The sequence below is a fragment of the Equus przewalskii genome, chromosome 8 (assembly GCF_037783145.1).
Source record: "Equus przewalskii isolate Varuska chromosome 8, EquPr2, whole genome shotgun sequence".
In the NCBI taxonomy this organism is placed as follows: Eukaryota; Metazoa; Chordata; class Mammalia; order Perissodactyla; family Equidae; genus Equus; species Equus przewalskii.
Window position 1 is genome coordinate 37,892,825 of NC_091838.1, and position 144,179 is coordinate 38,037,003.

Genomic DNA, 144,179 nt, shown 5'->3' on the forward strand with positions numbered 1-144,179 from the left:
TAATATACTATGCATGTAACAGTCTATATTGAGCTGATAGACTCTTTAGCTTGACCTCTTTCTAAAAGCTCTAGTTTTTCACTCCCCTCCTCCCACATTATATGTTTTTCAAATCGTATAGTCTCTTGTTTAGTGTGTGTCTATCCATTACCCTCTTATCATTGAAATAGGTGATTTTAGTACATTTGTCTTTTAACCTTCATATTATCTTCACAGGTAGTTGATCTGCTGCCTTTACTATATTTTTACGTTACAAGTGATTTTATTGCCTGTTTTTTTGTTGCTGTTTTGGGGTTTTGATAATTTTTTTTTATATCTATTTGTGGTCATTGCTTTCCCTCTTAAATAAGTCCTTTCAGCATTTCTTGCAGAACTGGTTTCTTGGTGGTGATGAACTCCTTTAATTTTTGCTTGTCTGGGAAGCTCTTTATCTCTCCTTCCATTCTGAATGACAACCTTGATGGATAGAGTATTCTTGGCTGTAGGTTTTTTCCTTTTAGCACTTTAAATACATCGTGCCATTCTCCTCTCACCTGTAGAGTCTCAGCTGAGAAGTCCGCTGATAGTCTGATGGGCTTCCTTTTATATGTCACTTGTGGCCTTTCTCTTGCTGCTTTTAGGATTCTCTCTGTCTTTAATTTTGGACATTTTAATTATAATATGTCTTGGTGTGGGCCTCTTTGGGCTTATCTTGTTTGGAGCTCTCTGTGCTTCCTGAACTTGGATGTCTGTTTCCTTCCTCAGGTTAGGAAAATTTTCGTCTATTATTTCTACAGATAAATTTTCTGCCCCTTTGTCTCTCTCTTCTCCTTCTGGGACATCTATAATCCAAATATTAGCATGCTTGACATTGTCCCAGAGTTCCCTTAGACTGTTCTCTTTCTAATTCTTTTTTCTCTTTTCTCTTCTGCTTGGGTGATTTCCCTAGTCTTTCGTCTAGCTTGCTGATCCATTCTTCTACTTCCTGTACTCTGCTATTGAGTCCCTCTAGTGAATTTCTCATTTCCAGTATTGTGTTCTTCATTTCTTACTGGTTTTCTTTTTACATCTTCCACTTCTTTGCTGATGTGCTCACTATGTTCATCCATTTTTCTCCTCATATCTGTGAGCATCCTCATGATAATTTGTTTGAACTCTTTGTTGAGTAGGTATCTAGTTTCTGTTTCTTTTAGTCCTTTTTCTGGGGTTTTGTACTGTTCCCTTGCTTGGAAGGTAGTCCTTTGCCTGCTTTTATGCCTCTTTCTCTGTGCTTATTTCTATGTATTAGGTTAGTTGGCTATATCTCCTGATCTTGGAGAAGTGGCCTTATGTATGAGATGCCATATGAGGTCCAGCAGTGTGCTTCCCTCTCGTCACCAGTCCATAAGAGCCAGGAGTGACCCCTTTGTGAGCCACTTGTGTCCTTCTACTGTGGCAGGGTTGCTCCCACTGCAGGTACCCAGGGAGTCTAATCTTTCCTTCCCTGGCCAGCTGTTTGTAAATCCGGTTTGCGGGGGGCCTCAACACTCTTTGCTACAAAGCCTATCAGCACACTCCTATTGCAGGTTTCCTCTTACTTGGGTTGGTACCCAGTGTAGCTGGCTGCTAGGCTCAGGGGCGTACAGTTGTGATAGGCCTCAGGCCTACAAACTGTTGTCAGTTCTCTTAGGAGTACTGCAGAGTGGGGCTGGCCCTAGGCATGGGGGCACTCAATTGTTTCAGACTTTGGAAGGTGAAGCTCATTCTTTTTATGGCTATTTGTGAAGCACAGGTCTTCTGCCACTGATAAGCCTCACCCCCCACAGGACCACATACACCGTCAACAGAGTCCTAGGCCTTGCACATGTCTCAATTCCCTGGAGCGTACCCCGACTCTGCACTGCAGCGGCCCCCACTTCTCCACCAATGCTCCCCACAGTTCACCTGGTCCTCACACAGGCCCTGCCCCACAGAGGCAGAGACCCTTGCCTGCCTGTAGAGGATCAAGGCACTCAGTCAATGCAGGCTGAAAAGTAGGCTGAGGGCTTGCTCTTAGGTGGGGCTTGTCCCTAGGGTGAGTTGCCTGCCCTGGCTGAACTGGATTAAATCTGTGCTCTAGTGGGCATGGCAGACCCCTGGCTAACAGGCCAAGGGATGAACCTCAATGGTACCCATTGGGGTCCGTGTCAGCATGCCTTGACCAGCTCAGAACAATGGCCCCCACCAATGTCTCAGTCTCCAGAAGGTCCCTCCTCTCACCAAGATGCCCCCAGAGCCCACCAGGTGAGTCTCGTTTCACCAAAGGACTGTCAGCCTTGTCTCTGGTGATTTTAGGTTGCTGCAATGAGTGAGTTTGTGCATGGGACCTTTAAGACCTGGGTCTTTTCGGCTTTCTGCCAGTAGCTTTTCTGGGGCTATCCTCACTGCAGTTAATAGCCAGCAAAGCCTGACAGTAAGACCCCCATCTCAGTTGGGCTGAGTCTGAAGAAAGCTTATAGCAGTATCAACCCTGCTCTAGACCTCACTCCTCCAGGGAGGGCTGTGTACTTTATGGTGTCTCCTGCCAGACCAGCTGAGAAGCTCCGCTGCTCCCTAAGGTGGCCTTTTTCCTCTCTAGCAGCAATTACTGCCTCTTCTGCCTTCGTCAGGACTGTCCCTTTTTGTGGGGGTTCTTTTTACCCAGCTTTCAATCCAGGGTAATTTTTCCAAAAATTGTTGTAACTTGGTTGTGTTTGTGGGAGGAGTCAAGTGCAACGTCTGCTCATACCGCCATCTTGACAAGGTCCTCACTCTTCCTTATATGTGCCATAGTGACATTTTCTTCTTCTCAATTGACACTGTAAATTACTTTATATTTTATATTTTCTCAGTTACGATATTATTTCTAACAATAGCATGATATTTGATGAATCTCAACTTTTTATGTTTACATCTTTTTACTCCACTTTAGACATTTTTTTAGCCACAAAAATTTGTACATGCATTTTTTTCTGCCTTACTTTTTCCCATGAACTATCTTCAAGTAATCTCAAGGAATTTTACAACCTTTGTCTATAATCTGTTCTAATATTATAACACCCTTTTGAAAGTCCTTTCCTATATCTGGCCAAAATCTTTCATGTTATCCAATGGTTGCTTTTCCTATTGTCATACATTAAATAGACACTAAGATTAGGCTATCATCTTTGAAGTAGTCAAGGTCATTGTGTCATTGGTCCTCCATGTCCTTTTCTATGAGTCTACATCTTGTACTTGCTCCACAGAGACTGCCTTTTCTAGACCTTTGGTAACGGTGGTTTCTTTCCTGAGTTGTTTGCCTGCACATGCCATTCTTCTTCGTTGTAAGACAGTAATAATAAAAATCTCTCTTCTTTGAGCACTTACTCCTGCCAGGAGGTTTACATAAATTATTTTAAGTGATCTGTAGTAAGTAAGCCTGGAAAAGTTAAATGGCTTGTCCGAATTTACATGGAAATAAGTAAAGCCAAATTGGCAATTTCTTAAGCTTATGCTTTTAACCACTACACAAACCAATGAAAAAATATTTATTCAGTATGTCTAGGTATTTATCTGGAAAAGAAAAAATCTCAAACAGAAATAGTAAAACATGGTCCCTGCCCTTAGTAGACCTATATGGTGTGCTAAAATACTGCAAAGGGAGATTAAGATATTCATAATCATATTCTTAATATGATATTAATCAGAGTCTAAATATGAGAATACTTAAGTATAAAATATAAAAGTATTGAGGTCATACTACAAAGTTTAACTGGATTTAATTTTGACTTAGTATTGATGTAATGCAGTAGGCGTGCTGAATGGTCAAGCTGGAAGACATAGTTGGATAAAGTTTCTTGGAGGATAGGTGACTTGAATGGTATTTGAATTCCTTCCTCATAATGGGATTTTCCTTTTCCAGGGAAATTTCTTGAAGATCTACATATTGAGACTTTTCAGCTTCTTTTTGATCACTTATGAATAGACCTAGGTTATTCAGAACACTGAATCTTATCCCCACGGTGCTGGCTACAGCTCCCTGAACCAGAGCTCCCAGTGAACGTTCCATTAATGCTCTTTATCTATTATGCAACCACTGAAAATATTAAACATTAAGCTGTTATCATTTGTTACGCAACTGCTCAATAGTTGTATACGCAAAATCATATCTTGTAACATTTTTAAAGAGTTACTACATGATTAAAAGTCTGAATCTTTACTGAAATAAAGTAAGTGGATACACTTAAGCACTTCTATGTAGCACTTTACAATTTCTAAAGCACTTACAGATCCACTAACTTCCACGAACCCTGAGAGGTTTCACTTTTTGTAGGCATTTATGACAAAGTCCTCCCCCAAAATATTGAAAAACATTCCTGCACCTGCCACATGCCAAAGGTGAAAGGTAGCATGAGATAAGGCAGTAAACATGATGTGATTTCCAAGTAATAGAGCATGGAAATTCAAACTAAATGAAGTTTCTTAGCCTGCATGATTTCCTTTGTTAAAATTGTAATCCAGCAGCCACATAGACTGAATTAGTACCTTAGAATTTTAGATTTAAATATATTAGTATCCTACAATAATCCATGACTCAAAAGCTACAGGCATTATTCTATTTTTTGGTTCAGGCTAATTTCTATTAAAATGCATTCCATTTTCTTTTCTATTGCATGATGTGTACAAATATTCACAGAAATATTTGTTTTTAGTGTATTCACAAGGATGCCTTTAACATTCCTTCAAGGCTTTAAGGAAATATTTATTTGCATATACACTAGACACCTGTGTAAGAATTCATTCAAATTTATTGCACTTTATGCCTTTCATCAATATTTACAGATATGTTCACTTTGTCACATTACTGGATAAGAATTCATTCAACTCCATTTTATACTGTGGCTTGCTTTTTAATTACTAGTATTCACTGATTTGCCATATTTAATAGGAAATTAGTTTCAGAGAATCCCTTTACTTTTTCTTTAGTTCAAATTTTCATCAAGGGTTTTATATCAGGATTTCATAATTTTATTTTATTTTTAATTACTTAGGATGTTCTTAGCTGCTAGGGGCAGATAGGGGATTGATTATCTAATGAAACAAGAAGTCTGGAGATAGAGTGGTCCAGAGTTAGTAATTCAATTACAATTTTCAGGACCTAGTTCTTTTCCCCCATCTTTCTTTTCTGCCATTATTTGCTTGTCATTCTTGTTCCTTATGGTCAGGAGATAAATGACACAGTTCCAAATATCATGTGCGGTCACTAGGACATACAATAAATGAAGACGTGAAGTTTTTCCATGTATCGACTTATTACCAAGGACCCTCTCCTAGAAACCTCCTAGTAAACTTCCTCTTATGTCTCATTGCCCAGGACGGGGCCACCTGTCTTTAATATGTGAGTCACGAAAGGAAAATCAAATGACCACGATCGACTTTCATAAATCACCATCCAATGTCTGAGGATAGAATCTCTTTCTTGGGCCCACATCCATGGCAAGGAGGGTAGATACTTGAAAAACTGGGTCTCTGCCAGCCAAAGGATGGGAAATATTTGGGAAGTTAAAAAATCACATACTTTATAGTGTTATACACTTTTTCGTTTTAAAGCACAATTCTGGTCCTATTTGAAACTTTTCCTGTGGCTAGATAACCTTTTCCAATATTTCACAAAATGTATCTATATTTATACACTATTTAAGTGTACTTATATGCTATTATATTATTTAAATAATTTGTTTTGTAGCTACAAGTAGCAGCATATTTTTGGTCATAACAGTCTACAAAATTCGAGGTTCCAAAGTTGGAATTCTATTTCTGGAACTGTCTATCCATTCTGTTTTCAAGTCCCAAACCTGTCTCTTAGCTTCAACTTTAACTTGGGGATTGTAAGTAAATTCAGTCTAAATTCAGTGATTTCCTAGTCAAATCCATAATGGTTATTTAGGCCCAGCTGAGTTCCTCTCCTGCTCTTGCTAGTACTAATGAATTCACTGGGGATCTTACCCAGCCACTGATGCTGGAGTTAGCAGTGAAGGGAGGGGTGCTATGCACTTTTTAGACCTCCTCCACTGCTCCTGGTTCCCATACTGTCATCGATAATCAATGTCCTTGTGGTCTGTGCTCATGGAACAAGTGATACTCAGTGGTGACTTTGGTGGGTGTGATATTTGGTTGTAGCACAGCTCCAGGATAAAGAAAATTTCACATTGATGCAGGCTTTCTCCTCCCATCCCTTATGGATTGTCCAAGTCCTTCTACCCACCCTAGCAGCACACCTTATTGGAGCTGGCCATAGTTTCCCTCCTCATTCCAGATGCGCAGAAAGCTTATGAATGGCCACCACATCTCTCTCAGGTCTTCAATCACTAGAGAGTTTCCTATGGATGTCAACAAATTACCACACACTTAGTGGCTTAAAACAACAGAAATTTATTCTCAAAATTCTGGAGGCTAGGGGCTTTCCCCATGGCTAAGAGGGCAAGTTTGCACCTCTGCTTTGGCAGCACGGGGTTTGCCAGTTTGGATCCTGGGTGCAGACCTATGCACTGATCATCAATCCATACTGGGCAGACATCCCACATAGAAGAGTTAGAAGGACCTATATCTAGGATATATAATAATGTACTGGGGCTTTGGGGGGGAAAAAGAGGAAGATTGATGACAGATGTTAGCTCAGGGCCAATCTTCCTCAAAGTTAAATAAATAAATAAAATGAGGAGCCAATTACACTTCTACGGAAAGAAAAAATGATTCTGGAGGCTAGAAGTCGGAGATCTGAGGAGAATTCTTCCTTGCTTCTTCCAGCTCCTTTTGTCTCTAGGCATTCCTTAGTTCGTGGCTGTGTAAATTTATTCTCTGCCTTCACCTTCACATGGGCTTCTCTTCTCCCTCTGTCTGTGTCTTCTCCTCTTCTGTCTTACAAGGATAGTTGCCATCGGATTTAGGGCCCACTCATACAATCCAGGATAGTCTCATCTTCTGATCCTTAACTTAATTACGTCTGCACTGACACTTTCCCCAAATAATGTCATGTTTACAGATTCCAGGTTTTAAGATGTGGACATATTTTTGGGCAGCCATACTGCACCCCACTAGAGAGAGTGAAAGTCGGAGGCCTCTCTCATGGCTATTTGTGTCATGCTGCCTTCTATCTTGCTTCTTCCAAACCTAGTTGTGCAGGACCCACTTGCAGGACTGTTTCTCTCAAGCTGCAGACAGGAAACAAGTCTGACTCTGCTCTCAAATGCCCCTCAATTCCATGAGGGATCTTCTTGTGTTTTCTTCCTTCCCTTCCCACCCCACCCTGAACCCCAAAGGATTGTGCTCTAAGAGGTCAAGGGGCACCAACTCCATTCGGTTTCTCTCTCTGTACTAATCTGTCCTTGTATTCTTCACTGCCCCCTTCCCTGCCCCGCAGCCAACTCCATCCCCCCAACATCAAATGCTTTTTCTCTGAGAGGGTGGGGGTAAAGTTCCAACCATCTCCAATCTTTTTGTTTTACATCAAGAACAGTGCTTCTTTGGACTTAGCAATTTAGGGTTAAGATCTCTGCTGTTGGGGCAAGCCCGCTTCGCTGCAATGGACGTCATTAGTTTTAGCCTCCATATGGAGGAAGAATCAACAACAACGGGAAGGGGTCCACTTAACTGACAATTCGCAACTCATCTTTTCCCACTTACAAATTGAGAATTCTCATTCAGATCCACTCAAAAGTGCTCTTCATTTAGCTGCTCTAAGTACTTAGCAGTTGCCTGAAAACCTTAAGTCATTTAAGTTATTTTTCTTTTCCATTTGAATAGCATCACTACCCACAAAAACATTTAAAAAAAAAGATATACATTTATTTGATTCTGAAATGTACACACAAAAAGAAAGCCAAAGACGTATTGTATATGTATGTATAAAAACTTCAGACAATAGTGTCTCAACTTTCTGGATGCTTTCCCCAAGATAGCTGCTACTCTGTTAGGTTTATAAGCAGGTGGCACACATGTTCACTTAGAGATATGTAATTTTGTGTTTCATTTTTAGGTTAACTGGTGCTTTTATTTATTTTTCTAAAAGTTTCTTTTTTTGCATAATAATATATCCTGGAGCTTTTCAAATGCCACTACATATATATTTACCTGATTCTTTGGAACCGCTACATGCATGGTGTCCTATGAATGCAGTCACCACAATTTATTCAACCAATTGTCAATTGATGGATTTCGTCCTGACTAATAATGCTGACATAAACATCTTTCTACTTACTATATCCACATCTGAATAGTCCTCTAAGATAGATACCTGGAAGAGGAATTGCTACCTTGAAGATTACACATATATGTCTTTATAAGACGCTTCCAAATTATCATCCCAAAAGGCTATGCCAATTTATATATCCAGCAACAGAGCATAAATGAGACTTCTAGGTCCCCCACAACTTCATGATTATCATGATTAAAATTTGCCAATGTGTTAGGTGAAAATATCATTATTTTTATTTGCATGTTCCTGATTATTAGTAAGGTTGAGCATCCTTTCATATGTTTGTGGGCATTTGCATTTCTTCTTCTGAGTCATGTTACTTTTTACTATACATCCTCTATCAGGATTGCTTTTCTCTGTATAAGACAATTCAAAGAACTGGGCCTTGAGAGGAAGGATGATACTTCAACAGGGAAATTAGAAACACTATGCACAAACATGTCTTACATTGTTACTGAATATTGTAGCCCAGAACCACTTGCGGATAAACAGAGTCAATATTGTCAGTGATTGAGTCAATTTAATTTACTAACACGAGATAGTAGATGGTGTGTAAGTTTCACTTAATAGTGTTTCAGGTAACCTTTGACAAATTACTTAACTTCTCTGCAGCTCGGTTATCTCATCTGTAAAATGGAGATAATATTACCTATCTGTTAGACGTGTTTTGAGGATTAAATTGCTTTGATGTGTATAAAGTGCTTGGAATAGTGCCTGGCATATAGTAAATGATATATAAGTATTAATTATCATTATAATCTCCAGGAGGAAGATTGTGCAAATAACTCACTGTGCCTGTGCATTTGAATAGTTTATGTAAAAGCGGTACTTGAAAAAGCAATTCAGGAATTATATATATATGTACATATACACATATATGTGTGTGTATATATATACATATATATATGAAATCTCTCAAGAGGAACTGGTATCTGAGAAGGCTACTTGATGCTGCCAGCCAGTGTTTTGGTTGTATTTATCTTCCTGGGGTGCAGGTAGGTAAGTGAATGTGAGGCAGGAAAGCCAACTAGGGTGGAGTATATTACCAGAGGACATTCAAAGCAGGGAACACCAGTAGAACATCTAAGCAAAAATTTTTGAGGGTGACCTAAAAGTTAGGAGCTCCTCAGACACAATGGAAAGAGTAGAAGACACTCAGCTCAGTGCCAGGAATTGGATAAGGGTTGAGCTCAGAATGAGAACAGGCAATGATTGAAAAAGAGGAAGTGGGACAATTGCATCAATCTTGTTGGACCTAAAGGCTCCCTTTCATGAAGCAGTTGATGTTGGGCAGGCAGTCTTAAATGCAAAGGATAACAGGATTCAACATCTAAACCAAGTAGAGAATGACCATGAGCTAGATTGAGTAGACTAAAACCACACGACCTTAAATTTGCACATTCTTGCTTTGTGCCACAGACATGATATGCAGCAAGCACTCTGAATTCAGGGTTTTAATGATTCAGAATATGACAACAGGATCTGCTTGTTACACTAGAGTCCAGTGTTCAAAGACACAGATCAATTATATAAGGTATCTAACCAATGCACATCCAACATTTCCTTATTTCCCCTGCTCAAGGATACACTCCACTTCCAGCAAATGTAAACATTAAAATGGATTTTAAAGGTTTAAATATTAAGAGGCTTCTATAACTAGTAAAAAAAAAAAAAGGAAAGAAAGAAAGAAAAACTGACATTAATGAGAGAACAAGAGACTATTTTCCTAAACTATGAAGTTGAAATCATAGTGAATTCTTCCAAAACTAAAACAACTGCAATGAAAAGCTTTCTTCCAGGCTCTTCTGCCTCTTCTAGTCTATGCTTTGTATGTGCAGAAAGGTATCTTTCATTTTCTTTTGAAAATTCTGTCTGAATACTTAAGCTGGACATATCCTTGAATTATTTCTGGAGACTCATTCTGATATTGTGACTTTTCACAGTTTGACATATTTGCATGTTATTAAAACCTTGCAGGGATTTTCCATGAGTTTAATTTTACTTGTGGGATTAGTTTTGAGTATCAAGTCTGTGTTATAAAAGTATATCCACAGCATCAATTGTAACAGCTTCTTGCTCATATTTTGTTGGGAAGAGTAGGGTGAGGTGTGAGAGGATGGGGGAAAAGGGGATATGAGGAAGAGTAGGAAGCAGGTTGTAGAAAAGGCCCCAAACTTGGAGTCAAGTGGTCTGTGATTGAGATGAGTATCACAGCTTCCCAGCTTACCAAATCACTGAACTTTCGTTGAAACATTTGTAAAATAAATAACTGTGGGGGTTAAAAAGCTAATGTGTGTGAAATTTTCCCATAATAATAGCTAACATTTTTGAGCACACACAATGTGCCAGGAACTCAGCTAAGTGCATTATATGTATCATTTCATTTACTTCTCCCAACGACCATGTGAGTTAGAAATTTAGTTGCATCATTTTACAGATGAACAGCTTAGAGAAGGCAAATAACTTGCTCAAAGTTAAAAAGTTTGTTAAGTGTCATAAGTGGAGTTTTAGGCTCAGCATTAACTCCAAAATTAAACTTAATCACTGTTTTTTTAAAAATTATTATTATTTTAATTGCAGTAGCATTGGATTATAACATTATATAGCTTTCAGATGTACATCGTAATATATTTCAAATTCTGTGTAGATTATATCATGTTCAGCAGCCCAAAATTAATTATAGTCCATCCCCTCACATGTGAGCTTAATCATCCATTTTGCCCTCCCCTCTCCCCTATGGTAACCACCAATCCAATATCCAATGCCATGTGTTTGTTTGTTGTTGTTTTTATCTTCTACTTATGAGTGAGATCATAGAGTATTTGACTTTCTCCCTCTCGCTAATTTCACTCAGCATAATACCCTAAAGGACCATCCATGTTGTCACAAATGGCCGGATTTCATCATTACTTATGGCTGAGTAGTAGTCCATCATGTATAAATACCACATCTTCTTTATCCATTCGTCCCTTGCTGGGCACCTAGGTTGCTTCCAAGTCTTGGCTATTGTGTATAATGCTGCAATGAACATGGAGGTGCAAGTATCTTTATGCATTTGTGTTTTCAAGTTCTTTGGATAAATACTTAGCAGTGGAATAGCTGGATCATATGGTAGATCTATTCTTAATTTTCTGAGGATACTCCATACTGCTTTCCATAGTGGCTGCACCAGTTTGCACTCCCATCAGCAGTGTACGAGGGTTCCCTTCTCCCCACATCCTCTCCAACATTTATTGTTTCCTGTCTTGTTAATTACAGCCCGAATGAGGTGATACCTCATTGTAGTTTTGATTTGCATTTTCCTGGTAACTAATGATGTTGAGCATCTTTTCATATGCCTGTTGGCCATCAGTATATCTTCTTTGGAGAAATCTCTGTTTAGAACTTTTGCCCATTTTTTAATTGGGTTGTTGGTTTTTTTTGTTGTTGAGCTGTATGAGTTCTTTGTATATTTTGGATATTAGCCTCTTATCTGATATATTGTTTGCAAATGTCTTCTCCCAATTATTAGGTTGTCTTTTCCTTTTGTTGATGGTTTCCTTTGCTGTGCAAAAGATTTTTAGTTTGATGTAGTCCCATTTGTTCATCTTTTCTTTTGTTTCCCTTGCCCAGGCAGACATCGTTCTTGAAAATATGCTGCTAAGACTGACGTCAAAAAGCATGCTACCTATGTTTTCTTCTAGAAGTTTCATGGTTTCGGGTCTTACATTCAACTGTTTAATCCATTTTGAGTTGATTTTTCTGCATGGTGTAAGGGAATGGTCTACTTTCATTCTTTTGCATGTGGCTGTCCAGTGTTCCCAACACCATTTATTAAAGAGACTCTCCTTTCTCCATTGTATTCTCTTGGCTCCCTTGTCAAATATTAGCTGTGCATAAATGTGTGGGTTTATTTCTGGTCTCTCAATTCTGTTCCATTGATCTGTGTGTTTGTTTTTGTGCAAGTACCATGCTGTTTTGGTTACCATGGCTTTGTAGTATAATTTGAAATCAGGGAGTGTGATACCTCCAGCTTTGTTCTTTTTTCTCAGGAATCCTTTGGCTATTTGGGGTCTTTTTTTTTTTTTGGATGAGGAAGATTGGCCCTGAGCTAACATCTGTTGCCAATCTTCCTTTTTTTACTTGAGGAAGATTGGCCCTGAGTTAACATCCATGCCAATTTTCCTCTATTTTCTATGTGTGATGCCACCACAACACTGCTGAACAAGTGGTGTGTACAGGTCTGAACCCTGGATCTGAACTCTCGAAGCCTGGGCCACCAAAGTGGAGCATGGAAGCTTAATCACTATGCCACTGGGCCAGCCCCACCACCCACAAAAACATTTTAATGCACCTCTTGTTAATAGAAAATAATTTGGGGCTGACGGCAACTCAGGGACTGTCTCTATCATTTTGAAATAAATGAACCCTTATTTGTCCTTTGTGAGGACCTTAATGGTTAGTGCAAATTGTTACAAGATTGATTTTGCTGCGGTTTAGCAGGGTTTATTTAAATAAATATATCAGACTAACAATCAGTGCCTTAGTGTACAATCAGTGGCTTAGAAGAGCAATGGGGGCTTTGCTCCTAGGGTCCCCAAATTCAGAATTTATGAACATTGTAGAAATTCATTTTAACAGATTTATGCTCTCTACATCTCAAAAAGTGACCTTTCTCAGCAGTACTTGGAACATACTGCATGCCAAGCACTCTACAAGCATCATGTCTTTGAATCTTCATCATCACCCTCACCTGTGTTTTCACAAAGTCACACAGTGAATAAGCAACAGGGTCAGTACTGTTCTAACTCACGTCTCTCCCTGACTCTAATCCCACCATCGAAATGGGTGCAAGAAGAAATAGCTGCAGGCCAAATATTTCCAGTATCAGAGAGAGGAGAGAGCTTGGGGTTGGTTGTGAAGGAAGGCAGCCCAGGAACCAAGAAGAGGCTGAAATTTAGAGGTGGGAGGAGGCAGGCAAAGAGGATTTAAGGGCCGAACACCTGCTAGGAGAGTAGGGGGAGTGTGAAGATGACAGAGGATTCTGGAATGGTACTCTATCAGTGGAGAAAATGTGCCTACAGAAATCCCCCAAAAGCTTGGCAGCATGCCTATTCACTTGTCCAATCACAGCAAACTTAGCCCCTTAAGCAACACTAGTTTATTACCTTACAGTTCTGTAGTTCAGAAGTCCAACATGGGTCTCAGCAGGTTTAAAATCAAGGTGAATAGCAACAACTTCTGATTTTTATTTATAATGTATTCTGGTAATAGATCCTCTATTAATAACATTAATTGAAGCTGAATTTTTAAAATAAGGATTACATGTAAATCCCACTGGCGTGGGCTATTTTATAGGTTGCAAAGAATGGCTTTATATTCTAGGATGTTTTTCAGACTTTAATGAACTATGACCTACTAAGAAGTTTTTTTTGTCAAAACTGTATCATAAGTCATATGTTTACAAGTTAACTCTGACCTTTTCTTTCACTATGGATATGCCTGAAAAAGCTTAAGGAATCTTCACAAGAGGCATAACACTTTAGGGATTTTGAACACTAGATGGATTCCCTTCTTGAGTTCACCTGTTAAAGTCTCTTCTTGTCCTAGGATTTGATAATCAAATAAATCAGTTATTGTTTTATCATAGAAGTTGAATTTGCATAAAATCTGTAATGACAAGGCCAGTAGAAAACTATGCAGGAGTATTCAACTATTTTGGAAGGGGAATGCAAATCTTCCCCAAACTATAGCCCTTCAGAGTGAAAGAACAAAGGTAGAACCAGATAAAGGAAGTTAGGTTTAAATCTCAGCAAAAGAAATTTTATGGTTGGTAGGTCACATGCTTCCCTTTAGGGACATCTGAAGAAGGTAGCAGTGGGAGTCCTTGGTACAGCTTTCTGCGTTAGAGTGTGCAAGTCTCAGAAGAGAGATTTAGGTTTTGTGCAAAAACTCAAACACATATTGAAAACATTCATAAAGCCAAGTTTGTTCCAAGTGGACTATTAACTGCTAGAGAGCAATGTGTTCATTTACAATAGAAAATAAATGGGTCATTTAAACTAAGTTACCAGCAGATCAAAATGGGAATAGGGAGGTTTATGTGAAAAAAGAAGGGGACAAAGGGAGCAGTGCACCTGTCAGCTCTGATGTCTGTACATTTCTCTGAGGCAGTGAGGGTTGGTTTGTGTTAGCCTGGGCACTTTTGAATAGAGCATACATTCGTGGTTTTTCATCTCTCTGGAGTTGTTTTGTGTCTCTATGAGAGCACACTATTTTGTCAAGATGGCAAATGGCCAGTAAGAATACAAATAAAATAAAATTCACATTGATGGAGAAAGCTAGCCAGGGAGAAATCTGGGGCATAATCCTTTGAACAGACAGCAGTAGGAATCCAGAATGATACTTAAGGTACAAAAGAAGTTGTAGAAAAGGGAGCTTTCACACTTTCAACAAAACTGTAAGACAACTTGTGATCTATGTTATTTGTGACTACAAGAAGGAAGACCTCATGACTTTACAAAGTATTTCTATGAAATCAGATACATATGTATGTGAAGGGAAGCATTTCATTCTATTAAAACCAAGTAATATCACCTGCATTATCTGTATTACTAACAAAAGTCTAAATCTATGAGATGTCTTAAAAATACCATGCTGTATATTAAAATAAGAATAATAATAACTTGTACATAGCAACTTTGATCTATAGCAATTCATAGGTATTGGTTATGTACTTTTAAGATGCTTATAGCTCATCGTGTTTAATTAAAACATTAATATAAGACCATTAAGGAAGCATAAATTTTCTACTGTTTTTCATGATAGGAAGAGATATTGCAATTTTTTAAGTGGGAAAATATTGTTAAGATGTTAATAATAGTGAATTACAAAACTAAAAATAGTCATGGAAACCTGAGATAGACAGGTTTTAGAAGAATATGAGTGGAAGAGAACACCTTAGGGTGAATACCTTGCTAATCAAAGCCCCAGCCCTAACAATTGGAACATTGATGAAGAAGATGTATATGCAGGATAATATTCATGGTACTGAGAATGTGGACTGTCAAGAAACACTGTGTTCTTTCATGGAACAAATATTTTATCAAACCAAATAGGTCCATTTTTCCTCTAGTTCTTCCCCTTTCACCCTTACCAAATGAATCCCAATACAGAACACCTAGTAACTCTGCTATTCTAAAATAAGCATTGAGTCATACTTTTTCTTTGGGTTCAATCAACTCAGCTTCTTAGACTTCTCTTGAGCCAGGAAGCTTAACACGGCATTCGTCATTTCTGATTCATTCATTCTCTCGTTCTGTATTTTAAAGGCTCAGCAGGTTTGGAGTTGATAACAGAGTACCAATCATTTTCAAAAACAGTCAACAAGTTTTTCTTGGGCACCAGCATGCTGAGAGTATACTGACCACAGGCAGCCCCAAGTGGCAACTGGGTGTAGAGCCATCGTAGGAGGGGAGGGAAGAAGTGGAAAACATGGCCCCACTACTGAGACTTTCACAGTCTGATTCTAATAGGAGTGACTTAGTAAAGCTGTATCCACTTGTACCCAGGAAATGAGGGGGAGTACAGATGCTGACTAGGGGCCCTCTTTGACTGGTCACCACCTGCCTGCATGTCCTGCAGCTGCAGATTATCTCCTCTTTCATTTTCACTGGGTTTCAAACCTCCAAACCCCAAAACTATCTTTGGTCAATCCATTGTCAATGGAGGGGATCCTGATAGGCTCCTTTTATATATATTGAAAAAAATGATACAGACATTTTATTAAAAAATTCAAGTGGTAAAAGGTGCTTATAGTGAAGAGTACGCTCCTGTCCTTCCCATCCTAGAATTCTAGTTCTCCCTTCTCAAGGGACAACCACTATATTCACATTCTTGTACCTAGAAACAGGCTAGGGAATATACAAATAGATCTATGTCCTCACTTCTGTCTTAAAAATAATCAATAGATTTTACTGTTTTAAATACTGTTTTAGATTTACAGAATAAGTGAGCAAATAGTATATAAAGTCCCATATATTCACCCCCACCCTTCCTCATACAGTTTCCCCTATTATTAATATCTTGCGTTAGTGCAATACATTTGTTAAAATTACTGAACTTATATTGATACATTATTATTATTAACTATCATCCATAGTTTATATTAAGTTTCACTCTGCACTTTACAGCTTTGAGGATTTTTGACAAATGTATAATGAAATGTGCCCACCACTATAGTTTTTATACAGAATACTTTCACTGCCCTAAAAATCCCCTGTGTTGCAACTATTCCTCTCTCCCCTGCTTTCTCCCAAACCCATGGCAACCACTGATCTTTTCACTGTCTCTATAGTTTTGCCTCTTCCAAATGCCATATAGCTGGAATCATATAGTAAATAGCCTTTTCAAACTGACTTCTTTTGCTTAACAATATGCATTTAACGTTTCTCCACATCTTTTCATGACTTGATAGCTCATTTCCTTTTATCAATGAATAAAATTCCACTGGATGCATATATCACAGTTTGTTTACCCATTCATCTTTAAAAATCATCTTGGTTGTTTCTAGTTTTTGGAAATCATGAATAAAGCTGCTATAGACGTTCATGTGTAGGTTTTTGTGTGGACATGTTTTCAACTTATTTGAATAAATATCTAGCAGTATAATTGCTGGATTGTATGGTATGTTTAGCTTTATAAGAAATTGTCAAACAACCAAAGTGACTGTACCATTTTGCATTCCTAACAGCAATGAACGGGTGTTTCTGTTGCTCCACCCCTCACCACCATTTGATGTTGTCAGTGTTTTTCGATTTTGGCTATTCTAACAGGTATGTAGTGATATCTCATTGTTGCTTTAATTTACAATTCCTTAGTGACATATGATATGGGCATCTTTTCCCATGCTTACTTGTCATCCTTATATCTTCTGCTCAGATATTTGCCCAGTGTTCAATTGGGTTGCTTATTTTCTTATCATTGAGTTCTAAGGATTCTTCGTATATTTTGGATACAAATTCTTTATCAGATATATGTTTGAGAATATTTTCTCCCAGTCTGTGGTTTGTTTCTTCATTCTCTCAACATTGTCTTTCACAGAGCAGAAGGTTAAAATTTTAATAAAATCCAATTTATCTGTTTATTTTCATGGATTGTGCTTTTGGTGTTGGATCTAAAAACTCATCATGAAACCCCAAATCATCTAGTTTCCATATATAATTGAGATCATATGGTATTTGTCTTTCTCTGTCTGACATTTCATTTAGGATAATGCCCTCAATGTCCATCCATGTTGTTGCAAAAGGCAGAATTTCCTTCTTTTCTATGGCTGAATAATATTCTTTCGCATATATATATATATGTATATATATCTCACATTTTCTTTATCCATTCATCCTTTGAACCACACTTAGGTTGCTAGGTGGTTTTGACTTGCATTTCTCTGATGATTAGCGGTGCTGAGCATCTTTACATGTACCTATTGGCCATTTGTACATCTTTTTTGGAAAAATGTCTATTGAGATCCTTTTCCAATTTTTTAATTGGGTGATTTGTCTTTTTTGCTATTGAGTTGTATGAATTCCTTGTATATTTTGGATATTAACCCCTTATCAGATATGTGGTTTGCAAATATTTTCTCTCATTCCAGGATGCCTTAAAATAAAAAGGTTGCCTTTTCATTTTATTGATGGTTTCCTTTACTGAGCAGAAGCTTTTAAGTTTGATGTAGTTCCACTTGTTCATTTTTGCCTTTGTTGCTTTTTCTTTTAGTACCAAGTCAAAAAAATCATTGCCAAGACTAATTTCAAGGAGTTTACTTCCCTATGTTTTCTTCTAGGAGCTTTATGGTTTCAAGTCTTACTTTCAAGTATTTATCTCTATTTCATTAAGATCTGTTTCTGGAGATTCATCTTGTTCTTTTGCTTGGAATGTATTCCTGTTTCTTTATTTTCCTTGACTCTCTGTGTTGGCTTCTGTGCATTAGATAAAACAGCCACCTTTCCCGGTCTTGGTAGAGCAGTCTTATGTAGCAAATAATCCTTGCTGATCAGTTCAGCCCAAGCTCTTAGTTGTCTCTCAAACTTCTGTGATAGTCCAAGCCCCCATCTTTGTTCTTAGTAGTTCCCAATAGTTAAGGGATGCCAAGACCCATCAGTGTCCCAAAGGAGGGGAATGCACTCAGCACCTAGATGCAGGCTGATTAGAAGCTGGACCCTTAGGCAGCAACTGAGAAAGTATGTACGTAAGCCCCTCCAAAGGAGAATTTGAGAGATGGGAATTTTTGTCTACTACCTCTGTGCTGGGCCTGGGTGTATAGCTGTGTGGGGTGGAGCGGGGTATTCCTTTGGCCATTAACAACTATTTCTTTCCATGCTACAGTTCTGTGAATGCAAGCCCCATTGGCTGTTAGTGCCAGGTGATCCAGGCGCCCATCCATAAAAGCTGAGGCACCAGAAGTGTGTACAATTCCTTCCAGGGAGATACTAGTGATTTGGTTTTATTATTGGAGCAGGCTGGAGGGAGAAGGTGGGAGAAGTATCCACTGGCATCTTCCGTCTCTGGAGAGGATTGCAGCCAGCCTCTAGATGCCTGCCAAATTCGAAGCCTGCCCCTCAGGAAGCAGTTTTTAAAGTATGCAGATAAACCTCTCTCATGGAAAAACTGGGAGATGGGCGATTTTGCCTGTCTTCTCTGAGTGGATATCTATGTGGAGTCCTTGCATACCTATTAAGAATTTCTTCTCTGTTGCTATAGTCGTCTGGGTCTCATAGACCCAAGCCCTAATGGCTTTCAGGGCTGGGTGTTTTGGAGGTACAGCCCTCAGGTGGTTGGGGGATGGAACACTACACGTGGAGTCCAAACACTTTGCTCTTCTGGGAGAAGCTGGGAGTTGGGCATTCCCTCCTGATTGTGTGGTGCCGTGTCTGGGGTGGAGTTTATGGCAAGAGAATGCCTCACCCTTTCCTACCTGTTTTGATCTGGGTGTTTTCTTATTCATCTGATACAGAGGAGTTGCTCAGCTAGTTTCTGGATCACTTTCAGAGGTGATTGTTCCACGAGGTGCATCCCTGGGAGGAGACATGAGCTCCTATGTTTCTATCTTGGTTGAGTCCCCATTCAAAACTGCTCTTTGTTGGTTTTGAGAAATTTGATTATGATATTCTATGGTGTAGTTTTCTTTATGTTTTTTGTTTTAATGCTTGGAGTTCATTAGCTTCTTGGATCTGTGGATTTATACTTTTTATCGAATTTGGGAACATTTTGGCCATAATTTAAAAAGTTCTTTTTGTCCTTCCCTTTTTCTTGAGGACTAAAATGCGTGTACATCAGGCTGCTTAAAGTTGTTCCACAGCCCACCGATGATCTATTCATCTTTTAAAAATTCACTTTTCTCTCTGTATTTCACTATGGACAGTTTCTATTGCTGTTTTGAAGTTCACTATTTTTTTTCCTGCATTGTATAAACTGAATTTAATCTCTTCTAGTAATTCCTCTCTCTCTTTTTTAAAAATCTCAGATGTAGTTTTCATTTGTAGAAATTCAGTTTGGGACTTTTTTTCTATTTATTTGTTTATTATTGAGGTAACATTCATTTATTAACATTATATAAATTTGAGATGTACATCACTATATTTTGACTTATGTATAGACTACATTGTATTCCCCACCAAAAGTCTAGTTTCCATCTGTCACCATGCAAATGTCCCCCTTTACACCTTTTGCCCTCCTCCCACCCTCCTTCTCCTCTGGTAACCACCAATCTATTCTACATATGTATGTATTTGTTTGTTTGTTTTCCACATATAAGTGAAGTCATATGGTAATTGTCTTTCTTTATCTGACTTATTTCACTTAGCAAAATACCCTCAGGTATGCACATTGTCACAAATGGCAAGGTTCATCTTCTTTAATGGCTGAGTAGTATTCCATGGTATACATACATATATATATACCAAATTTTACGTATCCTTTCACCCATTGATGGGCATTTAGGTTGTTTCCAAGTCTTGGCTATTATGAGAAATGCTGCAATGAACATAGGGATGCATGTATCTTTTCAAATTAGCATTTTCATGTTCTTTGGATAAATACCCAGAAGTGAAATAACTGGATCATATAGTAGTTCTATTTTTAGTTTTTTGAGGAATCTCCATACTGTTTTCCATAGTGGCTGCACCAACTTACATTCCCACCAACAGTGTACAAGGGTTCCATTTTCTCCACATCCTCCGAAACACTTGTTATTTCTTATCTTTTTAATAATAGCCTTGCTGACAGGTGTGGGGTGATATCTCATTGTAGTTTTGATTTGCATTTTCCTAATAATTAGTGATGTTGAACAGCTTTTCCTGTGCCTGTTGACCATCTGCATATGTTCTTTGGAAAAATGTCTGTTCAGATCCTCTGCCTATTTTTTTAATTGATTTGTTTGGTTTTTTTGTTGTTGTTGAGTTGTATGAATCCTTTATATATTTTGGATAACAATCCCTTATCAGATATATGATTGCAAGTATCTTCTTCAGATTGGTATGTGTCTTTTCATTTTGTTGACTGTTTATTTTGCCATGCAAAGGCTTTTTACTTTGATGTGGTCTCATTTGTTTATTTTTTCTTTTGTTTCCCTTGCCTGAGGAGACATATTCAAAAAGATACTACTAAGATGGATGTCAAAAATTGTACTTCCTAAGTTTTCTTCTAGGAGTTTAATGGTTTCAGGTCTTCCATTCAAGTCCTCAATTCATTCTGAGTTAATTTTTGTGTATGGTGTAAGATAGAGGTCTACTTTTATTCTTTTGCATGTGGCTGCCCAGTTTTTCCAACATGTTTTATTGAAGAGGATGTTTTTTCTCCATTGTATATTCTTGGTTCCTTTGTTGAAAATTATCTGTCTGTATATATGCGTGTTCATTTCTGGGCTCTCAATTCTGTTCCATTGATCTGTATGTCTGTTTTTCTTCCAGTGCCATGCTGTTTTGATTACTGCAGCTTTGTAGTATACTTTGAAAACAGAGAATGTGATGCTTACAGCTTTCTTTTTTCCTCAAGATTGCTTTGGCTATTCCGGTCTTTTGTTGTTCCATTTAAATTTCAGCATTCCTTGATCTATTTCTGTGAAGAATGTCTTTGGGACTTTGATAGGGATTGCACTGAATCTGTATATTGCTTTAGGGAGTATGGGCATTTTAACTACATTAATTCTTCCAATCCATGAATATGAAATATCTTTCAATTTCTTTGTGTCTTCTTTGATTTCTTTCAACTCTGTCTTATATTTTCAGTGTAGGTGTCTTTCACCTCCTTGGTTTAATTTATTCCTGAGTATTTTATTGTGATTGTAAATGGGACTGTATTCTTGATATCTCTTTCTGCTGGTTCATTATTAGTATATAGAAACACAGGTGATTTTTGTATGTTGATTTTATATCCTCAACTTTTCTGTATTTGTTAATTATTTCTAATAGATTTTTTTGTGGATTCTTTAGTGTTTTTTATATATATAAAATCATGTCATCTGCAAATAGTGACAGTTTTACCTCTTCCTTTCCAATTTGGATACATTTTACTTCTTTTTCTTTCCTTATTTCTCTGGCTAAGACTTCCAATACTGTGTTGAATAAGAGTGGTGAAAGTGGGCATGTCTTGTCTTGTTTTAAGAACAGATTGTTAAAGGGATAGCTTTCAGTTTTTCACCACTGAGTACGGTATTAGCTGTTAGTTTGTTGTAAATGGCCTTTATTATGTTGAGGTACTTTTCTTCTATACCCATTTTATCCAGAGTTTTTATCATAAGTGGATGCTGTGTCTTGTCAAATGTTTTCTCCATATCTATTGAGATGATCATGTGAATTTTATTCTTCATTTTGTTAATGTGGTACATTAAACTATCCTTGAATTCTGGGATAAATCCCATTTGATCATGGTTTATGATTTTTTTTAATGTATTGTTGTATTCGATTAGCTCTATTTTCTTAAGGATTTTTGCATCTATGTTGATCAGCAATATAGGCCTGTAATTTTCTGTTTTTGTGATGTCCTTGTCTGGTTTTGGTATGAGGGTAACATTGGCCTGGTACAATGAGTTAGGAAGCAACTCCTCTTCTTCAATTTTTGGAAGAGCTTGGGAAGGATAGGTATTAAATCTTCTTTGAATGTTTGGTTGAATATACCAGAGAAGCCATCTGGATCTAGACTGTTTTTGGCAGGGAGGTTTTTGATTACTGTTTCATCTCCTTACAAATGATTGACCTGTTCAGATTCTCTGTTTCTTCTTGATTCAGTTTTGGAAGGTTGTATGATTCTAAGAATTTATCTATTTCTTCTAGGTTATCCAATTTGATAGCATATAGCTTTTCATAGTATTCTCTTATAATCCTTTGTATTTCTGTGGTATCCATTGTAATTTCTCCTATTTGGTTTCTGATTTTATTGATTTGAGCCTTCTCTGTTTTTTTCTTAGTAACTTTAGCTAAGGATCTGTCACCTTTGTTTATGTTTTCAAAGAACCAGCCCTTAGTTTCATTGATCTTTCCTATTATTTTTTTAGTCCATATTTCATTTATTTTTGCTATGATTTTTATTATTTCCTTCCTTCTACTGATTTTGGGCTTCATTTGTTCTTTTTTTCTAGTTCTTTTATGTGTAATATTAGATCATTTATTTGAGATTTTTCTTGTTTCTTAAGGTGGGCGTATATTGCTACAAACTTCCCTCTTAGTACCACTTTTGCTGTATCCCATAGACTTTTTATGTAGTCTTTTCATTTGTCTCAGTCATTGTTTTATTTTTCCTTTGACCCAATAGTTGTTCAGTTACATTTTGTTTAATCTCCACATAACAACCTATGTATATAGCAATCTATATTAAGTTGATGGTCTCTTAAGTTCAACCTCATACTAAAAGCTCTACATTTTTACTCCCCATCCAACATGTTTTGTTTTTAATATCATATTCTACCTCTTTTAATTTTGTGTATCTCTTAACCTCTTATTGTAGATATAGATGATTTTAGTACTTTTGTCTTTTGACCTTCTTACTAGCTTTATAGATAGTTGATTCACTATTTGATTGTATATTCACCTTTATCTGTGATATTTTTTTCTTTGAGAATTTTCTTGTTTCTGTTTGTGACCTTTCCTTTTACACTTAACAGAGTCCTTTCAACATTTCTTATAAGGCCAGTTAAGTGGCAAACTCCTTTAGTTTTTGCTTGCCTGGAAAACTCTCTCTTTCTATTCTGAATGATAATCTCGCCAGGTAGAGTATTCTTGGTTGTAGGTTTTTCCCTTTTAGCATTTTCAGTATATTATTCCACTCACTTCTGACTTATAAGGTTTCTGCTAAGAAGTCAGCTAATAGTCTTATGTAGTTTCCCTCATATATAACTTGTTGCTTTTCTCTTGCAGCTTTTAAGATTTTCTCTTTATCTTTAATTCTTGACATTTTAACTATAATGTGTCTTGGTGTAGGTCTCTTTGGGTTCATCTTGTTTGGTACTCTCTGTGCTTTCTGTGCCTGGATATCTGTTTCCTTCACCATGGTAGGCAAGTTTTCAACTATTGTTTTTTCAAATAAGTTCTCTGCCCTTTGTCTCTCCTTCTTGGACACCTATAATGTAATGTTATGCTTTATCTTGTCCCTTACATTGTCCTCTTTCTTTTTAATTGTTTTTTATTTTTTTCTGCTCAGCTTGGGTGATTTCCTCTACTCTATTGTCTAGATCAGTGATCTGTTCTTCTGTATCATCTATTCTGCTGTTGATTCCCTGTAGTGAATTTTTCATTTCAATTATTGTATTCTTCAGTTTGGATTGGTTCTTTATTATATGTTCTAATTCTTTGTTCAAGTTCTCACTATGTTCATCTATTCTCCTGAGTTCAGTGAGCATCCTTATGACCAATACTTTGGACTATTTATCAAGTAGATTATCTCTGTTTTATCTAGTTCTTTTCTGAGGCTTTATCCTGTTCTTTTATTTGGAGCATTTTCCTCTGTCTCCTCATTTTGCCTACTTCTTTGTGCTTATTCCTATGTATTAGGTATGTTAGCTACATCTCCTGATCTTGGAAATGTGGCCTTACGTAGGAGATGTCTCATGGTACCCAGCAGCATGCTCCCCTCTCATTATGCATGCCAAATACTCCAGGGGTGTCCCCTGTGGGCTGCAAGTGACCTTCTGTTGTGGCAAGGCTGCTATTGCTGCAGGTGAGTGGGTAGGCAAAGCTGGCCCCCAGTGTGGCTGGTTGTAGAGTCCAGTGGTGCATAACTGTTGTGAGCTCAGGGGTGGATGGGGCAGGCCCCTGGTGTGGCTGGTTGCTAGGCCTGGGGCACACAACTGCTTTAGGCCTTCAGTGTGGCTGGTTGTAACTGTCCAGTGGTGCTCAACTGCCTTGGGTACACTCATGGGTGAGGTAGGCCTCCAGTGTGGCACATGTGAGCTCAGTGGTATGTAGATGTTCTTAGCTCACTGGTAGGCACAGCAGGCCTCTGGAGCCAGGTGGCTATGTGTCCCAGTGGTGTTTAGCTTCCTCAAGTGTGCTGGTGGGAGGGGGAGGCCCCCCCATACACCTGGATTTGGGGCCAAGGACTGCTGCTGGCTGGTGGGACCAGTCCCCAGTGTGTCTGGTTGTACATCCCAGTGGCATGGCTCTTGCTAGCTCTCTCTTGGGTGGAGTAGGTCCTCAGCATGAGCTGGCTATGGACACAGTGGTGCACAACTACTTCAGGCGTGCTGGTTGGCAGGGCAGGCTTCCAGTGTGGGCTGGCTGTGTCGCCTAAGGGTATGCAACAGCCTCAGTTGCCCTGGTGGGAGAGGCATGCCCTAGGTACAGCCAACTATGCAGCCTGGGACTGTTGCTGGCTCACTGGTGAACAGGGCAGGACAGTGGTACAGCTGCCTGTGTGATCGGGTGGTACACAGCTGCCTTTGGGGCCACTGGTAGGCCGGCCAGACACCCAGTATAGCAGTGCATGACCATTTCAGGCTCACTGTGGGTAGAGCTGATACTTGGGACAGGCTGCCTGTGCCACCTGGCTGTGCTGCCTGGCTGTGCTTAATTGCCTCAGGTGCTCCAGTGACTGGGGCTGGGCCCTGTGCTAACAAGCTAGAGGAAGGATTCCAAAATTATGCCTTCCAGTGTCTGTGTCAGCACGTCTGAGCTAGGTCACATAAATGGCTGCTGCCAGAGTCTCAGTCCAGGGGGAGGGCCCCAGCCACCTCTCTTGGGATGTGCTCTGAGCTTGGAAAGTCAGTCTCTTTTATCAATGGACCATGCACTTTTCTATCCGGTGTTCTTCTGCTGGTTTCCAGGTTGAGTGAGTCTGCATGTGGGCCCTTTTAGAGCAGATTTTTCTTTCCATGAAGTTCTATAGTTTTCCTAGGTATATTCCCCAAGGGTTTTCAAAGCCAGTTTTTTGAGGGTCTTATCTCTCTTGTGCTTGATCTAAGGGCTGGGGTGCCTAATGTGGACCTCAAATCCCGCCTTCTCTGGGAAAAGCTTTGAATCTTTGAGATCACTCCCAACAGTGAAGCACCCTGGGTAGGGTATGGTATTTCCCTCAGCAGGCCTATATCTCTGCCTCTTCCACCTCTCTTTGTGTTGTCCCTTGTTGTGGAGGTTCTTTTCATCCAGTTTCCTGACTTTTCTCAGAAGAAATTGTTCTACATGAGTTGTAGGTTTGTTGTATCTGTAGAAGAGCAGAGCTCAGGATCCTCCTATGCTGCCATCTTCCAAGAAACCTAATTTGGTATTTTCAAATATTTCCTATGTCCATGATTTACCTTTGAACATATAGAATACAGTTATAATTACTATTTTCACAGTTTGTGTTGTAATTCTAACATCTGTGTCAGTTATGAGTTGTTTTCAAGTAACTGATTTATCTACTCATTATGGGTCATATTTTCTAGCCTTTTTGCAAGCCTGGTAACTATTGGTTGGATTCCAGACATTGTGAATTTTACCTTGTTGGGTGCTAGATATTTCTTTGTTCTGTAAATACTTTTGAGCTTTTTTCTGTGATGTACTTAAGTTACTTCGAAACAGTTTGATCATTTCAATTCTTGCTGTTAAGCTTTGTTAAGTGAGGCTAGAGCATTGCTAAGTCTAGGGCTAATGATTCCACACTTCTAAGGAGGTGCTTTTGTGTCCTCTACCCAGTGCCTTGTGAATCTTGAGGTTTTCCAGTCTGGCTGATGGGAACAGGCACTATTCTGGCCTTACATAGGGACAAGATGTTGTTATTTCTAATCCTTTCATATGGTTCTTCCCGGTATATGCAGTGACCATTTTCTCCTGTGCTTGCACTGAGCATTACTTAGCTGAATACTTGAGGAAAAACTTTTGCAGAACTCTGTGCATCTCTCTGTACTCCAGTACTTTGTCCTGTGAACTCCCACTGCCTTGGTCTCCCCAAACTCTCAGCAATATCTCCCTAATATAGAGAGCCCACCAAGCTTTGCTGGGTTCCCCTTCCCTAGGCTTTGGCCTGGAAACTCTCTCAAGGCAGTAAGCTTAAGTAATAGTAGGGATCATCTCATTTGTTCCCTTCTCTCAGGAATCTCTATTCTCCACTGCCTGGTATATAATGTCTTACAAACCATTGTTTCATATATTTGTCTGTTTTCTGGTTGTTGTAAGTGGAAAAACAATCTAATCCTTTTTACTCTCTCTTGGCCAGGTGTAGAAGCTTACATTGTTAATTTTAATTTTTACAAAGAATTTAATTTTATGGATGTACTGCAACTTAACTAATTTTGAATTGATTGCTGTTTGGGCAAAATTTTTTGTATGCTGTTATTGCAGAGAAATGCTACTATAAAAAAACCTTATATATTGTCTTTGACTCATTATAAATATAACTATATTATATTTGAGATGATAAATTCCTCAATCAAAATGTATATGCATTTAAAATTTTGATGAACATTATAAAATTGCCTTTCAAGAGTTTCTATCAACTTTCGTTCCACTAAACATGTCTGAGAGAGCCTATTTCTTTAGAGATTGTTTCTGAGATTCCTATTTCTGTTTTGTCCCATCTAAATATTGGGTAAATTGGAAAGGATGTATGAAAAAAAGATTTACAATTTCAAAAAATCTTAGTGTTTGAGTTTTCTCTCTCATACTTATTATAAATTTTGTCTCGTATTTGCTTCATAGTTATATGCATTTCCTGTACTATACATACTTTATATATCATTTACTTTTCACAGCATCATGATATAAGGATTATTACTTCAAGTTTTACAAATGAGAAAAATGAGGTACATAGGATATCTAGTAACATTTAAGTTCATGAAGTTTTAGCCAGAAGAGCTTGCATTTAGTATCTGATTGCTACCACTGCAAAGTCTGGAGCTAGTCTGGTCTTCAGTGTCGGCATCCCTCCTCCATCCTTGGTTGACTCATGGAAACCTATGAATCTGCCTTAGCCTGGATAGAGCTAGGTCTATGTGGAATCCCAACTTCACTCCTGGTATGTCCTGCCCTTGTCTTGCCCACACCATTGTCAAGGCATCTGGAATGGTTCCAGGTTTCCCCCATGGATCAGTCCTTACTGCTTGTACTGTCTACCAGTTCTGCTCTCTCAGGATACATTCTGTTTCCTGGAACACTGTGAATAGAAGAAACATTTTTCTCTGGCCTGTGGGTATATTATTGCCTTTAGGCTGTCCTTCCTGGACCTTGCAGATGCCTCCTGTACCTCAAGCTGGCTCTTCCACTGTTCCAGGAGAGTCTTTTCTTGCTTTACTATGTTTTTCATGCTATAAGTCTTGTACTTTTTTCTGAGCAAATAATGACTTTTATTTTCTGAAGGAACTGTCTTAATCGTGCCTATTGCCAGAATATTAAGACATTTTCTATCTTTATGTGAGGACAACCTCTTTGATGTATTAGTCCTATCTGGTTCCCTGACTCTATATCACTCTAGTGTACTTTGGATCAAATACATCATTTTTATCCCCTGCCCTACACTATCAGCATTTCTCTCACACAGCATCAGATCTAATCACCAGAAAGAAGATCACTGTCCTATCTGTTTAGAGTCCAATTCTGTTTATCTTTTCCCTTTCTTGGTGACTGAGCTAGACTCTCTCTGGATATAACTTATGGCCTCTTCCACACGGAAAGGCAATTTTCTCAGAGTGCCATTCCCTTCCCAGATATCAACAAATGACCTCTCTGGCCCAGAAATCTCGAGAGAGGTACTTAGGATGGCCAAATTTGTGTACCTTTACTATTCATTATCTTTAAACATTTGGAAATTGAAATAGAAATAATTTTCCAGAGTCTCTTGCTAAAGTGAAACTGGTAATCTTATTTGAAAGGTTATTATGCAGGGTTAACATGACCAGGCAATTTTATGTGCACTATGAATACAAAAAGAATTTAGGTTATTGAACAATAACAGAAAGTGTTTAATTTAGCCCTGAGTAAGAATGCCTTATGCATGCATTTTTTTTTAAAGAATCAGATTAAACTTCTTTTATTTTCCTGCCTTGGGGATCATGGGCAATTGCATTGTGAAGCCCACAGATCTGAGAAGTCTAGCCATCCCATACATCTTTTCTATGAAAATTACGCTCCTCATGTCAAGGATGTGTGCCTTCAGAGTGTTTTGTTCTCTTTCTTGGCCATAGAAGATTGGTCATAGCAGACTGGTCATTGAGAGACAACTGATTCAAACAAGACCAATCAGTTTTCATTCCTAGGAATGTGCCATTGGAATTCAGAGAGCCCCATCTGTTACCTGGCACACTGGGCTGGGAAGCAATCCAACTCTATGGAGATAGGTGTCATTTTCCATCTTGTGGCATGAAAAGTAGCTAGAGCCATGGGGTCTGAAAAAATCCACTGATGCAATCAGAAATACAAGAACAAATGACCATGGCGCTATGGAGAACAAAGAGTTACCAGTTCCTGTGAAACCTCATTGTCCTTCTTGACCTCTCATTTCAAGGAAAGCCCTGACATCCTCCCAATTACATTCCATTAATTGTAGTGCTATGCTGAGTGTGTTTCTCTATCTTGCAATTAAAAGAAGTTTGATCAGGATAGACGTAAACCATAATATCTGGGGTGGTTTGGGAGTGGTCCAACCAGAAAGCAGAGAGAATGAATAACATTAGACCTGTCTGCTCCTGATCCGTTTGAGCAAAAAGTACTGTTTTTAGCCCAAGAGTTAATAATATACACAGGTACATGTGTCTTATGCAGGACTCCTATTTTGTAAGTTGGTAGAGGTGACATTATAGGCAAAGATATACTATTTTAATCTTGTTATATCTTACTAATAAAACCCCAATAATAATAAAAATATATAGATTTACTGAATATTTATTCTGTGAGGCACGTAAACACTTTGCATGCATTTTCTCTACTATTTAAACTTCGTAACATAAGGACTATTTTTGTCCTGATATTGTTATATGCTTAGGAATATGAAGTGTCTACAAAATAAATGATCTTGTTCCTATTTCAGAGAAATAACGATTGAAGGACAATGTATGATATAGTCTCTGTGTCATCTGGCCTCTAATGATTGTAATCTAGTTTGGCTGTGTATCTCTTAAAATGAAATGGCCAAAGCAAGCAAAATGCTCTATAAATAACCTGATCAATGTAAAGTATAGTAAGATCATTATATTCTATACTCTACAAAATATACCTTAATTAATTAATGCATTAATAATTTAATGATGATTTAGTTGAATATCTTCTATGTGACAGACATTTTACAGAGTGCTAGAACAATAAAGATGAATTAGAAGTGGTGGTGGAAGGATACACACAGACAGAAAACCGGCTAAGCAAGTGTTAATGCAGAGGTTAGAGCAAAAAACTGTGAGTGCACCCCTTCTAGAAGAAAATCAGAGGTAGATGTTTGGGAGACATCTTGAAGGTTGAGTAGAAGTTTATTGGGAGAAGAATGGCAGAGGATGAGAAGCACTGCAGGAAGAAGGACTAAGTAAACACAAAAGCACAAGAGCTTAATGTACTTGCAAAAGAACACTTCTTAGTGCCTGGAAGGTATGTCTGTGTGGTAGGAGAGAAGTCCTATATGGAAATGAGGCTGGAACATGTCTTATATAACTAAGTAAGGAGTCCACCCTTAATCCTATATGTCACAATGAGAGCAGAGAATTTTTCTAAGTAAGGACTGACAAATGCCCATTTGTTTATTTGAATGTAACTCTGCCAGTTGCAGGGAGAATGGACTAAAGTCAGGAAAATGAAGAGGCTGTGGTAGAAGTAAAGAGACTGGAAACAGTGGGGCCTGGAAAAGGCAGGAACAGTAGAAAGGAACAGGGTATTCAAGCAATGTTTTGAGATAGAATCAACATGATTTATCAATGCATTAAACATGGGATGTAAAGGAGAAACAGAAGATAATTCCAAGGCTCCTAGCTTGAGATACTCTGTGGACAATATTCCATTAACCAAAGGAAGAACACAGGACTCCAAACAGTATTAGAGGAAAATGGGAAGATAACAAGATCAGGCTTTGGCAAGCTGGGTTTGAGGGATGGATGGGATAAGCAGCTGGAGATGTCTAGCAGCAGCTGAAAGTGCAACCTCAGATTGCATTCGTTTTCTAAGCAATTATGAGCCACCATCGATTGATATTGATGTCTTTTAGGACATGAACTCCCATCAAACACTTTTCCCACCTCTCCTCGTTCTCTTGCAAAAATCGTCCTAAGTGGGGGAACTTATCCAATTTTCCTGGTTAATTTCATTTTCTTTGTTTCTGTCTGTCAAGGCAATTTTGCTTCTAGACTTGTTGATTCATCACAGATTTCTGCTTTTTGCTATTCACGGATCTGATACTCTGGCATTATTTCTTTACCCAAGTGGTTAAAAATGTTGAGAAGGACCAAAAGCAAACATTATGGCTTGCCAGCACTGAGGGGTTATGAGATTATTCCAGACTTTGTACTATCCATCTTTGATCCTATCAGCCCTTCTCCACCTTTCTCTTTGCCCTGGGAATTTGACTCTCACCAACTACACTGAGCCCCTTTGTGCTCTGGCTTTGGTTGGACCTACCAATGGAAGACATGGGGTGGGGACCTAAGAGTGGGACAGAGATAGGTCAAAAGATTTCTTTCCCTGCTCTCTCCCTTCCTCAACTTCGGGGCTCTGGCAGTGGCTGATCTCGCCATAAGATCCTTGCTGGGCTCCAACTCTGATTGGGCTATAGAGGCATCATGTTCTCTCTGTGCCTTCTCAGGTCATAGAGTGGTAGTAGGTTCTGAGTCTCTGGGTGCTCTGGTGCTCTACTGCCTGTTGATGCCCTTAGTCTCACCCATGTCTATGCACACAGACCATTAAAGTCTCTTCAAAACTCCAGCTGAGCGCCCTGTTTGCTGCCATGACCCTGACAGTACTGCCACTCAATTTGACATTTTAAATGTCTCTCCTCTGTGATTTTTGAATATGATCCAATGAAGTTATTATTATAAAAGACTTACAGCATTTCACTTGAATTCTTCTCCCATTCCAATACTTCTTGTGACTAGAAAAATGATATGATATAATAGTTTCAAAGAATACAAGAAAAAAACTAGGATCAGAGAGTGCATACACACAACATACCCTTGCTTCCATTAGCTCAAGTTATTTGTTGCTGTTTCCTCATTGTGAAAATCGTGACGTAAGTCAAGAGTAACTCTTTGAAGTAGAAATAATACACTAACCTGCAAATGTCTCATCGAGAGTGAGCATTTGTAATTTAGTCATATTAGGTCTTTCCACACCTGTAGGGTATCCTGGGCACTACTTACTACATAATGAGCAACAAGACCCATTCCAAAGTTCTAGGTTACTCATCTTAGCTACCACCCATCAATTGTGGCCCAGCTAAGTGACAGAAGGAAGAGGTTCAGATGTTTACAGTCTCAATCTTTCTGCGTGTGCTAACATAGGGAGAAAGAAGAATGTATTTAGCGTGAAAAGTTCAAGAGCAAGGGTCTCTTTCTTGCCCTACTAAGGTTGGGCAACGGCTCAGCGGCTGAGATCACAGAAGCAATGTTCAAATAATTAGCGTTCTTGGAAGATTTTCTATCTTTGATATTTATAACACATCAGTACTTATTGGTGAAATGGGTATGGGTGGATAGGGAGTGGAGGCAGGAGGTAGAGAGAAAATATCAATTATTCTGAGCTCTTCTGGTTTAGAAGTTTTCATATTATTCCATTTTTTTCCCCATAGGATAGTCCCATTCCAGTTTTCTGAGAATATAAATTACTATCTGATCACATCAAAAAACCCCAACCCCAAAGCCAAAGGCATTATTAAACCCCAATATGATCCTAGAAAGCTAAAACACAGAGAAGAAATGGAGTGACTTTTGCCACGATCAAATATTAGCTCCTCAGTAATGAAGCAATGTTTAGAAATATGGCTTTATCTGTTACTCAGATGGTGACATGGTAAGAAAAGTCCAAGAGGTGATAGCTTTATTTAGTCTTAGAGTTGTGGGAAAACAAAACATGGCTTAAAATGATTTAACAATAGCGTCTTAAAAGACTGCATTATGTGGATAGTGTTCAATGAAAGCAAAAAAGTTTTCCCTGTTATATTCTTGAAAATGAAAATTTAGGGTTTTTCTCTTGAAAATTAAGAGAAAAAGACTTCAGGACGTCTTATGCTTCCATTGTTCAAGAAGCAATTGAGATACTTTTCTTACTCATTTTTGTGAATGTTTAGCTCCCTTTGTGAATTTGGGGTACTATATTATTAAATGGATTAACCTTCTTTTTTAAGAAAACTTTGAAAAACACCAAGATAATGTTTATATAAAAATAAGTCATTGTTTTCCTTTTGCTTTCTGTATTTTTCTAAGAGCCCTTGAGATTAAAATTGCCTTTATCTCTTCCTCTAATTCTGTCTCCTCTACTTTCTCCTTCTTTCTATTGACTTCCGCTTTCATTGGCTGAAATAGAGAATTGAGATAGAAAAATGATTGTAATTAACACTTATTGAGCACTTGCTATATGATACACTGTGCTGATCCCTTTACACACATAATATAACATAATTTAGTCATCTCAAGACTCTATGAGTGAGTATCCTACTTTACATATATGTAAAAACTGTGTAACTGTGAGGTGTTAAATGTTAGCTAAATTTATTGTGGTAATCATTTCACAATATATACATATATCAAATCATTATGTTGTACACCTTAAACTAGTACAATGTTATATGTCAATTATATCTCGATAAAACTGGAAAAATTTTTTTGAGACTTAGAGAGTTAGCTAACTTGCATAAAGTAACACAGCCAGTAAGTGTTAAACTTGAGATCTGACCTCAGGCCTAAATGTAAGGATAATATTTTCTACTTCCTATAAAATTTCTTACCACTTGTAATTAATTAATGATGATTTTTGTTTCCTGCTCAAAGTAAAAAAACAAAAAAACCCAAAAAATAAAAATAAATTAAATAAATAAAATGAAAATAAATTTTGAAAAATGTTTCATACCTTGCTTTTTTAAAACTAAAATTAATTTGCATTTTACTTTTATGGCTCTTGAAGGATCATTTTCCCCTCTCAAGTTCAGAAAGTTTTCATTTTTCTCTGATAGAAGCTTAAACCCTTCAAAGCTGAAGAAAGAACGAATTTCTGAATTTTGTTTTCTGTTTTTCATTTAAAATATATTATGTTCTATATATATATTCTAAATTTTTCTAACTGGGGAAAATAATTTTCCACCCAAATTGCAAGGAATGTCTAGGCTATCCTGATATATTTTTATTTATTGAATATCAGTATAACCTATACTCTAAGTTGTCCAAGTTACAACAAGCTTATCTTTGAAATTGGGGTCATTTTGCTTCCATTGGGTACACACTCTAAACCAGGATTTGATAGACTCAATAAGCTGGATTTCACCAAGCAACCTGCTTCTGAGGTGTAAGAACTCAGTTGGTCAGCTCACTGAAGCACTAGTTGATGGAATGGTGCCCTCATGGCCATTTGGTAAATCGGATTCTTAGTGAATCTTTTTTTATAGAAAATATCTTAAATATTAGGAAAATTTACTACATGATGGCCTAGTTCTCTATGGCTATCTATCTCTCAGGAGGGAGTTTGATCTGATGCTTTGAGGATTCTCCTGATCAAGGATGGACCTCCTTAACTTGACCAAGGCGATCCCACGTTTCAGTTCTAGTGTAGATGGCTTAGCTTATTTCTGATTATTATAGGGCTAGAGTATGGAGTATGGGCTAAAATTTATGTATGTCATCAGTAAAAGAGACAATTTAGTGCAGAGGTTAAAAATTAGGACTCTATAGTAATATTGGGTTCATATCCTGAGTCCTCTACATACTCTCATCGTCACTTTGGACAAATTACTTAATCCCCTTAAGCCTCTATTTTCTCACTCCAAATAGAGATAAAGACTATCTGTTTCATCGGATTGTTAGAGTTCAGAAAATGGTCTATATCTGGTGCTTAGCACAGTGCCTGTTACGCTTTACGAAGGTCAGCTTTAACTTAAGTCCAAAACACATCTGTAACCATTACTGCAGCAGATTAGCCCACGGTGCTAACAATTGCATGATTGAGTGGGGTGACCAATGCCCCAGTGAGGCCAATCATCATGACTCTGATTCAAGGCCTCAGCTTTACCTAGCAGGTGCATATGTATACCAGAACAAGTCTACACCCGTTACTGGAGAAAAAAATCGAAATATTTGCCCCAAGGCTGGTTGATCAGTGGGATCACCTTCATACACAAAGGACAATATTAAAATTAAGGCCAGCTGCTCAAAAATTAAATGTGCACCTGCGGTTAACTGTGATGATTGAGAGAAGTCAATAAATTAGCAGAAACTTATGAAAGAGCAAAGTTGGATTGAAAAGGGTATTCACAGTAAGTACGTTTAAGAAGCAGCTCAGCAGGGCTACTGCTCCAGAGCTAGTTTATAGAAAGGATTAAACATGATTGGAATAATTGAATCTATGATGTCAATTAAGCCATATTTTCACATGCAATTCCTTACATAATTGGAGGTGTGTAAATTGATTCCCTTCCCAATAAAGAAGCACTCTTGAGTAGAAATTAAAACCAAAACATAAATACTCGTTACTGGTGCCTACCCCACTCTTGCCAAATGTTGTATAAATAATGAAAGGATATTAATTTCAGATTATCAGGTTGCCAGGGACACAGGACAGCAAAAACAAACGTCTCTTGGTAATGTGGTTTTCTTGATAATTCATGAATATAACAGAGAGGTGGTAATATGCAGAGAACCTATGAATAAAGGGGTTTGATTTTGTTCTGTTTCCTGCCATTGGTGTATCATTTGACATAGGCAAATGTGAGAGGTCCCTTGCTGGGAAGTGGAGACAATGCCTCACTCATTCTGCTGAATAGCAGACCCAAAATATCAGAATTTGCTCATCATCTGGGGCTTACCTTAATTATAGAGCTCTTTACAACTACAAAAACTCATCAGGTTAACTGAAAAATCAAATGATTACCTTTCTTGCCTGGAGAAAAAGAACAACAACATTCATCATCCATTTAGAATTCTTTTTACACTAAAGATTAACAGTAAAGTAGCACCTTACGTTTTTTAAAGAATTTTACACTCTATTGGATGTTTTCACTTAAAATATCTCTCTGAAGGACGGTAAAAAAAGTCAGTATAGCCATGAAAAATATCTTCCTAATTAATCGAATTCCTAAACTAATAATTCCTAATTCCTAAACTAATCTGGTTTAAAGAGACAAGAACAAGTTAACAGAAGAAACAGTGCAGAGTAAGTTCACTGAAGAGCCTAAATAATAGTGATTTTCTTTTTTCTGACGTGGCCTCTTACTGAATCATCAGTCTTCTTGGGCACATGAGATTCCTTATTTGTGTCAGGTCCTACCTCGTTTACCCAAACTTTTCCTTCCATAGCTCCTTCAAGTCTTTGCTCAAATCTTATCTTCTCAATGAGTTGTACCCTCACTTCCCTTTTGAAATGTGCACCCTCCCTCGATATTTTGTGGAGTCTGTTCAACCCTTTGTCTCTCCCAAACCTTTTTTATCACCTCCTAAAATATGGTATACTTTCCCTATATATGTATGTTGTTTATTACCTGTCTCTCCACTTTGAAATATAAGCTCCATGAGGCAGAATCTGTTTTCAGTCTGCTGGTGCCTGGCACAGAGTAGACTCTAAAGAAATAGCCTACATATACTTTCAGTGGAAGAAGAAACAATTGATTTCCTTTTATTCTTCTAATAGGAAACTCAGTACTTGCTAAATACCATCAAGCTTGATTTTAAACTTCTACAGATTCAGTGGGAAAGTGTTAACATAAACGTGCTGAACACAATCTTATTTTGCAAAGAGCGATAAAAACATATTTCAATAGAGATGTGAAAAAGCTGCAGAAAGGCTTGTGCTGCATGTACTAATAGCATGGAACAAATTATTGGGTTTTAGAAATTCAGTTTAATTCTCAACATGCCGTTTTGCCACCTGCATACATAAGAGTCACACCCACACCTGCTCTCTTCGTCAGCTCCGCTTTTTATCCTCCTCGTTAGCCGACATCTAATTACATACTAATTGGCTCAGAGAACACAAGCTTGTTATTGCACTAAAAACACTCAGAGCTCCCCCACAGACAAATTCTCATGAAAACCAAATATAAAAATTGTTGGCCCAGTGCCTGGTTTTCATTAGGACAAAGCTATACTCTTCTAGGTCCTGACCGCACAGATCAGTGATTTCCTGCTCCTTCTGTTAGTTTTTCTGGGGCACATTTCCATACCTGGTACCAGCCAAAGGGACCAGATTTGATCTCACGTGGGCAGCAAGCTCCGAAAGAAAGGAGCTTTAAAAATGACCTTGATAATTATGTGAATGGTTCATTAGACAAACAGCACCCATAGTTCACCAGGAACATTTCTTCATTCAGCTTGCTGTTGTTTGCCTTTTGTGATCCCTGGACATCAAAATGCTCAAATTGTAGCTACCTAGGATTAGATAAACTGACTATACAAATAAGTTAGGAACAGGTAACTCTCTTTGCTGATACTCATTTTTCCTCCAATGGGAGATACATCAAACCATTCTTGTATCACAACACAATCAATGGGCTGTAACTAATGACATAGCATATAAGGAGTCCGATTTGAGATGCAGGTTTGCAAAGCTGTGGATTTCTCTTCAGCTATAGTCTGGTATTATAATTACCAGTGAAGATGGGCTCAGCCATCTGGAGGAGATGAAAATATAGAACAGAGTGTCCAAATGAGGACCACTCATGGTACATCAAATTAGCTGTTGACTGCTCTACCACAGTCCTCTGGTGTGGGGGAGGTGGAGGTGGCACCAGGGAGAAAATGCTTGCCATGTAAGGAAATGGAATGCCATATTAGGGCAGGAATAACTAGGAACAAATGGATAAAGGAACCCTTTAAGCAACATCTGTTTACTGAAATGAACCACACACTAACTCCAAATGCATATATAAAGGAGATTGAGAACCTTGGGGAAAGTCTATGTGCAAATTGTTGTTGCTTTGTTTTGATGTTATGATGCAGGGTCTGAAATATGGCTTCCCTACTTCAATAAGCAGAGATTCTTAAAGTATTATCTAATTAAATTTCGCTGCAATGCTGGAATCTCTTATGTAATATCCATGTTAAATTACTGTTCGGTTCTGAACATCTCTGGTGACAGGAAACCTACTTGATAACCCAATCCTTTTTAAGAAAGGTTTCATTTTTATATACTCCTTTAAGTATCATAAATATGACAGCTAGCAATTGAATGACTGTAATTGTGCTTTACATTTAAAAGTGCTTAGTATGTTCTTTTTTATTTGACCCTCATACAGTATATTCCATAATTTAAGTATCGTTATAATTATTATTAAATGAATAATAAAATTATGAAAGTACTAAAGATGGTACACAGTACCCAGCACATAATAAGGCCCCAATAATTGTTAGTAGAATGAATAAACTGTTTTTCACAAAAGCACGGTGCCAGTTTCATATGTGCTGGTAACTTCTTTTGTGAGTATACTGGCTAAGGTTCTTAGTTGCAGACAGTGGACTTTAGTTCAGCATGTTTAAGCTGAGGTGGATTTATTAAGAGACATAAATAACTCAAAATTATTAGGTGGCCTGAAGAGATGGACTGTTAGCCAAGCTTCCAGGAATATCTGAAACCACACCACACAATTGGGCTGATATTTGAGCTGCTGACTCCATCAAGATCAGAGAGTTCAGGATTGGAAAGTTCCTGCCGCCTGCTCTAGAACTATGCCAACTCTGCCAGGAAGCCCTGCACCTGTCTCTCTTCACAGATAACTAAGTTTCAAATCAAAATCCTGCATGAGTGCATCTGATTGGCAGACTCTAATTCACATCAGGAACCTCCTCCAGGGGAACCTTAGAAATGGACTTTTAAAGTTTTCATCCCTTTAGACACGTGAAAGTAGTCAGCAATTCACAGAGTCTGCCTGTTGGGTGAGAGAAAAGGAAGAGCTGTGAGTTGGGACCTGAGCAATAGCTAGTGAGGTCAGGAGACTTGAGCAGACTGACTTATTTCCAGGGCATCAGCAGCATCTGCACAATCCGAGACAAATCCCAGAAGTTCAAGGGATTATAAACTATAGGAGCTGTTCTGTCACCCTCTTCTTTCCCCAACACACACATTCATCATGACCTTGCTCTGACCTTCTCCCCTGCCTTTCCCCACCTTAAAATTGATACTCATCAAGGCCTTTCTGCTTGAAGTCCACTGAGCAAACACATCATTGTTTCTTGCCTCTGCATCTTTGCTTTTGTTGTCTTTTTGCCTTAATGCCTTTCTTTCTCAAGGTCAAGCTTGGGCATTACCTCTACTAAGAAGTCTTCCTTAACTCCTCAATACTGGGTCAATTGTCTTTGTCATAGTGTCAAGTGTATTATCTTTGCACTTACAACGTTTAACAACTGTTGTTGTTTTGTGTGTGGTCTCTCTCCCATTGTATTGTAAGCTCCTTGAAGGACAGGTCCATGTATTATTCATCCTAATGTCCAAACACAGTTTCTAACAGTGCTCTATTTGTCAAGGGTAGATAATTCCTCTAACAAACAATCCCAAAATTTCAAAGGCTTGACTCAATAAACATTTATTGACTAAGTATGTATTGATCACTCATATTATAGTTCAATGTGGGTCATTGGAGACTGTGCTCCACAAAGTCTTTCGGGGTCCCAAGGTTGCTTTCATCATTTAACTGATGTATTCCAGTCCTCTATCTTCCTTTGCTTTATCCAGACGATAGAAAAAGAAAGAGCACGTGAAGAATTGTGGAAGAGGTATAATATTTTCTAGGTGCTGGGCCTGGAAGAGGTGTATATGGCTTCCACTTACGTTCCCTTATTTAGAACTCAGTCCCATGTCCCCACCTAACTGCAAAGGAGGTAGGAATGAAGTCTAGCTACAAGGTCAGGAGGGCAGGAAATAACATTTGGTTGATACATAGTATTATTTATACCACAATCTACATTTCTGGACACCAAAGGTCATTCTTCCTCTCACAAGGGAGATGACACAAAGTGCCATCCAGTTACTTCACACAGTTCAAAGTCTAGGATCTCTGGGTGATGCTCTTCTCTCCATCATGGTCCCATATTTTATAAATTAGAAAGGCAAGTTATCTGCAAGTGCCACCCCCTCAATCTCATGTACTCGATATACAATGGTAAAACAAGAACAAAATAGCTTCAATAATCTCTCCCATTCAGAAAAGTGTAAAATGAAAGATGCAACAGTCATTGATCCATAGGATTTATGGCTCTTCTATATCAGGGATCAGTGAACTTTTGTTAAATAGTCAAATAGTAAATGTTTTAGGTTTACAGGCCATATAGTCTCTGCTGCAATTACTCAATTATGCCACTGTAGTTTGGAGGCAGCCATAGAGAATACACAAAACACGGCTGTGTTCCAATAAAGCTTTATTTACAAAATGGGCCATGTGCCCATGGGCTGCAGTATTAACCTCTACTCTAGTAGATGTTTTGAAGTCCTCTAACCTGATGGGGGTGGGGGAAGGATTTCCTTGATTAGACTCTGATCTCTTCTTCTTGGGAGGAACTCAGTTGTCTACTTTTGTGACAACACTCTACCTTTTACAAACCACGAGCATGGCTTTTACCCTCTACTGTGATTGCTTTATATCCCTGACCCCTCAACTGAAAGTGCTTGAGGACAGGAATTATGTCCTACTCATTTCTATTTCCAGCACTTATTATAAGGCCTGGGAGATAGTGTACAATAAATATTTTTAAATAAATGGACGAACTAATGAATAAACTGCTGTTAACACATTGACAACTATTTTTCATGGCTATTTGTCACTGGGCTTTTGGTAGCCCAGCTCCTTAGTAATGTTGCTTTTATCTGGTCTGACTTCCCCTTCACAGCTGTGATGACCTTCTATCCTCAGTGTCAAGTTGAGCCTACAGTAGGCTAGCAGATTTACTTCAAGGCTTAAATGATGGGGAAGAAAACTAGGCCTTGGAGGATTTGCTAAGGCAGGTCAAAGAGTAAGCTGAGCTATGAACTACCACATTCAAAGGGTGAAAGATCTGGGAAAAACAAGCAATAGAGTTTTAGGGAAACCATTACAAAGAGTAAGGACTGGTGTCCACTTGGATATACAAATAAAACACGAGGCAAATAACAGGATCCAAGTCACTCTCGAGCTTAAAACTCTTCAATGGCTCTCCATAGTATGGTATAAAGTCCAAACTGATGAGCCTACATTTCAAGATGGCACCTGCCCACCTCTCCTGCCAAATCTTCTTCCAAACCCAGCCTCTCAGCAGAAGCTCCGATAGTGTTGAAGAAGTTTAGAACACTTCATATGTTAGACAATTTCTTTTAAAACTTTTTGGGGAAATAATTGTAGACACACAAGAAGTTACAAAATTAGTACAGAGAGGTCCTGTGTACCCATTACTCTGTTTCGCCCAGTGGCGACATCCTATGTAACTATAATGCATTATTGAAAATAGACAACTGATTGTGGTGTTTTTCTCAGTACTTTTGCCCAACATGTCCCTTCTGTTTGTAATAATGCCCTTTACTTAACTCAGCTGAAGTGTCACCTTCTTTAATAATCCTTCTGTAGCCCTTTAATTCTGTTCCCATGGCACTCTGTATATTTATATCACAACACATTGCACTATAAAAATCTGTGCCTTCTCCTGCATGGACTGTGAGTTCCTGTGAATTCATCTTTATATCCTTGCCTCCTAGCCCAGAGATTGGTACATTGTAGATAACAAATACTTGTTGAGAAAATGATTTAAGAAATGTATTGTGATATAACTAAAGTAGTTTTAATAGAGATGGAAAGGAAGGGAATTATTTAAGAAGTAATATCTGCAATACTTGGCAACTGATTATATGAGGTGAGGGTTGAAGGAGGAGAGATGAAACTGGAATTCGGGACTTCATTATGTATAGTGGATAGAGTTGCTTGCCTTTCCAGCATCCTCTCCAACTTTTCCAGCCTGTCTGTCCTATATAGGCCTATATTCTTAACTCCAATGGCAGAGAATTTCACAAAGGTCTAGAAAATCCAACTGCTTTTCAGAGAATGTTAATCATTTTAGGGATGCTCACCTGACCCAAGCCACTCCAAGCAATGTTCCACTCAGGGATCCAACCAAAAAAAAATTTCTTCATCATTTCTTCTGAACTTGAAACTGAGAAGATATGAATCAGAGGCTGCTATAGCTCTCCTATTACCCCAAAGGATGAATTTGGATCTTCTGGAAGCCATCAAGTGTCAGTCAAGAGAAAGCAAGTAGAGATAATTTATTATTATTATTTGCTGGGAAAGACTCACCCTGAGCTAACATCTGTTGCCAATCTTCCTCTCTTCCTTCCTTCTTCTGGGGCAATCTTCCAAAGCCCCAGTACATGGTTGTATATTCTAGTCGTAAGTTCTTCTAGTTCTTCTATGTGAGCCACCACCACAACATGGCTACTAACAGACCAATGGTGTGTTATATGCCTAGGAACTGAACGTGAGCAGCCAAAGTGGAGCACACTAAACTTTAACCACTAGGCCATCAGGACTGGCTCCAGATAATATTTTTTTAACCTGAATACAGCCATGCCTGAATAAAATTCTTTACCTGGATCACTAAAGGGGATGCCATCTTGAGAGAATAAATTATCTCCTGCTAGAGCTGTTTTCAATTGGTACTATGCTAAAGAAAGAGTCATAACTGACATCCAAAAGTTTTGCTGAAGAGTATCAGAATTCTCTGGGGTTTTTTTTCCTGATTCAGAACTGCTCTGTCAACTATATTTCTCCTTGAAGTTCTAGTCAGGATGTAGGCTTCCCTTTTTGAAAAATAATACTAGGAAAAGATTTTAAGTTCAGATGTTTCCTCCAGTGGTCCAACTTTTCTGGAGGTCTTGTAGCACAGCAGTTAAAGCATGCATGTTCAACATTTGGCAGACCAAAATCCTGGCTTCTCCACTTACTTATCTATATGACTTGAGCCTGTTCGTCATTTCTTGAAGCCTCAGTTCTATCATCTGATGAATGAAGATAAAAACATCTAACTCATTGCTGTGAAAGTAAGTGAGATAATCTTTATAAAACATGGTACCTACCATTGTAAGTGCTACATAACTGATGAAGAAGAAAAAGAATAACAACAAGAAGCAGTAGAAGCACAAGCAGAAGGAGCAGCAGAAGCAGGAGGAGGTGGTGGAGGAGAAAAGGAAGAAGGAGAGGAAAGAGGAGAAAAATAGAGAAGGAGAAAAATAAAAGGAAGATAAAGAAACAAGACTTTGTACTCTCCATCAAGTAGATCACAATCTTGACTATGGATAAAGAATCTACAACATTGAACATGAGTCTCATTGTCCCTGCCAATGGCTTGTCTAGTGTTTCTACAAAACTCCAGGATATTGTCAGTCCCACTGGCCAGGGAGACCATTACATCATGGTAATAGGTATATTATTCTTCTGTTTTCATAATAGGAACCTCAATTCTAAATAAGTCTCAGCAAAGTTTTAAATATTTTTCTGTTTTATCAAGATTTTTATATTTTTTAATAGGAAAATTTTCTGTACATTAAAAAAATTGTAGGAGATTTTTGTATCTCCTATACAAAGGATGATGGTTTGACTTCCTAGAATAGTTACCAAGAGCACAAATTTGATTGATTAGTAAAAACCAGTTATGCCTTACCTGCCTATTGGTTTTTAAAATGCATATGATTTTTCTGATTAAGAATTCAAGACTGCTGATCAGGGATACCTTGGACCTGTGGCATCTGACCTCAACCTGCATAAAAGTTATGTGTTTATTGTCTCTAAATTTATTCACAACTATAGGTTCAGTAGCATTTAATTTTGGAATGTTTCAAACTTATGGTAAGACAAAGAAAATAATACAATACATACAATATCCCCAGCACCCGGATTTAGGAGATGTTAGTATTTTCTACATTTGCCTCAGTCTGTCCTAGCAAAAAAAAAATGTTAAAGATGCAGCCAAAGTACCATCTATCCATCACTTCTCCTGGCCTCCAGAGGTGGCTATTATTTTGAAGTTGGTGTGTAGTATTTTTATATATGATTTTGTACATTCTCTACATGTGCATGTATTCATTAACTATATGTTTTAGAGTTTCATAAATCCTATAGGGCATATCCTGTTCAAATTTGATTTCCTCACTCCTCATTCTGCTTTTGAAATTTAGTAATGATGATATATGTAGACTTAGTTAATTCGTTATAATTGCTGTATGGTATTTACTGTTGCTTATATAATAAGCCACAGTGTATCTATCTATTTCCTAGGTATGCACAGTTAGGCTGTTCCCACTTTTTGCTATACTAAATAGTGATGCAATGAATATCCTCGTACAAGTCTTACAATTCTCCTTACTTTCCAATTGTCCAGACACCTAGAAATAGACTTGTTGCATAATTAAATATTAAAATCTTCAGCTTTTCAAGGTATTGCCAAATTGTAGTCCCAAGTAGTTGTTCTGAGTACACTAGCACAACAACATGCTAGTTTCTATTTTTCCACATCCTTGCCAGTAGTTGCTGTTACAAGACTTAAAATTTGGTCAACCTGATGGTCAGGAAATAATACCTCAATGATGTTTTAATTTATCTTTTCTGTTCCCGTTCTTTTGAGATTAAAAAAACAAGTCACATAGTCATAGCCTTTAAGCAAATGGGCTGGGAAATGAAGTCCTGGGCTGGGCAGCCATCTCAAGGTGATAACTCCACATTATGGAAGGAGGAGCACAAATGTTTGGTAGATAGCTGTTGTCTCACCACTCATTAATCTTTCAGATGCTTCCACTAACTAAGCTTCATTATCAATTACTGAAAAATATAGGTTAAAATTCTCCATTATAATTGGAGATGTCATTTTTTTCCTTGTAATTTTACCATTTTTTGCTTACATAAATTTTGATGCTCTGTTGTTAAGAGTCTACAAGTTCAAGGTTATTTTGTTTGTATGGTGAATTGTTATTTTTCAAATTATTTAATGGCTTTCTTTATCCCTAATAATGCTTTTGATTTGTTATATCATTTTCTATTTATTTACTTTCAAGCTTTCTGTGTCATTTGTTTTAGATGCACTTCTATAGTTGGTTTAATTTTTTAAAATCTGAGAAGCTCTGTCTTTTAACTGTTGTTCTTAGTTAGCTTTAGTAGGAATTATTCATATATTTGGAGTTATTTTACCATATTCTTTTGTTTTCTATTTACCATTAGCTTTTCTGGAATTTTTCCCATCCTTTCTTACCTTTTATTAAATAGAACAAGTTTTTGTTATTCCTCTTTTGCCCTCTATAGTTTGGAAGTTTCACATTTTTGGGGAAGTTTCTATTTTTTTACTGTTTACCCTCAAATACTTAACATGAATATTTGACTTAACAATGTCTGAAATTAATAAAAACTCCATCCTCCTCACAAATAATACAAGGATCTTGGGATTCTTTACCTCTGATCACCAATCCTCTCCATATCCCAAATTATTTTCAATATTTGATTCCATCTTATTTACATCTGTGCTACCATATTAGTAACTCTTTTTCCTTTCTTCAGTCAATTCTTATTTAGACTGATCCGTGTATGTACTATTTTGTTGTAGTTAGTTTTCAACATTGCCTCTTACTTCCTTCTCCTTCCTTCTGAGTTTAACATTTTTCTTTCTGAGATATATCCTTCAGTAGTTTTCTTAGTGGTAAATCCTCTCAGTATTTGTTTGAAAAATGCCTTTATTTCTTTCTCACTTTTGAGTGATAGTTTAGCTGGGCTTAATATCCTAAATTGAAATTTATTCTCCCTGAGTATTTAGAAGATATTACTTATTGTCTTCTGGCTTCTTTTATTGCTGTTGAAAAGTCTGCTCCAATTATAATTGTTTCTATCTAAGGTTGCTGTTAAAAAAACACCCTTTTTCCTTTGATGTTCTAAAGTTTCCCTATGGAATCACTTGATTTGGATTTTTAAAAAATTTCTCTTGCTTGGGCTTTTTATGCTGTTTCAACCTTAAAATCTGTGAATTTCATCATCTGGAAAATTTGTGGCTATTATATCTTTAAATATTATTCTCCCTTACTAGAACAAATGTTATATAAATACTGACTTATTTTTTCTATCCTTCTGTTTCCTAACTTCTTATTCAGTCTTTTCAGTCTTTTACTTTTTCTGTCCTGCATCATGGGTAATTTCCTCAGGATATCTTTCAATTTACTAGCTGCTCTGTTGCTGTTGCTAATATGTTGTTTAAACCATCATTAAGTCTTAAAGTTCTTCTATATGCTTTCCTTTTAAGCTTCTACTTGGTTTTGTTCTCCAAGCTTTTAATTCTTAATTCTTTAATCGTTATACACTTATTTATTTCATATTTCCTGTATGATTTTCATTTTATTATTTCAAGTTCCTAAGTACTTAGTCTCATATTTGTTTTCTTCTTATTTTTAATTCATGATTTATTGTTGCCCCTGTATTTTGTAAACCTTGATTGTGATCTTGTGTACATTGGTACTTGTTTTCACTTTGGGAAATCTTTATGTCTTGAGTTATTCAGGTGTTCCTCCTGAGTGATTTTATGTTTTATTCTGACAATCATTGATAATCTCCTGTTAAATTTGGCTTCAGAACTCCAGAATTGTGTGAATAATATAAAAAGAGACTCCAAACACATAAGACTCAGAGGTCTTGGCATCAATTTCTTATGAGAGACATTTTTTTTTTAACCCAGTGCTTGGGTAAAGACAAAATTCCTAATCATTTTCCTGAGTCAGTGGGATTACTGAAGATCTTGCTTCGTTCAAGGTCTCAGCTCCAACTTTTGGCTTCACGTAGGAAGTACCTAAATGTTACTCTCTACCTCCCAGGCCTGAAACAATATCAGACTGCTTGCTTATTACGTGAACTTCCTCTTTTATCTCTATTTCTGGCAACTGAGGATTTCCATTAACATTCTGGCAAACTCAGCTATTCATTAAGCTTTTTAATATTTCATCTACCAGTTATAGATTTAGGCATTGGGAGTATTTCCATCATAATCTTGTAGATCATGTTGTCAGAGTTCCAAGTCCCCAGTTGTTCTTCAGCACAATTATTAAGATAAAAGCAAAATTGGAAGGACCACGGTGATCTAGAGATGGACCCACTCTCCATATTTTCCACTTTCCACTGGAGTCTATTGGCTTGGCTTGAGTAGTCTGGAGCAATTAGAATCCTGCTTCTGAAATTTGCATCTACAATGTACAGCATTGTTTCTTCAACTATGGGACATACATCATCCTGTCTCACAATTACCAGGTTTGTTTAAAGTGCAGTTTTCTAGTCTGAAATATAGATATACTATATCAAAACTTTTGTAGGTGGAGCCTGAGCACTTTACACATTTTCCGGGAAATTTCTGTGCAACCAAAGTTGGATAACTACTGGTTTACAGGTGTCATTCAACTAGATAAACATTCCTCTAAGTGCTGGAAAACACACCTTCTTATTTTCTTGTGCACCCCATAACATTTAATACTGTGCATTATACATATCGTGTGGTTGACAAATATCTTTTGGATGATTAGATGGATGAATCAGGGCTGGCATCACACTAGAATCAAAAAATCTTGAAGCCTGCCACATGTAATCTATGGCTCCAAATCTCTCTCCCCAAACAGTTAAGCTGAGCCCTAAGCAAGATTTATATGAGTAAAGTGAGATATTTATTTATTTATTCAACTAAAAGCATATCAGTAAAGTAATGTAATGAATATATATATTTATTATTTAACTCAATATCACCAACTCGATGACCTAAGAGACAGGTAAATCATACCTGCCATAAGACCCAGTTTCCTCCCTAAAGAAACTCACCTTGGTAGCATGTTGAATGTGAACTACATATAAGACTTGATCTGCTACTCTTAAGTTAGTGTAATGTAAATACAATGGCCCTGGCATGAAATTGTTGGCATGGCAAGTTACAAAGCTGTCCCCTCTCTTCTTACCAAAGGTCGAGAGCACTAATGAGAATTTAGGAGTGTAATCATTTCAAGGGAAGCTGGGACCGTGACTTTTAATTACCTGAAAATTGAAATAAAAACTTTAAACTTAATGATGATAGCCAGGATTAAGGGACGGAGAATTAATTTGATGTGGTCATTGTCTGTAGCAGCCACATTGCTACTTTAGGGACCATCTTTATTTCTCTGATTGGTTTTCTCCAGCTGAGTCAGGGGACATCATTGGAATATAAGGTGACAAGTTCACATGTCTTCATATTGAGGATAGGCATATAATCATCTAGTCAGATGGAAATAACCAAAACTCCATGGTGGAATCTACAAAATGACAAGTAAAGAGAGCTTATGAGATTATGCAGTGGGACAGCCAAGTTCTAGCAAGTGCTGTATGTTGTACTTACTATGTTCCAGGCATTTTCTTAGCACTTTATGTATTTCAGCTGATTTAATTCTTATAACAGCCCTATGAGATAGGAGCTACTATTATCAGAAAAATTTGAGGTATACAGAATTTAAATAACATGCTTAAACTGCACCCCAGTGAGTGTCAGCATGAGGACTTAGACCTTAGCCATTTAGCTCCAGAATCTATGTTCTTTGTGGAGAGAAAGCTTTCTTAAATGGGACACAAAAAGTGCCAACTTTACAGGAGAATATTTATGTATTTGACTAAATTAAAATTAGAAAATCTATTAATCAAAAGACAGCATCAAAAGTGAAAAGGTTCATGTTCAAAATATAGAAAAAATTCTTGCAAATCGGTAAGACAGACAACCCAACAGCACAGTGGGTAAAAACATCTGAATGGGAACTCTACAAAAGAGGATATCTAAATAACCAATAAACATTTGAAAAGTGCAAAATATCTCTATGAGTTAGGAAAATTCAAATAAGAATTATAGTGAGAAACCTCCATACACTCACCAGAATGGCTAAACTTAAGGCTGGCAATACCTAGTGTTGCAGAGGGTATTGAACAAGTGGAAGTCTCACATCCTGTTGCATTTCATCTAATGTATTATCACTGATTTTCCCCTTCACTTGTGGAGGAATTATAAAGGATGATATATATTTTTAAAAATTTGGTTCAGTTGTTGTGGGTTAAAACAAAAAAGGCCTTAAGCAAAAATAAATTTCTATCATAAGCCACCTTCCTGGCTGTAAGCCAGCCAACCTGCCCTGAGTAACTCAAAGGTGGTTTCAAAAGCACTTAACTATTTCTCAGAGTTGTTTTTTAGTTATCTTAAGAGGTGCCATCACCAACTGTCCTGAACCAGTCCAAACACCACCAACAGAGCGACTAGTGTGCAGACAGGTGAGAAGTGCCCAAGAGTTACCTTTGCTTCATTTTAATGTTAGGATCTCTGACCCAGGAGTAGCTTACACCTTATTGGCATAACGTGATGTTTGTGAAAGCATGTTTTCAAACTATGCCTGCATGAACATATACTTACCTCTACATGTAATGAGGAAACTTCCATCTTGAATATTCATTCCCCTTCTGAAATAAAAGACCTTGGCTTTCCTTTGCTCAGGGAGCCACAGTTTTGGAAGTGAATCCCTGTGTTCTCCTTATTTGCTGCAAATAAATTTTACTTTGTGTGACAAATAATTCTGGGGAAGCCTTTGATTTCAATTCACCAAGAAGCAAACCCATTTTGGTTTGGTAACAAACCCACCATGTTCAAGTAATGCACCAGCTCACTCCTGAGTGTTTACTGTAAGAGTGGGTGAGTCCGAGCTAAATTTTCTAGAAGTACTTTTCCCTAATTAGGCCCAAGAGTCAGCTTTTCTGAGTTCTATTCCTAGAATAGAATATATTCATATTTATTATTCTAGATATTTAGGGTTAAATGTGCTATTCTGAAGGAAGGGAAATTATTCTTGTCATAAAGACTTGAAAACTTAGGAAATGACAAAAGAGTAACCACGTGTAGTCATTTTGACTGATTTCTCCTTGCTAGAGGCAATATGGTGTAGTTTAATGGTTCTTAACCTTGACATCTGCAGCACTCTGTGAATATATAAATGTCAAGGCCTCCCCCTTTGAGTTCAGATTCAGGAGGTGTGGAGTGAGGTCAAAGCATTTTCATTTTAAAAGTACCCTCAGGAAATCCTGATGTTCACCCCTGGTTGGAACAGCCTGGCTCATGGAAGATCTAAGAGCTGAGTTTACAGAGTTCAAAAGTTTAAAATTAAGTAATAAAATAACATAAATGACATAAAAAATAAATAGCCCAATCTTATCATAGATTTCTCTCTGTATGGATAACTTAGTTAAGTGACATAACCTATTTAAGTCTCATGGCCTGTGGCACAACTTTCTGTATTTCAGCTTCCTCATCATCCCTGTTTGTTTTATAGAGTTGTCAAAGAAAGACAATTGGAGGGCTGGCCATATGGCCTAGTGGTTAAATTCAGCACACTCCACTTCAGCGGCCCACTTGTCCACTACAACACTCATCAGTGGCCATGTTGTGGCAGCAACCCACATGCAAAGTAGAGGAAGATTGGTACAGATGCTAGCTCAGGGTAAATCTTCCTCTGTAAAAGAAAGAAAAACAGTTGGAGGAAAGGTGAAAAACAGTTTTCTGGATTCAAGAAGTTCTCTGGTAATGTGCTACAATAGAACATTATCTCTTCAATCTTTTTTACTACCTGTCTGAAAGCTTTTCATCAGATCCCCCACAAAGTGGAGAACCACCCTCAGCTTTGAATTTCCCATAAAGCGCCCAGCAAATGAGGAATGCTACCAGTTAGGAATTACAACAGTAGAAGAGGGCATTCTCCAAGTTGAGTTTTGGGGCTCCATCCCTAGGTACACTCTATTCATATCCTTTTTCCAAGAGTTTCACTCAAGTACCCTCTCTTCACACAGCAGGCCTTTTCAGATGCCAAGACTGTGCTTGAAGGTCGTTCCCTCAGGGAATATAAGAAACAGTTGGATGAAGAATACATGACTCACCCATTAAATTAAATGAAAGATGAAATAAATAATCATGTCACTGGAAGAAATGAAGGAATTCCCCTACCAAGTATCAATTTTAAATATCCTCACCTATTGCTGCAAAGATCACACAAGTTACCTCTGATGTTCTGCTATATGATTGATAACGTCAGCCCTGGAAAGGAACGAGATGGAGGACCTCAGCAACTCCAGTCTCTGAGGTTGTGACAGGCCGTGGTAGTGGATTCCACAGGAGGCCAGGATATGGACAAGGTGAACCACAAGGACCACATTTACAAAGTTAGTCTGAGTTATATAAAGCCAAGAACAGGCAAAAGATTGAAATAAGATTGGAAAAAAAATAAATGGCTTATATATCTGTGCCATCATCCAACTGAGTAATAAATTATTGAGCAGAGTGCAGGACTGCACCCTATGTGACATACTGTAGCTTACAGCATCTATTTGCTTTTGATTCATGTTCATTCATTTCTGTAACTGCCCCTGACGCAGGAAGGGTTAATAATCACTGGAAAAGGCTTGCCAACAAACTGTGACCTGGAGGTGAGAAGGCCGGTTAGCCAAGACAGGTAAGATCTCCAGAGGGAGGCAACCTAAGCCAGGCATGGTCACCCAGGGGCACAGATGGAGACACGATATCAGGAGCAGGAGGGGCCATTGCCTGGGAGGCCTTGCATGCTCTGAGATAAGAATATGCGAGCACAGCAAAAACATGATAATATCAAAACAGAGCCCGAGGGAGGGCTCCTTGAGAAATCACTCAGAATTCTTGGCAGCCGCTAATTACATTGTCCAGAACACCTGTGTATGTTTAACAGATGTAAGCTATGTATATATTGAAACTCTGGTTATAATAAACTCAGAGTGGCCATCAACCCTCTCTGCATCTATCCTGGTGTGTACATTGGATCGCAACACTGACAATTTCTGCATCACCTTCTGCATCAACCTCATCAGCCTGTTTTCACATCCTAGACTCTTTTGCTCCTATTGCAAATGTAATTTCCCTAAACTTGCCTTCTAACCCAACTCATGCTTTGATTTTATTGTTCTGGTATTCTGTGACCTCCTCCCAGGGCAAATTTTTGATTAAATGCCTCAAGAAGAAGGTAGCATTGCCAACAAATTGTCTCTGCTCTCAGGCAGTAAGAATGAGCAGTTAGAACCACTGGAGGGTGGTGTCTCTGAATGGCTAATGTGAAAAGAGAAATGGGACTGCTTAAAAAAAATTCTTGTAGGTTTTAAAAATTATATTAAATGACTGCTTGTCCTCAAACCTTTTAGTACCCTGTTTGGTGCTGACTGGGAAATTTCTAAAAGCAGGTAAAGCGTGGAGGGGAATAAGGAGGAAATATTTGTTCCACCCTAGGAAATACTCACTTTATGGCAAATATTGCCACTAAGGCCTAAAATGTCATCCAATATTTCTCAAATCCAAAGCAATGGGTAGAGATTTTCCCTGCTACCCCTGTATTCCTTGCTCCCTTTGCAATCATTTCTGGTGTTCTTGTCTACTGCTGACCTCAATTTTCCACTCATTCCCCACTTTCCAGGAGACACTTGAGAGTTAAAGTGGAGCCTATTAATAATTATGTTGGAACAAGTGTAAACAAGTACAGTCTGGGAAAAACCACGGTGGTGTTCACTATACTGAATAGATATTCTGAGGCCTCATAAATCTAGGAGAACTGCCCAAAACTGCCAGCCCAGAGGTTGCATCACATAAAAGTGGTCCCTGACACACTCAAAATCTTCTCTGTATCTATGTTGCTATGCTGTGTTTGCTTTCTAATTTATTTCTGATAGCAGCTGCAGCCTCTTGGACAGTTTTCCTGTTCATAGACGTGCCTCAGTCCTTGTCCTTATGCTTGAGGCAGCTTCCATGACTCTTAGCCCTGGCTGCCATTTTCAACATTGAACAGTACCCCTTTGTGAATTACACTGTGCTTATTCAGGATAAATTATCTAGGCCAGTTGACTTAGCTCCTATCACTTTTCCTTACCTTTTCACAAAAAGGACATTCTATACTGTCCCCATGTTTTATCCCTCATCCATACCCATTATGTATAAAAATAATAATTATAATAACCTACCTCTGGATGATAAGGACTTTCATAGATGTAGTTTCATTTGATACTCATAGCAAACTTGTGAAGATGTACTGAGTCCATTTCAGAGAGGAGAAACTGAAGCTCTAGGAAAAATAGCACTGATAATTTTGAAAGTCTTCCAATGTGATCCCAATATTCCCAATAAAATGTTATATATTTATCCAAAGATTTTTGGATTGGGACTATTATAAAGCTGGTTGAGTCAAGTGCTCAATTTTCATTCCTACAGTTGTCTTTACAGGACTTCCTTTTATATAGTTATTAGAAAAGGGCTTCTCTCTTTTTTTTTTTGTGGAGAAAGATTCACCTTGAGCTAACATCTGTTGCCAATCTTCCTTTTTTTTTTCTCCCCCAAGTACAAGTACATGGTTGTATGTCCTAGGTGTAAGTCCTTCTAGTTCTTCTATGTGAGCTACCGCCAAAACGTAACAACTGACAGATGGGTGATGTGGTTCTGTGACCAGGAATCGAAGCAGTGAGTGTGCCGAACTTTAACCACTAGACCATCAGGGCTGGCCCAAAAAGAGCTTCTTCTTGTAGCCCAAACCTTCACATCAGAGTCACTCAAATTTCACCTTGGGTTTTGCAATATTTGGGACCAAATAGGCCCTTCAAGGGAGGTAGGAAGCATTCCATCTTATCTGCTTTACTACCATTACCACTTGAACCCTTCTACCGATGATCTCCAAAGTTGAACCCCTGCATCATTCTCCTAAATTCTACTCACTGTGATATTTTCATCCTTGGACTTCAGGATCCTTAACACAATATTCCTGATATCTGATACTAGATCTTCCTGACATTATCTGTCTTGATGCCACTAATTACTACCAAGGACCAGGCCACTCTGGCTTAGGGGACACTCTGCCTCTTGACCTCAGTTTGGACTTTTAGGTAATGATGCTGGCATCTTGTTGCTCTCTTTCCCCATAAGTTGACTTTTGTTTTGTTGGGTTATATTCAGACTCACATTTCCCCATAGTCATCCCTCAAAAAGACAAACTCTCCTTTACTATACTACTCTGATACACGCTACTTTTGTCAAAATTTCCTGGTTTGCTTAAATTCTCTTGTTCTGTCTTCTCAAATCTAACTCATTTCACCTGAGGTCTGGTTCTGGCACTTCTATCTTTGTCAATCACTTTAAGCTTTCTCTTGTTAAGTGAAATGTCCTACTCTGCTGGACTCAGCCTGAAGGTCTATGGGATCCCAGTGACTTGGTCCAGTGTGATAGAAGAAGAAACTAGAAACATGTGGAACCATGGTTGGAGAAAACCAACCTTGTGGTTGAGCAGATGCTATGGGGAATGTAGCCTGAGAATCAGACAACATGTCCAAAATAAAACATGATCTTCCTCTTGACCTGAACTTGTGACTGTGTCTGTATCCAAAGATTTCCACTGTGCGCCAAGGAGTTTCCCGGTTGCAGTGATTCTGCAGGTCTAGTAGTATTATGGCTAATGCAGTCAAAATCTTCAATGCAGGACCCCAATTAGAAACTAGATATTCAGAGAGACAGGTCATATTAATTGCCCACACGATGGAGCATGATCAAGGGAAGACTGAGCAGAGAGGATACCAGGCTTCTGGCAAGCAGAACTAACAAAACGACACCATGTAGTGGAGTGGAGACTCTCACTATCTTCTCTTTGTTCATCAGAGTGTCTCAGTAACTAACAAGGATAGATGAAGAGTCTTAGGGACTGCTGAGGAGAAAAGAAACTTAAACTGCTCATATTTATAGCTTCTTAGATGGAGGGTTTTTTTGGTTTTTTGTTTTTGTTTGCTTGCTTGGTTCTAGGTATATGTCCTTAAATGATCTCATTTTAATTTTATGTTTATCCAAATATTATAATTTATATGAATAAGCATGTAATCCCTGGTACCTGATTCTCCACAATAGTATACAGACCTAGGTGAGTTCAGTCTTGAGTGGTTATTTCTTAGCGAGGAAACCAGGTGAGCCCCTGAGAAATGTTTGTATGAGATACCTCTTGCCTATACCATTGTGAGCCTGTTTAGCCATAATATCTAAAGAGTGATTAATAAAACTTCAACATTCTCAAAAACTAACATACACAATAATAACTGAAGGAACTTATTACATGCAGATTCCTAAGCCTTGCCCCTTCAGAGGTTGGGGAGAGCTGGAATCTGAATTTTTAGAAACACAACAGGTTATCCTGATAGAGGTTGTCCTTAAAACCCACACTGAGAAATCTAGTTTGTGGAGTCAGGAATGCTAAAAATCCTCAGATTAGTGAATCAAAAAGAAAAGGTTAAAGGAGAGGTGTTAAAGGGAAGACAACAGAGTCAAACGTTTTATTTGGTGTGGGTTGAGAAATAATTCTTTCTTAACTTGTTCTCTTTCATCTTATACATATTTATTCTTTGTAGACTTTCCTCCCCATAAATTTTTTGAGGAAAAATTGTTTAAGATAATAACATTGAATATTTACTATGCATACTATGTGCCAGGTCCTGTAGTAAACACTTTAAAATCATCACCATTTAATACTCCTAACAATCATAGTAAGTAGATACTATGTTTATTCTAATTATACAAATTCATCCATAGATGAAGGTCATTTGGTCACAAAGCTAGTGATGGCAGCACTGAGGTTCAGACGTAAATCTGTTCCTGCTTCAGTGCTATTAACCAACATGCTTACCTTCTTCTCAGGATGCAGTGCTGCCTCCCACGTTGATTTTTTAATTCATTCATGCATGCATGTATTCAATGATACGTTAATTCATGAATTAAGCAGTTATTTGTTGAGTACCTACTTTATGTGCTAGGTCAGATATAGCTTCTGGGACATAGCAGTGACCAAAATGTGCAAAATCTCTGCCCTCCTGGAACTATCTTCTAGTGGAAAGAGATCGATATTGAATAATATATATAAATAAAATATACATTTTGTCAGAGGGCAATAGGTGCTGTGGAAACCAATACAGCAGGGAACAGTTATAGGAACTGCCAAAAGAGAGAGAAGAATGTTGTTACAATTTTAAATAGTGGTAGTTGGGGAAGTCCTCAGTGAGAAGGTGTAGTGAGCTCTGAAGGGAGTGAGAAAAGAAGTATGTGCAGAAGTATGTCTGACAGATGTGCCATGAATAGGAGGAAGTCCATATAGGTGGAGCAGAATGAGCAGGGAGAGAGGAGTAGTTAACAAGGGAGACTGATGGTTAGTAATGTCGTGGACCAATACAATGACCTTGCGTCTTATTCTGGAATGAGAATCCGTTAAAGGTTTTGAGTGGAGAAGTGCAGAGACCTGATTTATGGTTTGAAAGGACCACTCTGGCTGATATGTTGAAAGTAGACTCTAGAATAGCAAAATATTTGTGTGTTTGTTAAGATCAGTCTAGGTCGCAGTCGGAAGAGGTCCCAAATGGCAGTGGCTTGAATAAGATGATTTTTTTCACAAAGCAGTTCAGGTCACAATCAGGATTGGTAAAATGACTTGACAGTGTTTTGGGTTCTCTTATCCCCAGGATACTTCACACCTTTTCAGAGTCAAAAATGGTCACAGCCACAACTGCATTCCAACCTACAGGAAGGCACACAGGGAAAGGAAGGGCGTACTACTTTGTTTTTAAGGACATGGACTTCTGGATGTTGCAAAAATTTCTGTTTCACTTTCAACCCGTTGGCTGGAACCCATGCACGTGGGCACACTCAGCTGCAAGGGATACTGGGTAAGGAAGTCTGGGGGTCATTTACTCAAGTGAAACTGTTCTTACTTTAGAACAGTGACTCTCAAAGTGTGGTTTCTGGACCAGCAGCATCAAGATGACCTGAAATCTTCTTATACATGCAAATTCTCAGGCCCCATTTCAAACCCACTGATCAGAAACTCTGGGCATGAGATCCAGTGATCTTCATTTTAATGAGCTCTGCATGAGTCTGATGTATGTCACCAGGCAGACTAGGGATAATGGGACAAGTTAGAAACAAAAGGAAGTACGGCTTTAAACTATTAATTCTTTCTTCCTTACTTTATTATCTAAAGGTTGTATGGATTTCCAGTGCACATTATTAATTAAAAGAGTTTGAGTCTGAATATTAAGGAGAGGATGCAGTATTATTAGTCTCATTTTAGGCTCTTTGCTAAATGTGTCTTTTTGTTTTTGATTTCTTCAGTGTTGTGATGGCCTTGCATACAAAGGGTTATGAAAGAAAAGTGCATTGACAAAACATTACTTCTATTATTCTCTTAGGCTATACTTTTTCTCCCTTATTTTCTTCGGCTTCCATTCTATCTTTTTAGAAAACTACTGTGTGTTGTCAGAGTTAATTCATATTCATAGGATGTCTTAAATATCAACCCACCAGGATGAACAAATAAAAACTGTCATGTTTTCTAAAGGAGAGAAAAATGTTTGCTGGGAAAATCTTCCTCCTATCTATAAAAAAGAGTGCTGTCTAAAGGAGCAAGCTCAGGAATTGGAGTTAAAAGAACAGAGTTGGAAGTCCAACGACAAGTCCAGCTCTGTAATCTTGGACAAGTCACCAGAGATTGGGCAGAATTTGATTACAGGCTAATCTCTAGTGCATCAGTCATTTTTTGAAACAAAGAAGGATATTTTATATTGATAAAAGGGTGTAATTTATCAAGAATATACTAATAATCATAACTTTTAAATGGATAAAATAAAAACTTTTATGATTAAAACAAGAAATCCACATATTGACAATCATCTTGGGAACATTTAACATGCATTCCTTAGAAATTAACAAATAAAGTAGATATAAAATAGGTAGCACAAATAATAACTTTGTGGTAAGAATACATATTATTTCCAAAGAATATACATTATTTTCATTCAATCAACATCTCCAAACTTGATCATATAATTAAAAAACACAAAAGCTGAGAAACCCACAATTTAGAGAAGACATTATTTTCACTCATTCAACATTAATTGATTCTATATTAACTAAAAATTTTTCTCAATAAAATCCAAGAGGTTATATTCTTTGATCATAGAATAATAAAAGTGAAAATTTAAATAGAATAATTAATAATTAATGATTATTGTTATCTCCTAGGTAATTTTTAGCTTAAAGAGGAAATTGAAACCAAAATTTTAAGTTGTTTAGAAATAGTCCATAAAATCAAAACTTTTTTGATGTAGCAAAAGAGGAACTTAGAACAACATTTACAGCCTTGAATTTGGTGCCAGAGATGGTGTTAAAATGTTTTTGTTGTTTATAAAACAAGCAGAGAAGATTGGTGTCAAGATGGCAGCGTAGGTGGACTCTGATCTCACCTCTTGCCACAGACACAACAAATTTACAACTATTCTTGGAAAAATTACCTCTGAGAGAGAACTAAAAACTGGATAGAAAGAACCCCCACAGCAAGGGAAAGTCCTGACTGAGGTGGAAGAGGCAGAAATTCCTTTCTGGAGAAAAAAAACCACCTTCATAAGCTGAGGAATTTCATGGCCAGCTGGGAGGAATCCTAAGGTACACAACCTTCTGTGGAGGAGTGAGGTACATGAATGGGGGAGCGTTACCGCTATAAGCATCCTTCAGACTCATCACAACTGTGACAAGTCTGATAATATCTGGCTTTGCTGGCTATTAACTACAACAGATAATATCCCTAGAAAAGCTACCAGAAATCAGCAGGGAACAGCCAGCTCCTAAAGGACCCACACACAAATTCATCCATTTCAGAAAGCAACCTAAAATCACCAGAAAGAAAGCTGCACAGTCCTTTCTTGAAAAGAGACTCACCTTATAGGCTCTGGGTGCATCTTGGTGAGAGGTGAGACCTCTCCAGGGACTGAGATATTTGTGGAGGCCATTATCGTGACCTAGTACAGGTGTGCTGACACAGACGCTGGCTGAAGCCATTAGAACCCTTGCCTGGCTTGTTGGCCCAGGGTCTGCCCTGCAAACTAGAGCACTGATTTAATCCAGCTTTGCCAGGGCAGCTAGCCAGCCCTAAGGACTGGCCCCACCCAACAGCAAGCACTCTGGCAACTTGTGGGCCTTCATAGACTGGGTGCCTGGACCATCAGCAGGCAGATGAGTGGGTTTGCCTCTGTGGTTCTGGGCATGTGTGAGGAGCGAGTGGAGTATGTGAGGTATTGGTGAAATGTTTGGGGTTCTCTGCAGTGGGGTGACTAGGTCCACTTTAGGGGGTCAGGACATGCTCACAGGCCGTGACTGTCATGACAGTGTGTCTGGACTTGTGGTCCATGGCGCTTGTGAGCTGCAAAAGACTTGTGCTTCACAAATTCCACATAAGGAATTGGATTGACCTTCTAAAGTCTGAAACAATTGGGTGCCTCATGACTGGGGCCAGCCCCACTCAGCTGCAATACTGAGAGAGCTGACAACAGCCATGAAGACTGGAGGCCTACAACAATTGTAAGCCTTGGAGCCTAGCAACCAGTGACATTGGGGGCCTACTCACTTAACAGAAATACTGGAAACAGGAATGTGCTATTAGACATTGTGGCCAACTGTGCTGGGGCTCCCCAAACACAATAAAGTGACAGAAGGGTCCATGGCAGCCACACACAGCTGAGAATTACAACCAGCTGGCCAAAGGGACAGCCTAGGATCCCCAGGCACCTACAGCAAGAGCAACCCTGCCACAACAGAAGGACACATGTAGCCCACACAGGGGGCACTCCTGGAAAATTTGGAACTGGTGACAAGGCAGAAGTACACTGCTGGGCATCATATGGTATTTCTTACATAAGGCCACCTCTCTAAGATCAGGAGACATAGCTGACTCCCCTAACAAATAGATATAAGCACAGAGAGTGAGACAAAATGAGGAGGGAAAGAAATACATTCCAAGCAAGGGAACAGGACAAAACCCTAGAAAGAGGACTAAATGAGACAGAAATAAACACTCTACCTGACAAAGAGTTCAAACAAAAAGTCATAAGGATGCTCACTGATCTTGGGAGAAGAATAGATGAACTCAGTGAGAATGTCAACAAAGAACTGGAAAACATAAAAAAAAATCAGAAAAGAAGAATACAATACTGGAAATGAAAAATTCGCTATAGGGACTCAATAGCAGAGTAGGTAATACAGAAGAAGGGAACAGCAAGCTGGACAAAAGACGAGAGGAAATCACCTATCTGAACAGATAAAAGAAAAGTGAATTAAAGGGATGAGAATTGTCTAAGGGCACTCTGGGACAACATCAAGCACAATAACATTCATATTATGGGAGACCCAGAAGAGAAGAGAGAGATAAAGGAGCAGAGAATCCATTTGAAGAAATAATAGCTGAAAACATTCCTAACCTAAGGAAGGAAACGTACATCCAGGTACAGGAAGCACAGAGAGCATCAAACAAAATAAACTGAAAGAAGCTGACATCAAGACACATTATAATTAAAATGTCAAGAATTAAGATAAAGAGAGAATCCTAAAAGTTGCAAGAGAAAGGCAACAAGAGAAATAAAAAGGAAACCCTGTGGGAGAATCAGCTCACTTCTCAGCAGAAACTTTACAGGCTAGAAGGGAGTGGCATGATGTATTTAAAGTACTGAAAGGAAAAAACTTATATCCAAGAATCTCTACCCAGAAAGGTTATGATTCAGAATGGAAGGAGAGAGAAAGATTTTCTCAGACAAGCAAAAATTAAAGGAGTTTATCACCAAGAAAACAGTTTTACAAGAATGTTAAAGGGATTTATTTAAGAAAGAAAGAGAAGATCACAAATAATAAGAAAATTATCCAAAAAAACCCTAGGCAATAAAATCACTGGTAAAGGCAAAAATACAGTAAAGGTAGAAGATCAACTACCAATGAAGATAATACAGAGGTCAAAAGATAAAAGTACTAAAATTACCTATTTCCATGAGAAGAAGGTAATAGATACACACACACGAAGAGGTTAGATATGATATCAAATACATAAAATGTGGAAGGAGGGGAGAAAAAAGTAGATCTTTTAGAAAGAGGTCAAACTAAAGAGACCATCAACTCAATATTGATTGCTATATATGTAGGTTATTATATATAAACCTCATGGTAATCACAAACCAGAAACCTATAATAAATACACAAAAAATTAAGAGAAAGGAACCCAAACATAATACTAAAGAAAGCTATCAAACCACAAGTGAAGAGAGCAAGAGAAGAAGAAAGGAACAGAGAAGAACTACTATAACACCCAGAAAAATGTAACAAAATGACAATAAATACTTACTGCTCAATAGCTAATTGAAATGTCAATGGGTTAAACATTCCAATCAAAAGGCATAAGGTGGCCAACTGGATAGAAAAACAAGCTCCATATATATGCTGCATGCAGGAGACACATTTCACACCTAAAGACATTCAGAAACTGAAAATGAAGGGATGGAAAAAGATACTCCATGCAAAGGGTAGAAAAAAGAAAGTAGGGGTAGCAATACTTATATCAGACAAAATAGACTTTAAAACTAAAACTGTAACAAGAGATCAGGAAGGGCACTACATAATGATAAACGGAACCATCCAACAAGAGGATATAACACTTGTAAATATCTATGCATCCAATATAGGATATCCTAAATAGATAAAGCAATTATTAACAGACATAAAAGGAGAAATAGACAGTAACACAATAATTCTAGGGGACTTTAATACTCCAATTAACCCAATAGATAGATCATCCAAACAGAAGATCAATAAGGAAACCTTGGCCTTAAATGACACATTAGGCCAGATGGACTTAGTAGTTATGTACTGAACATTCCATCCAAAAACTGCAGCATACACATCCTTTTCAAATGTACATAGAACATTCTCCAGGATTGATTGCCTATCAGGCTACAAAATAAGTCTCAATAACTTTAAGAAGACTGAAATTAAACCAACCATCTTTTCTGAGCACAAAGTTGTGAAACTAGAAATCAACTACAGGAAGAAAATCAGATAAGCCACAAATATGTGGAGATTAAACAAAATGCTACTGAACAATGACTGGGTAAATGAAGAAATCAAAGGAGAAATAAAAAGATACCAGAAGACAAGTGAAAATGAAAATATGACATGCCAAAATCTATGGGATCCAGCAAAAGTGGTTCTAAGAGGGAACTTTATAGCAATTCAGGCCTACTTCAACACTAAACCTCAACAAGAAAAATTCCAAATAAACAATGTAACAGTGCACCTAAAGGAACTGGAAAGAGAAGACCAAACAAAGCCCCAAATCAGCAGAAGGAAGGAAATAATAAAGATCAGAGCAGAAATAAAGGAAATAGAGAAGAAGAAAAAAACAACAGAAAAAATTAATGAAGCCAAGAGCTAGTTCTTTGAAAAGATAAACAAAATTGACAAAACTTTAGCTAGACTCACTAAGAAAAAAGAAAGAAGGCTCAAATAAAATCAGAAATGAAAGAGGAGAAATTACAACACACACCTCAGAGATACAAAAGATCATAAGAGAATACCATGAAAAGCTGTGTGCCAACAAATTGGATAATGTAGAAGAAATGGATAAATTTTTAGAATCATACAACCTTCCAAAACTGAATCAAGAAGAAGAAGAAGAGAATTTGAATAAACCAATCACCAGTAAGGAGATCAAAACAGTAATCAAAAACTTCAGCCAAGATAAAAGTCCAGGATCAGATGACTTCCCTGGTGAATTCCACTAAACAAGCAAAGATTTAATGCATATCTTTTTCAAACTCTTCCAAAAAATTGAAGATGAAGAGAAGCTTCCTAACTCATTCTAAGAAGCCAACATTACCCTGATACCAAAACCAGACAAGAACAACACAAAATAAGAAAATTACAGGCCAATATCACTGATGAACATCCATGCAAAAATCCTTAACAACATACTAGCAAACTGAATACAACAATACATTAAAAAGATCATACACCATGATCAAATGGGATTTATTCCTAGGGATGCATGGATGGTTCAACACTCACAAATCAATCACTGTGACACACTACATTAACAAAATGAAGAATAAAAGTCACATGATTCTCTCAATAGATGGGATTTGACAAGATAGAAAGAATTTGACAAATAGTATGCATTTGATAAGATACAGCGTCCATTTATGATAAAACTCTGAATAAAATTGGTACAGAAGGAAAGTATCTCAGCATAATAAAGGCCATATATGACAAACCCACAGCTAATATCATTCTCAATGGAGAAAAACTGAAAGACATTCCTCTAAGAACAGGAACCAGACAAGGATGCCCACTTTTGCTGTTTTATTTAACATAGTATTCGATGTCCTAGCCAGAGCGATCAGGTAAGAAAAAGAAATAAAAGGGATTCAAATTGGAAAGGAAGAAGTGAAACAGTCACTATTTGCAGATGACATGATTTTATATATAGAAAACCCTAAAGAATCCACTAAAAAATTTTAGAAATAATAAATGAATATGGTAAAATTTCAGGATAGAAAATCAACATACAAATATTGCATTTCCATACACTAAAAGTGGAGTAGCAAAAAGAGAAATTAAGAATATATACCCATTTATAATTGCAAGGAAAAAAAAACCATCTAGGAATAAACTTAACCAAACAGGTGAAAGATCAGTACGCTGAAAACTGTAAAACATTGTTGAAAGAAATTGAAGAAGAAACAAAGAAATGGAAAATACTCTGTGCTCTTGGATTAGAAGAATTAACATAGTTAAAATATCCTTACTTTCTAAAGGAATCTAGAGATTCAATACAATCCCTATCAAAGTTCCAACAACATTTTTCACAGACATACAAGAAAGAGTCCTAAAATTTATATGGAACAACAAAAGAACCCAAATAGCCAAAAGAATCCTGAGAAAAAGAACAAAGCAGGATGCATCACACCCCCTGATTTCAAAATATACTACCAAGCTAGACTAATCAAAACAGCATGATATTGGCACAAAAACAGACACACAGATCAATGGAACAGCATGAGAGTCCGGAAACAAACCCACACATCTTTGTACAGCTAATTTTCGACATGGAAGCCAAGAACATACAACGGAGAAAGGAAAGTTTCTTCAATAAATATTTTTGGGAAAACTGGACAGCCACATGCAAAAAAAAAAAAATGTAAGTAGACCATTATCTTACACCATACACAGAAATTAACTCAAAATGGATTAAAGATTTGAATGTAAGACCTGAAACCTTCAAACTTCTAGAAGAAAACATAGACAGTAGCCTTTTTGTCATCAGTCTTAGTAGTATATTTTCAAGTACTATGTCTGGCTGGGTAAGGGAAACAAAAGAAAAAATAAACAAATGGAACTACATCAAACTCAAAAGCTTCTGCACAGCAAAGGAAACCATCAACAAAATGAAATGACAACCTAACAATTGGGAGAAGATATTTGCAAACCATATATCAGATAAGGGGTTAATATCCAAAATATACAAAGAACTCATACAGCTCAACACCAAAAATCTAGCGACACAATTAAAAAATGGGCAAAAGATCTGAAAACATATTTCTTCAAAGATGGTATACAGAAGGCCAACAAGCACCTGAAAAGATGTTCAACATCATTAGCTATCAGGTAAATGCAAGTCAAAACTACAATGAGATGTCACCTCTCTCCCGTCTGAATGACTATAATTTACAGGACAGGAAACAACACGTGTTGGAGAGGATGTGGAAATAAGGGAACTCTCATACACTGCTGGTGGGAGTACAAACTGGTGCAGCCACTATGGAAAACAGTATGGAAATTCCTCAAAAAATTAAGAATAGAACTACCATATTATCCAGCTATACCACTGCTGGGTATTTTTCCAAAGAATGTGAAAACAGGAATATGTAAAGATACATGCACCCCTATGTTTGTCACAGCATTATTCACAATAACCAAGACTTGGAAGCAATCTAGGTGCCCATCAAGGGACGAATGCATAAAGAAGATGTGGTATACATACACAACGGAATACTATTCAGCCATAAGAGACAATGGAATCCGGCCATTCAGGACAACATGGATGCACCTTGAGGGTATTATGCTAAGTGAAATAAGTCAGAGGGAGAAAATCAAATACCATATGATCTCACTCATAAGTAGAAGATAAAAACAATGACAAACAAACCCATAGAAACAGAGATTGGATTGATGGTTACCAGAGGGGAAGGGGAGAGGGAGGAGGGTGAAAGGGGTGAATAGGTGATGGATTGTAATTAGTCTTTGCTTGTTGAACGTGATGTAATCCACACAGAAATAAAAGCATAATGATGTACACCTGAAATTTATATAATGTTATAAATCAATATTATCACAATAAAAAGAAGCAATAAAAAAATTTCAGATGACTTTTAGAATTATGTTATTTTAAGTTCTCTGGAAAAATCCTCTTGGAATTTTTAAAAAAATAATCAACACACTGAGTGAAACACATTTAATAAGGCTAGCACTTAAGTAACATACGTTTATTTCTTATCTATTTGAAAGAAGAAATTCATATTCACAATGCATAATCTTTTATAAGTCTTTGGGACAAAGACAAGTATTGAAAAAATGGACAAATAGCATAAACAGGCAAAGGTTATATGCAGAAGAAATGCAAATGTTCATGAAAGAAAATGAAAAGATCATTAGTGTTACTAGTTTTCAGGAAAAGGCAAATTAATACATGCAGTGTTCTTGCATCAGATTGACAAAAGTAAAAAGATTCATAAAATTAAAAGATAACATTCAGAGTTGAAATGGATTTAGGCTAATTTCATACTCTCTTCATGGTTATATAAATTGGTTTGACATTTTTGGAAGACAAGTTGCAGAAACTATAAGTAGATGCCACACCAATTTTACTTCTGAAGAAGGGGATGGAGAATGACATTGGAGAAGGGATGAGAATAAAGATTAACACTTTTTACTCTATATAGTTCTATATCATTGAATGTTTTAGAATGATAATATATTCATGTATTACTTATATATTTATTTTCAAAAATAATTAGCCTGAGTTAGATCTGGCTACAGAAATAGAAAACACATCCAGTCTTGAAACCCAAATGTATTTCTTGTAGTTCACTTTCATGTCAAATGAGGACATGTCCCTCTGGCATGTATAGGTCAGATTTCAAATAATCAAAATGTACTCTCTTTTGTAAGACGTCAACACAGGGCACAGCTTGTTCACAATCTCTCTGCTGCTACTAAAACTTTTTAAACCATGCTTCTCTTTCTTTTTTAATGAACACAAATTCAATCTCTCTGTTGAGTCTCAAAGACTCCTTGGTTCTTTCTACTGCATATACCTCACTAAATCAGACTTAAGTTAATTAAATTTACTTTACTGCTGCCACAATTCTTTTGGGCCATTAGGCTTAAGTGGATCTATTAGATACATAATTTTGTGATGTGAAATTCAGGAACAAAACAGGGAGAAATTGGACTTGGGCAAGATAGTGAAATATTTATAAGGAAATTAAGAAAACCACTGTCTATGCATTATTCCTGCTTTTAATAAGTAGATTAAGAAAACTCTGCTGTCTATCCATTATACTTACTTGGCCAAACTCAGGGCTCAATGTTAACGATTTCCTTCTATTTACCTAAATCTTAACTACTAAATACTGCTAAAGAAAATTATAGAGCCATTGAGATGAGTACCACTAAAAATACAGTCAGCAACCCCAATTGGGCCTCAAATATCAGGATTTCTCTTATTCTTTCAAAACTTCATTGCCCTCAAACCCAGACTCCTTTATACAGTCTTGCCTTCTACTTCACTGAGAAATTAGGTCACCATGTATATCTCTCAATTTTCCACTGGAGAACCTATAAGTTACCCTCCCTCCTTTTTTCTGAATTGTTAAGAGACATTCTTCTTTCAGTCTAAGATTATTATATTCAGCTATAAAAAAAAAAAAGAAAATCTACCATTTGCTAGAACATAGATAAACCTTGAGGGCATTATGCTAAGTGGGTAAACGAGACAAAGACAGACAAATACAATATTATGTTGCTTATAAATAGAATCTTTTTAAAAAGTCAAATTCATAGAAACAGAGAGTAGGATGGTGGTTGCCAGGAGCTGGGGGGTGGAGAAAATTGGGAGATGTTTGTCAGAAAGTAGAAATTTCAGTTATGAGTAAGTTCTGAGGATCTAATGTAGAGCATAGTGACTATAGTTAGTAATACTGTGTTGTATACTTGAAATTTGCTAAGAGAGTAGATCTTAAGTGTTTTCACCACTCACAAAAATGTAACTATGTGAACTGATGGATGTGTTAATTAACTTGATTGTGGTAATCATTTCAAAATGTATACATATACCAAATCATCATGTTAAGGAAGTAAAAAGTATACAGATTGGGAAGGAAGACACAAAACTGTGTTTTTTGAAAGATGATATGATCTTCTAGGTAGAAAATCTGAAAGAATCAACAAAAAAACTGGAACTAATAAGTGATAATGGCAAGGTTGCAGGACATAAGGTTAATAGATAAATGTCAATTGTTTTCCTATATATCAATAATGAACCAGTGGAATTTGAAATTAAAAACACAATATCATTTACATTTACATTAGCCCCCGCCCCAAATGGAATACTTAGGTGTAAATCTAACAAAATATATACAAGGTCTGTATGAGGAAAACTACAAAAGTCTATAAGCAAAACCAAAGAGCTAAATAAATAGAGAGATATTTTATGTTTATGTATAGGAAGGCTCAATATTGTCAAAATTTCAGTTCTTCCCAACTTGATTTATAGATTCAATACAATTCCAATCAAAACCACAGCAAGTTATTATATGAATATCAACAACCTGATTCTAAAATTTATGTGGGGAGGTGAAAGACTCAGCCCACACAATATGGAAGAAGAAGAATAAAGTTGAAGTACTGACACTACCCAAATCAAGACTTACCATAAAGCTACAGTAATCAAGACAGAGTGGTATTGGTGAAAGAATAGACAAATAGATCAATGGAACAGAACAGAAAGCCCCAAAATAGACCCACATAGATTTTGTCAATTTATCTTTGACAAAGGAGCAAAGGTGATACAATGGAGCAAAGATAGTTTCTTCAACAAATGGTGCTGGAACGACTGCACATTCACATTCAAATAAATGAGTCTAGACCTTCCATCCTTCATAAAAATTAAAATGTATCATAGACCTAAATGTAAACACAAAGTTATAAAACTCCTAGAAGACAACATAATAGAAAACTTAGATACCTTGGGTACGGTGATCCCTTTTTAGAAACAACACCAAAGACACGATCTGTGAAAACAAATAATTGGTAAACTGGACTTTATTAAAATTAAAAACTTCTCCTACACAAAAGACAGTATCAAGAGAATTAGAAGACAAACCACAGACTGGGAGAAAATATTTGTAAAAGACACATCTGATAAACGACTGTTATCTAAAATATACACAGTTTTAAAACTCAACAATAAGAAAGCAAACAACTCAGAAAATGACCAAACAGACCAAAAACGTTAACAGACACCTCACCAAAGGAGATATACAGACAGCAAATGATCATGTGAAAAGATGCTCCACATCATATGTCATGAGGGAAATGGCCCAAACCTAGGACATAGGTTAACAACAATGCTGGTGAGTATGTGGAGCAACAGAAATCCTCATACATTGCTAGTGGGAATGCAAAATGGTACAGCCACTTTGGAAAACAATTTGGCAATTTCTAACAAAACTAAACATATGATTCAGCAATTGTACTCCTTAGTATTTACTCAAAGGAGTTGAAAACTTATGTCCACATAAAAACCTGCACATGGATGTTTAAAGCAGCTTTATTCATAATTGCTAAAACTTGGAAGCAACTAAGATGCCCTTCAGTAGATGAATGGATACATGAACTGTGGTGCATTGAGACAAGGGAATGGTAGTGAGCTCTGAAAAGAAATGCACTATTAAGCCATGAAAAGACATGGAGGAAACTTAAATGCATATTCCTAAGTGAAAAAAGCTAATCTGAGAAAGCTACATACTATATGATTCCAACAAAATGATATTCTGAAAAAGACAAAACTATGCAGACAATCAAAAGATCAGAAGTTGCCAGGGGTGGGCGTAGAGAAAGGGGATAAATAGGCAGAAAGCAGAGGATTTTTAGGCAATGAAAATACTCTGGATGATATTATGTTGATGTATAAGTCATTATACATTTGTCCAAATCCAGAGAATGTACAACACCAAGAATAACTCAGGTAAACTATGGACTTTGGATGATTATAATGTGTCAATGTAAGTTCATCCTTGGTAAAAAAGGTACGGTTTTGGTGAGTGATATTGACAATGGGGTAGGTTATATGTGTGTGAGCACATGGGTATACGGGAAATCTCTGTATTTTTCTCTCAGTTTTATTGTAAACCTAAAACTTCTCTAAAAAAGTCTTTAATAAAAAATAATCATGTTGTACACTTCAGATATATACAATTTTCTCAATTATATCTCAATAAAGCTGGGGGAAAAATACAACTATTAGAGTCCACAGTACTTTGGGTCCCAGCCTCTACTATCCTCACAGGGACCTCACTTTATTGATAAATCCCCCTTTCTTGCTACTTCTACTTCTCTCTTTCTCTTGAGTTCTTCCCATGATTATTTTAACATGATTAAGTCTCTCCTTTCTATTAAAAATAAAACCCTCCCTCAAACTGACATCTGCCTCCGGCTTCCGTTTTCCTTTCTTTATGGTCACGTTTCTGAAAATGATTCTCTCTCTTATATGGTGGAACTATTTTCAAGTTGTTAATGTCAAATAGTTCCTCATAATATTTCCCACTTCTCTTTCTCCCTATTTAAGCAGGTAGTTGGCTTTTTGGTCGTTTGCTCAAGAGGGTGATTGACCAGAGAGAAGGTAGAGTGTGCCTTCGAGTTTTCCCTTCAATTCCATTATGGAAAAAGATGTTTGGACTAGAAAAAATGAGTGGGAAAAAGAGACAATTACTCTGCTTCCCCTGTCACTCCCTCCCCCTCTTGCCCTTGAGTTGAGGGGAAGAGAGAAGAAAGGTGGGTAAGGAAGGCAAAACCTCACAGATATGGCAGTTTCCCAAAAGATTTGTAGATTTAGAGCACAGAGGTAGAATGCATCTTGCTTTTTAGGCAGAGCTTTGAGGGAGACCCCAGAAGAGCAATGTCTCCCTAGTGTATCTAGCCAATGAGACCAATGAGGCTCATGTTAAAAGTGTGGCACAGAAGCTGAATGAGAGCCTCAGGACTTATGACCCCATGTAAGTATGAACAGGGAATGTCTAAGAGCCATCTTGTATGTATCAAAGGGTAAGGGCCATCTCCCTCCACATTCCCAAATGCCAAGGCTTCTCAGAAACTTGACCGAATCTTGTAGATGGGATCATTCTCCAAAAGAACTGAGATTAAGTTTGTGCCACCATAATGGAATGTAGAATGAGAGTAATGCCAAGATAAGAAACAATTGTCATTGCAGCTTAAATTCAACTGATATACCTAGGGTATTTTCTTATTTGACGTCTCTCTTACAGGTGACTCAGTTGACCACTCTTTCCTTTAAACTCTCTCTTCCCTAGAGTTCATGACTGAAAAAGTCTGATATTTCTACTAACTGCTTGGCTACTTCTTGATATCTTTTGTATATTCTTTTTTCTGCTTGTTCTTTAACTGATACTGCTTATCCATTCACTAAACAAATATTCATTCAGCATTCACCATGGTCCTGTCACTGTTCTAGGCACTGGGAATACGAACATGAACAAATCAGATTTGGCTTCTTCCACTGTAGAGTTTACAGGCTAGTTGAATTGAGAAACTGAGTCTAATCAAGGACCTGGGTGAGCAGGACCCAACTTGAACTCATGTCAGGTTTGGATTGCACACTCCCAGCCTACTCCATATGATTTCATCAGCAAATATTGATTCAACTACCTGCTCTACAGCAATGATTTATACATCTCTAAATCAGGCTATATATCTGTCTAGAATGCATGGTACACTTTCATCCATCTGCCTCTGGATCTCTCTTCTTGTATATCCTTTTGCTCCTCAAACTCAAGATGTCAAAAACTGGCCTGTTTTTCTTATTTCATGAACGTCGTCGTATTACCCAAGCTAAAAACCTGGCCTCTGTTTTGTATTTTTTTTCTTGTCCTTACCTTTCTCACCCTATCAGTTTCTAAGTTCTGTTGTGATGTACTCTATCTCTTGAGTTTACCCACTGTTAGCTTTCACCTGGATTACTGAAACAGTAATCTTCACTGTCTCACCTTTTAGTTTTGTCCCACCCAAACCACTCTTCACACGATAGTAAGAGTCATCTTTTCAAAAACAGCTCTTATCACGACACTCCTTCTTAACTCTTCAGTGATTTCCTCAACACTCTTGGGAAAAAGACTACTCATTGATATGGCCCATATATCCCTGTCTAATTGTATACAAACCTCTCCATTCTCATCTGCTGCCACTCCATCTTTGCCTTCTCATACCATTTCTGTACCACATGGCACAATTTGGTCATCTAATTTTTTTTCAGTTTTTCAGTCTTGCCATGAAGTCTCTTGTATCCAGTTCTTTGCACACATTGCCTCTTGCCCCAGAAAATTTACATTGCTGCCAAACTTCTCCCCTACTTCCATTTGGAAAACTCCTGATCATCCTTCAAGACTTGGTTTGGACTTTATTTCTTCCCTCACTAAGCATTGTATCCCTCCAACATGATTCTATAATATGTGTCATTTTGCTATAAAACGACTTAATCATGTTGTATGGTAATTGACTATTTACTTCTTTGCAATCCTCCATCTCTGACAGTAAGTTCTTTGAGGGCTAAGACTATTATTTTCACCATTGCCTTACACATAGTAGGGGCCTGATATACATTTTTAGAATACATACACACTTTATATTTATTTATTCGCACTTAATTTTTTTTATTCCATTTGTTTATTTTTGTACCACATGTGAAGTAAGAAATAACCTTCTGGAGTATTCCATAGATACAATCCCATCTTAAACCTCAACAAGATGCAAAACTGTCAAGACTGAATAGAATTTGACCTAATTCTAAGAGTGACTTTTTTTTTTTTTTTAAAGATTTTATTTTTTCCTTTTTCTCCCCAAAGCCCCCCGGTACATAGTTGTATATTCTTTGTTGTGGGTCCTTCTAGTTGTGGCATGTGGGACGCTGCCTCAGCGTGGTTTGATGAGCAGTGTCATGTCCGCGCCCAGGATTCGAACCAACGAAACACTGGGCCGCCTGCAGCGGATTGCGCGAACTTAACCGCTCGGCCACGGGGCCAGCCCCAAGAGTGACTTTCATCATGTTGGCACTGATTTAGGGCTGAGTTTACTTTTAGGGAATGTCCTACCTTTAAATGGCATTTTCACTAATTCATCCTATGTTGCTGATAGGAAAGCTCAGTCAAAATGCATCATTAGGTATTCTTCTTTTGAAATTTCATTTGTACATTATTGTCAGTCATGTTATAGGTGCACTACTTCACCCTTTGTGCCCTCCCCCATCCCCCTTTTCCCTGGTAACCACCAATCTGTTCTCTTCATCTCTACGTTTACTTCCACCTATGAGTGAAGTTATACAGAGTTCGTCTTTCTGTCTAGCTCATTTCACTTAACATAACACCTTCAAGGTCCATCCATGTTGTTGTGAGTGGGATGATTTTATCCTTTTTTATGGCTGAGTAGTATTCCATTGTGTATATATACTATATCCTCTTTATCCAATCATCAGTTGATTGGCACCTAGGTTGCTTCCATGTGTTGGCTATTGTAAATAATGCTGCAATGAACATAGGGGTGCATGGGACTTTTGGAATTGCTGATTTCAAGTTCTTTGGATAGATACCCAGTAGTGGGATGGCTTGGTCATATGGTATTTCTACTTTTAATTTTTTGAGAACTCTCCATACTGTTTTCTGTAGTGGCTGCACCAGTTTGCATTCCCACCAACAGTGTATGAGGGTTCCTTTTTCTCCACAATCTCTCCAAAATTTGTCACTTTTTGTTTTGGTTATTTTTGCCATTCTAACAGGTGTAAGGTGATATTTTAGTGTAGTGTTGATTTGCATTTCCCTGATGATTAGTGATGATGAGCATCTTTTCATGTGTCTATTGGTCATTGTATATCTTCTTTGGAGAAATGTCTGTTCATGTCCCCTGCGCATTTTTTGATCAGGTTGTTTGATTCTTTGTTGTTGAGCTGTGTGAGTTCTTTATATATTATGGAGATTAACCCTTTGTCAGATATATAACTTGTAAATATTTTTTCCCAACTAGTGGGTTGTTTTTTTGCTTCAATCCTGTTTTCCCTTGCCTTGAAGAAGGTCTTTAGTCTGATGAAGTTCCATTTGTTTATTCTTTCTATTGTTCCCCTCCTCTGAGGAGATATGGTGTCTGAAAAGATCCTTTTGACACTGATGTAAAAGAGTGTACTGCCTATATTTTCTTCTATAAGACATTGTTTCAGGTCCAATCTTTAGGGCTTTGATCCATTTTGAGTTTATTTTTGTGAATGGTGAAAAACAATGATCAATTTTCATTCTTTTGCATGTGGCTGTCCAGTTTTCCCAGCACCTTTTGTTGAAAAGACTTTCTTTTCTCCATTGTAGGCCCTCAGCTCCTTTGTCGAAGATTAGCTGTCCATAGATGTGTGGTTTTATTTTTGGGCTTTCAATTATGTTCCATTGATCTGTGAACCTGTTTTTGTATCAGTACCATGCTGTTTTGATTACTGTAGCTTTGTAGTATGTTTTGAAGTCAAGGATTGTGATGCCTCCAGCTGTGTTCTTTTTTCTCAGGATTGCTATAGCAATTCGGGGTCTTTTGTTGCCCCATATGAATTTTAGGATTCTTTGTTCTATTTCTGTAAAGAATGTCATTGGGATTCTGATTGGGATAGTGTTGAATCTGTAGATTACTTTAGGTAGTATGGACATTTTAACTATGTTTATTATTCCAATCCATGTTCATGGAATGTCTTTCCATCTCTTTATGTCGTCATCAATTTCTTTCAGGAAAGTCTTGTAGTTTTTGTTGTATAGGTCTTTCAGTTCCTTGGTTAAATTTATCCCAAGGTATTTTATTCTTTTTGTTGCGATTGTGAATGGGATTGAGATCTTGAGTTCTTTTGCTGCTAGCTCATTGTTAGAGTATAGAAATGCTACTGATTTATGTATGTTGATTTTATACCCTGAAACTTTGCTGTAGTTGTTGATTATTTCTAATAGTTTTCCAATGGATTCTTTGGGGTTTTCTATATATAATATCATGTGGTCTGCAAACGGCCAGAGCTTCACTTCTTCATTGCCTATTTGTATTCCTTTTATTTCTTTTTCCTGTCAAATTGCTCTGGCCAACCCTCCAGTACTATGTTGAATAAGAGCGGTGAGAGTGGACAACCTTGTCTTGTTCCTGTTCTCAAAGGAATGGCATTCAGTTTTTGTCCATTGAGTATGATGTTGGCTGTGGGTTTGTCATATATGGCCTTTATTATGTTGAGGTACTTTCCTTCTATACCCACTTTATTGAGAGTTTTTATCATAAATGGATGTTGGATCTTGTCAAATGCTTTTGCTGCATCTACTGAGATGATCATGTAGTTTTTGTTTCTCATTTTGTTAATGTAGAGTATCACGTTGATTGACTTGTGGATGTTGAACCATCCTTGTGTCCCTGGTATAAACCCCACTTGATCATCATGTATGATCTTTTTTTTTTTTTTAGGATTTAATTTTTTCCTTTTTCGCCCCAAAGCCCCCCAATACATAGTTGTATATTCTTCGTTGTGGGTCCTTCTAGTTGTGGTATATGCGATGCTGCCTCAGCGTGGTTTGATGAACAGTGCCATGTCCGCGCCCAGGATTTGAACCAACGAAACACTGGGCCGCCTGCAGCAGAGCGCGTGAGCTTAACCACTCGGCCACGGGGCCAGCCCCATTGATCATCGTGTATAATCTTTTTAATGTATTGCTGTATTTGGTTTGCCAAAATTTTGTTGAGGATTTTTGCATCTATGTTCATCAGTGATATTGGCCATATTGGCCTGTAGTTTTCCTTCTTTGTGTTGTCCTCGTCAGGTTTTGGGATCAGGGTGATGTTGGCTTCATAGAATGTGTTAGGGTGTGCTCCATTTTCCTCCATTTTCTGGAATAGTTTGAGAAGGATAGGTATTAAATCTTCTTTGAATGTTTGGTAGAATTCTCCAAAGAAGCCGTCTGGTCCTGGACTTTGGTTTTTGGGGAGGTTTTTGATTATTGGTTTGATTTCTTTACTTGCGATTGGTCTATTCAGATTCTCTATTTCTTCCTGCTTCAATTTTTGAAGGTTGTAAGACTCTAAGAATTTATCCATTTCTTCTACGTTGTCCAATTTGTTGGCATATAGTTTTTCATAGTTTTTTCTTATGATCTTTTGTATTTCTGTGGTATCTGTTGTGATTTCTGTTCTCTCATTTCTAATTTTATTTTTTTGAGTCTTCTCTCGTTTTTTCTTAGTGAGTCTGGCTAAGGATTTGTCAATTTTGTTTATTTTTTCAAAGAACCAACTCTTTGTTTCATTGATCCTTTCTGCTGTCTTTTTTATTTCAATTTCATTTATTTCCTGCTCTAATTTTTATTTCCCTCCTTCTACTGACTTTGGGCTTTGTTTGTTATTCTTTTTCTAATTCTATTAGGTGTCATTTGAGATTGCTTATCTGAGATTTTTCTTGTTTATTGAGGTAAGCCTGTATTGCAATGAATTTTCCTCTTAGGACTGCTTTCGTTGCATTCCAAATGAGTTGGTATGGTGTGTTTTCATTTTCATTTGTCTCCAGATAATATTTGATTTCTTCTTTAATTTCTTCAATAATCCATTGTTTGTTCAGTAGCATGTTCTTTAGTCTCCACAGTTTTTCCCCTTTCCCAGGTTTTTTCTTGTAGTTGATTTCTAGTTTCATAGCATTATGATAGGAAAAGATGCTTGCTATTATTTCAACCCTCTTGAATTTGTTGAGGCTTCCTTTGTTTCCCAAGATATGGTCTATCCTTGAGAATGTTTCATGAACACTTGAGAAGAATGTGTAACCTGCTGTTTTTGGATGGAGTGTTCTGTATATATCTATTAAGTCTATCTGTTCTAAGTTTTCATTTAATTCTATAATTTCCTTGTTGACTTTCTTTCTGGATGATCTACCCATTGGTGTTAATGGGGTGTGGAGGTCCCCTACTATTATTGTATTGTTATTGATGTCTCCTTTTAGTTTTGTTAATAGTTGCTTTACATATTTTGGTGCTCCTGTGTTGGGTACGTAAATATTTATATGTGTTATGTCTTCTTCGTGGAGTGTCCCTTTTATCATTATAAACTGCCCCTCTTTGTCTCTCTTTATCTTTTGATTTGAAGTCTACTTTGTCTGATATAAGTATGGTGACACCTGCTTTCTTATGTTCATTATTAGATTGAAGTATCATCTTCCATCCCTTCACTCTGGGTCTACGTTTGTCTTTGGGGCTGAGGTGTGTTTCCTGGAGGCAGCATATTGTTGGGTCTTGTTCTTTAATCCTTCCTGCCACTCTATGTCTTTTGATTGGAGAGTTCAATCCATTTACATTTAGAGTGATTATTGAAATGTGAGGGACTAATGCTGCCATTTATCGCTTGTTTTCCAGTTCTCTTGCATTTCCTTTGTTTCTCGTCCCATGATTTTTGGACTACCAATTCAGGTAGGTAGATTTCTATATTGGCTTTCTTCTTGCTTGTAATTTTTATGTTTATTGTTATTATTTGTTTAGTGGTTACCATGTGGTTTGTATAAAACATCTCATAGATGAGATAGTCCATTTTCTGATAGCCTCTTATTTCCTTAGATTAAGCAGTTCCATCCCATTCCTCTTCCTCTTCTAGGTTGTTATTTGTCAGATTTTTTTTTCCTTCCTTCTTGTGTTGTGAGTTTGTGTTTAAAATGACAAGATTATATTTATTCTTGGTGTTTCCCTTCCTTTTATCTTTAATGTTATGCTTAGCCTTTGCTAACCTGTTCTGATGGAGAGCTGAAACATTCTGATTTTGTCTTTCTACTTACCTCCTTAGCTCTGGGTTTTGTAACCCCTTTCCTTGTTTTGATTTTTCAGGTATGAGCTTCTTCCTGAGCATTTCTGGTAGGGGAGGTCTTGTGGCAATGAACTCCCTCAACTTTTGTTTATCAGGGAAAGTTTTATTTCTCCATCATATTTGAAGGATATTTTCGCTAGATAGAGTATTCTTGGCTGCAAGTTTTTGTCCTTCAGAGTTTTGAATATATCATTCCACTCTCTTGTAGCCTGTAAGGTATCTGTTGAGAAATCTGCTGACAGGCTCATAGGGGTTCCTTTGTAGGTTATTTTCTTCTGCCTTACTGCCCTTAGTATTTTCTCTTTGTCATTGTCTTTTGCAAGCTTCACTACTATATGCCTTGGGGTTGGTCTTTTCACATTGATAAAGTTTGGAGATCTATTAGCTTCTGCCACATGGAGTTCCATCTCTCTCCCCAGGCTTGGGAAGTTCTCAGCCATTATTTCTTTGAACAGGCTTTCTGCCCCCTTCTCCTTCTCTTCTCCCTCTTGGATACCTATAATCCTCATGTTGCATTTCCTATTTGAATCAGATATTTCTTGGAGAGTTTCTGCATGTCTTTTTAGTCTTAGTTCTCTCTTCTCCTCTATCTGCTACATTTCTATATTCCTATCCTCCCAGTTGCGAATTATGTCTTCCATATTATTGACCCTACTGTTCAGAGAGTCCAGATTTTTCTTAATCTCCTCCATTATGTTCTTCATCTCCAACATTTCTGATTGGTTCTTCTTTATAGTATCAAGCTCTTTTGTGACATAGCTCCTGAACTTGTTGAGTTGTTTACCTGTATTCTCTTTTAACTCATTGAGTTTTTTAATGATGGCTATTGTAAATGTCTTTGGGATTGTTTTCTGGGTTCTTGTCATTTTCCTTCTGTTCTGGAAATTTACTATATTTTTTCATACTTCTTGATGGTGTGGATTTGTGCCTCTGCATAGAGATAGAGCTTAGTTACTGCTTCTACTTGCTTCTACTGGAGTGGGGGGTGGGGAGCAGCTGTGTAATCTGCACTAACAAGGATCCCTGTCAGCTGTTGCTGACCAGACCTGGGCCCCTCCTCATGGTCACAGTGGCCCTGTGGGGTCTCTTATCAGCTGTGGGAATAATCACAAGGGGTCCTCAGGTTACTGGTGCCTACTGTCACAAACCACCTAGATGCGCTGCCTCCTTAGGGTCTGCAGCAGTGTTATGGGCTTTCACAGCAGCTGGGAGCAGGTTCACCTAGACTTACAGCTCTGTCATCATCAGGGCCCACAAGATCTCACTTGTCCACTATGTCCACTATGGGCCACAGCAGAGCTATGGGTATCTACTGCAATGTGTGGTTAGCTCACCCAGCTGTGCTACTTCTGCCTCAGGGCCTCCCAGTATTCTGAATGCTGGGCAGGGCCTCTTCACTAATGCTGAATAGAGGCTTTCCCTGCAGCTGCTGTGGGACTATGGATTTTCCCTCTGGACTGCAGAGCAGACTCACTGGGGATCCAACTTGCCACTACCCACTCACACGGACTCACTGGATCTCCCTTGCACCCTTGGGGCCACAGCAGGAATTTCTGCGTCAGAGGCAGCTGGTGGGTTGCTGCACCACACAGGTTCCTTCTGGCCCGGGGCCTCCCAGCATGGCACTTTAAATTTTAAAAAGCATTTATACTTCAGAATTTCTAAATGGAACTAAAGTCACCAATGTTTATAGCAGACTAAAAAGGCTTTTGAGTTTTTCATTTGGTGAAATGCTATTTGAGCTGCTGAGAAGTCCTGGATGGTGACTTTAGTCAATGGGCAGGTAAAAAACTATCTCCTAGCTTTCCCTCCAAGACAGATTTACTCTGAAGCTAATGGAGTGAAGTTGCAGGGCCCTTTGGTTGCACAGGCTCTTCCAAAGTCCCAGAGAGACCCTAGAAAGTTGATGACACTCACATGATCTTATAAAATTTGAAAAAGTAAGATACTTTGACCACAATTGTCTCTTTTCAACTTCTCTTCTGTCATTATTTCTTCTTATATCTGATAATGTTGGAGTAGCTGCAGGCATTTTTGAAATCTGGGTAAGGGGAAGATGAATGTTAGATACAATTCAGTTCGGGTTTAGTGGGACATATTTGTTTAATTTACAGTTATTTCTATGCAAGTCATTGCTAACCAATTAATCAAAATATTACCTTATTTTTCTGAAGTATCTGATGTTTGTTACTTTGGTCAGCTTTCTAAAGTTCATCATTTTTATAATTTTTTCTTATCATTAATAATCACTTTTCTATTTGTTTTGTATTTATAACTTTATATTATTTTTCTTAAAGAGTCCACTCCCAAATTATATAAGCTTCAGGCCTTATGTGACCTAGATTTTTCCTTGATTATTCTGAGTATGAACGAAGCAAATGGGAGGCAGGAAGGAATGCACCATGGTTTCTTTCCCAGCCTATTTCCTACCCATTTTCTTGGCAAGGTCTAGTTAAGAAGCAGATTTGAATCACAGAGTCACACTGTTGTCAGGGACATGCAGAGCCTGAAGAGCAGATACTTACTTGTTCTCTGGATCTCAGTCTTAACTGGGACCTTAATGTGGTCCCATTGGCACCAGCCATCCTTAACGTGGCTCTTCCTTAGTCCACTGATCACTCTCTGGATTGGTTCCTTCACCACAGTCTATCCCTGTGCAACCCATCAATGAATGCTAAAATGATATAACAGTCCCAGAAAACAATGCAAATGTACAATTCTGTCGAAGTTATGCCATCTTCTTTTCCACCAATGTTCTGTATCTGCCTGCACTACAGCAATACTGGGGATGGTCCTAGCCAGCAAGGAACTGCCAGTCTAATAAATATACAAATAGGCAACCACCACATAGTCTCAAGCATACACAATTACACAGATGTCTTTCTTTACAATGGTCTTACCTTTTGTATCTAACTCAACAAATGCTAATGGAATCTACACTCTGTGCACAGATTTTTACCTCTAAAAGAGAGGTAAATGAATAAAGCACCCAACTATGACCTCTGCCAGAATAGTGTTTGACTTAAACTGGAACTGAGATGCCAGTGAACTGTCAGTTGACAATCACTAGGCAAATCTCACCATTGCTAATTGAAAGCAGAGAAACAAATTTCAGCTTCTGCCAAAGAGGCTTAATGGTAGCAGTATTTAAGCTAGTCAACGTGTGTAAAATCATCTAATGTTGAAAATATTCTGCTTTGTAATCAAAGAAAATGAAAAAATTCTCGGAGGAAATTGAAAATCATCCCAGCTTCACTAAGGCACAAATCTCTTAGCTTCCAACTAAACAGCTCTTTCATCTTATCACACAGCAACACTACTGCTCTCAATAGTGAATGATTAATTAACAAGGGATGTGGAGTAATGTCATCTGTTTTCAGGAAATCTCAAGAGAGTAAATAAAATATGCTTTATCCTCATTGCAATTAGTATGCATAATGTTCTAAACTTTATTCTCCCTTTTGCCTGATTCTCCCCCTGACAGAGACAAATGTTTTATATGGTGGAGGAAAGAAAATTAAACCTCTGCGGCAGAGGTATCATTTATTGACGATCTATTATTTGTGCATACTATTGTGTTTAATTCTCACAATAATCCTGAAAATAATAATATAAAAATTGATAATGATAAATGATAATAAATATCATTACCTCCATTTTACAAAAAAAAGCTCAGCTTCAAAGAAGTAACACACCTAAGGCAGCTAATAAGTGGTTGAATCAGAATTGAAATTCAAGCATTACCACACAATGTCATATTTCCTCTTATAACGCCAGGGCATATAGTTTCTCATGTATAGGCTTGGGGTTTTGTAGATTTTACAGGACATCAGTCCAGGTGCTTAGGAATGCTGTGGGGCAGAGCTGGCCAACATGGTTAGGTAGTTGACTCTAATCTCCATGGGACATAAAGTACACATACTACATAGATTTGGCTCCTTCTTCTGTCAAACAGCAAGGTCTAGAAGGGATTACCCTCGAACTGTCAGTTAAGTGGTCTGGAAAATGCAAGAGAATTGGAAAGAAAGAGGCTTTTCCCTTCCACGTCTCATATATGCACTGATAGAAGTAGTGGTTCTCCTAACATCATCACATAAATAAGCCTAAATACCATGGAAGAAATCTGACTGGACAGGTAAACTCCATCCATATTCTTCACAGAGTTAGAGGCATGCCCTTCCATGTTTCAATTCCTTGCTCTCCTTTGGCTACAGGAAAAATCAAAACTTCTCATAATGGTGAGTCTTTTGGTGATTACTCTTCACCCTCATCCATGCACCCTCTAAATCCAAGGAATATTTCAACGTTTCAATATCTTCCTTGTATTTTCATATTCCTTGTGCCTTTGCTCACTTGATTCCATTGGCCAGAAATGCCTTCTGGACCTGCTTCTCGAGTAAAACTCTTTATTCTCCAAGATGCCATTCAGTAATGTATTTCTGAAGAATCTCTCTCTCTTTCTATGCAAAATTAATTTTTCCAGCCTCTGAGTGCCTACAATAATTTGTGCATGCCTTTATTAGAATAGTAATCATATATAGCATGATTATTTAACTGTTTACATGTCTGAATCCTCTACTGAATTACATCTATTTTTTATTCATCTTTCTATCTAGGTTCAATAAATAAACAGATAATGTCCTGATTTACTTGGTTTTGCTCTCTCTATTTTGTTTAAGTAATGGTCCTATACTCTATTTGTTTACTTTTTACTTTTTGGTAATATAAAATCATATCCTTTCATTTGGGAAAATGTACAATTCTATCTCAGAAGCCAAAAGAGAAGATGAAAGAACAGAGGTAGAGGGGGTGGTTACAGTAAATGGAGGCAAATCTGGAGGCAATCTCTACAGGCTTTCTGCATTGAGAATCATCTGTGTTTGAACAAGTGCTTTCTTTGCCTCTCCTGTCAGAATGCAGTTAGACATATCACATTTGCACTGCTACTAGGAGAGAATGAACATAGATCACAACAAAAAGGAGATCACAACAGTTTCTAAACTATCCAATATTCTTCAGAGATACCTTGGTTCAACTGAAGTTAGGGGTGAACAGAGATTGACATGTTGCTCATTGAACCAAGTGCAGCATGGTGCTGTTGCAAGAGCATGAGGTTTGCATCTAGACCATCCTGAGGTCGCACATCAGCTTTGCCATTTGTTCAGTGTGTCCTTGGACAGGTTATGCCACTTCTCCATGATTCAGTTTGCTAACCCTCAACATGACAACAACAACAGCCCAAAAGCGCATAAAATATATCCACGTCTGGTTCACAATGTGTTCATTAATGTTATTCCCCTCCTTTTTAAAAAAAGTCAATGACATTTTTACATTAAGAATTAAGTATATCCAGAAATTTTCCCAAAATTGCAATGAATGTAATTGGAAATGTTCATAGTTTATCCACTCCTTAGTTTGTGAAATACCATACAAAGCTGCTATCTGGTTGTAACATATGAGATGAAATTAGCTATCTTTGACAGGAAATTTAGCCAAGTACCGAGCCACAATTCCTTTTGATGATCTCCCCTGATCCACAGAAAGAAAAGAAAGATCTAGTGCTTGGGTTTTGGCAGAAGAGTTTTCAAAGAGAGAACTTTCAAAGAGAAAATATTTCTCATGGGATGATATGGATATGTTCAACCTATAAATCAAAACATTCTTATTTAACTCTAGATCATATATCCATTTTTCTTAAAACTGGCCTGATTGGAAGCTTTCAAAGAATGTTTGCATGGTTTTCTCTTTTCCTTTCAAGATAAATAAATAAGTACATAATTAGATCTGGGGTGTCTGTGGTAAAATACCCAAAATTATGAGTGAATGAATTTATCCTGAACTTTTCATATTTCTACATAACAAATATCATTACATGGTTTCAGTAATGTTAGAATTTACCCTGGAAAATGCTATTGGTAGTATATTTTGAGTACCATCTCTATGTATATAGCATTTTATTAAGGTAACAGGAGCACAGTATAACATTACTGGGTTTCCTCTTCAACTTTGAAAGGTTAATTGAATTGTTGAGCACCATTTTTATTTTTCCTGATTTGCCTCATTGGGATTCATCCTTCTAATAGTTTTGAATATCTTTGCATGCTTTAAAGTCTATTAAAGTAAAACCTTTTTTTTTTTGAGGAAGATTAGCCCTGTGCTAACATCTGCTGCCAATCCTCCTCTTTTTGCTGAGGAAGACTGGCCCTGAGTTTACATCTGTGCCCATCTTCCTCCACTGTATATGTAGGACGCCTGCCACAGCATGGCTTGACAAGCGGTGCATAGGTATGCACCCAGGATCTGAACCAGTGAACCCCAGGTCTCCAAATCAGAACGTGCGAATTTAACCGCTATGCTAACAGGCAGGCCCTTAAAGCCATTTGTTTTTTAACCGAGTACTCATTTGTAGCCACTTTTTAAATTTGGACCCTATCATTAGTCAAAGGTCAAACGCTTTAGAAATCTTTGCATTCAAAGCATTTTCTGATAGATGAAGTCATCTTATCCACATCCTGGAAAAGATAGTTCTTGGTTATTCCAAAGTCACATTTCTGTCTTTCAAACAGGCTGCAGATAAAGACTGTAGTGCTTTTACAGATGTGGAAATGTTGCCAAATAAGTTCCTAGGATTTTATTTTCATAAGGCCAAGTCAGATCTCTCTTTGCATCCTAAGAAGAAAATTTGCTGAACTGCAAGTGGGGAATCAGAAGACAGTATGTTAAAGTAGGTTGCTACTATGGCATGCTGCCACCGCTGTAAGACATTTTCACTGTGTACTTCTCACTCACTACATGTTTCATAATTTTTCTACCGATTATAAAGATCATTTTAAGTAAAGAGAGCAACACTCTTAGGATGAGATGTTTTAAGAATATTTTATGCAATTATGCCAGAGCTTAGTGAACAAAATGAACATCCTAGTGAAGAAAGGAGAGTAAAGAAACTCTCACTCATGAATTCTAATGTCAAATCCATGTCACCAGTCAGCAGGTGTCCTTTTTCCCTCTTCCAGAATGGCAGATATGAGGAAACTGCAACCAAAATCTATTTTCAAAAAGTCAAAATATAATTATGAGAAGGTAAAATAATTCTCAGGCAAATATAAATATTATATGTGCAAAAAATATTAACTCACTAATTAATGGGGAAACCAGTAAGATGTTATGACTAGTTCAAAGAACTTCTAAAATGCTAAGATATTTATAGGAAATTTAATAAAGAAATGTTAGGATAAGATTGCTAATTTCTATTTTTTTAAAAAGGCTCCCTTATGGTCCAACACATCTTTGTGTTTGATATTTATTTCACTCAACAGAAATCATTTTCATCTTTACTGGACAAAAATCTATGAGTTAAGTGACTTTATTAAATTTGGGACCTCTAATCAGTAATAAACAATGAGATGAACTAACTACAGTCTTCTGGACGATCCTTAAATGGGCTTTGCTCCCATATGATATTGAAGAGACATACCCCAATTTTGTGCTTTTTTCTAGGTTTTGGGTAATCCTTTTGACAAAAGTAATGAATTGTGTAGTAGATGCCTCCCAAAAGTTTTCAAATATCACTAGTAAACTGATTTATATTTTATTGGAACGTTATGGGTACTGAATCCTGTTTTGTTTTCTTGCACATAAGGAATTATGGAAATCCTGCTCAACATTATATTAGCATATATGAAAGTTGAGTTGCAAACAAGTGGTGGGTATCAGAGCTACATTTCAAAGACACTTTGTACTGTTTTCATATTTTGAAGACACTACATCTATTTTATGACACATGCATTTTCATAGGCCTTTGAAAACTGCGAAAGACATAGACACTGTGTCTATAGTGAGCGTCAAACAGGTGAAAAGCCCTTGCTCTGATACACAGAGACCTACCAAGAATTACGTTTTCTCCAGGTTAGGGAATCATTTTTGTAATGCACATTATCTATATGCTATGGCCTGCAGACGCACGGTCTTCCATGTTTCCCCCATAATAACTTCTCTATTTCCCAACACACATGCATGGTTTGGGTGCAGATCAAAATTGCTCATTGGCCTGCTGCATAATTGCATAGGCTCTGAAGCTACATTCCTTGTGTTGAATCCTGATTATTAAGAGGCTCTGGGCAAGTTACTCAACCTCGCCAAGCCTCTCTCCTCATTTCTAAAATGGGTTAATAAAATTACCTTCCACAGAGGCTTCCCATGAGGATTAAATGAATAAATTTTCATCATTTATGTAGGAGATTGCCTGTGTCATATGAGTGCACAATAATTGTGAGCTCTTTTTGATCAGTTCAGCCTCTTCATGTTCTGTTCCATGCTTCTTGTTTTTTTTTTTTTTTCCTTTGGTCTCTCGCCTTACCTGGAAATTTCTCTCAACCTGAGCCATCCTTCAATGTTCTATCACAATCTCCAATTTCTCTAACTCTCAACGATCTCCTCTTCTAAACAGTTATCACATTTAATTATATACTATCTTACATGGTTTGCTGCTGTTTTGTGTATCCTGTTATTTCTACTACTAGACATAAACATCTTGAAGACAGTGTGACGTCAAGATATGTATAGTAACTTGACAAGGAAAATAGTCTCAGGCCCAAAGGTTCCAGGCTTAAAAGAAATTAGGATGAGCATAATAAACATAAGGTATAGTGCCATTAAGTCAAACCTCATCTTCGAATCACTCCCATTGTATGTGTGCATCTATGGGTTTTGCTTGCTTATTTATCCTTATTTACCCATCCGTATGTGGGGATCAGTTTGTTTACAAGAGAATTCATGCTTAAGAGGCTGCTTTCTGCAGTTGATTTTGCTCTTGGCTTTGTATCCTGGAGAGCAATCAAAGAAGGCACAGATTTTTAAGAGCATGGCAAGAGATCATGAGACAGGACATACACTGTATTCATCTTCAAGGAAATCTTTGCACATCTATTGTGCAGCAAACAACACTGTCTACTAGGGCTGTGTAAGACACCAGCCTTTCTCTCAAATTGCTCAGTCTTGTAAGTACACAGTAGTTTTACTAATTTGGATTTTTATAGATACATAATCGTTTTAATGATCTGTATAAATTTTAAATATGAGACCAGAAAGATGTACATTTAATCTCAAATACTGATCATTTATTTGGTTTCTCACTCATCTTTATTCTCTAGGTCTTTCTGTTCCATGGGACACCCCCTATGAGGAAACAGAGGAGCTTGTGTTAACTTTCCTTGCAGCCACCTTCAGTAGAATTCACACCACAAAATGCTTGGGCCCTAGCAGCTCTTGATCCACGTGCTGGGACTTCTTCCTCTAATAGGTTCCATTGCTGCTGCTGCTGCTGTTGTCATAGCTGAAGCTGTGATGTCACAGCTGAAGTTGTGCCTGTCTCACCATCATAGGTCTACCGTGTCATGCCTGTCCCTGCATATTTGCCATGATCCTCTGTGGAAAGTGGCACCGTGTGTAGGCTGACCAACCATCCCCATTTGCCTGGGACCATCCAAGTTTTCGCACTGAAAGGCCTGTGTCCCAGGAAATCCTGCACCCCTGGACAACTGTGATGGTTGGTCACTGGGACATTTACACATTGGCTGAACCTTCACTCAGGCAGTGCATTGGAGATTCTGCATACCCCAACTCCTATGTCAGGCATTAGGTCCACTGTCTGCTTCTTTCCTTCACAACATTTTTCAGGAGCATGTGGGTCAATTTCTCCCACTGGACTCTGCACCAGTTTCCTGGAGAAATGAGGTAGGTTCCCAACAAGTGCAGTACTGTGCTTCTTCTATTCCTCTCCATCATGACAGTGTTAGGTTCTGCTATTCCTTCCTCCTTCTTCTTCCCCTCTTCAGCTTCAGCCCCTCTTTCCTTTTCCTCTTCCTCTCCTACCCATAGCTTCTGCCTTTTGAGGAGAATCAACCATTAGTCCCAAAATATTTGCATATTTAAGCATAGCTCCTTAATATCTTCTTATCACCTTTGAGCCAAGATTCTTACCTCGCTGCCTTTTTCTAACTATATAAGAAAAGTACATCTGCCAAGGATGCTATACTTAAATATCTAAGGCTGGACTCAAGACCAGTTTTCCCTTGGCCAGACAGAGTGTGTTCTTCATTTGGTTTTCCCAAATGCTAAATCTGAATATAAAAAACAAGGCCACTTTAAGAGTCATAAGAGTAAAAAAATAAAAGAGGTTGAAGAGCATCCCCAGCTGAAAACCAGCTATTTCTCATTTGATTAATGCAAGAAAAAAAATAGTCATAAAGCTCTCCAAATATCCCCTTTTCAGAATAAGAGTCAAAATATGTATTTGATTCCCCAAAGCACATTTGTAAAAGTTATAAGCTACTCAACATATGAGTAGGATATGAACCCTACAGGATTCATAATTATAACTACTATCATGACAAAACAACAAGCTCAAAAGCAATATTTGGATACTCTTAAACATAATTGTTAGCTCAGCATTTGCATTTTAGTAGCAGGTGATAAGGATCACATAAAATTTTATATCTTGGTATAGATTGGAGGGAGTGTATGAGGAAATAAAATGATTATTTTACAAGAGAAAGAAGATGTCTTTATCTTGTATACCACAATACCTCATAATCTACATGGGAAATATAAATCTGTCACATAATTCTCCTAACTCAAATTCTTCAGGAGCTTTGCATTGCTCTTCATATAAAGGCACAAGTCCTTTTATGGCCTAGAGAGTTCTGTGTGATCTAACTGAGCGGTTCTTACCTGGGAGACACTTGGCTCTCCTTGCCCTGCAAGGGACATTTGGCAATATCTGGAAACCTTTTTGGTTGTCATAACTAAAGAGGGAGGAGTGCTACTGGCATCTAGTGAGGAGAGGGCAGAGATGCTGCTAACATCCCACACAGGACAGCTCCTCACAACAAAGAATCATCCAACTCCAAATGTCAATAGTGCTGAAGTGGAGAAAACTTCATTCTAGCCTGTCTTTACCTCTCTGGATTCCCCTCGAGTCCTCCCTTGCTGTGATCCTATGATACTGCTCTTCTTTCCATTCCTTAAATGGGCCTCTATCCTTCCCACCTCTGGCACTTTACCATACTGTTCCTACTGCCAGAAGGTTCTCCCAAAGACCCCTCTCTCTTTGCCTTTCCATTCTTGAGCTCTCAGCTCCAAATACACATTTTCAGAGTGCCTCATTAGATCAGATAGCACTGTTATATGGTCTTCTGGCATCCTGTACTTTTCTTTCATAGCTTTTCCACAGTTTATAATTATGCATATGTTCAATTACTTGATTAACAGCTGCATCCTTCATGACGCTTCAAGAAAGAAAAGGCCCAGTTTCTTTTCTCACCTCGAGATCCCTAATCCAGCATAGTATCTTGTAAATAGAGAGGTGTCAAAGAATATTTTTTTTGGATGAGTGAAAAAACATACAAGTACATTCCCAGAAAATGTAAAGAAATATCACATCAAGTCATAAAGGATGCCCATTATCTGCTTACATTGTCATTAGTGATCTTACAGAAGATTGGCTCTCAGAGAATGATTGTGGCTTTTTCAATTTGTTACATGTTTTCAAGCTTTGCAATAGAGGATGAAGAGATCTAACTTTCAAGGTGGCTAAACTTTCAGTCGGAGAGCCTGATGACAATATGACCTGGATAAATTCGTCTCAAGTTCTCAGTCAGTTGTCAGCAGTAAAGATTCTATGAAGCTAAAGTTATCTGTCTTACCTGTGTGAAATACTGGTTTTAAGCATCCATGTGCTGCCCATAGTGAGACAGGCAAGGTTTAAAAGCTTTTCAGTTAGCAAATCACAGTTTAAATGCAAAATCCAGTGTTTGCCTATTAAGCATAGCTGTTTTGCTTCTCTTACAATTGTGGGAGAAAAAAATAACAGCTAATACTAATGGTGAACATTTATTGAGTGTTTGCTGTATGTCAGACACTGTGCAAAATGCTTTCTAAGGATCATTTACTCCTTATAGTGTCATCATGAAATAAGTACTCAGCTCTTATTGACCCATTGACATGTCAGGAAATGGAGTCCTCAAGAGGTTACGTACCTTGCTGAAGATCTCCTAGCTTTGTAAGTGGAGGAGCCAGGATACCTACTCAGGACTGTCTGACTCCAAAGCCCCTCACCAAAAAGCTTACAAGAAGAAGAGTAGGAACATTCATGGAGTAAACAAAACAAGGAAATAAAGGAAGCTGTCATCTGCTTCTGAGGGAGATATTTTTTCTAGGAGACTTTGTCTAGAAGTTATTATTTCTTGCCAAAAAGTATGAGGACAAGGTAGACGCATGATTTAGACAGAAATTTCTGAGCACACTGAAGAGATGTCATAGTCTAGGTGAAGCCAAACATAGATGGTGGCTCAGTATGATGAGGAAAATGTGACTACAGAAATTTGGGGTCTTGTAGCTGTTTGTGTAGAGTTGTATCCTTCAGAACATTGGCTCCCAAGTCTGATTACTCACCAGAATCTTCTAGAAAGCCTTTTAAAACTTCAATGTATATTTCCCACCCTTAACATCCCAGTCAGAATTTTGAAAATAGTATTTGAATTCTGTTTACTTTTTTCGTAGTGATTTCTGCTGAGGTCACTAGTCTGCAGGCCAGGTTTTGCTTTGGAGAATTCTGAGGAGAGAGGAAGAAAAGCAGGCTACCAAAGAAAAGCATGACACCTAAGGAAAGGGTGGATTTGGACGTTGGGAGTCCTACCAGGTGTGTAGACTGTGTGGGAATTTTTTATCTTCTTGTCAGTTTTCCCACGTTCTTACTTCTGGCCACAGTGTCTGCTCCATGTAGTCCTGGAAGAACTTTTAACTATGGTGACAACTACACACACACACACACAGTCTTCTGCCTCTCCAACAGGGGAGCATATGAACTGCAGAGGGCCATTCATGGTATTCCATCCATTGCTCTTTCGCAATAATTAAGCTGGAGTTGAACACAATCAGTGCTGATTAGAATCCTCTCAGAGATTGGTACATACAGATTGGGAGAAATTTTTCTTTCCACTGGGATTGTGAAGCCATAAGAATATGAGCTGTCATCTTTCCTGATTGCACAGAGAAGTCTAATGTAGGAGAATATGAGTTAACATACAGAGGTGAACAGAATTAAAAGACAGAGAGGAAGAGAAGGAGTACTGGTAGCATAATTAACATGACCTCTATACCTTACAATCACATGAGCCAACACATCTTTGAGAATTCTGTGTCCTTGAGAAGAGTGTCTATATTTATGTATACACTTGGTTCAGTGGTTTTTCTCTTGATAATCAGGAAATTAAGTAGGCTTGTGTGCAATTCACTCTGGGGAAATGATCTTGAAGGGAACATAAATTAAACTGCCTGTGCCTACACTGAACTCTGCCACTAAGCTTGGGTTGCCCATGGCTCTAAATGAGAACCCTGCTCAAGTTCTCAAGAGTGACTTAGCAGAAGGGGCTGGTGGGAGTCTTGGAGTGGGGATGAGGCACTGGGTGGAAGATAGAGTAAGGAATGAGACCAGAAACTGTGGGTGGGGGCTAGGGTTCCTGAAAGTTATGATAGAAATTAGAAAAGTTTAGAGTAGAGATACAAAGCCAAAGAACAGGACATCAACACCCTCATGAAAGGTGTAAAGCATGGACACTTCCTTCTAGAATGTGAGAAAAGTCATATTTAAGTACATAGCTTCAGCTGTCCCCTTTACATCGTATTTGTTTTAAATGATCCAAAGTTTTTAGCCCATCCCAATGCTACTCTCCAGGTTTGTGTGGTATTAGGGGCTTAGAAAATAAATGAAGGAGTTGATAAAGAACTCCTTCTAATCCTTGGAATTCAACCTCTCTCCAAACCCTTAGATTCTGGCAAAGCATCCTATAGGGGAGCCATGCTAGGTAGGCCAAAGAATGGCCAACAGCAAAGGTAGCCATGGCACACAGGGAGCATAGAACAGGAGCAGGAGGACCAGAGGCTGGTGGGGAAAGATGCCTGAGGAATCCACGGATAAGCCCTGTCCTCCATTCTTCATACAAGACAGAGAAAACTCGACCCTTGAAATGGGCGTGGGGGAGCAGGAGGCAGGGGCGAGGAGCTGTGCCAGAGATGCAAATATTTGTGTTATGGCTGTAATTAGGTGTAGACTAACCACAAATTATACAGCCCTATCACTAAATATGGAAATAAGCAATTCCAGATGAGTTGTATTCCTTTCATTGTCCATCCTTTATGCTGAGGGCTGAGTTTCTATGCTGTTCTTGTGTTCTTGCTTATTCTGTGAATAATTCATGAGCAGGTAATAAAGAGAGTTTATTTAAAGAAAGCTTCCTTAAACTTCTGATTATAACAAAGTTTGATTCCCAAAGATCTTTGAAAACCCACTAATAAAGTCACTTTCTGCTTGCCTGTAGCAGGATTACCATAGATTGCATGGGACTCTTCAGTGATTTTTCAAAGTTGCAGATTTGATCTAAGAATAGTGGACAAAGTCATATACAGCTGTTGTTTGACCTTGCCTCAGGTCACAGACTTCCTCCAATAACTTTCCCCCTCCAACACTTTTGGCTGAGTAAGAAAACACAATGCCACTTAATGAAGGAATGAAACAGTTAGGACCTAAGTGACAAAATAAATACAAACCAGTGTTCCCACAATAATCTTTGCATGGGAAAAGTAAATGATGAATAGAAGCTCAGTAACATAAATCATTGGTCCTCAGCTGAAATAATGCTATCATGCTCAGTGAACCTAAAATCAGTTTCTAGGTGACAGATTTGGCTGGGAAGGTAGGGAAAATCTGAAATGATATATTGGAGTAAAACAAGATCAATAAACAGAGTTAGAATTAAAATCTGACATTAGTCCATTTGCCACCAGGTCCTCCTTATGGTACTCATCCTTCTTTCTCTGTTACAGCGTGAGGCACTCTGTAGATGCTCACTTAGGGAAGGAAGTGTAAAATATGAACCTTGTTTTTCCAAAGTGTGAATCAGTAATGTATTGAGTTGCTGGTGTATTTTGTAGCTAATAACACTGAAAATTTTGATTAACCTTAAGATGTAAAAAAGGCCTCTATCAGAAGGTATTTTCCTGGACATAGCAACCCTTACTAATTGCCCTGAAATTTTCAAAAGAAGTTCAATTCTCTAACCTATAGGAGGGGAGACAGCTTGGACTAATCTCAGAAGGGAAGCAATCTCTTTCTTTACTTCTTCATTCATGCAATGCCGATTTACTGAGCATCTATTATATATGCTCCTCCAAAAGCACTTTGGCAAACTCTGGGGATAAATAAATGAATAAATCAGATATGTCCAATGATATGAGGCTTATGTCTAACAAGGAATATAGAAATCAGTAGCAATATGAAAAAGTAATAGTTATCACTGATCCAACAGATTTACTCAAAAAGGGCTGTGGGTTAGTTCTGGGAGTTGTTTCTCCTCTGTCATTAGAAGACATAATCACTCATTCATTTAACAATATTTATTTAGTGTCTGCTAAGCACCAGGCACTGTGGTTTTTTTCTGGATATTTGGAGGAGAGCAAAACAGATGTGGCCCCTGCCTTTTTGAAAGTGAAATCAAACAACTTCTAATCATCTCTGAATTGGCAGAGCCACTGGGTTATTGATAACTATATCATCTTTCTCTTTCAATAAGAAATGCAATGAGCAGTTGCTGAGCATTATATTTTTCCAAGTGAGATATTAATATAAAAACAGTGACATAAACATGAAATGCTAGTTGTCTTAATTTACCACAGGCATACCACATCCATAAGCACACGCTTTGGGCAGATGTCATGCAGCTGTGAACTCATAGTGAGGTGATTTTTAAGGTTATATGGAAGGGAGAGAAAGAGAAAGAATTGTTTCCCCACTTTGGAGACCAATGGGCTGGTTGAGCAGTTAAGAGCCATTAGGGTGTTTGCCACCTCGAGAAGTCTCCCATAAAAGGATGAGTTGGTCATGGAATGGGGTAGATGACACAGGTCACCCATCAGCTTCAAGAAAAGGTCTGTGCAATGACAAGGTACTCTGTAAAGCACACACAACCCCCAACCCCGTGGCACCTCCCTCCTAGGTATTATTCTGGTTCCAAGAGATCCAAGGCTTAGCCAAAGCTGTTAATTTGTGTATTAGATGAGATTTGTTCTTTTGTCTTGTTCTATGTCTTGAGAGCTTGGCTTTGTGACATTTCTGGTCTCTGCCATCGGAGGATGCAGGTACCGGCATGCATCTTGGTGGCCAGTCAAGTAGACTGGGGTTCTGGGACACACTCTCTTTGTCTGGCTGTGTCAGCTCTCAGGGGAGTTTGTCCTAAGGAGTCCCAATTTCTTTCATAAGGGGTCTTTGTCGTCTGAATCTTTGTTGCTTGCTGCACAACGAAGGTCTTTATTTTCTTAGACTATTTTTGGGAATGAAATTTCTGGATCTCTTTTGGGGATGCCGCTTGCCTCCTTGGTTAAGCTTACTGGTATGAGTCGCTGTTGAGATCCTTCTCTTCAATGTGGCCAGATGATGGATCATTTAAATTGGGAAAACTTATAAATTGGGGGAAAAATTTGCGAGAACTCTCATCATAATTCTTATTGGTACCTGTGAAAAGGCCAAATTAAAAAGGAAACACACGCAAAAAAATAATGACTAGCTTTAAAGCCCTGACTCAGGTTACAAATGAATTGATGAAATGTGAAAGTCTAAGTGTTGATAAGATTATAAAGGCTGGAACGTTTGGCTCATTTCTTTGTAAAGAGGTTATATCAACTTTGCCTGAGTATGTTTTAAAATGTCTGGCCGGGAATACTTCCCTATCCAATATTATAAGACCAAGACCTGTTTAATAGTGTCCTGTCCATGGGTCCTGTCCCCATGCTACAGCTCTTCACTGCCCATAGGCCCTGCCCCCACACTATTCTCTGAATAAAGAAGCACTACCACCAGACCTTGAGAGTCCAAGAAATCTTTCTTTTGACTCCTCAGGTGGCTAAGCCTGCATCATTTCTTCTGGTGGCCCGTACAGTCATCTTGCTTCACTGGCTTGTGAGCTGAAGTTCTAGTAAGTGCACTTTTCTTCCTTGTGCCTTTCTCTTTTTCAAGGATGGATCTAAATTCATTTCTTTATAGGGAACCTTCTGGGACAGCTGTATGAATCCACGTATGCTGCCCATGGCTACTCTATGGGGCAAACCATGGCATTCAGACTGAAGAGGACCAGTACCTTAAGCCTGAGGGTGATGAAGAATCAATTAATCCATTCCTTCCTGACTCTATCTCTCATATATAAATTTTACATGTGCGCGGGTAGACCACTTAAGTCATTAGCATGGTAGGCAATCTCCAAGACTCACATGGCAGATTTCTTTTCCTAAGCCTAGATTGGTGTCCCTCCCTGTGGCTCCTGACCACAGTCTGAACCATGGGAAAGTCCCAATCAGGACTCTGGTTCAAGGAAAGTACCAAACTCTAACGTTTGTTTGAGAATGGGAACGCCCTCTTGGGAGAATGGCTCCAGGACACAATTAGGTAGAATGTCCCCCAGACTGGCAGAAAATTCTTCACTGTTTTTCTCTATTCTTCTATCTCTGGGACAATTCACCAGGAACCTATTACTGCCAGGCATAATAGGGAAGATATGCAAGGGATGCAATGCAGGGGGATGCCTCCATCACCCCTTGCTAGAGGAAATGCACAGGCAGAACTATGCATAGGATGCTGCCCTAGGTTAAGAGGGGAATTTCAAGGTAATGGACTCTTTTCTTTCCTCTCTCTTAAAGTTATGCTGGCCATTTTGGACTCCTTTTGAGCTTTGCAACTGAGAAACAAAGAAATCTTTAAAGTGTCAAAGTCTCCACCCCTGGCAGCCCTCACTCTGGTTTCCGGGCCTGATCACCCTGGTAACCCCAAGTGGGGTGCCATCTCTTGGCGGTTGACTCATTATTTTAGGAGCCTACTGAATCAGTTATGAGGATAGAAGACCTGTGATTTATTCTGTGAACTGTCCTGCTGGGATTGTGTGCCCCAGCACAGGGAACTGTTGTGTGACCCTTATCTTGATAACCCTCAGGAAGAGGCCATGAGGGTGAGGCCTGGTCTCCTCTTTTCCTTTCTTTGTCTGTTTTGTTTGTCACTTCCTCTGTTGTCACCAAGTTGAGGTTCAGTTCAGACTGGATCTAAGCAGAACTTGGACCGTCTGTAAAATTGAAAGTTTGAAACGCTTTTGCCAGTGACTTAACTCTCAATCCCGGCACTGGGATCCCCAGCCTCCAGCCAGCTCCAGGCCTTTGCCTCCTGCTTCCCTGGCTCACCTTGTGCTGGCTCAGGGACAAAGTGCCTGGGCTGAGTGGGACTTGACTACATCTTATACTTATATAGATGCCCACAGTCAGGTTCTGCACCCTTTACTGGGCCCACTGTCAGTTGGACACTGGCTTTACTGCCAGGGGGAACACCCCAAGCATCCCCAGAGACTCATTCCTTGGCTGTATTTTAATTGGGAACACTTTCTACTGGAAGGATTATGCCCCAGAAACTCCATCTTGCAGAAAATTTGAGGGGTTTCGCTGTGCCTTTGTGATGTAGTTGGACAGGTAGATCAACCTATACTGCCATTTGAGTTACAACCCAATTTCTGGGAAATCAAGAGCACCTGTCCTTAAAAAAATCCTTGTACGGCTGGAAAAGCAGTTCTAAAGGTGGCTCAAGTTCCACCCATTTCCCTTATCTCAAAGAGTTTACAAATCCTCTGGGAACTATCTAGCTCATCACTAATTCCTAAGACTGAAAACAAAAGGGAAAAGGCCAAAAAAAAAAAAAAAAAGGCCATAAGCCTGCTCTTGCCAAAAACTCCAGCATCTTGAGTGTCTTCTCCTCAAATATTAGTAAAAGGCTCAAAACAAAATTTGGATTCATAACTGGTGAGCTTTATCTTACTGTACCTAATTCATGGCAGTAATTTTTAAAACAATAGCTGTGAAGACTATGTATGTGTGTCTATATGTATGTTATATATGTGTGATATTTTACCTCTGGATGGTATGGCCAAAATTAAGAACTCTGTTTAATTGGCTTAAAGTAAGCACTTACAAAATTCTAAATATAATAGAACTTAACCCAATGTCTTTTTAAGTGAAGATGATATAGATTAATCTTTGGTTAATGAAAGTTTAAGTGTGTTGGCTTGGTTAAGATAGACATGTCCTCCAGAGTTAGCATTGGAATGATGCGAACATGCAGCCTGGCTTTACTAGTTAGGGGAAAAAAGCTCATGTTATCCCTGTTACAAATTTGTCAGCGTAATAACTTAGAATGATAGCTAATTTTGCCTAATATCTTTTGAAGTTTTTGTGGGTAACCTAAACATCATTATTGGGAACAAATGATTTAGATATAAATGAAATAACAGTTTATAGATAAACTTTGAGCAGTAATTATAGTTTATGGCATGTGTATTTAAAATAAATTCCAAAATCTTTTTGGTACCTTGAAACTTTGAAGTTTTGCTAGGTTAATTTAAATGATAAAATTCATTGAGCACCTAGATTATTTCAAAATAAGATATTAGACATTAATTATTAAGTGTAAGTTTATCTACTTTTGGCTTCTTATTGCAGAAAAGTTAAAAGCGTTTGGGTCTATTACTGTAAAGTGGCATGCTTCTAAAAATTATGAAAAGTGTTTAGAATGCTGATGTAAAAGACAATTCATAAAAGCTTACCTTTGTAGTGTTTACTAGGGTCTATTAAGAGTTAAAAGTTCTAATTAATATTTGTAATTAAAGCTACTGGAAATTACTAAGGAAAACAGCTCTGTATTCAAGGAAAGTAAAGTGTGTCTTTTTGGTAAAGAAGGTATGAAGAATGGAAATATTTTTGTTTGTTGGGTTAAGAAAGATAAATTTGTCCTAAAGTGGTAGAAAGGAAGAAAACAAGCATGGGACAAATTCTGAAAGTAAAAAGAAAGTTGTAGAAGTTTGTGAAGGAGAAATTCTGAAAGGAGTTTTATGCTGGTCAAGTTGACTAATAATAAAGAGTTTTAATGTTAAAAATAAGCTTATGCAGAAATTAAAATTTGGGTTTCTCTCAAAGGATAATTTTCCTGAATGTCTCCCCTTGTTAAAGAGATTATGGAAAATTTTTCTTTAAGTAGTCTAGCAGAAGGGTAGGAATTCTATGTTTTATCAAAATAAATTTCCTGTATTGTGTAGCAAGTCTTTAATCACAGGTGCTAAGGTCTTACACCTATTTAATCTTCCGAATTTGCCTAAAAAATCTCTAATTGTCACTATAGTTAAATGGATAACTAAACATTGTTTCAAAGGGACCTATGGTATTATGTGGATAAATGTTATTGATAGAAGTGTTTTGAAATTATGTAACATTCCTAAAATTCTGATCAGTCCTGGTTGTCAGCCATGATTCTAATTATTATTTTAAGGTGTTTTATATTACAGAAATAACCACGTTTCTTTGTCAATTGTCATTTTTAAGTCTTTTGTCAGTTACAGACAATTATGGTTTTACTCTGAAGCTTTTCGCTTTTGCAAATATGTCTCATCTTCAGAGAGATTCATGGAAAAGGACTCTGACTCTGGAATGCAGGTTTCTGATAAACTTTCAGATCATAAAACCGAACTGGGCAAGAAATTACAGAAATCTAACAGAGAAACTGATGACCTCAAATCTACTAACGGAAGATTAAGATCAAGAATCGATTATACAGAACTATATAAACTAATGAGGATAATTATAACTGTTTTATGACTTTTGTTTGAAATAACGCTGATTTTTTTTGATATTTTGTGTTCTCAGATTTAAGGAAATCTTTTTCTCTTTTCTCTTATGCTAACTATAACTTATAGCAACTTGGTGAAATTATACCTTTGTGAGCAGAACTGAAACACTTATCTTTTTCTCCCTACCTGATCCCTCCAGAATTTGGAAACTTAGTGAGTGAGTGAGTATTATTATTTTCATGGCAAAATAGCTATTTGCATAAGTTCAATAAGAATCTGCTCTCCTTATAACAGGACACAATTGGAAACACTGGTTATCTTGCCAAAGGTTTGACTGGAATGTCATATTTGAGAGAAACAGGCATAGACTCAGATATGACCAAACATCTTTTGAGAAACAAGGATTGGACTTTATGGAATAAAGCTGCTTGGATATATTGGCCTGGTACCTTGTTTACAAGGATTCTACCACCCTGAGTAAGTAAGGAAGGTCGCTTATATGGTAGGTGCCTGGAACCTTAAAATATTTTGGGGAACCTCAAGAGAAGAGAGGAAATCACCCAAATCTAAAGGTATTGTAGGTGAGGCCTGATGGTGCAAATTCTTGGCTTGGCTTTCCTGGCCTCAAGAGGCCTTTAAAGTTCAATCTGAGATTCCTTATAATATATTTCAGCAAAGCAGATTTAAAAAAGCCCATATGACCAATTGCTATTCTTGCTGTATTTATGTAAATAATTGGGCCAGGTTTATTGAAACTATACTTATTTTGCAAACCAGTTAGTCTTAATTTGGCTATCTTTGGTAAAATGAGACTGATTTTAAGAGAGAAAAACTATGTTTCAATAAAAAACTGTAACACACATTTATGGATATTAAATCCTAATTCTGTTAATTGTCTTCGAGTGTTTTTTTTCTACCTGTAAACTGGACTGGATCCTGAATTCTTCCAGTCTCCTGAAATATCTGGCTAGAAATCCTCAAACTAACGTTTTCAATTTTTTTCCCTCATTTTCATTTGGATTCATTGAGAACTGAACCTGCCCTTTTTCCTGAAGCCTTGCAAACTGAAGCTGAACAGCTTGATAGAAACTTAAGAGAGATTCCTGTCTGTTACTGTGTAAGCTGTAAGCCACTCAGAGAGATACCTCAATGCCCGATGACATCATCAGAGACATTTCAAGCTGCAAAAGATGCTTTGACTCTGACATCTAGAAATCTTCTTGAATAGCTGCCCCCTGGGCTCAGGAACTGGTTTATAATTTGCTCCAACTATTAACCTTGTTTTTCTTTTTATTTCCATAGAAATACTTAGTAAATACCTGATTGCTTGCTTCCACAATATAGGCCCAACTTTGGGAGCTCACCTGCATCACCACCTTCCAAAATGAATTTAACGGGACTGATCTATTATCAGGACTAAGAAATGTGTTCAGTGAGATGAAACAATCTACCATTCAGCTTCTGGACTATCAAAGTTCTTAAAGTTTCAAAGGACTGTGAGACTTAAGAGTTTCAATTGTGGGACAAATTACAAACCTGGGCTCCTTTGTTCATAAGATTGTGCCACACAAAATGTGCCAGTCTGGAAATCATGGAGAATCCACTTGTATATCACAACTCCGAGTTCTTTTCGGCATTGAGAGTCTTATTCCCCAGCTTTGAAGACTATGAGTTGGAAAAGGCAATCTTAAATTTCTCCATGGTAATGCAACAAGAGTTCAACACCTCCATGTGAACTTTGAAAATATTCCAGTCAGAGATTAACGGCCTAGCCTCTGTGATACTCCAAAATCAACGTGCTTTGGATACATTGAATGCCCAGCAAGGAGAAGGCTGTGCAAATATTGGTGTAAAGCGTTGCTTTTATGTGAATCAAACTGGCCATCAGCTCAGCTTTTTATATGTGAAACTTCCAGGGAAGTTTCAAAGGAGGGAAACGATGGGGTTCAAGGCAGGCTGCCTTAAGATGCGCCACTCTGGTATGCAAACTATTTTGAGCTGAAGACAATACAGGCTCAGACTCAGCAAGAACATTCTACCTTTCCCCCCTAACTGCCTAAAAGAAATTTAAAATAAAGGCCTGTCTCCAGGACAGGTCATCACCATAGATAACTTTGGGTTCTGGTAGACTGGGAGGATCCCTGCTAAGCCCACTCTTATCAAAGGTCTATTTACCAAACATTTGCTTTTCCATTTCCATGTGGGTTGCCTTACTCCCCTTTGAAACTCCAAACCACTACCCCAAATGTCCTCCTTGTCTGGAACTGGAGATACTTAAACAGGTAGCCTTGGCCAGTTGGCTGAGTTGCTAGGTTTGCCTGCATCTCTCCCACGTATAGATGTTATAAAGCTTTGCTCAATTTTCTCCTGTCAATCTGTCTCATGTGAATTTAATTCATTTTTCAGCCAGAAGGACCCAGAGCAGGTAGGGACAATTTCTTCCTCCCCTACGGAATCCTAAAAGTGGCAAGAGAAAGGCATCAAGTAACATACAAAGGAAAGCCCATAAGGCTATCAGCAGACTTCTCCACCAAAACTCTACAGGTGAGAGGAGAATGGCATGACATACTTAAAGTGCTAAAAGGAAAAAACTTACAGGTAAGAATACTCTATCCATCAAGGTTGTCATTCAGAATGGAAGGAGAGATAAAGAGCTTCCCAGACAAGCAAAAATTAAAGGAGTTTGTCACCAAGAAACCAGTTCTACAAGAAATCCTGAAGGAACTTATTTAAGTGGGAAAGTGATGACCACAAATAGGGATTAAAAAAATTATCAAAAAAGAAAAATAACCCACCCAAAACAACCAGGCAATAAAATCGCTGGAAAAGGCAAAAATATAGTAAAGGTAGCAGATCAACTACCTGTGAAGATAAGATGCAGGTTAAAAGACAAAAGTGCTAAAATTACCTATTTCAATGATAAGAGGGTAATGGATAGACACACACAAAACAAGAGATTGTATATGATTTCAAAAACATAAAATATGTGAGGAGGGGAGTGAAAAAGTAGAGCTATTAGAAAGAGGTTAAGCTAAAGAGTCTATCGACTCGATATAGACTATTACATGCATAGAAGATTATATAGGTTCCTCATGGTAATCACAAACCAGAAACCTATAATAAATAAGCAAATAAGAAAGACAAAAGAAATCAAACATATTACTGAAGAAAGCCATCAAACCAAAAGAGAAGAGAGCAAGCGAAAAAGAAAGGAAGAGAGAAGAACTACTAAAACACCCAGAAAAAAGTAACAAAATGGCAATAAATACATTTTTTATCAATAGCTAATTTAAATGTCAATGAACTAAATGCTCCAATCAAAAGGCATAGGGTGGACAATTGGATACAAATATAAGACCCATATATATACTGCATACAAGAGACACACTTCAGACCTAAAGACACTCACAAACTGAAAGTGAAACGATGGAAAAAGACACTCCATGCAAATGGCAAAGAAAAGAAAGCAGGGGTAGCAATACTTATATCAGACAAGATAGACTTGACAACAAACACTGCAACAAGAGACAAAGAAGGGCACTACATAATGATAAAGGGAACAATCCAACAAGATATAACACTTGTAAATATCTATACACCCAACACAGGAGCACCTAAATAGATAAAGCAATTATTAACAGACACAAAAGGAGAAATAGACACTAACACAATAATAGTAGGGGACTTAAATACTCCACTTACACCAACAGATAGATCATCCAAACAGAAGATCAATATGGAAATACTGGCCTTAAATGACACATTAGACCAGATGGACTTAGTGGATATATATAGAACATTCCATCCAAGAACCACAGAACATACATTCTTTTCAAATGCACATGGAACATTCTCCAGGATTGATCACATGTTAGGCCACAAAACAAGTCTCAATAAATTTAAGAAGATTGAAATAATACCATGGATCTTTTCTGACCACAAAGGTATGAAACTAGAAATCAACTACAGGAAGAAAACCAGAAAGGCCACAGAAATGTGGAAATTAAACAAAATGCTACAGAACAATGATTGGGTCAATGAAGAAATCAAAAGAGAAATCAAAAAATTCCTGGAGACAAATGAAAATGAAAATACTACATGCCAAAAACCTATGGGATACAACAAAAGCAGTTTTATGAGGGAAGTTTATAGCAATTCAGGCATACCTCAACAAAGAAGAAAAATCCCAAATAAACAATCTAACAGTGCATCTAAGGGTACTGGAAAAAGAAGAACAAACAAATCCAAAAATCAGCAGAAGGAAGGAAATAATAAAAATTAGAGCAGAAATAAATGAAATAGAGACTAAAAAGCAATAGAGAAAATTAATGAAACCAAGAGGTGGTTCTTTGAAAAGATAAACAAAATTCACAAACTCTTAGCTAGACTCACCAAGAGAAAAAGAGAGAAGGCTCAAATAAATAAAATCAGAAATGAAAGAGGGGAAATTACAATGGACCCCTCAGAAATACAAAAAATAATAAGAGAATGGAGATGCTAAAAATATTATCTTCCTCATTATCATGTTGTAAAAATTAAATTAGATTATTCATTTGAGAGTTTAGAATAGTACCTGACACACGGTGAGTATCAATAAATACAAGTTCTTATTATTTTTCCTAATGCCTTCATGCAGAAGCCATTCATAGGAAATAAGGGTCAAGGAGTGTGTCATCTGCTGCCTAGATAGTTGACATTTATTGAGTCTGAAAACAAGAATGGAAAGGGGAAGGTAGAATTCAGGCAAAGACTTGATTTAGTTTTTGGTCTAGTAACCCATGACATAATTTTAATAGCTGATTATTGCTCAGTAAATTGCTTGACTCTAGGAAAGGAATTCTTTCATTAACCCACTGTTAATTACAACTTTTAGTCAGCAGTGAAATTTAAATTCTTACTATTAATCAAAACACCTAAAACTTTGAACCAGAACCAAATGCTTCAATTTATATAGCATGCTGGTGTCATACTTTGCTTCATATATCCTAACTTTAGGTCAGGATAGCTAAATATTGCTAAGGCAACCAATGATTTACTGAGTCTTTATAAAGTCCTTGTACAATTTTAAAATCAAATAACTTTGCACACAATAGCAATAAACTGTAAGCATATGATTTATATGCTAATGTTTTAAGTGGTAATTTTAATGTTCCATTTTATTCACAAATCATACACAATGTCTGTGAATACTTTTTTTTCTTTTCTCTTTATTGGGATTATAATGGTTTATAGTATTATTTAATTTGGGGTATACATTATTGTTTACCAATTCCTGAATACACTTCATTGTGCTCACCCCCAGTAATCTAATTTTTAGCCATCACGAGAAAAGGGAATGCTCATACACTGCTGGTGGGAATGCAAACTGGTGCAACCACTATGGAGAACAGTATGGAGACTTCTCAAAAAGTTAAAAATAGAAATACCATATGATCTAGCTATTCCACTACTGGATATTTATCCTAAGAACTTGAAATCAATGATCCAAAGAAATTTATGTACCCCTATATTTATTGCAGTGCAAATAACAATAGCCAGGATGTGAAAACAACCCAAGTGCCCTTCTACAGATGAATGGATAAAGAAGATTTGGTATATATATACAGTGGAATACTACTCAGCCATAAAAAATGACTACTACTTTTTTGAAAAAGCAGCAGTTGATGAATATTTTCTAATAATGTTGCAGGATTTATTTATTTATGAACCATAAAAATAGAGCCTTTTCAACAGTAACATCCTCAAGCACCAGTGTGCTTCCTTATAGGATGCTTACAATACGTGACATTCAAAGGAATGATGGCTTTTTAAGACAAGTGAATTTGTAGTTTATCCATCTAGTTTCACTTCAGCTTTATCATTTTGATAATTTCTATTTCAAGGAGCTATCTATCTTAACCCTACTAAAGGTCTTTAAAAAAATGCTTAAGGTCAGTAACTCAAATTTAACTAGAGATATAACATCAACCAGAGAGTACTTTAAGAAGTTGGAAAATCAGAATTCCAGGTGCTTTACTAAAGATCTCAGAATGGGCAGCCTTTGTTAGATTATTCAGGAAGCAATTCCAGGAAGTAATGACAAGGAGCAGGGAGAATGAGAACAAGGAGGATGAAGCCAATAATGGTTACCTCTGTGAGCAGCCGGGCTTCTTCCTGCTAAGGGCTCTGAGCAGCTGTGTAGAATTTGTTCCAGAAATGTCCTTCTGAAGAATGGGAGGCTGGGGCATTAATCTATCAGCCAGGTCCCCTTTTGATTAAAGATTGCCCTTGGGGACCTTAGCTCCCTACATTTCCAGGCGAGCTAGCTCCTGAGATGGGTCCTGAGATGGGACGCCATCAGCAGGGTGGACACTCCCCCACAGCTGCTGCAGATTGGACGGGACTGAGGGAATGTGGAATGGGACACTGAGAGCACCTACTACACAAAGCAAGCTATATCCCTCATATTATTGTCACCATTTGTGATTATTCATTTCGCATGTATTCATTTGCCTTCCCCTAACCAAACTATGAGCTCTTCAAAGGTGAAAACTGGATTCTTGTTCACCAGCATCTTCTAAGGCCCTGAGCATGTTTCCTGGCATGTGATCTGTGTGATACCAAGCAAGGTCTCCATCTGCTCACCACATGATAAAAGGCCAAGCAGACAGTGGTAGAGGAAGAACTTTAATAAGCAATGTTAGCAAATTGAAAGAGGGTGGGCTAACGTCCTAAAAAACCTGTCTTAAAGGGAACTGATTTGGAAATGACTTAGATAAGGCAAACAGGGCTGGGGAGGGGGCTCAGGATGTCAGGTGATGGTCAACCATAGAACGTTGGGCGCCTCTCCATAGCAGATCTACTGAATGTCACATTCCTGAGGAAACTGAGAAAACCTCAGTTGCTTCTTTACCTGGGACAGAAGGAACAGTTTCAGCAGAGAACATAAATTTTCTGCTAACAAGTTTTCTACTGGTTACGGATTAGCTTGCCTACATGCAGTTCTAAGCATTTTTCCAAAGCACGTTGTGAGAATAAGATGGGGAGGGTAGCATGTGTTCTTGGGGGCTGAAGGTCTAAGAGTCCTCTGCACTCGGGTGACTGTCTTTCATATTTCTTATGATTTGTGAAGCTTACAATTGGTTATTGTAGGTTCTCAATGCTCCTGCATGATCCTTAGTCAGGCAGAAGGCTGTCAGCAAGCTACTGTTTTACCAGTGGTCCTCCTGCTGTTCTGCAAGGCAAGCTCAGAAACTTTGGTTACTTTGTTTCCCACATTAACCTTGTGGGTACAGGCACAGTTTCATCCTAATCCAGGGAAATTTTAACTCCTTCATCCTCAATTTCAAACGCACAATCAATGTTGCTGAATGAAAAATGTAATCCTGGGGCTGCACCGGTGGTACAGAGGTTAAGTTCATGCACTCTGATTCGGAGGCCTGGGGTTCACTGGTTGGGATCCTGCACGTGGACATATGCACTGCTTATCAAGTCATGGTAAGGTGGTGTCTCACATGTAAAGTAGAGGAAGATGGGCACAGATGTTACTTTGATGCCAACCTTCCTCAGCAAAAAAGTGTAGGATTGGTGGAGGATGTTAGCTCAGTGCTAATCGTCACCAAAAAAAAAAAAAGTAATGGCTTTAGGCTTCCCTGCTGACTCTTCAATTTATGCTAATTGTGAGGAGAAGAAGCCTCAGCACCTTCTCAAGGGGTTTTTCTCTTTCCAAAATGGAAGTCTCTAAGCAAGTTCCTCTTCTCTGTGCGAGCAGCCTTCATTTCTGAGAGCCTCAGCCTTCTTCATCTTTAAGGTACGGGCAACCGACATACAAGGCACGTTTGTGTCTTCTCTGACATTCCTTTTCTCCTAGGATTCTCTTTACTAGCAGAGGTTTGTTCTCTCCCCATTCAGTAAGAATCCCTTGTTTGTAGGAATCAAAATCGTCATTCTAAAAGGGGAATCCTGATCCTTCCACAGCTTGTTCATTGACCTAATATATAAAATTAGGAAGAAGAAAAAAAGAACCAAACAAGAATCATGGTTTGTGTTGGGTTTTATTTATTTATTTATTTATTTACTTATTTATTTTTGAGGAAGATTAGCCCCGAGCTAACTGTTGCCAATCCTCCTCTTTTTCGCTGAGGAAGACTGGCCCTGAGCTAACATCCATGCCCATCCCTCCACTTCATATGTGGGACACCTACCACAGCATGGTGTGCCAAGTGGTGCCATGTCTGCACCTGGGATCCGAACTGGCAAACCCCAGGCCATCGAAGCGGAGGGTGCACACTTAACTGCTGTGCCACCAGGCCGGACCGTTGTGTTGGGTTTTAAATTTCAGGCACAATAATTAGGTTTGAGAGACTGGCTATGTTTGTCAAATCTCACTGGGTATTAGGCTCTTTCAACACTGCGATGACTTGCCATCCTCGTTATTCTCCTCTTTCTCTTTATCATCAAATATAATGGCTATCATTTTTGAGCACCTACAATGTACAAGGCACTATACTAGAACTTTAGTCAATTAATCCTTATGACAACTTTATAAAGTGGGCAATATTCCTTTCTTAAAATGAGGAGATTTAGACTGGGAGAGTGAAATAACCAGTCTGAGGTCACTCAGCTAGTAAGTGAAAGGGTCAGGGCTGCACTGCCTTTCAGCATGTAGCAGGTGCTCCTTCAGTAGAAACTGGGTGCCAAGGCTTCACCACGTGCTGGCGATACAATAGAACTCAAAGTGCTTGCTCTCAGCCCCTACCTATCATGACGTACCTGTGCCTAGAGTCTAGGCTGGATCTTGTTAAGCAGAAAGATAACTCAAGATCTGCCTAATTGTCACCATAGACATAGGACATATGACATTTATGAAATAAAAGGGAGATCAGGAAGTATGGGAGGAGAGAAGAGATGCACAGAAAGGAATAATTACAGCTAGACAAACTTACCCATCTGTTCTCTCATGGTTCTCCAGAAAGGTCAACATACCCTCACAGCATATAGAGAATACAGATCATTCATTCTCAATGTTGCCAGGACCTTAATTCCCCCAAAGACAGGGCCCAAGATTGGGAAAAATGTATACAGAATGGGAAAAAAAGATTATGGAAGGCAAAAGGAAATAGAGTTAGAAAAAGACAGGTTAGCTTGGCTCCTTCCTTGGGGAGAAGGTTAAAAAGTACAGTATGAGGCACTAGAACATTTGCTAGTGTCCATTGTTGTTTTTAATTGTCTTTTTTGAAAACAAGCTTTAATGTAATAGAAGTTTCTGCATGGTCTTGTGAGGTTTTGAATCTTTTCTCTTGGTCAGTTGTTTTATGTAATTTGCTTTTCAGAATATGTAGTTTCATGAAATAACCACTTTCACAGTAGATTTACTTCTTTTCTTTTCTTTAAGAAATTGCCTTTGATCTTGATTGCATAGAATTAGGTGAGGTAGTGAGAGAAGTTAAAAAGCTCACACAAATTGGAAATGAAAAAAGATCAGAAGTTGTAGTCATTTTTTCTCATCTTCGGAAAGACCCTGGAGAGCAACCAGTTTAAACTTAAATGCAGGCTATTATCATGAGCACTCTAGAAGGAGGATGAGTTTTTACCCAATTCTATCATTTTTTTGACAAGTGCATTTTTTCTCAAAGTCCTCTACAAAATGAAGTGGGTATTTTCAACATAATTCTTAGTTCTATCAGAGTAGGTAATAAAATAAATACTTGTTGAATGAATGGACCAATTATTAATAATAAAACGTGGAAGACAAGATAATAAAAAGGAGATCATTGAAAAATCATTATATTTGATATTTCATCATCCATTAATTTTTGCAGCAAAGTTGTATCAATCACCTACTTTGTGTAAGACACTGGTGCTAAGGCCAGAATGACAACTAATACTAATATAGGTGCCAGGCATGTTCTAGCAGTTTACATATGTTAACTCACTTAATCCTCACAACGCAGTGAGGTAGGTACTCTTATTATCCCCATTTTATGGATGAGGCCACTGAGCCAGAAAAGTTGAGTAACTTGCACTAAGTCACACAGCTGAAAAGTGACAGCACTGGGATTTGAACCCAGGCACTCTGGCTGCAGTGTCTGGCACTTAGCTGCCAGTCAATACTTCCTCCAATGAGCCATAACAGGTTAATCATCAAACTGTAAAAGACATCATCTCTGCTCTTGAGGAAATTATATTTTATTGAAAGAGACAGTACTAAATGCATAAGTACAGTACAGCATGGTAAGAACTGTGACTGTGGTGAGCAGAGGATCTTACAGGAGCAGTGAGGAGGGGATCAGACCCTGTCAAGAGAAAGGGGTAAATGGTGAACAGGAGTTAAGTAGGCAAATAAGGGAAAAGGGCTGCTGTTTCAAGTGTGGAAGAAGCATTTGCAAGGACATTGAAGTAATAAGCCCGGAAGATTCAGGTAAGAAAAATAATTCAGAAAAGCTGCACTACAGAGAAGAGACCGACAGTACTGCAATGGGGTGGAGAATTAAGCAGGTTCTAAATCAGGAAGAACTTCGTGAACCAATCTGAGGAATTTAGGTGTCCTGCAGACTGCTGCTATCAGCCTTTGAAGGAGTTTATACCATGATGTGATTCAGTCAGACTTTCACGGAGACTCTGTAAGATTCATTTAGAAAACATCCCTCAGTAGTGTGGAGAATAGGTTGGAAGTGCTGGGTGGGGAGATATAGGAAGATATTAGGAGATTTTTGCAATAATTATGGGGAAAAAGGTAAGGAATTAGGTACTAAAAGTCCTACTTTTCAGTTGGCCTGTGGGAAGTGAACTTTCCTTGGTAGAAGCCTGTATTTCCTGCATCTTTCTCCAATTATTTTGGGTAAGAAGTTTCCTTTAATTTTCTAAATGATAAAATTTATTTCACATCAATTTGTTCTATAGATGGGTCAGTGGTCATATGCGGATGATAATATGAATATCCAAGGATCTAGACTTTATGGATCAAACACAACACTTCCCTTTAAATAAATCGAAGCATTCTTGAAGGGCTTTCATCTAATTAGTCTGAAAAAAAATTGTAATGGGAACTCAAAAAGGAATCTAAAGAGATAATGAATTATAATATTCAGAATCAATGACCAAATTCTCAACTTTTAAGAATTGAATATGGAAAAAAATCATGTTTTGGGAAAGTGGATTGGATCAACTCCCCTTTAGTTCAGTTTATCCATCCTTTCCTGTTTATTTTCTCTGGGTTTATGGTGAGATTCTATAACTTTATACGTATATCTTTAGGGCAGAAAGCAGCGCCTCTCTTGGCTAAACTTAGTTCATCCTAGGAAAATATTATGCTTTTTGTTCTTCATGCTGTGAGAAGAGGGAAAACTGTTATGACTAATACATTCAGAGCAGAATTTTTAAACTTTTCAAAATAGTAGTTTAACAATATGGCAAAGGTTAATGTGAAAGAAAAAGACGTGCTCTGACAGTAGATGTAATTTGTTAGGTGGTGTCTTACCTAGTAATAATCTATTTTTATATCACAAATGAAATAACCAATGCCGATGTGCTAAAAGAGGTATAATGTCTTCCTAAAATGTCCAAACTATTGCCCAAGCATACCTGGGGAGAATCTGTCTTTGAAGCTCAGGCTTCTTTCTATTTTATATTATTCTACCTATACCGTAGCCAATTAAGTTCTTATTATCATAGCAATGATAGTAGTTTGTTTTTCATAGTATTCTGGGACAGTAATGTCTAATTTGTTCAACAAAGGCCATTCATCTAAAGAAACTTGCACTCTGAAATCATTTATGTCCCCACACTGTCGTATATTTCACAGATCTCGATAGGTAAATGATAGAGATAGATGATAGATAGATAGATAGATGTATGGATAGCTAGAAAAGATATGTAAATAGATGCTTTGAATAGATTAATGAAAAATAAATGATCTAGGGTAAGTATGTTATATACTTTTTCTATGTTGAACCCTTTGTTACCTGCCCCGATTTAATAATATTTCTAGTGTCGTTAACAGATCTATTTTAAATGACCACTAGCTTTGATTTTTTAAATTTTTAAATTTTATTGTTTGAATTGAGTTCATAATAGTTTACATCATTATGAAATTTCACTTTTGCATTATTTCTTGTCTGTCACAACATAAGTGCTCTCCTTCAACCCTTGGGCCCATCCCAAACCCCCTTCCCCTGGTAACCACTGAACTGTTTTCTTTGTCCATGTGTTTCTTTGTATTTCACATGTGAGTGAAATCATCTGGTGTTTGTCTTTCATTGCAACTTTGATTTTTTTTAATTAAAGTGTTTTGTTATATAGATTTCAGCCTTGCCAGTCAGGTAGTATCAATTTTAGAGTTCTAATGAGGAGAAATACATGTTAGCTACAAATCCATGCTGGAAGTGCTTCCATTTCAGTTGTACTATATTTCCTCATCACAGGAAGCAGAGTAATTTTTCCATTAACTTGTCTTTAATATTTTTAAGTACTTTCATTTATGCACAGGACAGAGATAGACTAGAAGTGAGATTGACTGTGTGTGTGTGTGTGTGAGTGTGTGTGAGTCACGGGGCTTTTGGAGGGTAGAGGGATTTAGGGAAGGCTTAACAAAGGAGATGACTGAGGGATGAATACGATGTGGTCTTTTAGAAGTAAAAAAGGTAGAAAAGAATATGGCAAACCAGCCTATCGCTTATCCATCTCTATTTTTCCTCATGATGCCTTCTCTCCATGACCTCTTATCTCCTAATTAACTATGCAAATCCCTTCTATACTTCAGTGCCAATTTTAATTGTACCTCCTCCATATGTCTTTTCTGGTCACTCCAGCTGAGGCAAGCACTTCTTTAGTTAGTGGCTGAAGGGAACATTCAGCATTAATAATCTGCAGTGTTGGAACTTCTCTCCTATCATGATCTTGATATGCATTTAAATATTTTATTTACATTATCTCACCAACAAGCTTTTAAATCCCTTTAGAGCAGGGATTGGTTCATAATGCCTTCTTTGTAGTAAATGCAGTTCTTTGATTAAAAAAGTGTATATATACATATATAATTTGGTTTTGTGGCAAGGTCAAGAAAAATGATATGGGTTTATCTTAAATCTAGTAAAGTGTTGATTCCCTGATCTTAGTGGAGGTTTACTTTTTAGGATCCCATTCTATTTGTACTTTTATAGTTTTCATCAATTATTTTATAAATTAATAGTATATTCAGAATTACTCTTTCCCTCCCATAGCACTTTGTTTACTCCTTTTCTTGAATCAGAGTCTCCCTTTCACTGTGGATTTTTATCTCCTAGCAGAGTATGAAAATCTTAAGGTCAGTGAATAAATTTTATTTACATTTTATTTCCTATAATATCTTGCCAAGTATCTTCTACTACTAGTCAGGTGAAAGTTGTTTGTTGAATTGAATGATGCAATATATATACTGAACAAAAAATATTCACATCAGGAACAGTATTATTGAATTCAGAGTTAAAATTCCATGATCATGTAGCAAACTTAATGAAGATTATAAGTAATTTTTTTATAATCAGTGACATGTATTTTATTCAGACCTGCTTCTCAGTACCACTCATCTAGCTGATGTATGCTTAATATCTGAAAATTAACTTGATAAGGAAAATTGTTCCATGCTTTTCAAAACTATGTATACGTATATGTGCCTAAAGCAATAGCACATATAACAATAATATTATAATAATGCAATAATGCTTCTATGAAGATGACATTCAATTAATAATGTTTGTAAGAATTATAAATCACCTCGCCATCCTTCGTTTTCACTTTGCACTGGGTCCACTTAAGAGTTTGTGACACTAGTCTTCTAAGTACCCGCCATCTAAGGGGTTCCAAAGAAGAGGTAAGGCACAGACACCAAATGTTCCCATCCTCAAGCTAAAAAGTTAGCAAGAATGGGACATTAGACAGAGACTTAGGGGGAACTGGTTACAAGACATGGGAAAAATACGATACCAAAGAAAAGAATGTGAAATTGAAGACAAATTTTACCTACTGCATACTTGTATATGATTAGCTTAACTGAATAGCTCAATCATTTAAAATATGTTTCAGTATGTAGCCTCATCTTCATCTTCATTAGAGTAAGTTGGCTCTCCTGATATTTGCTACAGTTCATAAATGAGAAGGTAGAACCTTTAGAATATCAGTGTTCACTAGCAGGCAGCTATTCCCAGGGCTAGTGTCAAGGCCTGATACTTTGGAAATCAACAAAGAATTTCAATTTCCCAAAGAATGATGAAGAATCAATGTTCTCATTACTGTTAATCCTGAATGAGTTTCCTAAGACAACAGATGAGAGTAAAAGCAACCTGTTTCAGAAAAGCAAACACCCACTGTTTCATGGCAGGATGGTTGCCCCTCATTTTGAACCTTGGCACTTTCCTTCCTTCTGTCTTAACTTGTTCTTGTTTTTACTAGATCCTCCAATCTCTTTCTTATGGAAGAGATTAAAAGACTAATAATATCTTTAATCAAGATACTTGAAGTACTAACCTTTAAAGGTGCACCCCATAAAATGCTGATGTCTTTCTGCATGACCTTTTACGCTTGAACTTTAAGTCAACATTTGGAGCAAGGCATTCAACTTGTTAATGTTACAAATCTCTTTTATTTTCCAAGAAATACCAGTGTTGAAGGTGGAACACCACTGAAAAATCCTTTCCAAGTTAGCCATTCAGAGCAGACTGAGCAGCTGAGGGTGTTTTATAGCCGTGGGAATACACTGAGTGCCAGGAACAATTCACAGGCTTGCCATCAAATTTCATTCAATATGTAACATTTATGGTTGCTTTAATTGAGTTTTCAGATTGCTTCAGTAACATTCTATCAAATGGAATGTTGACTCCAGTGCATACTGCAAGTGGTGGGATAAAACTTGCTGTGAAAAGTAAGAGATATAGGCAATTGTCATTTCAGGACCAAAATAAGCTCTAGACTGTAGTGAAACATATAAGGAAGAATAACCCAGACAGGAAATATTTAGGTTCAATATAACAGAGTGCTGAAAGGTCAACTCAGGAATTGGTGTCTTAATTATGCATACTTTTATAGGCACTGTAAGACACTGTAACTCTCTAACAGTGATTGTGTGGCCATTATTGCTGATCTGTTCAGTGTTGTTATGAGTGTTATCTCCCTTTTTAAGCACCATTGAAATGCTAGTATTCAAATGTGTAGTGTATAGAAAAAAAGTCTAAATACGTTTGAAGATAGTGGGAACACTGAAAGAGGAATGGGACATGAGAATCTTCATAATTTTAGAATTGTGACAGCATATAGTATTTCAATTATGAGACCAAAACTGCTGACCTGGACTAATGGCTGAACTTTGAAATCTCTCTCCAATGACAAAATGTTACTGCTCTAATCCATTGATTGATTTATTGCCATTTCATTGTCCATGACATTAATTCAATGGCATTTGTGATATGCTTCCTGAATTTGAGCTGTGGCAAAAATTTCCAATTTTGCATCAATATCCAACTTCTCCTCTTTCCTTTCAATAGTAGACCTCTTTGGGTTTTAGCTGGGAACATGGTTCCCCAAGCTAGAAACTGCGTTTCCCAACCTCCCTTGCAGTTTGGTGTGGCCATATGAAAAAACTTAAACCAAAAGATGTGAGTGAATGTGCAGCTTCTGCTTACCTGACCTCCTCTTTCCCATTTCCTACTGGCTAAGGAATTGCAGTGACTGAAGAAAAATTGAAAACCGTGTAGTAAACTTGGAAGATCTGCTGCACTGGCCCTGGACTTCTGAATTGTTTATGGAAGAGAAATGGACTTCTATCCCTTTTAAGCCACTGAATAGCTATTACAGCAGCTTTGTCTGTATCCTAACTAATGCAGGGATGCAGAAACTATGATCATGAGGTCGAATGAATTTCATCGGTCTAGAGAAGCATCAAATCTATGATACTGACTTCGTTGACCTTATGTTCTAATCAACAAACCCTCAAGAGAATTATAGACTCGCAAGGCTGGAAGAAACACAATGAAATGCCATAAATCACAAACCAGAATTTGTTTTAAGAGACGTAACTTTTCTGATGACACATATCTTCTGCTAAAATGATTGATCCTTTGTTTTGAATAAAAAAGCAAAACCTTTTTTAGGGTAAAAAATTTCAAGTAAGTAATTATGACATATGCTATTCTTTTCTAAGTTTGATTTCCCAGGAACTATTATTGACTCATGATTAAGCTTAGGTTAAGCTATTCCCAACTAAATATTTGAAATCTGGATTGTGGCCTGACATTCTAAACAACCAGATTCACTATAGATTTTGCCTAATAGAAATACATAGGTTAACACGTTTTTCATTCAATTACTCTTCTCCTTATAATTGGAACTTTTATATTAAACTACCCAGTTATATAGCCACCAAAAGCACAAGATTTGAACACAATACTTGAAATGCCAATATTAAAGAAAGGCAAAATCCTACATACATCAAAAATCTTATAAATTAATCCTTAATGATTATGGATCACTGTCCATGTTTTCTTTTCTCTTTGTAGTATAAGTGAGGATTTTGAATTCCCTTCTTTTGATAACTGAAGTGTCAACAGTTCACAGCTCTCAGAGTTTATATTCCTTTTGGATTTTATATTCCTTTTGATTTTCCAGGAGAGAAAATAGGCTCTGAGTGTCAATCTCAATTCTACCACTTATATCCTGTGTCTTTCTGGAAGTGAATTTACTAAGCCTCGGGTTATTTATGAACAAAATTGGGGAAGTTTTAATGGTTACCTCACCAAATTGTCTCTATTCTTGCTCCATTACTCTATTCTCTACAGAAAGTTCCTTTTGATCATTAAATCAGATGGTCTCTCCTCTACTCTAATACCTGTACTGGCTTACCATCTCATTCAGAGGAAGAGCTGTTCCTAATAATAGCCTCAAAGGTCCCACGGGATCACAGCCTCCCTCATCTGTTCTATTTTCCATCACTCTCTCCCTTGCCTGACTCACTTCTGGCACACTGGCCACTCTGCTTTTCTTTGAATGTGCCAAGAAAATGCTTGCTTCAAAACTTTTGTACTTGCTACTTCTGCATCAGGAATGCTATTTCCTTGGAGCATCTTCTTCAAGATCTTCAGGTTTCTGCTCCAATGTCAGTGTTTCAAAGAGCTTTTCCCTTACTGCTTTATATAAAACAGCAATCCTCTACGTACCCCCATCAAGACTATCTCCCTTACTCTGCTTTAGTCTTCTCTGTAGCTCTTATCATAGCCCGACATATGTTTTGGGTTTTTTTATTTCCTGTCCCCCCACCTCCAACCCTGTTCCCACCAACAGAAAGTAAGCTCCAATTAGAGAAAGGATTTGTTTTATTTACTGCCATATCCCCAGCATTTAGAACAGTCTCTGCAGCATAGTAAGCACATAGTAAACGTTTGTCAAATGAATGTGTTATTGAGAGATTAAATGAAAGCATGTAAATTACTCAGGGCATGGAACAATATAAGGGCTCAATAAGTGGTAGCTGTTACTGGTTTATCTCTATCATAGTAACAGCTGCTTGCTTTCCCGGTTTCTTCCTTGCTTAGCTATTAGAATAATTCCACAGAGATTTTTAATGAATTCTTTTACAACTCAATTTTTTCATATATGCAAATTGGCTAAGAAGTACATAACAGAAATACAATTACATTGTACTATGCCTTCATCATTATCCTGTTCTGAACAGAAAAGTACATTTTTTTATTTCAAAATGAGATCCTATCCATGAGATCAAGTAAGTATATATAATATTTTAATTTTCTAATTAAGGACTAAGTGTTCTAACTTCCCTATACTAATAAATAGAAATATTATCAAAAATCCTAGTTACTGAAACCTTCTATTAAAAAAATAGAGCAGAAGATTTTCGGAAATATCTAAAGTAGTTTCTTCATAGAACCATGCAAGTAAATGCCAATTAATTGAGGAGGAGGTTGGGTTTGGGGAGTTTTTTTGCCGAGGAAGATTAGCCCCAAGCTAACATCTGTGCCAATCTTCCACTATTTTGTATGTGGGTTACTGCCACAGCATGACTGACAAGTGGTGTTGGTCCACTCCTAGGATCCAAACCCACAAACCCGGGCCACTGAAGCAGAATGCTATGTAATCACTACATAATGTAACTACTACACGATGGGGCCAGCCCCTAATTTTGTTTTTTAAAGTAGGTTATAAGCTACTTTAATTTTGGAGAAAGGAACTCATTTAAGGGAGTGGAGAAAGATTACAGGAGGAAGGAAAAGAAAATATATTCAATGAATCAAGTGATTGAATAAATGAAGCTATTTCAGTGATTTTCAACTGGAGCAGTTTTGTGCACGCGCGCGCACACACACACACACACACACACTGGAGATATTTGGCACTGTCTAGAGATGTTTTGGGTAGTCATAGTTGAGGGGGGTTGCACATCTGGCAACTATTAGGTTGAAGCCAAAGATGAAGGATGTGGGATGCTGATAAATGTCCTACCATGCACATGACAGCCCTCACAACAAAGAATTATCCTACTCCAAATGTCAATAACGCTGAGATTGAGAAACCCTATCAATCCAACCTTTTCCAGTCCTGTAAGGAGACCTGATATTCAGTCTATTTGCACTACTACAGCACAGTGGCCAGCAACTGTTCTGATTAGCCTAAGCCCTATCAGTTGTTAAATATTTTGAATATCACTCATGATTATATGAGTTGACTTAAGATAACCCAATGACTTAATGGCAAAAATGAGACTGGGACCTATGTCTTCAGATTCTAATCATCGCTTTTCTTACTACAATGTTACTTCACACAACATATCTGGACCTCAGTGGTATTTATCATGTGTTTCTTTTGCAGGAAAGTAATAGCTTGGCAATGGCCTCATATGAGGGGGGAGAAAAACCTTCGGAAAGAATCTTGTTTTGTTTGTAAGGATTTGTTCTCTGGCCTTCTGTTCCATCACTGTGTTCTTCACATGAGCAGAATGAAAGCAAGTATTCTTCACTTCTCTGAGCACTGGGAAAGTCAGAAATAGGTCTGTTCCTTGAGCTTCCTGGCTACTCTCTGCTTAAATGGCTTTCTGTGCTCTAATTGTGCTAAATAGATTTCAATACTGTAATGTGCTTTCTTTTCTTCATTTTGACAAGCTGTGGAAATGGGATTTTATGTCCTTGTATGGTTACGTTTACCAGGTAACTCCTAAGTACAGAATTACACTTCACACATATTAAGGGGTGAATGAAAACTCTCTTGCTGATTAGGCCCTCAAGTCTGTTAATAACACTTTGGTTCCATCAGCAGCTGTTCATCAGGTTTAAGTGAGAGTACTATTCTTTCCAATTCTTAGGAATCAAATCCTTCTCTAAATTAAAACTGAAAATAAACTCTTAGTACTTAACTCATCCTCATCTCCTTGTTCAAAACACATTTCTATTTGTTGTGATTAATATCTTTGCCCTGAAAGATCTTACCGGTAATAGAAAAATACTAAAGGGTTTCAAAAAAAGAATGGCAGAAGGAGATTCAGAATATAGATTATCAGGGGAGAAAATATGGTCAAGCCTCTGGTTCTAGCCACATTTCCTGGTGAATTCATTAATTTATTAAACACAAGTTTTTTCCAGTGGAGTTTCAACCAACAGTTTAGAACTGAGGACAAAACCCAATTCTCAATCAAATTCAGACTACCAAGGGCCCTTTCTAATTCCATTCATTCTTTCTTTTCAATTCCCACCACCACTTCCTGGTTGAGGCTTCTATTACTACTCAATTACAGTAGCTTCATAACATCCATTTCCCAACTTGGTATTCAAGACCTCCAACTTTAAGCTCCAGTTTAGCCTCCAAGATTTTCTGTTATGTCGGTAAGACTAACCTCCTGGAAGGCAGTCTTGGTGTTAACTGTTTTCCTTCTCCCCATAGATAATATCTAGGAGGCCCTGCCATCAATGGACATATATACTTCCAGAGTGTAATCTCTTCATAGCCCATATAGCAGCAGCAATGTTTGACAGCCAATTAAAAACACCCCAGAAAAGACCAGTGTTTTCTAGGCAAGGGGATACTTGTCCCACCAGTTAACCAGCTGTCCTACTGCTAAAGGTCATTGCCTTCTTCAGTTGTGACCTCCTCAACTGGAACACATCTTTGATTTTTGGTGCCTTGACCAAATTTCTTGGTAAACACAGTGTGCAGACAATGACGTCTTTTATGCCTTGCTCATAGTCTCATGCTGAGCGGATACAAATCCTGAATACAATTCATTCTCATTCTTTTTTCTTTTCTATTCAATTTGATAAAATTTTGTTTAGAATTTGTTTTAACGAGGGATACTAGCCTGTGGTGTTTTTCTCTTGTAATATCTTTGTCTCATTTTAGAATCAGAGTAATGCTGACTTCATAGAATAAGTTGGGATGCTTTCCATTTTCTGGAAGAGTGTTTAGAATTGATATTATTCTTTTTTTCTTAAATGTTTGGTAAAATTTACCACTGTAGCCTGGGATTTTCTTTGTGGGAAGTTAACCTGCAACATCTGCTATTAGCACTTTGTGACTTCACTCTTCTTTTCCTAATCACTCTGGCTAGAGATTTATCTTAAAGAATCAGCTTTTGATTGCTGCTGTTTTGCTGTTTTCCCTTTCATTGATTCTTGCTCTTATTTTTATTCTTTCCTCCTGCTTACTTTGGAATTAATTTGATTTTTTAAGTAAACTTTGTTTTTTAGAGCATTTTTATGTTCACAGCAAAATAACTGACCAGAAGATATGAAGATTTCCGTGTACCTTTTTTTTCCCTAGTTTTGTAAGGTAGAAGTACAAAGAACATTAATTTGAGATCTTTCTACTTTTCTAATACAGGCATTACAATACAGCTTTAATTTGTAAAGCTTACAATATTAAGACAGTAATCATGCCAACGGTACAAATAACGACATGGGAAAATTCTTCACGGCAATAATTTGCATGATACTATTATCTATTTGGGTAAAGCATTTGGTTGGATTATAGATGTTTACCCTATGGTTTTTTTTTATCGTTACAAAGAATCAACAGAAATAGTAAAAATAGGCTTGATGGCAAAGCCGAGCAGAGACAGAATTTCCTTCCCACTCATCTTCTCCTGAATGCATTCAAATTAAATATTCCTATATTTTCAAATAGATTGCTTTGATGGGACTAGTGTGATGAGTAGAATTTCTTTTAACTATTTGCATTCCTGGAAACTGGAAAATTGAGAGAAAACTGGGCATAAGAAGAAATTTAAGAAAACTGCATATACACCATCTTATTTAAGATTTCTCCATTTTTAAAAAATGAAAATTTGTAGAGAAAACTGCCTTTCTTTTCTTCTTCCAGAGGGCACATTTCCCCAAAGGATATAGGAGTAGTCAAGTACGTAGTCAAGTTTGTGCGTGCAATGGTGTGCCTGAATAGAAGGGAAGGGATGAAAGACAAAAGAGAAGTTAGTTCAGGACTCATGTTTCCTTTCACTGAAGAAAATTCAATTTACTGTATGACAGTATATAGATGGAATCAAATGACTTGGAGAAAAATTGTGTCTGTGTGTGTCTTTCTCTCTCCGTGTTTGGAAACCAAATACCTGATGTTTAAGAATTAGCAAATGTTAAAGTGGCTACTGGCAGAATTCTTTCTGCTTTAGTGTGAGTACACACATCTGAAAAACTGCCCTGTAGTCTGTTGGCTAGCTCTCAGCCCATTTCTATATAGCCACCAGAATTTTCTTGGAGCAAATCTTTCCTTGCTTATTTCAGACTATTTACCTCCTTATATTAAGCATGGTCCTCCAATTAGACAGAAAACCCGTAAGCTTGACAAATGTATTATGGCCAATACAACAAAGACTTTAGTAAAGCTTTTGTGTTCTGAATTTTGATAAATTATAAATTGTGTAACTCAGTGTAAGTAAGAGATGATTTTTAATAAACAGATTTGGGAAAAAATAGTGTAAGCAATGACATGAATACTTAAAAGTATGTTGCCTCAGTTGTGGTGATTATTGCTATTTTTTAGAGTAAAATGTTCCAAGAAACAATCACATCAAATTTTCAGCCACCAATTTTTCTTAGCTGCTAAGCTTTTTACTTATTTGCAACCTCATGTCAAATATTTTGATCAGTAGTATTTATTTCAGTATTATTTGCATTATCTTTTCAACCTGTCCTCAGCTGGACAGGTTTTCTTATGACTGAGTAGTATTCCCTTGTGTATATATACTGCATGTTCTTTATTGATTCGTCCCTTGATGGGCACCTAGGTTGCTTCCAAGTCTTGGCTATTGTGAACAAAGCTGCCATGAACATAGGGGTGCATGTATGTTTATGTATTTGTGTTTTCAAGTTCATTGGATAAAGAACTCAGTTGTGGAATAGCTAGATCATATGGTAGATCTATTCTTCATTTTCTGAGGAAACTCCATACTGTTTTCCACAGTGGCTGCACCAGTTTGTGCTCCCACCAGCAGTGCACAAGGGTTCCCTTCTCTCAGCGTCCTCTCCAACACTTGTTTCCTGTCTTGTTAATTATAGCTACTCTGACTGGAGTGAGGTGATATCTCATTGTAGTTTTGATTTGCATTTCTCTGATAGTTAATTATATTGAACATCTTTTCATGTGCCTGTTGGTCATCCTTATATCTTCTTTGGAGAAATCTCTGTTCAGATCTTTTGCCCATTTTTTAATTGGGTTGTTGGGCTTTTTTGTTGTTGTTGAGATGTATGAGTTCTTTGTATATTTTTTATATTAGCGCCATATCTGATATATGCAATGCAAATATCGTCTCCCAATTGTTAGGTTGTCTTTTCGTTTTGTTGATGGTTTCCTTTACAGTTTGATGTAGTCCCATTTTTTTATTTTGTTTCCCTTGCACGGTCAGACACGATACTTGAAAATATGCTGTTAATACCGATGTCAAAGAGCGTACTGCCTATGTTTTCTTCTAGAAGTTTCATGGCTTCAGGTCTTATATTCAGGTCTTTAATCCATTTTGAGTTGATTTTTGTGCATGGTGTAAGGTAATGCTCTACTTTCATTCTTTTGCATGTGGCTGTCCAGATTTCCCAATACCATTTATTGAAGATATTCTCCTTTCTCTATTGTATGCTCTTGGCTCCCTTGTCGAAAATTAGCTGTCCATATATGTGTGGGTTTATTTCTGGGCTCTCAATTCTGTTCCATTGATCTGTGTGTCTGTTTTTGTGCCAGTACCATGCTGTTTTTGTTACTATAGCTTTGTAGTATGTTTTGAAATCAGAGAGCCTGGTACCTCCAGCCTTGTTCTTTTTCTTCAGGATTCCTTCAGCTATTTAGGGTCTTTTGTTGTTCCATATAAATTTTAGGATTCTTTGTTCTATTTCTGTGAAAATGTTTTTGAAACTTTGATAGGGATTGCTCTGAATCCATAGATTGTTTTAGGAAATACAGATATCTTAACTATATTCATTTTTCCAATCAAAGAGCATGGACTATCTTTCCATTTCTTTGTGTCTTCTTCAGTTTCTTTCAACAATGTTGTATAGTTTCTGGTGTACAGATTTTCACCTCTTTGGTTGAGTTTATTCCTAGGTATTTTATTCCTTTTGTTGCAATTGTAAAGGGGATTGTATTCTTAATTTATATTTCTGCTGCTTCATTGTTGGTGTATAGAAATGCAATTAGTTTTTGTATTTTGATTTTGTATCCTGCGACTTGACTGTATTCATTTATTATTTCTAAAAGTTTTTTAGTGGATTCTTTAGGGTTTTCTGTATATAAAATCATGTTGTCTGCAATAGCGACAGTTTCACCTCTTCTCTTCCAAGTTGGATCCCTTTTACTTCTCTATCTTGCCTGATTACTCTAGCTAGGACTTTCAATACTATGTTAAATAAGACTGGTGAACATGAATAACTTTGTCTGGCTCCTGTTCATAGAGGGATAGCTTTCAGTTTTTCTCTGTTGAGAATGATATTAAGTTTGGGTTTGTCATATACGGCCTTTATTATGTTGAGGTACTTTCCTCCTATACTTATTTTACTTAGAGTTTTTATCATAAATGGATGCTGTATCTTCTCAAATGCTTTCTTTGCTTTTGAGATGATCATGTGTTTTTTATTTTTCACTTTGTTAATGTGTATCGTGTTGATTGTTTTGTGGATGTTGAACCATCCCTGCATCCCTGGAATAAAACCCACTTGATCATGATGTATGATCTTTCTAATGTATTGTTGTATTCGATTTGCCAGTATTTTGTTGAGGATTTTTGCATCAATGTTCATCAGTGATATTAGCCTGTAATTTTCCTCTTTTGTGTTGTTCTTGTCTGGTTTTGGTTTCAGGATATTCTTGGCCTCATAGAATGAGTCAGGAAACCTCCTCTCCTCTTCAATTTTTGGGACAGTTTTAGAAGAATGGGTATTAAGTCTTCCTTGAATGTTTGGTAGAATTCACCAGGGAAGCCATCTGGTCCTGGACTTCTTTTGGGGGAGGTATTTGACTACTATTTTGAGCTCCTTACTGATGATTGGTGTATTCAAATTCTCTACGTCTTCTTGGTCCGGTTTTGGAAGATTGTATGATTCTAAGACTTTATCCATTTCTTCTAGATTATTCAATTTGTTGGGGTATAGCTTTGCATAGTATTCTCTTATAATTGTTTGTATTCTGAGGTGTTCGTTGTAATTTCTCCTCTTTCATTTCTGATTTTGTTTGAGTCTTCTATCTTTTATTCTTTGTGAGTCAAGCTAAAGGTTTATCAATTTTGTTTATCTTTTCAGAGAAACAGCTCTTGCTTTCATTAATTGTTTCTAAGTTTTTTTTTAGTCTCTATTTTGTTTATTTCTGCTGTGATTGTTATTATTTCTGTCCTTCTGCTGATTTGGGACTTTGTTCTTCTTTTTCCAATTCCTTTACCTGCAGGGTTAGATTGTCTATTTGAGATTTTTCTTCTTTGTTGAGGTAGGCCTGAATCGCTATAAACTTCCCTCTTAGAACTGCTTTTCCTGGATCCCATAGATTTTGGCATGTCACATTTTCATTTTCAATTGTCTCCAGGTATTTTTTGATTTCTCCTTTGATTTCTTCATTGACCCAATCATTGTTCTGTAGCATTTTGTTTATTCTCCACATTTTTGTGACTTTTCTGATTTTCTTCCTGTAGCTCATTTCTAGTTTCATACCTTTGTGGTCAGAAAAGATCCATGGTATTATTTCGATCTTCTTAAATTTATTGACCACTTGTTTTGTGGCCTAACATTTGATCAATCCTGGAGAATGTTCCATGTGCATTTGAAAAGAATGTGTATTCTACAGTTTTTGGATGGAATGTTCTATATATATCCACTAAGTCCATCTGGTCCAATGTGTCATTTAAGGCCAGTGTTTCCTTATTGATCTTCTGTTTGGACGATCTATCCATTGGCGTAAGTGGAGTGTTAAAATCCCCTGCCATTATTGTGTTTCTGTCTCTTTCTCCTTTTGTGTCTATTAATAATTACTTTACATATTTAGGTGCTCCTATGTTGGGTGCATAGATATTTACAAGTGTTATATCTTCTTGTTGGGTTGTTCCATTTATCATTATGTAGTGCCCTTCTTTGTCTCTTGTTATGGGTTTTGTTTTAAAGTTTATTTTGTCTGATACAAGTATTGCCATCTCTGCTTTCTTTTCTTTGCCATTTTCATGGAGTACCTTTTCCAACCTTTGACTTTCAGTTTGTGCCTTTAGGTTTGAAATGTGTCTCTTATATGCAGGATATATATGGGCCTTGGTTTTTAGCCAATTGGCCACCCTATGCCTTTTGATTGGAGCCTTTAATCCATTGACACTTAAAGTTGCTATTGATCAATATAGATTTATTGCCTTTTTGTTACTTTTTTCCAGGTGTTTTAGTAGTTCTTCTCTGTTCCTTTCTTCTTCTCTTGGTCTCTTCCCTTGTAGTTTGATGGCTTTCTTTGTAATATGTTTGATTTTGTTCCTTTTCTGATTTGTTTACTTAATACAATTTTCAGGTTTGTGATTACCATGAGGTTATTATATAATATTCTACATATATAGCAATCTATATTGAGTGGATAACCTCTTTAGCTTGACCTCTATCTAAAAACTCTACTCTTTTACTCCCTTCCTCCCACATTTTATGTTTTTGAAGTCATATCTAATCTCTTGGTTTGTGTGTGTCTATCCATTACCCTCTTATCATTGAAATAGGTAATTTTAGTACTTTTGTCTTTTAACTTTTGTATTATCTTCACAGGTGGTTGATTGGCTACCTTTACTATGTTTTTGCCTTTACCAGTGATTTTGTTGCCTCGTTTGTTTTGTTTTGTTTTGTTCGGATAATTTTCTTATCCCTGTTTGTGGTCTTCTCTTTCCCACTTAAATAAGTCTCTTCAGCATTTCTTGTAGAACTGGTTTCTTGGTGATAAACTCCTTTTATTTTTGCTTCTCATGGAAGCTCTTTATCTCTCCTTCCATTCTGAATGATAACCTTGCTGGATAGAGTATTCTTGGCTGTAGATTTTTCCCTTTCAGCACTTTACATATGTCAGGCCACTCTCTTCTACCCGTAAGGTTTTGGCTGAGAAGTCCACTGATAGCCTTAACCTCTTTCCTTTGTATGTCACTTGTTGCCTTTCTCTTGCTGATTTTAGGATTCTCTCTTTATCTTTAATTTTAGACATTTTAATTATAATGTTTCTTGGTGTGGGCCTCTTGGTGTTCATCTCGTTTGGTGCTCTCTGTGCTCCCTGTACTTGGAAGTCTGTTTCTTTCCTTAGGTTAGGAAAGTTTCAGCTATTATTTTTTCAAACAGATTCTCTGCCCTTTTGTCTCTCTCTTCTCCTTCTGGGAAACCTATAATATGAATGTTGGTGTGCTTGATATTGTCCCAGAGTTTCCTTAGACTGTTCTAATTCTGTCTAACTCTTTTTTCTTTTATCTGTTCAGCTTGGGTGATTTCCTCTAGTTTTTCTTCCAGCTCACTGATCTGATCTTCTGTATCTTCTACTCTGCTATTGAATCCCTCTGGGGTATTTTCCATTTCCAGTATTGTATTATTCATTTCTGATTGGTTCTTTTTTATATTTTCCAATTCTTTGTTGACATTCTCACTGTGTTCATCCAGTCTTCTCCCAACAAGAGTGAGCATCCTTATGAGTTTTTGTTTGAACTCTTTATCAGGTAGAGCACTTATTTCTGTTTCATTTAGTTCTTTTTCTGTGGTTTTGTCCTGTTTCCTTGTTTGGAATGTATTCCTTTGCCTCCTCATTATGCCTCTTTCTCTGTGCTTATATCTATGTATTAGGTGAGTCAGCTATGTCCCCTGATCTTGGAAAAGTGGCCCTACGTAAGAGATGCCTTTTGAGACCCAGAAGTGTGCTTCCCTCTCATCATCAGTCCAAATGATCCAGAAGTGACCCCTGTGTGGGCTTGGACAGCTTTTTAAACCTCCCTACAAGCATGCTTTGTTTTCCTTCATCAATCAGACATTTGCTATGTTGCTTCCTGACTGGTTCCACTGAAAATGGAAGATATCTATTATCTGATCTTAGAAGAGATTCATTGCTTTTCCTTTAATAGCAGCATAGTCTGCAAGCACAGCAAATTCATCCCTGTTTTTTCATCATTCTATTTAATGGCAATGTCTATTTTATGGAATAAAAGCGACCATGGCAACATGCAGTTGCAAAAGCAATGCCCAGGAGGTGGCAGCAATTTTCAGCATTTCAGTACATTTCCGCTAGTTAAAATATGCTTTACATATGTCATTTTTACTATTTAACCAGTTCAGTAATTTAGTATTTATGTACCTCTTACTTCCTGCCACTTCCCATTTAACCCTTCTCAATGTCACTAGAGGCAAAGAAATCCACTTAGGGTCCCCTTGCAGGGCATGTGCCTGTCTCATCAGCCTGTGAGCAGCTCCCAGTCCAAATTCTCATTTGCAGACTTGCCAGATCTTTCAGCTATTTGTGTTTTCTCTTTTACTAACTTCAATTCTCCTGCCAGATCTTTCAGCTATTTGTGTTTTCTCTTTTACTAACTTCAATTCTCCTGCCCTGTGACAAATGATTTTGGTTCTTACTCTATTTGAGTGGTCGTCATTCTTTCCACAGTGGGAATTTAAGTAATTCTAAGTTTTTTCTCAGCTGCTGATGTTTTTCCTTAGAACAACAAATAATTTCTATTTTCATTGAATATATATTTATCTTTTGTCACACAAGCCACTCTTAATATTTTCTGACATTATAAATATGTATCAAATGCTTTTGATATTTTCTGATATATCTGTATGTATACATATTTGTGCGAATGGATAGATAGATAGTGTGAGATAATAGAAAATATATATATGTCTCTGCCCCCTTTTCCTAGCACAGAGCTCCTAAAACCTTTGAAAGTTCCTAAGTGATAAGAGCACTAGGAGCATCTTTTGTTCTAATGAGGCAACTCTGAGTAGCCTCCTGGATGACTCCTGGATGAGGGCTAGTCATTGGAAAGGCCAAGCCATGATTAGAAGCTTGGGATTTTTAGCCTCGCCCCTATTCCCCAGAGAGAGGACAGGAGCTAGAAATGGAATTAATAATTGATCATACCTATGTGAGGAAGCCTCCATAAAATCTCAAAAGTATGGAGTTTGGAGAGCTTCCACCTTGGCGAACACATTTGCGTACTGGGAGGGTGACTTACCCCAACAGAAGCTCCTGCACTTGGACCCTCCCAAACGTCACCCTATGTATCTCTTCATCTGGCTGTTCATCTGTATCCTTTATCATATCCTTCACTAAAGGTACCTTTAAAGTAAGTGCTCCCCTGAGTTCTGTGAACTGCTTTAGCAAATTAATCAAACCCAAGGGGGGAGTAATGGGAACCTCAGATTTGTAGCCAAGTCGGACAGAAATTGTAGGTAACCTTAGGACATACTACTTTCTATTGGCATCTGATGTGAGGGGCAATCCCATGGGACTGAGCCTTTAACCTATGGGATCTGATGCTATCTCTAGGTAGAGAGTGTCAGAATTGAGTTCAAATTTTAGGACAACCAGCTGGTGTTGCAGTATTGCTTGGTGTGGTGAAAACTCAAACACCTGTTAGCAGAAGTGTGAGTGTGGTAGTAATTTGAAAGTAGAGGAGAAACGTAGGAGGAGGACTGTGTTTTTCTAAAACAGATAGATAGATAGACAGACAGATATGGATAGCTGTATAAGAGATATAGATAGATAGATAGATGGATAGATAGAGGATAGATAGATCAATTGAGACATATATATATTTTTTTTGAGGACATGCTAGTAGTCACCTTTCTAACAAAGAAAAAAATTTGAGAGTCATTTAAATCTTGATGGCATCACTATGCCAAAGGAAGAGTGTCATTTTTCTTTTTCTATCTACCAGCAGCTCAAGAATTAATGTGTTAACTATTTGTCTTTTAAGAGGACAGTAAATATCAGTTATTTGGGAGCATGAGTCTTTCGACCTATTACCATTATTCTGAAACCATGTTTTAAAATATTTTCTGAGGTTGGAAAGTCATCCTTTTTTCTAAAGAAAAGTATAACACACACACACACACACACACACACACAGCAAAGTGGAGTAGAACTGCTCTCGTTGAAGGGAAGGCAATCCACAGACTTTCTGCTAGACTTCCACCCATCCCACCCATTCCCTAAGTGATCGCTGAGACACCTCCAGGAGTCCCAGGATTCTACAGAATATGGTTTGAAAACCACCATTTTAGAGTAATCCTTAAGAATCGTAAAGTAAATTTAAATTGCATAAATGCCAGACAAAAACAGAGGGCAAATCTAACAGGACAATTCAAAAGGTTTTGAGACTAGTCATGTCAAGTTAATCTATTTATTTCCTATCAAACAAGCTTGGTGCTAGTCCTCACATCTTTGTAACACCTGGGGCAGCATACTCTGGAAGGAGTAGGCAATCCTAAGTGTCAATTCATGCTTGAGACACAGAGTATGAGTGAGCTATTCAGCAAAAAACAGAACTATAAATTCCTCCAGATCCATGGTTCTCAGCCCTGACTGCACATCAGCATTACCTGGTGACCTTTTAAAAACATCCTCACACAGGCTCCATCCATTAAGAATTTAAGCAGACTCTGAGAACTGGGTCTGAATGGCCCTGTTTCTAGAACCCATACTTGGATGATGTTTATGAGAAAACAGAGTACAGAAACACCACAACGAACTGCTGACTTTCCTTCTTCTATTTTCAGAAGTATATATATGTCTAGTTGAATTTTTGACCTTTTGACTCCTCAACATTGAATTGTTTTTCTCTAACCATGTACATTAGCACATGGACTCACAACCTTTCAGATATTATGCCACACCTAAAAGGAATTAACTGCTATAAAGTAAAAATATGGATATCAAAAATAGAAATTGTTTGCCAAAGCCACCCACACTATACTTCTTTAAGCTGTAGGAATTGTTACCTCAAAAAAAGTTCAATTTTAGCATTAAAATAGAGAAAGAAAGGTATTCTAGGTAGTTAAATATGTTTTGTAATATATTTGATTTAAGGGACCAAATATGAAATTCCATAATTAAATTGTTTGTTTACTGTGATTTTCTTTGTGTACTTTTAAAACAACTGCTAAAATTTAAGGGTTTTATTTTTAATAGATCTACCTTTGCTTTGAAAGTCCTAAAATCATAAAAAAAAATATTAGAAATGGGAAAGACAACAAGAGTATTCATCTCTCTGATAAAGTCTGGACAAATTTCCCAAGTTCAGATATTTGAAAGGACTCATCACCCTCCACAGAGCTTACTCAAGTAGAGCTTTTATTTAAAGGCAATGAATACAATGTAGCAAGAGAAGGAAAGCCCAGGCAAGCATTGAGGGTCAAATTGACATCCCATAAGCTAGCTACCAGGCATTAGTCACATGAAATCTGACCACACTCTGTCTCAGGATTGAACAGCCAGATCTGTACAAGGAATCCAGGCTTAGGGAGAACTCCTAGTAGTGGTTTTATGCTCCTAGGATCATACAGGTAAACCAGGTTATACCAATTGTAACCATTGGTAAGTAAACTGACCCTAGGTGTTCCCAGGGAGTTTAGGATTTTAAATAGTATATCCCTTCAACAGCACTGCCCTTATCTTGGCCAAATAAAAAGTCAGAACCCAGGCATCACCTCAGATAAAGGTAAAGCTTTTCAAATCCAACTATAACTCCACTTTATCCTCCACAGGCTTATTCTTCATCATAAAAAATAATAGTGAAACATAATTGTCTATTTTCAGTGAAGTAGGTTTTGCAAATTTTCATCTATGCCAAATCTAAACACCTTGTGTTTCCTCATTCTGTCCTAGCCATTTCTTTCTTTCTTTTTTGTCTTTTCTACCAATGTGGTTGTAATTCTTCCTCTACTTTCACATTAGACTTTCCATATCTGGCTTATATAACTCTCCTTTAATTGTATTTTACATATAAATATAGGTGATGTGCTCCTTCTAAAGCTCACTTGTTTAAGACTTTTCACTGAGGTCCCATTGCCTTTGGGAGGAGTCCAAACTCATTACCATGAAACCCAAAGCTGGACTTGATCTGATCTTGCCCATCCAGCTCCTCCCATCCCAGTCTCCCTGAACCATTTCATTCTATGTGCCCTTACTCATGTCCTACCAACTCAAACTTCTTATAGTTTCCTTAACTGACCAGGACATTTAAAACCCTAAGCTTTTGTACATGCTGTTTCCTTTCTATGTTAAAGCCATTTCCTCAAATAGGGGAAATTTTATCTTTGCCTGACACATTCTTGGTCATCTTTCAAGACAGTTCAAGCTGCATCTCTTCTCTATACCTTTCTGAATATGCTGTCCCCCAAGTTCAGGTAGAATTGTGAAATTCTTCCTATCACTTTACTTTCATTATATATTCATAAATTTATTGGTTTAATGGCTCTTTGTTTTGATATATTGCAAGCTTTCTGAAGGCAAAATTTCTGTTTTATTCATGATGATAGCCCCAGCACATAGCACAGTACCAAGCTCACAGAAAGTTCATTCATCCATTCATGTACCACACGTCTAATTTGTGCCAGGCAGTTTTCTAGGCACTGATGACATAAAAGTGAACAATATAGACAAAATCTCTGACTTTATGAAGCTTACATGCTAGTGAGAGATTAAAGATAAAAAAATACATATATGTCAGATGGTGCTAAGTGATGCTTAATAAATATTTCTTGAATATATGGCCACCCTTTCCTGAATACTCCCATTATAACCTATAATTATTTTTAATCAGACCATAAGGTCCTTAAGGTCAGATTTCATGTTGTTAGTTCCCCTGAACCTAACACAGAGCTTAATACTAAAAAGAAAACTTACCTAAGTATTTTTCAGCAAAAGCAATAAAGAACTGTTCTGACAGTAAATTTTTATAAAAAGAGTCAATTACCATCTTTGGAAATACAATTGACAAGAGACCTAAAAGTATAGCTATTTTTGCCACATTTTCATTTAGAACAATAGTTTTACCTTCTACACAGCATCTGATAGTTTACAAAAGTTTACAATGAACTTTTATATTCTACTTTATTTTGTTGCATTCGATACGGATGATGCCTTTCTAGGGTGTCCTTTTCATTCCCTTCATCTGTAAGTTGTTCTCCTATCACGTCTTCTACCAAGTCCCTGGAGGTTACAATCTGGCAGCTGTATATGTACTGGGTGATCTTGCCGCTAAGACAGTTGTGATGACAGCTGATGGGATTCCTGTCCCATTTTTGGACAAAAAGATTCTCTGTCCCAATTTAGACTTGGGTCTGAGAAGTAGCATTTGGTTCTCTGTAAGTGATGCAATAAGAAGTAACTGGGGGCTGTGAGGTGAGAGGAGACAATTGAGAAGTGTGAGGTATTCAAGAGATTTACATGGGAAACAGCACAGAGAAATTAAAGAAAAAGAAACAAATAGATCCAGAAAAGCAAGAGAGGGTGAGTGGAGTAGGAGGAGGAGGGCTGGCAAAGGTTGGGAGGAAACCAGAGCTTGGTTTCACAAGGCTTCAGACTGTGTTAAGTGCTTCTATCACTGGGCTACTATTTGGGTAAATATAAGGACAAAGAAAATATTGGGTTTTTTTTCATGGCTTTTCTAATCACTTTTTTCTCCCCATCTGAAAAGGGGACATTTTATTTTATTCTTTTGTTCTAGATAGTCCCAGAAAATTGAGTAGAATTTTGAACTAGCTTTGTTGGTGTGAAGAGTTATCAAATATTAACATGTTGAGGCAATTTCCTTGTCTTTCTGGGAACAATATAGGCCAGGTCTATCTGTCAAGGTTAATCCCAGTTAAATAATGTGTTCATAATTTTCTTGGAAGAAGTACTTGGAAACTTGGGTAACATCTAGAAATAGCATTGTAATTATTAATTGTATTAACAATTATGTATTATTTACATGTTGCCTTTTGCTTAAAGCTATTAAAACACATTAACTCTGCCAGCTTATTTTTAATCTGAACATGCAAAGTTACTGGACAGGAAGAATTATGATAAGAATAACCCAACATAAGACATAATACTAACAGAGTTTCATATTTATCAAGTCACTGGGCCATATATATTTTATTATTTATATATATATTTATTTTATTATTTGCTCTTTACATTAACTTTCTGAGACAGGACATATACTCACATCTCATAGGTGGAAGTCATTTATTAATCTCTTACTTGTGGCACTCTTTTTAATTGACTGGAATTCTGGAATTATAGGCAATCTTAGAAATTAATCTGGCCCCCAATTTTATAGATGAGAAATTAAAGCCCAGATAATTTACATGATATGTCTGGGTCACAGATTTGTTTGTCTGTTCATTTATTTGTTTAATTTTGTTTTAATTCTTTATTTTTATTTCTTCCACAAAACCTTTGTGCTTGCCAACTCTGGGAGCAGAACTCAATTTTCTGAATCTTAGAATTTTTTGTACATAATACTTCCATCCCTGCTCCATCTACCCTCATCTTCCAGAAAAACACTATACTGCAATGTACAAAAACATCATCCTTCATACCCAGAGGCTTATTCTTCTAATTTCAAAACCAATCCCTCCATTTCTAACTGTAATTCTATTTTTTCCCACATTTTCTGTGATTTTGCTCCCTCTTCATCTAAACACTAACGACATGCCTAAGTCTCTCTAATTTTGGGTTTAGGGGAGTTACAAAATCTCATCCTCTTTTTAATGTCATTGTCTAGCTACTGTTGGATTTCTTACCATCGCTTCTCAGTTAGCTTTCTGGAAGTACTGGTCAGCATCCCCAATCTGCTCCAACCTGCTACTCTCTGGCTTTTCACCACTCCACTGGTGCTGTCCTTTTTAAGGACAACAGTAACCTTCAATACTCAAGTCAAATGATCTGGTCAGTTTTTTCTTGAATGGAAAGACAACCTTGCATTTCCGGATCTGAATATAGTGCTTGGCAAATATAATGCACTCAATAAATCTGTAATAATCAAATAATCAATGTAAAATAATAGAATTTCAGCCTTACAGGAGATGAGTAAAATGAATGAACATGCAGCTGAGAGTGTTCACTGTCACAAAGAGGTGAATTCTTAGGGAGGTTTGTGAAAGAGGCAAGAGGGACCTGTGGTAATCTACTCAGTGTACTCTTTAGCTCTCCCACACATCCCATCATGAACTATTAATTGCTTGGGGTTTTTTCTTTTTCTTTTCTTTTCTCTTTTTAGATGTTGCAAAGCCGAGCATAGTTGTGGTGGCAGCTGGAGCATTTTTTGGCATAGCTTCGAAGGCAGTGAAAGGAGGCTTCGGTATACTCATTATTGTAAAAGGAGCATGTTTCCAGGTATGAATGAGATCTTTAATCCCAGCAGGAATAGTGAACTTCTTTGCCCAGGTTTAATTCTTTGGAATTATAAAAATTGTCTTAAATTAATCAGGGCACAAGCCTACTATTTTGTGCTGCAACAGTTAAGTTTTGTTGACCCAAGAGGAGGAGGGAGAGCCACTGTGTTCACTTAAATGTGAAGGTGTGGACAAAACAGGTAAACGGAGACTCATCAGAAAGAGCTTCTCAAACTTTGATGACAGCAACAGAGGGAATAAATGTGTATCTCCCAACTTAGAAACAGAGTCCTAAAGTTTTTCACTGACGTTCTGAAATATCTTTAGAGCCTCACACTTTACCTTAAGATTTTATGGTTTTGGGGCATTCCAATTCATGGCCTTTGCAAGGTAGCTTTAATATAAAATATGCTTTAGAAAAATCAGCTACTCCTGTGGATTTGTAAGCCCTCTGGTAGGGGTAAATGTACATACCATGAAAATAAGTTTACCCAGGTTTAATTGCATTAAGGTAACATCACTATGATAGAATACTCTTTCATTTTAACTTTATCTCATTGAATGACCCCCTTGAGGCCTGGAAGTATTCTAAAACCAAAACACTGATGTATTGCAGCTAACTTTACAAATTGCTTAAACTATAGGAGGTGTTACCTACTCCACATACCATAATAAATGTAATGAGATTCTCTAAAATTTCATACCCAATTACGCTTTAAACCTATTCCATAAGACTTTATAGCAGTTTATCCAAGTCTCTTCTGTTCCATGGTAAGGCTTAACATTTTCTTCCAAAGTATGTGGAGGTTGTTTGACTAGATAAAGACGGAATTAGTCTGGTTTTTTTAATCCAAAACAAATAAGAAATAGTTATTTGGTAAGTAACACCATGTTTTTTTCCTCTCAAACTCATTTCCCTCTTCTGTGAAGATTTTCCTGACTCACAGGGAGTGTAAGGCAAGTGAAGCCATCTTGTGGAGGACTGTGCTCCCTTTAAACTTCGTAGTTGAACTAAACTCCTCTACAATATATCGATACATAAATTTGTAAATGAATGTTCAAAGCAATGTTATTCATAACATCCAAAAAACTAAACCAATCCCAATGTCAATTCATTGATGAATGGACAAACAAAAACAGTGTATCCATACCATGGAGTGCTTTTCAGGAATAAAGAGAAACAAAATCCTGATACATGCTACAACATGAAGTAACCTCGAAAACATTGTTCTAAATGACAGAAACCAGACACTAAAGATTATATATTTTATAATTCCATTTATATGAAATATCCAGAAAAGGCAAATCTATAGACAGAGAGTAGATGACTGTGGCCTTGGACTGGGGATGGGAAAAGGAAGTGACTCCAAATGAGTACAAGGGATTGTGGCGGTGGTGGCACAACTCAGAAATATTACTAAAAATCACTGATTTGGACCCTTAAAATGAATGAATTTTATAGTAGGCAAATTATACCTCAATAAAGTTATTTTAAAAATTCTATTTCAAGAACCAACTCAAAAGATACCTTCTATAGGAAGTCTAATCTCCTCTCTCAATCATCTTTTGTACTCCAAATATATCCTTTACCTGTCAGCCATGGAATCTGTCAGGATTATATGCACGATTATGTATATTTTATGCTTACAGATTATAAAAGCAGAGACAACTTTTTCACAAGAGCAGTGCTTACTATAGGGTCAGAAACACAGAAGATATTTTTTCAGTGTTTTATAAATTTTAGCTAAAGAACTGAACTCAATGCTCTAATTGTAACTCACAATGAATTTAGCATAGTTTAAAGAGCATTTTTTAACAAAATTTAGTTATTATATTCATATTCAACTTTTGGAAGGGAGCCATGGTCAAAGGGAATCATAACTCTCACATTAGCATGCTTTTACTCTTTGTTGTAGCTTTTCCTTGGTGATGACTGAGATATGTATCAAATATATTTCACAGAGTTGATGACCATGAAACTTATCTCTCATTTCTAAGGATGTGAATTACTTGCTTTTATATGTTTTATATGTAAACTTCAGTGACTTGGGGAAAAAAGTACATAAAATTTATATACGTAATTTTAATGTAATGGGATTTTCTTATCCCATCTTCTCCTTCTTTCTTTCTTCTTCAGCATTCCCTCATCTCCTTCCCTCTGGATGAGGAGATAATCTTTGATGTGACAGTGTAACAAGTAAAGTGTCTTTTTTACACACCAACTCATTGAAGATAACCTATGCATTAAAATCAATACTGGCAGGAGAAATTGATCTTATGGATGCTCCACTCTGAGGGATAGAGAAGATCTAGGGCTTTTCCCTTCAATATACAGTCACTAAGTCTTATCGCTGGCCCTCAAAGTACAGCAGTAGTCATCACTCAGAAAACAAGGATTGGTCTTAACATTCCCATCAGCTAGACTAAAGTTTAGACAGGCTTCTTTCTGACTTGATGCACTGATTTCTCTTTTCTTCCCCCATACGTTAGAAAACCTGTACTTATAAATTCTTTCTCTGTCCCTTTGAGATGTAAACCCTTCTAAAACCTCTTGCCAGCTTTACAACCCTGGAAGGTCTTTCCCAAAGACCTAGAAATCATCCCTTTGAAATGTAATTACCAAGGAGATAGCACTCCCACCTCCCAGTCTGTAGGAGGGTAGGAGCCTAACTTCAGAAGACCCCTTGATCTTAATTGTGAAACTACCTCTTGTCATGAAGACACAAAGTCAGCCCTATATTGAGGAAGACAGATATTAACCAAATTCATAGCAATTAATGTGTAATTACAATAAGAGTAGTGCTACAATGCAGTGAAACACAGATCTCTGAAAGCACATATCAAAGGAACCTAACCTAAATGGTTGGGGGTGGAGCATGGTTGAGCTGAGACCTGAAGGTCGTGGAAGACTGCAAGTTAACTAGGTGAGGGGGTTGTTGGGGGAGGGGAGACATTAATAAATGTTCCTGGGAGAGGGAAGACCGTGGGCAAAGATCCTGTAGTCAAGAAAGCTCATCAATGGATGAATGGATAAAGAAGATGTGGTATATGTGTGTGTGTGTGTGTGTGTGTGTGTGTGTGTGTGTCTATACAATGGAATACTACTCAGCCATAAAAAAAACACAAAATCATGCCATTTGCAACAACATGGATGGACCTTCAGGGTATTATGCTAAGTGAAATAGGTAAGACAGAGAAAGACAAACACCATACGATTTCACTCACAAGTGGAAGATAAACAAACAAACACATAGATAAGGAGAACATATTAGTGGTTACCAGAGGAAAAGGTCCACCCCCTCCTCCACCCGGAAGGCAAAAGGGGTGAAGGGGCACATGTGTATGGTGATAGATGAAAACTAGACTATTGGTGGTGAACACGATGCAATCTATACAGAAACTGAAATATAATAATGCACACCTGAAATTTATACAATGTTAAAAAGCCAATATAACCTGAATAAAATTAAAAAATTAAAAAAATTAAAAATTAAAAAAAGAAAGCATGGTGATTTACAGGAACTCATAGAAGACTGTGAGGGTGGAGCACATAGAGGAAGGGGAAACCTGGTACTGAATGAAGCTTGAGAAGAGGGATAGGCCATGTAGTAAGGACACTAGATAGACACTGACAGGTTTTCAGCTTGAGCAGCGGGAGGGGAATTAATCAGATTATAATATAATCAATTAAATTGAGACTAGATAAAATTCCAGAGATCAAGAGATGCTTGCAATAGTTCAGGTGATAGTTGATGATGGCTAGAGAAAAGCAAAGTGGATGGATCCAAGAAGACTGTAACAGAGACTGAGTGAGAGGGAGGTCTTGTGGGTGACCAGGTGTTTTGAATGAAGCACAGAATGCAGAGTAGGGCTGTCCAATGAGGACTCTGGGGAAAACGCTCATTGTAAACAAGCCTTCACATTGAAATATTGGGCTTATATTTGACAGTTCTCATTTCTTATTAGTGTTATTTCATGGGGATTCAAAACTCAATACTCTTAATAGAGAAAAACCCCTGAAAAACATTTCATAAAATTGATAAGAAAGCACTCAGGGGCCAGCCCCCTGGCCAAGCGGTTAAAGTGCCATGAGCTCTGCTTCGGTGGCCTGCGTTCCTGCGTTCGGCACGGACCTGCTCCACTCATCAGCCGACATTCCACAGACAAAATAGAGGAAGACAGGGCTAATCTTCCTCACCAGAAAAAAAAAAGAAAGAAAATAAGAAAAACACTCAGACCCTAATAGATAAATGGGTAGAGAATATGAACACAGAATTCTTAAAAAAGCAAATATAAATGATAAATAAACATTGGAATATATGTTCAACTTAATTAGTAATGAATAAATGCAAATTAATGTAACAAAGAAATAACATCTTTTACCTATAATTAAAATCTTTCTGGTAAAGGTAAAATGAGACAGGCGCTCTTAGAATCTGCTGGTGGACACATAAGTTAGCACAATATTGTTGGGGGAAAACTAGCAAATAATATTAACAGCTTTAAAACATTCATGGTCTTTTAGGCCTAATAATTCAACTTTTTGGAAAATATTCAATGGAAATGACCAGAAGTTTAGACACAGCCTTATGTGCAAAGATGTTCATTAAATATTTATGTGTAATAGTAAAACAAGAAATGAATGGAAATAGTTCTCATTATAACCCCTAAATTATAAACATGTAAGTAAATCATGGTATACCTATATGTTGGCCTATTATGTGATTATATTAAATAATGATTGTGAAGAATTCTTAATGACGTAAGAAAATATTTATGATATGTGAGCTGGGTTCATTAAACAAAGAATAGAAAATTACAAGTACCATGGAATCTCGATTACGTTGAAATGCATAGATAAAAGACTGGAGGATTATATATGAAGTATTAATACTGGTTAACTTGGGGGCTTTACAAGTAACTTATTTTCCATATACTTTTCTCTGTTTTCCAAAGATGCAATAAAGAATACATATTACATTTTAATTTAAACAAATACCTTAAATAGGTCTGATATGATATGCAGTTTACATGAGCTCTCAGAACACTTCTAGTTTGTGGGTACCAGTAGTTCAATTTAACAATCATTAAAATAAGGGAAGTCAGCCTATTTCCATTTAAGATATTTTCATAATGAGGCTACTAGCGAACTGTTCTCCAGGAGAATAAGGACTGTAGTCAGACATTAGGAAGACGTTATTGATTCTCATATCATAAAATATTGCTCATAATTAGCACCTTTGTTTTCCCTCTGATTTTTGTCTCATGTGTATCATTTCTTAAATTATAAATTGGATCTTACTGGATTTTTCTAATCCTCATAATACTTAGTATAAAGTGGAAATGAGAGCGCTGGAGGAGTCTCCATTCCTCTACCTCAACAAGAGAGAAGAAATGTTCTCTTTTGCTTAGACATTGCCTGACCTCATGCAAAGGCTGGAACCAAATGTGTACTTGAATTCCATTCAGGTTCAATTACCTTATGATTATACTGTATAATACTGCTGAAAAACGATTTGAATATATCAGGATCTCTGTATGATTTATTATTCTTTTGTTTGTCAGTCTCACATTACACTACAGCACAGATCTCAAACTTTATGAGTCATTAGCATCACTAGCCTGGAGGATTTGTCAAATCAGATTGCTAGACTCACACCCCCACAGCTCTTGATTCAGTAGATCTGGAATTTGGCTGTGAATTTCTATTTTTAACAATTTCTGAGATGCTGCTGCTGCTGCTGGTCTGAGAAGCATATTTGAAAGCCACTGCTCTACATTGATCATTTACTTTCCTATACTGTAAGCTTACTTACAGTAGCAAATGGTCTGTTTTCAATGATAATATTTAATCTAGTCATTACTTTTGGTGTGTAGGTGGATGGGAGTGTTTCTCATTTTCTCCAGTAGACATTTTTGATACATTGATGGCATAAGCACCCATCCAAACAGAAACAGGACCAGAGGTCAGGTACATGAAGTACCACATTAGAACCTCTAACTCCCGTTAGTATGGCTGCCGTAAGTGCAAGGAATAGCGGCATGTCTCACCTAAGCTTCAGAATTATGTGCTCCTCCCTCAATGAACATAGATTTTTGAAATAAAATTCTCAGAGGGCAATATTAGTGGCTTATCTGTAAAATATGTAAAAGTTATCATCAAAGAAAAGATTACATTAAGTATTATATTTTGAAAACTTTTTATCTGAATCAGAACTCTTTACTCTCAGCCTGGTTTTAGATGAGTTTCTGAAAAGAGTACAAGGTTTCTGACCTATGAACTTCCAGGAAAAGAGATGAAAACATAATTATCAATGAAGCCACCTAACATTAAATTTAGCTATCTTTTATTTAATTTACATAGATATGAATTTCATTATATTTGGTTAGTGTTACATATTAAATTCCCATCATATCTATTTAAATTATACTATGTAATATATGTGAAGGAGCTCAGAAAAAGTTCAATTCAAATGTAAAAGTGTGATGATATTATTTTTTCCATTATGGGAATGAAGGAATTGATTTGAATATTAGCACTAATAACTTCTCAATGTTCATGGATATGATCAAGAATATAATAAAAAACAAATTCATCAATTGTTGGGTGGCAAGATGCAGTGGGAAAGCTTGGACTTTGAAGACGTGCAGACTTGGGTTCAAATACAGGATCCATCCTTCCTACGTGGGCTTTGGGCAAGTTACTTAGTCTCTGTGAGCTTGATTCAGTGTCCTTATCACGAGGATGATGTTAATGACAGTTACCACTGAGACTGATAGGGTTAAATAAAATAAAGTTTGTAAAAGGTACATAACCTCAATTTCATGAACATACTAGAAACCACTAAATTTTACATTTTAAAAGGGTGAATTTTATGGCATGTGAATTGTAGCTCAGTAAAAAAATAAAGTACATAACAAAGTGTTATAGACTCTGCTATTATGTTATAGACCTGGCATAGAGTGTCACTCAACAAAATGGATTTTCTTCTCTTTTCCTTCTGCTGTTTAGTCTAACAAGGTGGCAGTGGTAACCATGGTGTACAAATAGCTGGATGACATAAATTGCAATTGGGATCTTATTTTGCAGAAGAATGGTGGGAGCTTTAAGTCATTGCTATGGTCTGAATGTTTGTGTCTTCCTAAAATTCATATGTTGAAATTCTAACGCACAAAGTGAAAGTATTAGTAGGTGGGACCTTTGGGAAGTGCTTAAGTCATGAGGGTGGAAACCTCAATGGGATTAGTGCCTTATAAAGGAGGCCCCAGAGAGTTTCCTAAGACTAATTAAGTGCCATTTTTATGTATCCAGAAGTATATAGCCAGGTGCCACTACTTATCACTATTAAAAACATACTGTAACAGAGGCTGGCCTGGTGGCCTAGTCATTAAGTTCATATGTTCTGCTTCTGTGGCCTGAGGTTCACAGGTTCAGATCCCGGGTGTGGACCTAAGCACCACTTATCAAACCATGCTGTGGAAGGCGTCCTACATATAAAATAGTGGACGAAAGGCAAGGATGTTAGCTTAAGGCCAATGTTCCTCAGCAAAAAGAGGAGGATTGGAGGCAGATGTTAGCTCAGGGCTAATCTTCCTTAAAAAAAAAAACTGCAACAAACACAAATGCCTTCTTCCTATTTATTTCCTCCTTTTTCTTCTTTTTAATTTCACCAACTTTCCTTCACTCATGAGGTAGAGAATAGCTAGTGCATGTGAACGTATTTACAGGAAAAGTGTGCCCAATTCTACTACTGATTATAATACAGTAGAGAAAATAATTGGGTCCCCTGAAAGAATAAACAAATACCAGGGGTGGAAAGAACTCACCATCCAGCTGAAATAAGTTACCAGATGCCACAGGCTCCTAAGTTAGGAACCTTGGTTGACTTCAAACTAACTGAAACTAAGCATCTCGTCTCTGGAATTTATTGAAGATTTAGATATTTAGTTCCTTCATGTGGTTTTTCAAAAGAGTTGTTGGTAGTGAATAAGCTTAGGGACCTTACATAATGTCAAGAAGAGTGCATCATCAAATGCTAGAAATGATGAAATAAAAATGAAGTATTTGAAAAATGCCCAGTGAACTTCAATATAATCTCTGTTAGTCTGCTCCAGTTTCATATATTTACCTTAAAACTTTAGAGGATCTATTAAGAAATGATAAATTTGTTTGCTATTGTACCATTTTATTTTTCTTCCCTTCTCAGGATTTGTTGGAGTTACTGATAAGAAGTATCATCTTTGAGAAAAATTTGAAATATATATGACCTTTTATTTTAACCATAACACCTTGGGTGAGATATGGAGAGGTCAGACACAGATCAAGAGAGAGAAACCAGAAAAATTGCTTTACAGTTTTGTTATATTCACAGTTCCCTAGGGAGAACATAGCATGCTTTACAGGGCCACTGGGGGAAAGACCAGGATTGGTCAAGAGGCAGAGGGAGAAAGGGAAACTGTGTGCAAACACCTTTGTTGTGGTTTTTGTGAGAAGAAACAAATGAGGCAGGGTAAACAGATTTAGAATTGGTAGTTTGGTTAATTTCAGCAGGTTCTGGGGCACAGAGGATGTCCCTCGTTCTCTGGTCCTTGGGCCATTAGATGTATAGTTATAGGTCTAAGTCGGCAGGTGTATAGAGACCAATATGGCAGGTGGCTGGGGATGTGGACTTAATCCAGTGCTGAAGAAGTAGAACTGAGTGTCCGGCATTTATAAAAACTAAATTATACCTATATGACAGCAGATATAGTATGGGAGTAAATAGAAAAGCCTCAGGCTGTCACAGTCAGAGGAGAATCTCCTAAGAATGACCATGAGGTCATTACTTTACCAATGGAGGAGTAATTGCAGGTGGGTTTTGATCTACAATTTCTCTTGTGCCCAAAAGGAGAGTGTTAAGGTATTCTTCCCAAACCCTGCTACAAATTGGTAGAGATACACATGGCAGAACAGAGGATGTCAGGCAGAATTCACAGAAAGACAATATTTTTACAGCATATAGGCAAAAGCAGACATCTTTAATGAGTCATTTGGTAAGCAATTTCTTACTAAAATCTAACCATTGAGCAATTGCAAGCAGAGAGACCAAGAGCTATCTACAAGTGATATTTAGAAATTTAGTACATGAGAAAAAGCTTGACAGCACGAACTGGCATGGGAAAAGGTCAGTGTGGCATAGGGAGGAAAATGGATCAATGAACAAAGAGGGCATGAGAAAGCAGCTCTAGACCCAGGAGCAAACACAATCTCATAGGCCCACCTGCTGAGGGATTTTACCATGCCCTTGGGGAGGAAGTCAAGAAGTTTATGACAGAATCTCATTAAATTCACTTGTAATTCATTGCTTAGATATTCACTTTTTTGTTCCTTGCATAGCAACTAGACATAATTCTCATTTCAAAGTGTGTTCTATTATTCTTGATTTCTTATTTTATCATTATAAAGAATTAGTATGTTGCTAAAGATGCCCAGAATGGGGAGACCAAATGACATAAAACCCTTTATTCTTTTTTGTTTGTTTTTTGTTTTTTTGTTTTGAGGAAGATTAACCCTGAGCTAACTGCTGCCAATCCTCCTGTTTTTGCTGAAGACTGGCCCTGAGCTCACATCCGTGCCTATCTTCCTCTGCTTTATATGTGGGACGCCTACCACAGCATGGTGTGCCAAGCAGTGCCATGTCCGCACCCGGGATCCGAACTGGCAAACCCCGGGCCCCTGAGAAGTGGAACGCGCAAACCGCTGCACCACTGGGCAGCCCCCATAAAACCCTTTAAATAAAGGAAACTGACTTTACCAGTGAGGGCATTCTACCTGTTTCCCATGAATCATTCATAGACCTAAGGCTCAGTTGTTAGGGATGTAGATGGCACCAGTAACTGTGGGAAATGTTTGTGTGAAAGTTTACAGTTGAGGGAACTGAAACTGAACAGGATTAATTAAATTACCTAAGGTTAACACAAAGCTAGATGTCAACTCTCCTGACTTTTGGCCTAGTATTTCTTCAGCCAATCCACGACGCTGTGAATCTATAAGGGCCCAACAGAAGAGGGAATTGGCGGCTTGGAGAATATGAGAGATTTCTTCAGTTTTGTGACTAATTGGTGGCAGAGAAGAGATAAGAACCCAGTGTTTTTTGCTTCCAAGTCCACAGATGTTGCCTCTAATGAATAGAGGTCAGCATCGACTGGAAAGAAAAAAATTAATAAGTGGGATAAATGTGGGAGCACAACTGATAGAGGAATGATCAATAGAGGAGTTAGAAAAACAAGTACTAGTGATTTCACTATAATGGCTGGTGGTTGTTCAAAAAGTAAATACAGGAGATGGACTAAATAAAATTGATCTCACCAAACACTAAAGATACTGAATTGAGGTAACTTTTAATGTATTAGAAACTCAACTTTAATCCAATTTCCCATTATCAACATACTTGTGGACTTTGGCAGAAATATTAGTGCTAGAGATAAGACTAAAATCAATATAATTTCTAAATTGTGTTTTAATGTCTGACAAAATCTTCAGATATATGGTATACTACTGCATGACATTATATTTGTTGCATAAATGGTTTAAAAAAAAATTTATTGGGGCTGGCCCCGTGGCCGAGTGGTTAAGTTCGCGCGCTCCGCTGCAGGCGGCCCAGTGGTTAGTCGGTTCGAATCCTGGGCACGGACATGGCACTGCTCGTCAGACCACGCTGAGGCAGCGTCCCGCATGCCACAACTAGAGGATCCCACAACGAAGAATACACAACTATGTACCGGGGGGCTTTGGGGAGAAAAAGGAAAAAATAAAATCTTTAAAAAAAAAAAAAAAGATATGCACTCTTTAAAAAAAAAAAAATTTATTAACAGATCCATCCTTCACCTGCAAGGCATTCAAACATTGAAAGGATATAACTATTACCTCCAATTTGTTTATTTTCCTTTTGATTTGCATTGTTTTCCAAAAGAAACTATTATGAGTATGAATAATAATTGATTCTAGTAGTCCTTAGTTTAGCCTAAAACCTCCTCAGGCATCATTTTTCTGTTTCCAAACACCTCCTACAACCCAATTCCTGGCATTTTTGTTGGGCTGGAGGAAAGGGTGGTTACGCTTTGGAAGGGGAAAAAGAAAGGTAACGTGGAGAAAGATAATCAATAATTATTGCATACCTCAGTCTCAGGCAGAATGCATGATGCTTACATACACTTTTTTATTTAATCCCTAGATAATTGCTCCAAGGTATTGCTATGATCCCTACTTCACCAATAAAGAAAGAGCTAAAAGTTAAGTCACAAGGTCACACACTTGGTAAATGTCTTGGTAGTCCAGAATTAACATTTATATCTTTCTTTAGTTCTCATCCTTTCAAATTTTTATATTTGGAAGATCTTAAAAGTGTTTTGAAATGAAAGGCATATCTAAGACCAATCACCAATAAGTAAATATCTCAAACTAAGATTGAGATCAATAAGCCCACAAATGGTTGAAATTTATTTCAAGCTATAGTCTGATTCAAGCACTATATGCCCTTCCATTCAGGGCAAGCTGACTTTGCACATGTCTAATGATCAGACAATAGCGCAGATTTTGCCTTAGAAATGATTATTTACTCACTTATAAATAACACTATAATTTGCATAAATACAGACAGAATAGGCAACTAAAAATCATAACCATATAAAAAGTTTAGTACAGAAGCTAAAGAACTTCCAGCTGTGCCAGCTCAAAACCAACAGATGTGGTTCACTTTGTATATTTGTCAAGTAATCATGACAGCATCTTATAAGTACAAGAACGTGAGTCAACAGCAAGTAAAAAATCA